The sequence below is a fragment of the Peromyscus leucopus genome, chromosome 7, assembly GCF_004664715.2.
Source record: "Peromyscus leucopus breed LL Stock chromosome 7, UCI_PerLeu_2.1, whole genome shotgun sequence".
Lineage (NCBI taxonomy): Eukaryota > Metazoa > Chordata > Mammalia > Rodentia > Cricetidae > Peromyscus > Peromyscus leucopus.
The window spans coordinates 5,855,962-5,962,500 of NC_051069.1; the positions used below are offsets into that span (position 1 = coordinate 5,855,962).

At 43.9% G+C, this 106,539-nt stretch overlaps 3 protein-coding genes across 8 annotated transcripts in view; 2 read left to right on the forward strand and 1 right to left on the reverse strand.

The window, feature by feature from the left end:
• The first annotated feature begins 4,201 nt into the window (after window positions 1-4,201).
• Window positions 4,202-27,376, forward strand: LOC114691045 (gamma-secretase subunit APH-1B). Of its 2 annotated transcripts, XM_028866159.2 has the most exons (6): window positions 4,204-4,446; window positions 5,698-5,868; window positions 12,989-13,059; window positions 13,678-13,800; window positions 21,934-22,061; window positions 26,824-27,376. In XM_028866159.2, the coding sequence occupies exons 1-6, from the start codon at window positions 4,334-4,336 to the stop codon at window positions 26,989-26,991; spliced, it is 774 nt and encodes a 257-aa protein (XP_028721992.1). In that variant the 5' UTR covers window positions 4,204-4,333; the 3' UTR covers window positions 26,992-27,376. The 2 variants fall into 2 exon arrangements, with proteins under 2 accessions (XP_037063275.1, XP_028721992.1); XM_037207380.1 differs by lacking the exon at window positions 13,678-13,800 and having other exon boundaries at window positions 4,202-4,446.
• A 10,026-nt stretch (window positions 27,377-37,402) lies between these two features.
• Window positions 37,403-60,299, forward strand: LOC114691055 (gamma-secretase subunit APH-1B-like). Its single transcript, XM_028866166.2, has 6 exons — window positions 37,403-37,655; window positions 38,901-39,071; window positions 41,970-42,040; window positions 42,463-42,585; window positions 51,644-51,771; window positions 59,748-60,299. Exons 1-6 carry the CDS (start codon window positions 37,543-37,545, stop codon window positions 59,913-59,915), a joined length of 774 nt encoding a protein of 257 aa, XP_028721999.1. The 5' UTR covers window positions 37,403-37,542; the 3' UTR covers window positions 59,916-60,299.
• A 12,769-nt stretch (window positions 60,300-73,068) lies between these two features.
• Ca12 (carbonic anhydrase 12) overlaps window positions 73,069-106,539 on the reverse strand; it is a 57,793-nt gene continuing 24,322 nt past the window's right edge. Inside the window, exons 3-11 of one of the 5 annotated variants that reach the window (XM_028866174.2) lie at window positions 94,000-94,179; window positions 92,733-92,878; window positions 89,510-89,605; window positions 88,537-88,600; window positions 88,115-88,272; window positions 86,799-86,925; window positions 77,424-77,456; window positions 76,508-76,595; window positions 73,069-75,756 (exon numbers count right to left, since the gene is read on the reverse strand). In XM_028866174.2, coding sequence (XP_028722007.1) covers window positions 75,687-75,756; window positions 76,508-76,595; window positions 77,424-77,456; window positions 86,799-86,925; window positions 88,115-88,272; window positions 88,537-88,600; window positions 89,510-89,605; window positions 92,733-92,878; window positions 94,000-94,179 — 962 coding nt within the window. In that variant the 3' untranslated portion in view covers window positions 73,069-75,686. Of the gene's footprint in view, window positions 75,757-76,507; window positions 76,596-77,423; window positions 77,457-80,367; window positions 80,522-83,968; window positions 84,865-86,798; window positions 86,926-88,114; window positions 88,273-88,536; window positions 88,601-89,509; window positions 89,606-92,732; window positions 92,879-93,999; window positions 94,180-106,539 lie in introns of those variants that run through there. The other 4 variants (XM_028866183.2, XM_028866190.2, XM_037207381.1 and 1 more) reach the window with 4 other exon arrangements.

Below are 106,539 nucleotides of genomic sequence, written 5' to 3' on the forward strand. Positions count from 1 at the left end.
GGGATGGATAACTGGCTGTCACCGGTCTAGTTGTCACTCAGTTGGCCCCTAATCTTGTAGCTCCTGAAGAAGTAGGGGGACTGGATCTTGAGTTTTGAATCCTCAGTATAGTGGGTATTTGAGAAAATTTAAAAGCCTGAATGATCTTCCGAAGTCATCAAAGTGAACATGGCACAGAAGAGAGTGAGGTGAGAGCTTTTAAATTTTGCTCTTGGCCAGAGAGCAGATAAAGATGCTTGCTGTCAAGCCTAACAACCTAATTTGAGTCTGGGCCCCCCACAGTGGAGGGAGAGGAATGATTCTGGAGAGTTCTGTCTGATTTCCACGTGTATGCCATGGCAAGTGCGTGCATACGTGAGCACACACTAACTCAAAAATAAATAATGTAATTAAAATTATTTTCAAGTTTTGCTCTCATTTCTCTCCCTCTCTTCAGACAAGGTCTTACCTCCTCTTGCTATCTTCCAAGTGTTGTGATTACAGATATGTACCACCATACAGGCTTTACTGTGCTTTTGAAACGTTTGAAGTAGCTTAATAAAGAAATGTAGGTACTGGTTAAAAATGGGGGTAAAGCCGGGGGGGTGGGGGTGGCGCACACCTTTAATCCCAGCACTCGGGAGGCAGAGCCAGGCCAATCTCTGTGAGTTCGAGGCCAGCCTGGGCTACCAAGTGAGTCCCAGGAATGGCGCAAAGCTACACAGAGAAACCCTGTCTCGGAAAAAAAAAACGGGGGTAAAGAAATCATTAAAACATGGGGGGGGGATCTTATATTGAAGCCAAGGAAGAAATTTCAAACACACACACACACACACACACACACACACACACACACACACACACACACCAGTTGCTATAACTGAATATTAAATCTGTCTTCATCTGAGTAGGAGTCACAGTAAACCTGAACGTGCTGAATTAGCTTTCAATCTGAGTACAAGAGTTTGGCAAAAGGAAGTTTTTTCACAAGGCAGAATGACTCATGCCTATAATCCTAGCACCAGGGGAACTTGAGCAGGCCAGCTGGGTTACATAGGAAGTTCAAGGCCAACCTGGAATACAGAATGAGGCTTTGTCTCAAAGAACAAGAGTTTAATAAGGTATGTAAAGGAAAAATATAATTTATATTAAAGACACAAGTATATTATGCTTCTGTGGAGATACTTCTGCTTGGAGCTGAAGTAGCCAAATTTTATTGATAACTTTGATTCTAGGTTACTAAAACATTCTTACCTGATGGCAAGTCACCCTGCACTATTGTTTGCACATCAGTTTTGACAGGATGAGACAGTTTAAAAATGAAGTATTCCAGGCTGGAACCATGGCTTGGCTGTTAAGAGTACTTGCTATTCTCCCAGAGGACACATGTTTGGTTCCTGGAACCCACAGGTGGCTCACAACCATCTGTAATTCCAGTCCCAGGAGGTCAGATACCTCTGGCCTCCATGGGTACCCACCCTCATGTACACATACCCACATGCAGACACACACACCTACACATAGTTAAAAATGGGGCTGAGTATGGTGGCACATACCTTTAATCACAGCACTAAGGAGATAGAGGCAGGCAGGATCTTTATGAGTTCAAAGCCGGCCTAGTCTTCATAGTGAGTTCCAGGCCAGCCAGAGCTACATAGTGAGACTCTGTTTCAAAATAATTAATATAATAATAATAATAATAATAATTTTTTAAAAGACAAAGTATTCATTGGAATAAATGGGTTGAACATGTAACTGTTTAAGGTAGCAAAGATGACAATTTCTATAAGAAATAAAGAACCATTTTCTTAATTGATAAGTAAAATGCTCCCAACTTTTTCTATTGGTCTGTCTTCACTGCTGCTTTCCAAGAACTCTCTGTGATGGAGGTGTTAGTTACTTTTCTCACTGCTGTGGTAAACTGCCTGACAAGCATTCAGACAGGGAGGATTTATTCTGGCTGACAGTTCAGCAGGGTTGGGGAGGCCGAGCAGCAGGAAAGGAAGCAGCTGGTCACATTGCACCCACAATCAGGAAGCGAATGATGAACAGGCAGTGGGACTGGGTTACAAAACCTCAAGGCCCACCCCTACCCACTTCCTCCATCGGTGCGCTGTCTCCTGAAGATTCCACAACCTTCACAAACAGTGCCACCAGTTGGGGACTAAGTGTTCCAACACAATGCCTGAAGGGACAGCTCACACTCAGACTATGGCAGTGGACATTAATGAATGTATAGGTGTGCCAGGTTTGGTCCTCGAGATAACTCATGAGATATTATTCTCACTTAACATGAATAAAGCTATATCTTAAATAGGAATGACCAGGGAACTTTACAATCTTTGTTTTAAAACCTCTCAGACATTATTAAATTAATAGGTGATTTCAGATGCTTCTAAGTTTCATTTCTAAAATGAAATTATTCTATCCCTTGAAAAAGTAGTTTAGCGATTTCTTCTAGGCACTGGAAAATAACAAAGTCTCTGCCTCTGGAAGTTTAACATTTAAATAGGAAGACAGATGAGCCAGTGAAATGAACTTGTGTTAGAGGAGCACATAGCAAGGTGATGTTATTGTTGCTATAGGGATGTCCAAGCAAAACACAGCTCTCATTTCACAGGGTATAAACAGCTGTTTATTCTGGAGCCAAATCTGAGTGATCTTTGCCTGGGAAGATTGCCCCAAATACTGTGTTCCAACATGGAAATGAGCACATGAAGTTTTCGTAGTTCCAAAATAAAAGTATCAAATCAAGGCCCCTTCCAGATACACAGCAAAACAGGGAAGTCTCTGCTACAGGTCTCAGATGTGATCTGATGACCTTCTTAGCTTTTGGGTTGGTGGAGGCTAGTAGTTAATATGTTCAAAAAAAATGTCATGTGATAGTTACAAGGACTTTAGGGCTGATACAGAAGTGGGCAATAGATAGCTATTAAGGGGCTAGATAGTCCAAGATCATTTGTCTCTGTGTCTACAATATTTACAACTCTCCATAACTACACAGTTGTAATTAGTATCAACTTTGTAGAATCTTTAACACAGCTGTGGCTGTTTGTCCTGAATTTTAAATTCAGACAGAGTTAGAGAATGCCTTCAAAAACAACTTTATTTTTCAAAAATAAGAGGTTACTGGTAAGGAAACCAGCTTGTCAGAAAAGTTCATCACTATTTCATCCCTTTTCCATCGGGAACAATTCCATCACCTGGGTCATACCAATCCGATCTGGATTTTTTTTTTTAATGTATGATGGTGCATGATGTTCCTGCAACTATGCATACGGAAAAATGTCCTTTAAAATATATATGTATAGATAGGTAGGTAGATAGATAGATAGATTGATTGATTTTAAAGGAACCTTGCCTCTGTCCTGCTGTTTACTTCAGTTGACCTGCAGCACAAAAGTGTGCTACTAACCTCCCCTAGGCCACCTCACAGCCAGCTGGCACCAGTGTCAATGTACATCTATGGGGAAGAGGACTCTGAGCACATCTTTAAGATCCCAGTGAACCACGCTTTGGAATAAGGATCTGCAGTGCTGCCAGGTCTGAGGCTTGGTGCATGCAACTCATCGCCCCTCGGAGGTCCAGGCTCTGGATCGCTCCACATCCAAAAGCTGTCTCAGCCATGCCGCAACTTTCTTTGCTCCAGAAAACCTCGAGGAAACCCTCACCGTCGCCTCCCACCCCACCCCGGCACGCCCCTGCCCTTGCATGCCAGCACACTGAACCCTTCCAGGCCGCGCGCCCACTCTGACAGCACTCTAAGCCTTCCAGGAGCACAGCCCTGCCCTTGACAGCATGTTAAGCCCCTTGAGGCCGGGCCCCCTGCGCTGAAGACTTCAGATCCCCTAGACGCCCCGCACGGGTTCTGACCGCGGAGACCCTCGAGGAATCGCCGCTTTAGTAGCTTATGAAGCCTCTCGAAGCCCCGGCACAGGCTCTGAAGGCACTTGAGCCTCTCAAGAAACCGCCTCCCTAGCCCCTCACTCAGCATCTGGAGCACCTCCCGAACTAGCTCCGGAGTTCGGCCTCTGCCGGGTCTACCAAAGAGAGCTGAGCATCTCCAGCCTCCTTCTCCCGAGCTCCGTCCCGCCCTCCTGCTCTGCCTTGCTGCGGAGCAGCTCGAGGCCCCGCCTCCCGGGCTCGGCCCCGCCCTCCGCACTGACAAATTTAGGGTCACCTCAAGTCCCCGCCCTCCGAGCTCCGCCCCGCCCACCGCTCTGCCTCGCAGCAGAGCATCTCGAGGCCCCGCCTCCTGCCCTGACTGAGCACAGAGCACCCGGCAACCCGCTAAGACTGCGCCCCGCGCACCTCGGGTCCCCTCGGGCTTCCGGGACTGGCTTCGGCGGTCGCCATGACGGCGGCCGTGTTCTTCGGTTGCGCCTTCATCGCCTTCGGGCCCGCGCTCGCTCTCTACGTCTTCACCATCGCCACCGACCCTTTGCGCGTCATCTTCCTCATAGCCGGGTGAGACTGCCCCCGGTCCTTGACGCAGCGGGTCCCCTCCCGCGCCGGGGTTCCCATGAACTCGGGGATCACCACCCCCCACTGTCTCCAGCCTGTGGGACTGCCAGGGCTGAAAGGAGCGGGGGCTCCTCCTCTCCTGCCAGGGTCTGAGGAGAAGGGCAGGCTGAGCAGGCGCGCCCTGCGCATCTAGGCTTCTGTGGACTAAGTGTGGGGACGCTTGGATCCATTCGTGTGTGGAGCCTTCGCCTTTCCACAGGAGTCTCATTTCACCCAGTGGTTCCCACCCTCTGTCATTAAAGTCACCTGGGGGTCAGTGGCCCACCCCTCCCCAGCCCCCATCCTCGGACTCAGAAAGCCTGTGAGGGGCTTGGGCTCAGATTTTTCTTGTAGACCCCTGGGTAATGATTGGGGTGCAGCGGAGGGTGGAAGCATGAGAAAACGCAGCAACACCTGACAAGGCCATGTCGTCCTGGGAGCTTGGTAAATACCGAACTCTGCTGGCGAACGTGGTCTTGGTCTCTCTGCACCTGCTGAGAGTTTCTGGGACTTGGCACCAGGCCAGCTAGCTAGGCCAGGGACTCCCGCCTTTCTGAGCTGTTTTTTGACTTACTGAACAGCGCTCCTTCGCTATTGTAATTTAAAAACAATAGAGTCTGTTGATCCGATGGCTTATAAAGCTTGCTGTCGTCATTAAAATCCACAGGAGCGTTGTCAGAACCGGGCCTGGAAAACAACACCACCAGAGCACGGGTTTGCAACTTCTGAACTTTACACGGTGCACACTATGAATGCAGGTTTAAGTATTTGTTTTCTGTCAGAAAAAGACACTTATCTGTACAGATAGTTAGCCATTAAATCCATAGTTTCTGGAGAATTTTGAGACTATGAAAATTGCAATGGTCACTGGTTATATATATATAAAACCAGTGTTTTTCAAAAAGGAAAAACATCGCTTAGAAAAATAGTCAGCAACCGAGTTCCTCTTGGCCAGTCCTTGGCAGACAGTGTCTTGGTGTGCACCTGACAGGGTCACTCAGCACGTTCTTGTTGAGCACATCTGACATTCCTCTTGGACTATTTTCTCACTAGGAGAGATTGATCAGCAACTGATGATCCAGAACGCCACTTCAAGGACTTTTTTCCCAATTAAAAAAAAAAATCAAGATCTTTGTTCCTTTTCCAGCAGATTTAAAGTCATTATTAATCTTGTGCTTCTGTTAACTTGTGGCTTTTTTTTCTTCTACATTCCAGAGCTTTCTTCTGGTTGGTGTCTCTTCTGCTTTCATCTGTTTTTTGGTACCTAGTGAGAGTCATCACTGACAACAGAGATGGACCAACACAGAAGTACCTGCTCATCTTCGGAGTGTTGCTCTCTGTCTGTTTCCAAGAACTGTTTAGGTTTGCGTATTATAGGCTGTTAAAGTAAGTTAAATGTTTGCTTTATTTTCCCAGTTAGACTTGAGTTGTGATTTGGTGATTGGTCCATTTCTAGCTTGAAAACATAGAGTATTTAAACTTCTGGCCTGGCTTGCCTGCCTGCCCTCATACCCTTCCTTTTTCTTTTCTCTTTTGTCTCCTTCCTTTCAAAAATGTTTCTTGATAATTTGCCCAATGCGAGGCACTTTGTAGAAACTGGAGATACAGAAAAGCTCTGGCGGCACACGCCTTTAATCCCAGCTCTCAGGAGGCAGAGGCAGGTGGATCTCTGTGAGTTGGAGGTCAGCCTGGTCTACAGAGTATAGTGAGACCTGTCTCAAAAAAACAGAGAAAGGGGGAGGTCAGACCTCCTGGAGCTTTTGATGGGAGGAAACTAGCAAGAAATGAATGAACAAATAGAAGATGAGAAGTACCTTGAAACAAATAACCCAGAGAAATAATTACTGAAACAACAAAGAGCCTTCCCATTGGGACTTCATGTTTCCCTCTTACCACCTGAAATAAATTATTCTTATAGAGATTATGCTTCCATTGTTTTGACTTAGTGAGAAAAAAAGATCCATTTTTTAAACATTTTCTTTAGTTTCAAGTCTGCAAAGTACATTTTTTTTTTTTAAAAAGCCCAAGACATGAGCTCCCTTTTGGGGATAGGATGTGGTCATCGGTCAGACCCATGAGGATCTCAGATGTACTTGGAACTCCATGTTGTTTTTGTAAGTCATGAGATTAGCTTCGCTTGTGTGGTAAAGCTCAGTGGAGTGATAAATATGCTGTCTTGTTTTCATTTCTGCCCATGAGACTCTCCATGGATTTCATAGATAAAAGTGAATCTCAGGAACAGCACCTTGAATAGGCTTCTGGTAATTTGATTTCCTAATATGTTATTATTCTGGATTAAAAAAAAACATTTTGCCTTTACTAATAGATATTAGATTCCCTTTTTATAATGAAGCAATTTAAGTTACAAATTGAAAACCAGGAAGCCATTGCTTAGAAGCAAAAACCATAGCTTTTGGGTGCCTGGCAGATGATAGTCCTGTGGGTAAAGGTGCTTGCCAGCAAGCCTGATGAGCTGAGTTCAAGCTCTGGATCCATATAAACGTAGGAGAAGAGAAAGGACTCCCTCAAGTTGCCTTCTGACCTTTACATGTATATATACACTCTAGCATTAATGTGCTCACCTGCATGCACACACAGAAAATAAAAAATAAATGTAACTTTAAAAAGATATATTTTTGAAAAGGTTTAAAATTGCAATTGCTAGTCTCTGGGGAAAACTTAAAGTAAATATTGAAAGGAATGTTAAGAACTGGGAATGCAGCTTAGTTGGTAGAGCCCATGCCAGCATGCTCAGAGCCCTGGTGGTTTTCATTCCTCAGTATTGTTTAAGAAAAAATGAAAGAAAAGAAAAAAAGCAAAGAGAGGAAAAAAGTAACATTTAAAGCTGGTCATGGTGACCACCAGCCAGTAGTCCCTGCTACTCAGAAGAAAAGACCTTGAGCCCAGAACTTTCAAAGAAACAAAAAGTAACGTTTAAATTTTTACAGGGAGGACATTTAATTATGTTGAATGTTTCTGATATGCAGAAGTTAGTTACTACCATCCTAAGATTTGATTTATTGTTGTTGTTATTTTAAAGTACTAGTGGTTGAGGCCAGGATCTTGCACTTGAGAGGCAAACAGTTCACACCCCTAACCTTCAATCTACAATCTAAATTTTTAACTGTATATTATTATGAGGGTAATCAAAATGGTTCCACTTTTGGCCTGTGCCATGGTGATTGTCATAGGGTCCCTGTCAAGTCTCAGCACACCTCCGTTCTTCACAGGAACCTCCAAAGGCATGGTTGTGGCTTCTAAGCCCTTTCCTCGTTTGGCAGTGGACATGCCTCCTTTTGTCGTTGCCTGTTTTTCACCAGATGCTTGTACTGCAGTGTGATCTAAGCAGCACCCTTGACCAGACATTGTTTTCTACATAACCCAGCCCCATTGGGGACTAAGTTTTCTATCAGCATCATCACTGGCTCCTGTTGCCTTTGCACATTTAGATGATGGTTTTAATTTTGAAAAACCTTCATTTGTAATACTATTACAGTTTGGGACATGGGTTTAGTAACCTCTTGTTTCAATACCTGACCTTCATCAGAGTGCCAAGATTTAGATGGTACCTGCTGGTTTTCCCTGCCGTCTCTTCAGTTTTTCACTGGAAGCAACAGCCTTCCCTCGGCACCAATCAGAGTTCCTGAAAGACTATAAACTTAAAGTAGGTTCTCATTTTGAATGAGGGCAGTAGGAGAATGGCACCATGTGAAGAAGGAATCCTGACGTTTTGCAGGCAATCAGCTAGGAAGTTCAGAGAAACCTCTTTGGCCTCCTAGGGAAATTATTCTTGTTCTTCTGAAAGGAGGTTTGGGAAAATTGCAAACAGTGAATCAGAGAAACATGCATTAATAGATGTCTGTGTTTGCATTGCAGAATTCATAGTTAATAAGCTTTTGGTATATTCTACGAAAATTTCCTGTCATGCCTAATCTGTAATTCTAGTACTTGGGAGATGGGGCTGAGAGGATCAGGAGTTCAAAGGTACCTTTAGTACTTCCAAGTTAAAGCTTACTTGATTAACATGAGATCCTATGTAAAAAGCAAAAACAAAAACAAAAAAATCCCCAACAAACAAAACCAAACTTTTCAAATTCCCAGAGGATTTACTACTGTTTAATATTATATAACTGTGTTAAAGCAAGCTTGAGAATTTTGACAATTTTTATAGCACTTACTAACATGTAAGTGGATACATTTAAATTAATATCTTATGCTATACTGTATTAAAACAAAGATTTGGCTTTAATCAAATTTTGCTTAAATATCCCACTGCCAAAAATAGGTTTTGTCAAAAATTGAGCTTTTTAGTTTAAGGAACTGCCTTAGTCAGAGTTTTGCTGCCTGAATTTGCTTCCAAGATTAAAATGTTTAGTATTTGTATTTGCACCCATTTTCTTTTTCTTTTTCTTTCTTTTTTCTTTTTGGTTTTTCAAGACAGGGTTTCTCTGTGTAGCTTTGCGCCTTTCCTGGAACTCGCTTTGGAGACCAGGCTGGCCTCAAACTCACAGAGATCCGCCTGCCTCTGCTTCCCGAATGCTGGGATTAAAGGCATGTGCCGCCGCCGCCGCTGCCGCCGCCACCACCGGGCATTGCACCCATTTTCTAAACCATTGCAGTCAAATAACTTTTTTCATGAGTCAGGAATAGTTACTTCACTCTGAATGGATTAATGAATGAATAGTAATAGTGAGAACTACTGGTGCTACAATATTTCCTCTCATGAATTCTGTAGCACAGAATGTGGAAGTTGACCAAACTTCTAAATTAATATATTCACGATGTAAGAATGTTTTGTTTATGTTTGTTTGGTGAGTGAATTGTAACTGCCAGCATGACCAGGCCTCGAAGAGTAAGAAATTGGCATGTGGCCACAAGTGTTTTATATGTTTCCATATAACATATAAATATTAAAACATTCTAAGTTATGTAGCCTAAAATATAACCATTCATTACCTAAAACAGATGTCTTTGGTAACTGTTGCCTAAAACTGCTGTGCAATGCCTATATAGAATTAATTTTGCTTGGATTGAAAGTTTTGTAACATAATTCAGTTTCATTATAATACAAATACATATTTGGTGAGTTTAGAAAAATCTTATGTTTACGGAAAAGAAAAAAAGCTAAGATAACCACTGTTATGGGTTTTGTTTGCCCCTCCCCCACCGACCTATACCTCCCCTACCCTGCTACAGTTTCTTTTTTTTTAAATCTGCATTGGTATGAAGATACTAGGTCTCCTGAAACTGGATTTACAGACAGTTGTGAACTGCCATGTGGGGCTGGGAATTGAACCCAGGTCCTCTAGAAGAGCAGTCCATGCACTTAACCACTGAGTCATCTCTCCAGCCCAGATCAGCACAGTTTTTGGATGTTGTTGGTTTTTGCTTTTTTTTTTTTTTTTTTTTTTTTTTTTTTAAAGAAGTGTCACTCTTTTTTAAATTTTTTAAAGTGGTATATTAGGGGCTACAGATGTAACTCAGCTGGAGAGTAGTTGCCTATCAAACAGGAAGCCCTGGGCTCCATCCCAGGATCTAATAAAATGGGCATGGTGGTTCACACCTGTAATCTTAGCTCCATAATGATATTGAAGCCAGCCAGTTACATGAGACCATCTCAAAAACCAAACCAACAAATAAACCAAGAGAAAAACTCCAAATATCTTAAATACATGAAGTCAAAAGTTGAATACACTTCCTCATTCCGAGTTACAGAGTTTGTGAGAGGAAATGTTGCAACACTGACAGTTCACTGTTGACATTAGGAAGTGAGAAAGTACAAAATGTGATGAGTTTCCAAGTTCTTGATGAACACTGACTCTGCTACGCAGATGTCTCTTCTGGTTACTGAAGCATAAACTCTGTTACATTTGTTACCAGATTCCCACAATTAAAAGTTCCAATTTTTATAATATAAATTTTTTGAAACTATTGATAAATTATTTTCTTATTTTTTTTTTTTTTTTTTTTTTTTTTTGGTTTTTCGAGACAGGGTTTCTCTGTGTAGCTTTGCGCCTTTCCTGGAACTCACTTGGTAGTCCAGGCTGGCCTTGAACTCACAGAGATCCACCTTGCTCTGCCTTCCGAGTGCTGGGATTAAAGGCGTGCGCCACCACCGCCCGGCTTCTTATTTCTTATTTGTTTATTTATTTATCTGTTTATTTATTTTTATGATCCAACATATCATGTAACCCTGACTGGCCTGGAACTTGCTATAGAAGCCAGGCCAGCCTTGAACTCCCAGGGATCCAACTGCCTCTGTCTCCTACATGCTGGGATTAAAGAGGTGCGCCACCACCTCTGGCTCATTTATTCTTTTTGAGTGTGCAGATGAGAGGGAGATTATCAAGGGATCTGAATAGAAATACTCCATTTGAGGTTTTCTGTGGTTTTGCTTTATTTTAAAAGTTTAAAAGTTATTTTAGAAGTAGAGGTCTCATGTATCCCCACATGGCTTCCAACTCAGTATGTAGTTGAGAATGACCTTGAACTTCTGACCTTGCTGGTATTTCTGACATGGGCTACCATGCCTAGAAACTTAAGATATTACTGATTGCAGTACCACAGTGTATCCAACTGAGAAAACATCTTACACAAAACAGAAATCCTCCCAAATTTATCAATTAAGCTATATATGTACATTTGTTGCTGTAGATTATTGCTATTATATAACTCATAAAGTTGAACTAACCTTTAACAGAATTTTTCTGACAGGTAGATTTGTTTATTAAGGAAAATTGTACAATTTAGTTGGTTGATGCTCTGGAGAAATAAGAAGACAGTCACATAAATATCTGAGTCACACACATCCTTCCTGCCAAACAGTGCTTCCAAATGGACAACACTGAAATTGCAAATTGTTCCTTTTGATTCTAGAGAAGCAGAGGATCCTTTTCACTATTCACATGGCTATTTTGATTGAATTCTACATTACCAAATATAATCAGTGACATTTATATTTGTGCAGTGATTCTGTATTATGTATTGAATAGACCAACAGTAATAACTATGTATGTGTTCCTTGAGATTTTAAATTTCATTTTACATTGGTCTTTTGAGTAGAGTTTCACTGTATAGCCCAGGCTGACCCCGAACATTCAGAAGTCCTCCTGCCTCAGCCTCCCAAGTGCTAAGATTGCAGACATGAGCCACCACACCTGGCTTCCCTGAAGTTTAAATTAATGCAATGTCTGAGAAATAAGTGTGTTCTGGTTAACTTGTCTGTTCTTACAGTTCATCTCACCTCCTTCTGTTTCAGCACTGGCCGACAAGTCATTCCAAAGTATTTTGGTTCTTTTGTAGACATACTTTACAGTATGTATAATTTAAATATCCTTTCAGTTGGCTTGTAAATGGTTGCAGAGTTTCTGGCCAACAGGGATTAGTAAAAGAGACAGTAGTATAACAAATCACAGCTAGTGTTCCTAATACGTCTGCATAACAATAGGGTAGGGGGCAGAGGCAGATTCTTGGTACATTTGTGAACTGGCCATAACAGAAGTATGGATCTGATCACTCTGGGTTGATTTATTACTGAGAAGTATTTGTTTTTTCATTTAAGTATTTATAGTCTATTCTAAAGGCAGAATTTCATACAGGATACTATAAAAACATCAGACTTCATGTGCTTCTGAATTGGGAATGTGAATCAAATAGTAAACTATTTTAGAATCAAAAGACCTCATGATTAAGTACCAACATGAGAATTTAGCTCCTCACTATATCGTCTACTTTAATAAATTACAATGGGGAGGAATGGGAAAAGTTGGGGGCAGGCTACAGGTGTCACTGAGTGATTGTATTCTTAGCACGTGTGAGGCATGAGCTTAGTTACTACACTAAAAAAACTGCTGTTAGAAGGATGAGAATGATTTTGGTTCTTTGGACTGGGAAGTAGAACGGATAGGAGAATGTAACCATAGTGAAATATACAACAGAATGCCACTAAGTTGGAGATAAAGATATAAGACTTTGGGAAGAAGAAAATTCAGAGTGATAGATCCCTCAGGCTAATGAGATAAATATTTGTTGATCTCAGAAATTAAAACATTGCTATTATTCCCATTGAATTTAATCCCTGTTGGCTTGTTACTAATATTTTTTATTTTTCCTTTTATGGAGACATCAACTAGATGAGGTTGGTAGATATTTAATTTGACTTGAGTTATTAAAAATGTGCTGGGTTTCACTTAAATTGATTCTGACTGCAAACTGGAGTGTAACCTGATCAGAAGCCTCACTAAGAATCTAGGTTTGAAGGGTTCTGTGACTTGCCCTATATGCAGCTATTTCTTTTTTTAAAAAAAATTGTGTCAGTTGGTGGTGGCACATGTCTTTAATCCCAGTACTCGGGAAGCAGAGGCAGGTGGATCTCTGTGAGTTTGAGGCCAGCTTGGTCTATAGAGCAAGATCCAGGACAGGCTCCAAAGCCACACAGAGAAATCTTGTCTCGAAAAGCAAAAATAAAAAAATAAACAAACAAATAAAAAATGTGTTTTTCTTTTAGAACAGCCAATGAGGGTTTGAAAAGCATAAACCCTGAGGAGACAACACCCTCAATGCGACTGTTGGCCTATGGTAAGTTAGACCCTGTGGTGTCATGAAGAGAAATAATAGAAGTCCTGAAGAGGTGACTCAGCAGTTAAGAGCACCTATTGCTCTCGCAGAGGACCTGAATTCAGTACCCAGGACCCAGATAATGGCTCACAACCACCTGGAACTCTAATTCTAGGGGAACCAATACCTGCAGAGCGCGCGCGCGCGCGCACACACACACACACACACACACACACACACACACACACACACACACACACACACACACACACACACACTGGATCTAGGTCTCCATGTAGAATTAGCTCAGTCTGGCCCAGAGATCTCATCTTGCAATCACAATTACTCTCTCATAGTCTGGCAACAATAAACCAAAGCCAGGGCCTTCATCACATTACCCTCTTTTTCCTCTCCAGTTTCTTCTGTGCCTCTGCCTTGTTCATTGATCTGCTACATCCTGTCCTTCCTTTTCTCCTCTCCCTTCTCACTTAGCTTTCCAGAGCTGGCTGTCTGGTCCTTCAGCAACAGCAGGTGTACCCTTTTCCCTGCAATGAAATAGTATTCCCCAGTCCTTGCAAATTAGATTTGAACTGAACTCATAACAGGAAAAGGGGTTAACGGTGTTTTCTTCCTCTCTAGTTTCTGGCTTGGGCTTTGGAATCATGAGTGGAGTGTTTTCCTTTGTGAACACCCTGTCTGACTCGTTGGGACCAGGCACAGTGGGCATTCATGGTGATTCTCCTCAGTTCTTCCTTAATTCAGGTATGTGTCCTAGCTGTGCTCTGAAGGCTCGTCCTTATTGTAACTCATTGGCCTCAGAATTCAAGCAGAGGTGGTTTATGTTAAGACTCTCAAAGGGAAGATATTCTTAGGCGCTACAAGTGAAGGACCTGGGAGTGGGGGCAGGGGTTTGATTGGAGTACTGTAGAATATTACAGGAATTGATCTTGCATAAGATTTATATATTTGCTGGGCAGTGGCAGTACACACCTTTAATCCCAGCACTCAGGAGGCAGAGGCAGAAGGATCTCTGTGAGTTTGAGGCCAGCCTGCTCTACAGAGCAAGTTCCATGATAGATTCCAAAGCTACACAGAGGAAACCCTGCCTCAAAAAACCAAACAAACAAACAAACAAAAAGAATTATATATATATTTATTTGGCTATACTAAAATGTTTACAGTATAGTTGAAACATTAGCAGCTAATTTTTATGAGCTATATCCTTTCTGTTTTGTCATTTTAGATTTATCTTCGATATAAACCTGTAAACACCTGCTTTTTTTTCTTGCCCACTGCTAGTGATTCAACACAAGACCCCAAGTCTACATTCTAATCTCTGATTAATCTATAACTCAGTGCCTTTTATAGATAGGCAGCATGACTTGATCTTTAAATGCAGAGGGGAAAGGTAGATGAATTAATCTTTTTATGCCAAGATGCAATACAAAAGGACCAACTCTTTTCACAGTGCTTCTCATTCACCAGCAACAAGTATGACACAATGACCAAAGTTTGTTTTATAATTAGAATATTATTTTATTAAATTCCACTTTGTTTAAAACTAGAGGAAAAATAGTTGTGTTTGTAGTTGTCTAGACCAATAGCAGTTATTAACTGGAATAAGTGGACTCACATACCAATTTTTTCAATTAAATCCATGTTCACATCCAGGCCAAAGCTCATTACCATCTTGTAGGGGAATATGACCAAAAACTAAATAGTGTTTCAGTAGATTTTAATAGAATAAAAAGATTATAAAGAAAAATGGCCAATTTTTAAAAAGCTGCAGTAGTTTAGAGACATCCTGGCACTCCTGACCCTAAGACAGTCTCCCACCATTCTCAGTTCCCTTGTTTGTTCAAATCTGAGCCTCGCCTGTGGACATTAATGTGCCAGCTTCTCCAGTGAACCCGTCCCTGTGCAGCCAGCAAGCTAGTCTTCCCTGTTTGACTTTGTGAGGCTGAGAGCATGCAGTTCAGACCCTTTAACTCTGGCTGCGAGTTAAGGGAAAGTGTGTGAATGGATCATGCTTGTTAATGTTGCCCCCAACGTAGCAGATTGCCTTTGTGAATATTCCAAACTGGAACATTCCTGGCAATTTTTATGATTTACTTATTTGTATTTTATGAGTATTTGTTCTTTGCCTGCATATATGTCTGTGAGGGTGTCAGATCCCCTGGAACTGGAGTTACAGAGAGTTATGAGCTGTCATGTGGTTGCTGGGAATTGAACCCAGGTCCTCTGGAAGAGCAGCCCGTGCTTTTAATCGCTGAGCCATCTTTCCAGTCACCTGGCATAAATTTTAAATGTTCATAATGCTTGGTTTGCGAAAAGCAAATGTAGTTCTAGTGGCTAATGTCTGTCAGAGTCCAGTAGAAATTAAGAAGACACCTTCTGTATTGTGAATTTTTCTTAGTTTACATTGTTTTAGGAACTGTTTTCTTGCCATCCTCATGTATTGATGGTTTTTGTATTCTAGATGGTGCTAACTCCCTTCAGTAAACCAGGCTATTATCAAGGTCAGCTTAAAATGAGTCCCTTGGAAGAGTAGATCTGTTCCTAAAACGGTAATTAGAATAAGTAAGAAATATGAGTCATTAATTAGCATCTCTTTCTATGTCTGTTATGTTAATAATACACATATTATATGATATCTGTATGTACATAAATTTTTATGTTATATAAAAATAGTTTTATGAAGTACACATGTAAGTTAGTTCTTTTTTTATCAGTACTTGTGGAGCAGGCCCACATTTAGACTCATTGCCATTTCTTGGAAGTGCTTGGCTGAGAAGGAAGTGAGATTTAGGTTCCAAGTTCAAGTCATATCATCAATTTAGTATTTGGGGACAAGTCTTTTTGATTATTTAAGTATGCAGACTATAAATAAGTATTAACGATTTCTCCATGCCTTCTGCCCATGATAATTCGGAATAAAAACAAACACAAAGCACAATATAAATGTTACAGAGGAGGAGAGAGGTGTGGATTCATATGGAGACAGTAAAGTGCTTTGCCTCTGTCATACATCCTAGCTGTGAATGACGATGTGACTATTGTTGAGTGCCTCTTGCTGTCCAGTTGTGTGCTAAAATACATAAGCAAGCACTGTGGCTGTCTCATTATTTGTGTCCCTAGAGCCTCTTGGAGTCCTTTGATACTACTAGATGCCGCTTAAAATGGTTACTGAAAAACCATAAAAGCTAGTCACAGCTTATGGAGGAAGGACCATTTGAATAGACATTCACTTAAATATAATTAATATTTAGGCCAACAGAGGAAGGAGCTGCAGGGAAGGATGTTCCAAGTAGAAGGAAGAGACCTCTCTCCTGCAGGCCTCAATTTCTAACTCTTTCCGGAAGGACAGAAGTAGTGACCAAAAGCTGGGCATGGTGGTGTGTGCTTGTACATCCCTGTACTCAGGACGCAGAGGCATGTGGATCCCCACGTGTGAGAGGCCAGCCAGGGCTACATTGCGAGACACTGTCTAAAGAAAATAAAACGTGAAGAAAGAATGCCCAGCTCAGAGTCACTAAGCATTAAATGAAACTAAATCCAGTACGATAAAAACTTGAAAGAGAAAAATTTCACCCTGTTTTAGCATTATTAATCTAGCTTCCCTCAACTCCCTCAGCTGGAACCCATGCGGCTCTGTAGCTGTGTGGGACACATGTCCTAGGCATCCTGGCATTTGCTGATTGTTCCACGGCCATTTCTTCGGGTTAGTTCTGGCTCGACTGGGCCAGTTCACTCTTAAAGCTCCTCTTGCACTCCCCACGTCTCTGATAGCGAGAGTCAAAGTGTTCGCATCAGGATGCTCATGGCCTGATTTCTGGAGGAAGCATTCACATTGTAAATTATTTTATGGTTGTAGCACAGAACTGACATGCATTAGCAGTGAGAAATTACTCCTCACACTTAAAGATTAATAAAGGAAAAGGCTCCTTAGCTTTTCCAAGTATGTGACTAGTTCTGACTAGTAAAGAAAAAGGAACCAGCCTCAAGCAGATAATTCTACCAGCTTATGTAGACCTTAGGCATATATATTCCACACACACTGTTAACCTTAAATCTCTTTTGGATTCTAGCACCAGGTTACACTTAGAGCAACTTTAACAGAGACAGGAAACAGCAAGTCTGGCCACTTGGGCAGTTGGGAGATTTATATGGTAAAGACATTGCCACAATTATTTAAGTACACCAATGTTGTTCTGTTTGAATAGTTTCCCAGGGTCATCTTGCCCACCTGGCAGATTGAGCCTTTTCCTGATAAAAGCACAGGGGACTCCAGCTACATTGAGCTGCCTGTTAGAGGCATGTTCTTTGATATGGGGATGGGTCTAGTGACCAGCTGTAGTCAGGGTTGTCTTATTTTGTATGGTAATGGAGCCTAATTGGTGGTCAATATTTACCAGGGTAACCTGCTATGCTGGAGGCAACATTAATAAGCATGACCCATTAACACACCTTCACTTAACTCCTAGCCAGAGTTAAAGGGTCTGAACTGTGTGCTATAGTCCTTAGAAAGCCAAACTTTTCAAACAGGGAAGACTAGCTTGTAGCTGGAGAGCTTTTCTCTCTAAGTCCCACCAAGTCTCGCCAGTCCCGGAGCCCACTTATAAAATAAACACACAGACACATTATTTAAACTGCTTGGCCATTAGCTCAGGACTATCATTGTCTAGCTCTTACTCTTATATTTAGCCCATTTCTATTAATCTATACTTTACCACGTGGCTCATGGCTTACTGATACCTAACATCTTGCTTGTCCTGGCGGCTCCAGGCAGTCTCCCTCTCTGCCTCCCTGTTCCCTCAATTCTCCTCTCTGTTAGTCCCCCCTATACTTCCTGTCTGGCTACCGGCCAATCAATGCTTATTTATACAGAGCTATATCCACAGCACTAGCTTGCTGGTTGCACAGAGGTTGTATTCATTTGACAATTTAATTTTGGTTGTCATAGCATATGTGTAGAGGTCAGAGGACAATTTGTGGGAGTCAGTTCTCTCCTTCTGCCACTGTTAAAGAAATATTATGTATTCCCAGTGAGAAATCACTCTGTACACTTAGAGATTAATAAACAAATGCTCTTTAATAATAGTGTGCATCTAGCTATGGCTAATGCCCAAAGAAGAGCCAGCCTCCAATAGTAGGTTTTGTTAACATATATACATCTTAGGCTTATGTATTTTTATATATGCTGTCATTCTTAAATTTCCCCACTTCCCACCCATGTCCAGGCTACACAATGGAAACAGAGATAGAAGTGCAAATCTGGAAACTTAGCATATGAGAGATTTACACAGAAAGATATTGCCAGAATTATTTTAAGTATGCCACCATGGTTGGTTGGTTTGTTTCAAATAGTTGTCACCAGAGGTGATTTTGCCCATCTAGCAGAATTATGCTGTCTCAAGAAGGGAACTGTGGGCTTTTTTGCACACCAGAACTTGGCAGTGGTTATGACCCTATACTGCCCTCTTGATCTGTCTGTTAGAGGCATGTTCTTTGATACTGGGATGGACATAATGGTTGGCTTTAAATCAGGGTTGTTTCTGTTGTTATGGGAATGGAGCCTAAGCTGGTCAATCCTGATGAACAAACACTTACTTATATTCTAGCATCCTAAATTTTGTTTATCACTAACAAACCTGGTTAGCAAACTACTTCTCTTTGGAGTATTTTGGAGGCAGTGTTCCCTTAGTTAAGTTCTACTTTGTATGACTTAATGTCTCCTAGTCAAATCAAGGATGACCTTTTGAACTTTTTGAGCCTCCTGCCTCTGTCTCTACCTCCTAAGTGCTGCACCACCATTCCTGGCTTGAGGTCTGACTTTCTGACACAAGGACGCAGTTGAAGAGTCACAGGGATCTGCTGTTAAAGTCATTTGGGTCTAGACTGAGGAGGAACTTGAATGCTGGTCTGAGATGTCTGATTTGACTTTGGAGGCAAAGTCAGTCCATCAGGCCTCTTAGCTGGAAGGATCAAGACATTCAGATCTGGAATTTGGAAGCATGATCAGGATCAATGAGGTCTGTGGTAGCCCACAGAGGTTCCCTAGTAAGGCCTTACTCAAGGTCAGAAAGTCTGGGCTAGCTTTGCAAGGCTGCATAATGGGATGATTTGGCTAAGGGCATGGTTACCAGGTGTTTTGAAGGGTCTACACTTGTTGGTACTTTATACCTCGACCTTGAAAGGGGAGGTCTTTTGCCCCTCCCCTTGCTGATGTATAAAAAGCCCATCATGAATAAAGTCGAGGTGGCTGGGTATTGATCCAGGGCTCTCCCAAAGCTATCCTGTGTCTCTGTCTTTCTCGTAGTCTCTGTCTATATTTCTAGCTAATACTTCCTCATTCCTCACTCCTCCCCTCAAGAACCACTGGACAGGTCAGAGCTGGTCCCTGACAGAGATCCAGAGAATGCTTGACTGAAGCTTATAGAATAACACTGTTTTGAATAAGAACAGGCTGGAAAATGTCATCAGTAAGAGCACTTCCCAATTGGCTGGACTCTGGGAGCTAACCTTGGGAGCACACTTAGCTGATCTCAGTACCCATGGCAAAGCCTAGAGAGATGGGCAAGCAGAGGCTGCCAGGGCAGATGGCAAATGCCTGTGGTAGTGATTCCTCTTGACATTTGATTGACATCTATGTCTTAGAAAACCCTTCCTTAGAATATGAAGACTTTATGAATTCAAAAAAGGTCCCCATGGTGTCAGTTTTTGCCTTGGTCTTTTTTGACTCAGAGAAAATTTAAAAGCCTTTGCTTAGACTCTGGGCATCTTAAGTGGTCTCAGTGTCAGACCATTGATAGGCATCTGTCCTTAAGAACTGTCCTCTTCAGAATGATGACTGGACCTGGATTGAATCCTTTTAGTGTGGTCTTCCAGAGCCTGACATGAAGACACTGTCCCAGAGATGTGACAACTTACTCTCTTCTAGCCACAACAGTTATGTCCTTTTAATATTATTTTGTGGATCTCTTACTTCATATGAATATTATGCATTTTCACAGTGTGTTTGTTCTCACTGAGCATTGTGTTTTTGTTCTTTTGTTTCTGAGACAGGGTTTCTCTGTGTAGCTTTGCACCTTTCCTGGAACTCACTCTGTAGCTCAGGCTGGCCTCAGACTCACAGAGATCCACCTGCATCTGCCTCCCGAGTGCTGGGATTAAATGTATGCATCACCACCACCACCGCCTAGCTTAAGCATTGTGTTCTTGAGATCATACATGTTGTGAGTCATTTATAGTAGTCCACTAGGTGAGTACAATGTAATTTACTTATACATGGAATGATTTTGCCTCCAAAGTCAAGTCAAACATCTCAGACTAACATCCAAGTTCCTCTGCACTCATCTAGACCCAAATGACTTTAACAGCAGATCATCTATGACTCTCCAAATGCCTCCTTGCATCAGAAACATAGAACTCAAGCCAGGCATGGTGGTGCAGCACTTGGGAGGTGGAGGCAGAAGTGGGTAACCATGGCCATTACTTATTACAGCAGTACTGGAGTAAATATTCTTTTTTTTTTTTTTTTTAAGATTTATTTATTTATTATGTATACAGAAGAGGGCGCCAGATCTCATTACAGATGGTTGTGAGCCACCATGTGGTTGCTGGGAATTGAACTCAGGACCTCTGGAAGAGCAGTCAGTGCTCTTAACTTCTGAGCCATCTCTCCAGCCCCGGTGTAAATATTCTTGCATCTCCTTATAACATTTATAAGAATACCTCCTTGGCAGGATTCTGAAACTTGACCATGCACTGAATCTCTAGGAAGGCTGTTTAAACTGGCTTTGCTGGGCTCCTGCCCCATTGCTTCTGATTCATGGGTGGGATGGGTACCAGTAAGTTGCATTGATAACAAGTCCCTGGGCTAGTGATCTGTTGATTTGAGAACTCACTGGTTTAGAGTACAGATAGAGTATATAGTGTATATAGTCCATAGTATATATGGTCTATAGTCTATAATATATAGTCCATAGTAGATATAGTCTATAGTGTATTGTATAGTCCATAGTTATATATAGTCTATACTGTATATAGTCCATAATATATATAGTCTATAGTCTAGAGTATATATAGTCCATAGTGTATATAGTCTATAGTATATAGTGTAGCTCAAATGCCTTGCTGGACTGAAATAGATGTAACTATTCTCCTTTGCTTGGCAATGCCAGGTTATTTTTCCTTCAAGTGGTGTAGAACTCTAGCCTGGGGTTTTTCTGTCTGGTGGGTTAAAGCTCATGGCCTGTTTTTTATGTGGCAGGAAAGGGAAATCTATATGCCTTTTTTCATGTTAAAGTGTGAATATATGGGACTTGCTTGCTTTAAAAAATAAATGTTATCCAGGACACAGGGCACCTATACAGGCAATATTACAGAGACATGGAAATGCTGGTCAGACTCACTGCCAACTGCTTAAAAAGGATCTTAAGATAATTACAATGATTTTTAATTTTTTATTACATTCTCTAAAAAGTTTCTGAAGAGAAATTTCCCTTCAGTGTAGAGACTTGTTGAGACAGGGTGTTCTGTTCAACTGAGAAAATTCTCTGTAAATAGGGCTGAAGGATAGTTGAAAATAAGCTGTGTCGATTTCATACTAATCTCATTGCATACCTCAGGGAAACTCCTTGAAAGCCAAATCCAAGTTGGCTCTTGTCTAACAGGTTTGTATTCTAGAGGAATAGCTTCTACAAAGACTGCCCCCCTCCTAACTTCTTTGGAAGTTAATGTGGAGTTCTTAGCAAGGCAGTTCTGTGCACTGGTGGTCAGAGTCTATCACTGAAGCCAGGGGACCCTCGGGGCCGGTGCACAGGGATGGGGTTCAGTTGGGTTTGGTGTCTGTTGTCTGCAGGACTGGCCGCTAATTGCTGACTTGTCTTTCAGCTTTCATGACGCTGGTGATCATAATGCTGCATGTGTTCTGGGGCATTGTGTTTTTTGATGGCTGTGAGAAGAAAAAGTGGCACACCCTCCTTACAGTTCTCCTGACTCACCTGCTGGTGTCCACCCAGGTGAGTGTTGTCCCTGTGTCCCCAGTGCTGGCAGAGCTCAAGTGCAGACATCTGTGTGGTGGATTCCACCCAAAGGAAGGACACCCTCGGGAAAGTGGGGCAAGTCAGAAAAGCCCTGGAGTGGACAGTGGGTCGTGTGTTTCAGCACAGTGACAGTCTAGTTAATTTTGAGGGGGTCTGTCTCATTAGAGATTTTCCTCATGTCTGTCCTTTAGTGATGTACGGTCAAGCCTAAAATAGTTTGCATCACGCTTACGTATGAAGCATATCTGAAGCAATTTTCCTCCATTACAAATTCCTTAAGATACAGATTTTAGTTAAGGTTAAATCTTTAGGTGAAAATTATTTTAACTTGATTAATTTTGTTAACCACCTCCCTTTGTTTTTGTTGTTGTTTTGGCTGTTGTGAAGCTTTATGTGCATGGGACTTTCCCCATATGTTTAGGCTTTGAGGCAGGGAACTATGAAGTCAATTGGTGTGAATATTTGAGCTCTTGATACAAGTTTCTAAAACAGGCTCCGAAAGGTGGGGATACTTTACATGTTCTGAGCAGTAGCAGATGTGCTGGTTTCCTTCCCTTAGTGACATTATAACAGAGCCAGTCTGCAAGGTCAAGTTTAAAACAGTTGTCAGATTTGTTTTTACAGCAGTGTGTAAGGACTTGGATCTGAGTGCTAATTGGTCATTTATATACAAGACAGTTATCAAAATGACCCTGCCGTGGCCCTGTCTAGACCTTTTGCACATTTTATGTACAATATTGAAAAGGTTTCTCCTGGGCCAGGGAGATGGTAAAAGAAAATTGTATTTTGAGACAGGATCTCACTCTGTAGCCTAGGTTATCCTGGTAATCACCAAGTAGACTAAACCTCAAAGTCATGGTGGTCCTCCTGCCTCAGCCTCCTCCTCCTTTGTTCAACATTCTTATAACAACTCTTCAGTTCACTGAGAGGGAAAGACAAAGTCCTACATTATGTGTACGCGGCTCTCACTTCTCACCAACCTCCTACTTCCCTCCCTCCCTCAGTTCTCAACAGCATCTCCCTGTGGGTTCCACAAACATGCTAATTAGTGCCAGTCCTCATCAGCAGGTGAAAGTGCTTGCCCGGCAAACTTGATACCCTGAGTTTAATACATAGTGCCCGTCGTGGAAGGAGAAAGCCAACTTCTGAAAGTTGTCCTCTGATCTCTACAAGTATGCCTTGGCATGTGCACGTTTGCACTCACACACGTTACACAAATACAAACAACAATAACAGTATGTTTTTGTAAAGAAAGGTTCTTCTCTAACCTGCCTCCTGAGTCTCTACTTTCCTTCTGTTTAGAGTTTCTATCATATTTTCTTCCACTAGGCCTCTTGCCCTCTAGTTCAGCTAAAATACAGTCTGTTCACATGCATGCCCAAAGTCTTGCAGTACTTTTTAGTACTAAGGTTACCTCTTACACGATGGCATCTATGCAAAGCCAAGCAAATAGTGTAAGCATAAAAGACAGAAAAGTAAACATATTAAAAAATTTAATATTATTTATCTGTGGATACAGGAACTATACATTTATTTTTTTTTCTATTTTTAAGACAAAGGGACGTTTTGATAATTATCATGTGCTTAAATAACAAATTACCAGTCAGATACAAATCATTACAGAGTACTTTAAGAATGAGTCTGGACAAGTTTTTTCAACTTTAATTTGCAAACTGGTGCTACAGTCAGGCTGACCTTGAACTCATGGTCTACCTGCCTTTACTTCATTTGGTCTAGGTAAAGGAACTGATCATGTGGTTATCTTAAGAGAGAACATACTAGACTGAGTAGCCAAGGTCTTCTGGTTAGAGAGCATGCTTAGCATGTTTATGGACCAGGGTGGTCAGAGCAGATGAACCACGTGAGATTAGTGGGGAATGCTGCTGAGAACTGACGGAGGGCGGGAAGTAGGAGGCTGGAAGTGAGAGCCACGTATAGATAATGTAGGACTTCGTCTTTCCCTCTCAGTGAACTGAAGAGTTGTTATAAGAATGTTGAACGAAGGAATGTGGGCTCTGAGGAGGCTGAGGCAGGAGGACCACCATGACTTTGAGGCTAGTCTGTCTACCTAGTGATTTACAAGCTAGCCTAGGCTACAGAGTGAGATCCTGTCTCAAAATACAAAATGCGGGGAAAGGTGGGGGATAATCTGACACCATTTGGAATAGATTGCTTTGATAAGAGTAGATTAGCTGGGAGAGGTCATTTTGTTGAGGGAAAGGCAAGGAAGACTTGGATGAAAGAGCAGTGAAGAAATGAGAAATGCCAGATTCAGGGAAACATGTATCAGAAGGAGAGCCATTGTGTTCCCTACAGACTGGATGAGACAGATGAGAGGAATCTAAGTGCAGGCTATTGAACAAGCACTTGAAGCTCTAAGCCTTCTGCTCAGCCCTCTAGTTCCTAGCTACGGTGACAATTACAACTATAATTCATTCCTGGATATGTCGGCAAACACGTGTACATATTTTCTTTTGGTACATACCTAGAAGAGTGCATTACATCAACTGGTCATATCACTCAGATTTTTTAAATCATGTTTATATTGACATAATCACTAACCATTTATCAATAAGCTTCTGTTGCTCTACATCCTTGCCAATACTTGGTATGACTTTCTGTCCTATTTTACAGGGAATATAGTAAAAGCATACTACACTTTTGTGTCCTGATAGTAAAGTAAGCATTTGGAGTATTTCTTTTTGAAACCCCTTCAAATATTTTGCCTACTTCCTGCTGTCTTTTTTAATGTTTTAGGAGTTCTTTATACTTTCTACAAGAGACTCTCTTGTCAGGTTTTTGTGCTGTAAACGGTTTCTATTTCATTGTCTTTATATTCTTTTTTTAGACACTCTCCCTTTATAGCCCAGCCTGGTCTAGAATTTACTCTGTAGCTCTGGCTAGCCTCAAAGGTGGCTGTTCTGCCTCAGCCACTTAGAACTAGTATTGTAGATGTGTCTTGTGTGTGGTTCTGGGGCACCAGCGAAGGGTATCCTGCATGGACACAAGCAAGCCTCCCATGAGTTACATCCCCAGTCCCAGGTTTTTCATTTTAATGTTGTCTAATTTATTGGTTTTTATTATTTTACTTTTGTCTTCTGATAAATAACATAGCTAAACTTCAAGTTTTAAGAGTTATTTTTCTCATCTGGGTAGTGTCATTTTCTATAACCAAGATCCAATGCTTTTGTGGTTGCTTATGGGGGAAAATGGCTCTAAAACAGATAAACTGAAAAAATTCAGAGGACTCGATCATTCAGCAATATAAACCAAAATTTAATGTGCTTGAATGTAGGATTATTTTGGAAAAGTTTCCATAACATTTCCAACATCTACCTCGCCCCAAGTGTGGCTCTTGAAGAACACATTCTTTCTGCATGAGGTGCTACCTGAAAAATAAACCCATTTCTGGAGAGTTCATCTTTGGTTCCTTAGTCAGGGGCATATGCAGGTTGGGTGAAGAAAAGTGCACTTGTTTTAAAGGTGTGTGGCAACAAATTGACCCAGTCAAATATTTTCTTTTGCTAGAACTGGTCCTTCAATTTCCTCCTTGACTTCTGCTACAGACACTATCCTGATTTTCTTTTGCCTCATTCTTGACTCCTTTGCAGACTCATTTTTGTTTGTTTGTTTTGTTCTGTGTTTCAAGACAGGTTTTCTCTGTGAGTCTTGGCTGTCCTAGAAGCTTGCTCTGTAGACCAGGCTGGCCTCGAACTCACAGAGTCCCACAGAGTTGGTTGGATTAAAGGCTTACTCTACCAACACTTGGCCATTACTGACTCTTAATCTTCCAGAGATTGAGCAATGTTGGAGTATCTTAGAGCTTAATCTTGCACTGTATTTTCCTGTCTTTGTAGTAGTTCCTTGGGAATTTTCATTCATGGGATAGCATTAAGTTCGATGTGGAGGCTGTGCTAGTGCTTTTGCTTTCCATGGCCTGTCCTCTGAGTACCATGCTCACACTTTCAAGTGCTTATTTGACTTCAGCCTTTTAAAATCTACTGGTCTGTTACTAGTAATAGTAACATGATATCTTTGGATTATTCGTGCCCATAATTTCAAGCTGGTTTATGCCTCATCCTCCAAGTCCTTTCAATCATAATTTGCAATTAGTATTTTAATTCCTTCTTCATTATCTGTGTTATTTAGTAGTATATAAGTTCCATTATGGTGGAGACTTGTCTTCAGTAATTTCACTCAATGCACCGTTTGGCACTCTATCAGTCATTCTTTGGTGCTGGGGATTGAATCCAGGCCTTCATACACTCTACCACTGAGCTGCGTTCCTGTTAATGTATTATAATGATTAAACTTTTGGAATCCATAGCAATTGTACAGTCAAAAAACTAACTTTATTTCCTCATGTTCCTTTGAATACTAATGGTTCATATTAAAGTAATCTAGATGTACCTGACTTTGCTGCAAATTCTTAGAGCCAATTCAATTAACACAGAAATGGCTGTAAACCAGGCCCAGGTGCTCCATTGCTCTCTGTTAAGTATCCCACTAGCTCCTGGCTACAGCTGTTTTCCGGGGTTGCCATTTGAGTCAAGCACAGTGCAAGTTCACAGCCCAGTGTCTGCTGGGCCTTCCTGAGTCTCTCACACACGACAGTCATCCCATGATTGAGAGACGCAGTCCAGCTGTTGAAAGCATTGTGTATTTTCCTGTCTCTGTTTATTCCAGAGGTTTGAAAAGCTTGTGCTTTTACCCAAGCTGATTTATTTTTCCTTTGCAGACCTTCCTAACTCCTTATTATGGAGTAAATCTGGTGTCAGCATATATAATCATGGTGGTCATGGGCATCTGGGCATTTTTTGTCGCTGGAGGTAGCTGCCGAAGCCTGAAACTCTGCCTGCTCTGCCAAGACAAGGACTTCCTTCTTTACAACCAGCGCTCCAGATAACCTCTGACGGTCAGCACCTCCAGACAGCAGCCTGTGTCTTTAGAGGAGGCACAGCTGTGCCCTTTTCTGAAAAGACCCTTTCTCCTGGAACACAGAAGCAGCAGAACTGTCTAGCCTGGACCTGTCCCTGAGCTTTCACACAGCAGCCTCTGGAAGAGCTGCAGTGTGGCCTGCAGCCTGGCTGCATGTTTGAGGTATCTGGGGAAACAAAGACTGATGCTTCTGGACTTCCCCTCCAGATCTGATCATCCTGGGTGTGCAGTGCAGCTGAGAACCACTGGGGTCCACTGGGAAGTTCTGAGAACACCCAAAGAGAACAAGGTTCGGTATTTAACCGTCTCCTAAGTCAACTCCTGCTGAGCAAGTAAATTTCTGGATGCAGTAACCTGGGTAGTCCTTGTCTTGTTATGTCCTGATGTCACACGAGGCTGAAGGGCCGTTCTCTCTGTGAACGGCCATAGGCTGTGCCTTTAAATTCAGTAACCTGCACTGACGCTATAACTTAGTAAGATCTGTATATAACCTGCATTTTCATCAAGGCTTTTTTCCCCATTTTAAGTTTTTCTTCCTGAGGCATTAAGTTATTTTGTTTTTTTTTTTTTTTTTTTTTTTTTTTTTTTTTCGAGCAGGTTTCTCTGTGTAGCTTTGCGCTTTCTGGACTCACTTGTAGCCAGCTGCCTCGAACTCACAGATCCGCCTGCGCCTGCTCTGTCGAGTTTTGCGTTGCTGTGGCATTAAAGTTATTCTTTTTAGTATAAATCTGGGCTCTTTAGGAGTGATTACATGCTGAATTCCTTGGGAGAGACTAAAATTGGGCCAAGTCCATGATCCCCTCAGGTAAAAGCTGCTATGTGTGCTGTCTGAAGCTGGACTGGTCTCTCAACAGCTCACCATTTTCATCTCTGAGAAGCTGGGCAGGGAGATGAATGATGTATCCTTGGCAGAGCTGCTCTGGACCTTGTGAGAACAGCTAAAAACACAAAGTGGTGTGACGTTTTCATTTGCCCCTGTGACACTAAACAGCACCATCACCTAAATGCTACAGTAGGGTGAAAATGCAGATAGACATTCAGCTACCAGATTTCAAGCTGGCATGTAACTAAATTTTAATCTTCAGCAGGTTGGTCTAGGTTTTGGTTGCAGCGAAATAGAATTTTCTTTATAAGAATACCCAGGGGCTTTGTTGAGCTTATTTAGGTCATCTGACTTCCTTTTTATGATAAATGCTACTTACTGAACTGAGTATACGAACTGGAAACTGTTCCCAATCCTGCAGTCTTTTGGGAGCTTAGAGTGTAGAGTAGAAATTACCTCTCAGGAAAGTGGTGAGCCCAGCACATCCTTGCACATCTACAGAAGCAGGAACAGCAGGGAGAGGGCTTGAGTGACATGGGGATGAGCATGACGGCATTGTGGTGACAGGAAGAACATGTGTGTTTTTTACCTCTGAACCAAACCTTAACTGGGGAACACCCACCATGCTTAAAATGTTTGGGTGTCTCAGTGTAGAGATGCAAGAGGAGTAAGGCTTCCAGGAAGATTTCCCCTTCACCAGAGAAACACTGTAGTAGTTATGCCCTTAAAGATTACTTCAGCACTAAGTCATAGCAGCGCTTCTGCTGGAGTTGGTGGGTTTTGCAGCTTTATATAGGATTTCCCTGGACTAAAAAAGACAAAGATAGAATCCAAACAGTAAACATCACTGTGTTGAACCGAGAGCAAGAAGATGCCCATAAGCTGGGATGTGTTCCTACCCAAGCAATAGTATTTCCTGAAAAAAAAAAATAAAATTAAGTAAGCTGTAAGAAAACACATTAGTTGGTTATTACTGCTGTCTTACATGTCTTCCACATGCACATTGAAATGCTGCTCTCATTAATAATGAAGAGGAGCAGGGCTTGATGTTGTATGCTGTCCTTCACACAGGTTTTCTGTGCAGAGAGAGAACTGCACATATCATTGATCTTGCAATTATGAATATTGTTTTAGTGCTTGAGTAACAGAGAGTCAGTGACCATGTGAAAACAGGAATAGATCCGGTTGCTCTCTAATATAAGCCACCTTTCTCTTTAGTTTGTTTGAACCAGTGCTCATAACTGGAGGTGTGTGTCCGGTCTGTTCTGGTCTGCCTGACTAGCAGTGAAGTAGCAGTGACCTCTTCAGAGCATCTCGATGATATGTGCTAAAGGAAGTGAGGAGAACATCTGCAGACTGCACAGAAAATGACTTCTGTTCCAAGTAAACAGAAGTCATGTGACAGAAGGTTGTCTCTACCCATCTTGTTCTGTTAGCTTCAGCCCTGTACCAAGACAGGTGTTAACAGTAGTAGATGCGGGCACCAGAGCGACACTGAAGCCTCCCTGGGGATTAGAGGCATGTACCACCCACCTAGAGAAAGGGTCCTGTTGATGATTGCAATGTTTCTCTCTTTAGTTTTACTTTAGGCTTTTAATATTTTAATATTAAAATGTTAATATTAGGCTTTACTCTTTTTTAGTGTTCTGATGGGCACTGTCTGTGTATCATACATTGGGTTTTTAGATGCTGAATCTTTATGTCCTTCATTCTGCAGCAGCAGACCCTCCCCTCACCCCACCACCCCAGGTCTGTAGTTTCCAATGAACAGTAAAAAGATTGTGGGCGCTTCATTCTCTACATCTCTCTTATTTGGAAAAGAATGCCCTTCAGTATCTGTTAGTATAGTTATCGCCTCATTTGAAACTCGGCTGTACATTCTGTTGTCTAGTATTGATGAGCTATGAGACTTTTCAAAGTGTGGTCTATTGGCTGATTTAAAATTCACAAACCATGTCTCATATCTGTGTGTGTAGAAGCAATTTGGTGCAGAGCTGTTCCTTGAGGCTTCTTAACCCAAGCAGAGAAAAATCCTCAAAGATCTTGAGCCTCACTTTGAAAAATCTCCTAAGTAATTGTGAAAGAGTGAACTTACCGGGGCTGGAGAGATGGCTCAGAGGTTAAGAGCACTGGCTGTTCTTCCAGAGGACCCAGGTTCAATTCCCAGCACCCACATGGTGGCTCACAACCATCTGTAATGAGATCTGGTGCCCTCTTCTGGCCTGCACGGACACATGCAGACAGAACACTGTATATGTAATAAATAAATAAATCTTTAAAAAAAAAAAAAAAAAAAGTGAACTTACCAAACATCACATAGCAGTAGCTAAGACCAGAGGCAGGTGTGATTTAGTTTCTATTTGGTAGCTTTGGGTAGTTTAATCTTTTCATTTTGCCTCCTCCTGGTGAGATAGGACAGGTGTGTCCTTTACTCTGACAGGAGGTTCAGGGAACTGTGAGGACCAATCACTGGAATCCATATGGTGGCAGTTGGCTCTGTTTGAAATGAGGCTGTTCCAGGTTTATACTGATCATGGCTCTGAGCTACTAGCCTGTAATACAGGTGAAGAGGTGCACACTCCTCAGCTGTCAGCCCAGAGTCAGCTCCAGTTTCCTTGGCCCTTTCTCAGTAAAGCTGTGAGTCTTGTTTGTTGTCATTTGTTTGGCTTTAAGTTAGAATGGATATTTCTCAGTAACCAGCCTGGAGACGTGAGAAACCTCCAGTGGAAAAATGTAAGGATTTTGCTTTTCGTCTCATCAAAACTTAGAACTGAAGAACCACTCAGCTTGTTTACGGCCTACGTTTGAGTAGAACACTTGGAGGTTCACCACATTCTAAGATGATCATTCTAATAACTTGTGAGTCCTAAGAAGACATTGAGACTCAATGACTTGTATCTGGTATTTGCTATTTGAGAATAAATCATGGTCAATCTTGTAAAGCTATACTTTTTAAAAGGTACTTCTATAAAATCAGAAATGGAATGTATAGTGATTTCTTGGTACTTACCACACAGAGAACACTGTTCATACAGTTTTAAAGGATTGAAAAACAAAATAGTATAAAGATCTGTTTTCTGGAGAACATATAATTATTCACATAGATAAAACATATTAAATATAGTCCAGTAATGGTGCTTAACTCTATAACCTCGGTACTTGGGGGGCCAAAGTAAGAGGAGGACTGTCAGTTCAAGGCCAGCCGGAATTAAAGACTTGTCTCAAAAAATGTAAATATGCCAGTTGGTGGTGGTACATGGTTTTAATCCCAGCACTGTGGAGGCTGAGGCAGGCAGATATCTGTGAGTTCGAGGCCAGTCTGGTCTACAGAATGAGTTTCAGGACACCCAGGGCTACACAAAGAAACCCTGTCTCAAAAAACAAAAATAACAACAAAAACAAACCTGTAAATAGAGCTTTTTCACTATTGTCTCTCCAGACTTACTCTTGTTCCTCCTGAAGCCTGACCTGCAAAGCCTCTCCTCCCACCTTCCCTCCATTTCCTGGAGACTCTGCCTCTTGGTGCAGACCCACGTCTACTTAGCTTTTTTCAATGACCCTCTCAGCCTTCCTGTCTAGCCCATCTCTATTCCCATGTGTTAGCTGCTGATCCAAAGAACATTTTCTACCAGGGAACTCAGTGGCTGGACCTATGCACACGAAGGCAGTTTTGGCGATCCTTCCTGTTCTCCATTTCTGTCTCTACAGCACTACTCTTAGTACTGTAGCAGCCTTTCTGTGGCGACCCCTCTTCCTATCCTACTGCTGTTCCCTGGGGACTCTGCCTTTGCTGCCAACCCTTGTGTCCACAGTCCTTTACTGCTGACCCTCCCAGCCCTCCCTCCCAGCCCATCTCTATTCCTTTGTGTCATCTACTGACCTCTCCACTGGGAACCCTACAGCAGTGTGCCAGAGCAACCAAAGAACAGATACCTAACCAGCAAAGACAAAAACATATTTACCCCCAAACACCTCAAATATCATTAACTTCAGATACTATAAAAACATAAACAGAAACAGTCAAGACAACATACCTTCTCCAGAAGTCAGTAACCCTATTGAAATAGGCCTGGAGAAATGAAATTTAGTTGAATCATCAGACAATGATTCAAAATGGCAACATGAACATGTTCAAGGACCATAAAGGAGAGATGAATAAATGCCTAATGAAGACCATGAAAACACAAATGAACAGTTGAATAAAATGATAAAACACTTTAAGACATGAAAATAGAAATAGAATCACTAAAGAAAATGCACATTGAAATAAAATTGGAAATGAAAAGCCCTGGATGTCTAATTAAAATCTCACCAATAGATTAAAAGATGTGGAAGAGGGAATTTCAGGTCTTGATGACAAGATAGAAGAAATAAATAGCTCAGTCAAAGAAAATGTGACCTTAAAACAAGGCACAAAATAGCCAGAAAATCTGGGACTCTAAAAAAAGACAGCCTATTAATAATAGGTGGTATGGAAGAAGGGGAAGAAACCCAGGTCAAAGGCACAGAAAATATTTGTTAACAAAATCATAGAAGAAAATTTCCCCAGTCTAATGAAGGAGGTGCTGGTTAAGGTACAAGAAGTATACAGAACACTGAATAGACAGGACCAGAAAACAAATTACCCACAGCACGTAATAATCAAAACATTACATTTACACAAGAAAGAAAGGATATGAAAAGCTGCAGGGGAAAAGACCAGGTCACATATGAAGGTAGACCCATTAGAATAACCCCTGGTTTTCCAATGGAGAGTCCGAAAGCCAGAAAGACTTGAATATATGTTCTACAAACTCTGAGAGACTACAGATGCCAGTCCAGACTACTATGCCCCCAAAAACTATTGGTTACAATCAATGAAGAAAGAAAATGTTCCATGAGAAAACCAAATTTAAGTAAGTAATCTACCAATCCAGCTCTACAGAAGGCACTAGTAGGAAAACTTGAGTCGGAAGAGGTTAACTACCTACACCAAGAAGACAACAGGAATAAACAATCCCAAAATAGTAAGTAAAAAATGGGGTGGGGGCACACTATAACAACAAAATAATAGGAATCAATAAATACTGCTCATTAATAACTCGATGATCTTAATTCCCCAAATGTAGAGACAAAGACTAAGAGGTTGGATTAGAGAACAGAATCCATCTGAGAAACACACCTCACCATCATGGATAGACATTACTGTAGAGTAAAAGGATGAAAAAAGTATTCCAAGCAAATGGACCCAAAAAGCAAGCAGGTGTAACCATTTTAATATCTGGCAAAATAGACCAAACCAAAACTAGTCAGAAGAGATAGGGAAGGATACTACATACTCATCAAAGAAAAATCCACCAAAAGGATATTGCAATTCTAAACATGTATGTGTGTGAAACACAAGGAGATCCAAGTTCATGGAAGAAAGACTATTACAGCTAAAATCACATACTGACCCTCACAATAGTGGGTGACTTCAATATCCCACTCATCCAGAAAAATACTAAACAGAAATGCTGGAACTAAATACTGTAAATCAGATGGCCCCTACAGATATCTACAGAACATTCCACTCAAACACTAAAGAACATACTTCTCAACAGCTAATGGAACTTTCTCCAAAACTGACCACATACTGGAATGCCAGGAGCCATTCCCAGCGGTGGATGGGTCCTGCAGAGGATGTAAGAGTCAGTGGGGGAATGAAGTGAGTCAGGCCATGGTTGGGAGAATCTTGCAGCCTGACTGACTAGCAGCCAGAATGTTTGTTTATACAGAATTTAGTAAGCAGGGATACATTCAAGATGTTCCAAAACATTGGTCATATCATTTTTGGTTTTGGACATGTGTTACACTTCCTTTTGCTCATCTTTTAGGCATCATTAATAAACTATGACAGAACAGAGTTATTGTAAGTAAAATTGTTGCAACTCTTGGGTTTGGTCCCAGATTTTGGCACCAAAATGTGAGTTTTGCAACTCTGGGAAGGGGTAGCCTGACTACTTGGGGAGTCAGGCAACACCTGAAGCTGTTTAGGACAGCTCTGATGGCTGGAGCTGCAAAGAGACAGCTCAGCCCTGGAAGGGAAGTTTTTCTGACTGCTCAGGAGAGTCAGGCCTGGAACTGCTACAGCAGGGCAGGGTATCCTGAATGAGAAAGTCAGGCCTGGAGCTGCCATGACAGCTCTGCAGGGAAGGGTATCCTGACTGTTCCAGAGAGTCAGGCTATACCTGGTGTGGTGGGGGATGGTCTCCCTGCAAGACATAGCAATCCTGCTCCTCTCCTGGAGAGTTGCTACAGTTGAGCTTTGCTCAGCCCCCACTTAAGGGGGCTTTCTAGCAGAGCTCTGCATCTCTGGCCTAAGAAGTTGGAGAATGAAGAATTTATTTTGATTATTTGAAAAAATTAACAACAAATCCTTAACCAAATTAACTAAATGACAGTGAGAGAAGACCCAAAGTGGGACATTACAACAGACACAGAGGAAATTCAGAGAAATAATAAGCATATACTTTACAAATCTGTATTCCATTAATCTGGAAAACCTTCAAGAAATGGATGAATTTCTTGATACATACAATCTACCAAAGCTAGACCAAGATCAGATAAGCAATTTAAACAGACCTATATTCCCTAGTGAAACAGAAGCAGTAATTAAAAATCTCTGAAACAAACAAACAAACAAAAAACAACAACAACAACAACCCCCTGGGCTAAATGGATTCAGCATATTATTCTAACAGACCTTCAAAGAACTGATGTCAATGTTCCTCAAATAAGTCTGCAAAACAGAAACTGAAGGAACATTTCCTAATTGTTTTTTTTCAAAGCCACTATTACCCCAATACCAAAACCAAACAACAACAACAACACACACACACACACACACATACAAGAAATTAACACAGATTTAAAAATCTCCATAACCTACTCTATCCATTGCTGTGGTCTTAGCTGGTAGTTTTTGTGGTTGCCTGTAGGACAAGAGGATTATGTCTTGGAATAGCCTAACCTCAATCCATGCAAATTATTTCCATGGTATTGTCTCTTTACTGGTCAAAGCAAAGCACATATGTGTGGATTACACTGGATTAGTTTAGAGTACTGCAGTGAGCATTTCTGAATGCAGCATTCATGTGTATAAAGTGTGAATGTATTATATACTTAATATAGTTATTGTCAGTTACCTTATAAACTTTCTGTGTTGTATCCAACACATACAAGCCACCTTTAAATGTGTGATAGTGGTCAAAAAATTTTTTTTTGTTTTATTTTCTTTTGAGACTGGATTTCTCTGTGTAACAGCTCTGGCTGTCCTGGAACTCACTATGTAGACCAAGCTGGCCTGGAACTCACAGAGATCTGCCTGTCTCTGCCTCCCAAGTGCTGGGATTAAAGGTGTGTGCCACCACTGCCTGGCCAAAAAGATTTTTTAATTAAAAATATTGACAGTTATGTGTGTGTGGAGATCAGAGGACATCTTGGGGATATTGGCTTCCTCCTCCCACTGATACTTGTATTTCATAGACACTTATTTTTTTTTATGCTGAGTGGAAATAAATTCTATGGAGGAAAAACTAAAACTATATAGAAATAAGGAAATAGTGTGACCAAGCATGATGGTGCACTTTTGTAGCCCTGGACTGAGCTGAGGCAACAGGATCTTGAATTTAAGGCCAGTCTGGGCTACACATAGTGAGCTCCTTGCCTTATAAAAGATAGTTTTTGATCAAGGGAAAGAATTATTGTGTACCTACATTTTTTTTTGCTTATTGATAGATCAGAAACAATTATTAATGTGTGTTTGCCTGCATGTATGTCTGTGTACCATATGCATACCTGAGGAGGCCAGAAGTGGCCTTTGGATCCCCTGGGACTGGAGTTACAGATGGTTGTGAGCCACCATGTGGGTGCTGAGTCCTCTGAACTGAAACTGGGTCCTCCACAAGAGCAAACAAGTATTCTTTACCACTGAGCCATCTCTCCAGCCCCTTAAAATATTCTAAAACCAAGAAACTCAGTGTACCTGATCCTTTAAAGGCCCTCAGTGTTCCCTGAGTGAATGAATGAAGAAGTTATTGAAGAGTGTTACTATTTACTTACTGCCCCATCCACTCAGTTACTAACTTTTCTTATTCAATATGCACTGTTCTATTCTTTTAAAAAAATCTTTATGTGCATATGTGTATAGTTGTGGTGTGTGTGTGTATGTGCACACACGTACTCATATGTGAGTGTAAGGACAGGAGCCTATATTTGGTACATATATGGAGGTCAAAAAACAACCTTGGGATTTGATACACCTTCTACTTGTTTGTGACAAGGTCTCTGTTGTTTTTGTTGTTCGCTGCTGTGTGTGCCAGGATAGCTGGACAGAGGGCTTCAGGGAATTATTTTATATCCACCTCCCATCTAACTGAAGGACTCAGATGCCAACTACCTAACCAAGATTTGCATGAGTCCTATGGAATCAAAGTCAGGTCTCATTGTAGGGTAAAAGGGTCAGCCAAAGAAACACACCCTGACCCTGAAACCAGAGCCAAGAGGTTAAAAAGGGCCAGTGAAAGAAAAACACCTTGCCCCTGACCAACTCAGTACAAAAACCAACGATTCCCTGAGCACGAAATCCAGCCAATCTCTGAGTTTGTCCAAGCTCAGGGATTGAAATCCAACCAATTCCCATCCTGAAAATCTTCACCCTGGAAAAACTTCCTAAGAAACCCTATATAACTCCTGTACCTGTTCAGTTTGAAGTTGCCTTTTTCTACCGTTAGAGGCTGCCACTCTCCTGGATTCCTCTCTGACAGTAAATCTCTTGAATGAGGTTTAGGTGATGACCTCCTTTCACCAGAGCAGAGACCAGAGACGGGCAGAAAAGTAACAACTTTCTCCAGGGCAGGCGCAGAGCTGCTACATTTCTGCCAGGAAACTCACTTAGACTGGGCCTGGAGCACCTGGAGAGGTGCGTCCGAAGTTACGCCCCTCCTCTTTTGAGCTTGGAGCATCTTGAGTCTCCGCCTGCCTGCCGAACTCGAACTAGCGATCCGCTTTTACGGGCCATGGAGCTTCTCGAGGCCCCAACAACTGAGTCTTGCCTTGTCCGCTGAGACTGGAGTAGAGGCCCGTTCCGCCGTTCACCCTGACCGGCGAAGAAATACATGGAAGACGCGCCTCGCGAACTTCATCTGATCCTCTTTGACTTGAGCACCACCAGGCCCCGCCTCCCGAGCTCCGCCCCTCCCTCGGCTGCCATGGGCTTTGGGGCACCTCGAGGCCCCGCCTCCCCAGCTCCACTCCCCCTTGGCTGCAACGGGCTTTCTATCACCTCGAGGCCCCGCCTCCCCAGCTCCGCCCCTCCCGTGGCTGCCACGGGCTTTGAGGCACCTCGAGGCCCCGCCTCCCCAGCTCCGCCCCTCCCGCGGCTGCCACGGGCTTTGGAGCATCTCGTGGCCCCACCTTCTGAGTTCCGCCCCTCCCGCGACTGCCACGGGCTTTGGAGCATCTCGCGGCCCCGCCTCCTGAGCTCCGCCCCTCCCGCGGCTGCCACGGGCTTTGGAGTATCTCGTGGCCCCGCCTCCTGAGCTCCGCCCCTCCCTCCCTCCGCTGCCACGGGCTTTGCGGCACCTCGAGGCCCCCCCTCCTGAGCTTATCCAGCACCCACTGCCCGCTGGGCACCTCGGGTCCCTCGGACTCCCTGGACTGGCTTCCGCGGTCGCCATGACGGCGGCCGTGTTCTTCGGTTGCGCCTTCATCGCCTTCGGGCCCGCGCTCGCTCTCTACGTCTTCACCATCGCCACCGACCCTTTGCGCGTCATCTTCCTCATCGCCGGGTGAGACTGCCCCCGGTCCTTGACGCAGCGGGTCCCCTCCCGCGCCGGGGTTCCCATGACCTCGGGGATCACCACCACCCACTGTCTCCAGCCTGTGGGACTGTCACGGCTGAAAGGAGCGGGGGCTCCTCCTCTCCTGCCAGGGTCTCAGGAGAAGGGCAGGCTGAGCAGGCGCACCCTGCGCATCCAGGCTTCTGTGGACTAAGTGTGGGGACGCTTGGATCCATTCGTGTGTGGAGCCTTCGCCTTTCCACAGGAGTCCCATTTCACCCAGTGTGGTTCCCACCCTCTGTCATTAAAGTCACCTGGGGGGTCAGTGGCCCACCCCTCCCCAGCCCCCATCCTCGGACTCAGAAAGCCTGTGAGGGGCTTGGGCTCAGATTTTTCCTGTAGACCCCTGGGTAATGACTGGGGTGCAGCGGAGGGTGGAAGCGCAAGAAAACGCAGCAACACCTGACCAGGCCATGTTGTCCTGGGAGCTTGGTAAATACCGAACTCTGCTGGCGAACGTGGTCTTGCTCTCTCTGCACCTGCTGAGAGTTTCTGGGACTTGGCATCAGGCCAGCTAGCTAGGCCAGGGACTCCCGCTTTCTGAGCTGCTTTTTGACTTACTGAACAGCGCTCCTTCGCTATTGTAATTTAAAAACAATAGAGTCTGTTGATCCGATGGCTTATAAAGCTTGCTGCCGTCATTAAAATCCACAGGAGGGTTGTCAGAACCGGGCCTGGAAGACAACGACACCAGAGCACGGGTTTGCAACTTCTGAACTTTACACGGTGCCCACTATGAATGCAGGTTTAAGTATTTGTTTTCTGTCAGAAAAAGACACTTATCTGTACAGATAGTTAGCCATTAAATCCATAGTTTCTGGAGAATTTTGAGACTATGAAAATTGCAATGGTCACTGGTTATATATTTCTATGGCACACCAAGAAGGAAAAGACATCGCTTAGGAAAATAGTCAGCAACCAAGTTCCTCTTGGCCAGTCCTTGGCAGACAGTGTCTTGGTGTGCACCTGACAGGGTCACTCAGCACGTTCTTTGTTGAGCACATCTGACATTCCTCTTGGACTATTTTCTCACTAGGAAAGATTGATCAGCAACTGATGATCCAGAACGCCACTTCAAGGACTTTTTTCCCCAATTAAAAAATCAAGATCTTTGTTCCTTTTCCAGCAGATTTAAAGTCATTATTAATCTTGTGCTTCTGTTAACTTGTGGCTTTTTTTTCTTCTACATTCCAGAGCTTTCTTCTGGTTGGTGTCTCTTCTGCTTTCATCTGTTTTTTGGTACCTAGTGAGAGTCATCACTGACAACAGAGATGGACCAACACAGAAGTACCTGCTCATCTTCGGAGTGTTGCTCTCTGTCTGTTTCCAAGAACTGTTTAGGTTTGCGTATTATAGGCTGTTAAAGTAAGTTAAATGTTTGCTTTATTTTCCCAGTTAGACTTGAGTTGTGATTTGGTGATTGGTCCATTTCTAGCTTGAAAACATGGAGTATTTAAACTTCTGGCCTGGCTTGCCTAACTGCCCTCATACCCTTCTTTTTTCTTTACTCTTTTGTCTCCTTCCTCTCAAAAATGTTTCTTAAGAATTGCCAAATGCCAGGCACTTTGTAGAAACTGGAGGTTTATCACAAAAGTGATAAAGAGAGAGCTCTGGCTGGTGGAGCTTATTATAATGGGAGGAAACTGGCAAGAAATGAATAAACAACAAAACCCCACTTTATTGAAGAAAAATAACCCAGAGAAATAATTACTGAAACAACAGACAGCCTTCCCATTGGGACTTCATGTTCCCCTCTTACCACCTGAAATTATTCTTATGTAGATTATGTCTTCCATTGTTTTAACTATTAGTGGGAAACAGAGGCTCATTTTAAAAACATATTCTATAGTTTCAAATCTACAAAAGGAAAAATACATTTAAGAACAAAGCCTGAGCTGGGCGGTGGTGGCGGCACGCCTTTAATCCCAGCACTGAGGAGGCAGAGCCAGGCGGATCTCTGTGAGTTTCAGGCCAGCCTGGGCTACAGAGTGAGAGCCAGGACAGGCTCCAAAGCTACACAGAGAAACCCTGTCTTGAAAACAAAACAAAAAAAAAAAAAAAAAAACAAAAAGAACAAAGCCTGAAGCATGAGCTCTTTTTTTGAGCTAAGATGTAAGGGAATACATTTAAATTGATCTCTCATGGTATTCTTTATTCAATACTAGAGATTTTGGTTATTTAGATTTTGCTTAAATATCTATACTACCACAAATACGTTTGAGCCTTTTAGTTTAAGGGACCAACTCAACCAAAATTTTGCTGCCTGAATTTGCTGCCTTGATTAAAATGTGGAGCATTTGTACCCACTTTTATAAATCATTGCAGTCAAATAAGTTTGTTTCATGAGTCAGGAAATCAGGAGCAGTTATTACATTGTTAATGAATGAGGTGATTGTAACTTTCAAACAGAACAAAACCTTGTACAGTGAGAAGTTGGCATATGGCTGCAATGTCCATTTCTGCACAAATTTTATTTTTTATTTTTAACACACTCATTTTTATCTTATGTGTATGAGTGTTTTGCCTGCATGTATGTCTGTGCATTCCTGGTGTCCAAGAAGTCCAAAAAAGGGCAACAGATCCCCTGGACCTGAAGTTATAAGCAGTTATGTGTCACCATAGGGCTGCTAGGAATAGAGCCTGGGTTCTCTGGAAGAGCAGCCGGTGCTCTCAACCACTGAGCTCTCTCTCTAGCCCTTTCCACACAAACTTTGTACAATTTCAAGTTACTTGCCTAAAACATAACTGTCATTACCTAAAAATTATTTTCAGTAACTTCTGTGTTGCCTAAAACTGCTGTATGATGCCTGAAATATACGCGAATTATGTCTCGGTGTGTGTGTTTTAAATACTTGGATTGCAAGTTTTGCAACCTATTTCAGTTTTTTTAAAATAATATAAAATACACATTTTTGTGATTTTAGAAAAATCTTATATCTATAGAAAAGTGAAAAGCTAAGATAACCAATGCTACAGTTTTGGTGTTTTTTTTTTTTTTTTTTTTTTTTTGTCCCTGTCTATGCCCCATCCCATGTGTTCCCCCACCCCCACCCAGGGTCTTGGCACAAGCTAGGAGAGAGCTCTATCACTTGATCTAGACCCTCAGCCCTGTTTTTTTTTTTTTTTTTTTTTTTTTTCCCTTTTTTAGAAGTGTCTCTCTGTTTTTTAAATTTTCTAGAATGGTGTGTTAAGGGGGCTGAAGATGGAGCCCTGGGTTCAATTCCCAATCCCCTACACCTCATAAACCAGGCATGAGGATACACTCCTGTAATCTTCACTACATAGTGGTTTTGAAGGCAGCCTACTTACATAGACCATCTCAAAACAACCAGAAGAACAAACAGAAAAAGAAAAACCCCAGTGGTGGAACAGGTGCTTGGCATGTGTGAGGCATAGGGTCAGTTCCTGAACCAAAGAAAAAAGTTGCTGCTAGAAAGGTGAGAATAATTTTGGTTCTTCAGTGTGCAAGAGAGAAGCGGTAATAAGTATAGCCATAGTGGAAAACACAACCGAATGACCATAAGTTGGAGATAAAGACCTAAGACTTTGGGGAAAGAAAATCCAGAGTGATAGATCCCTCGGGATAAAGAAATAAATATTCATTGAGCTCAGAAACTAGAGCACTGCTTTTATTCTTGAACTCAATCCCTATTGGCTTGTTACTGATATTTTAATTTTTTCCTTTTATGGAAATATCAGCTAGATGGAGTTGGTGGAAATCTCACTTCTTGGCTTCAGTTATTGAACATGTGCTGGAGTTGGGCTGGAGAGTTGGCTCAGCAGTCAAGAGCACTGGTTGCTCTTCCAGTGGACCAGGGTTCAATTCCTAGTACGCAGAAGGCAGCTCATAGCTGTCTGTAACTCCAGTTCAAAAGGATCCTACACCCTCACACAGACATGCAGGCAAAACACTAATGCACATAAAAATAAGTAAATCTTAAAAAGAAAAGAAAATGTGCTGGAGCTGGTGGCACACACCTTTAATCCCAGCCTTTGGGAGGCAGAAGCAGATGGACCTCTGTGAGTTTGAGGCCAGTCTGATCTATACAGTGAACATCCAGGCTATGTAGAGAGAGTCTGTCTCAAACAAAAACAAAACAAACAACAAAAAAGAGTGCTGGGTTTCACTTAAATGGATCTGAACTGCAACCTGGAGTGTAACCTTATCAGAAGCCTCACTAAGAACCTAGGTTTGAAGGGTTCATGATGTGCCTGATATGAGTCTATTTCTTTAAAAATAAAAAAAATGTGTTTTTCTTTTAGAACAGCTAGTGAGGGTTTGAAAAGCGTAAACCCTGAGGAGACAACACCCTCAATGCTACTGTTGGCCTATGGTAAGTTAGACCCTGTGGTGTCATGAAGAAAAATAATAGAAGTCCTGAAGAGGTGGCTCAGCAGTTAAGAGCACCCATTGCTCTTGCAGAGGACCTGAATTCTGTTCCCAGCACCCAGATGATGGCTCACAACCACCTGGAACTCTAGTTCTAGGGGATCCAACACGGCCTTCATCACATTACCCTCTTTTTCCTCTCCAGTTTCTTCTGTGCCTCTGCCTTGTTCATTGATCTGCTACATCCTGTCCTTCCTTTTCTCCTCTCCTTTCTCACTTAGCTTTCCAGAGCTGGCTGTCTGGTACTTCAGCAACAGCAGGTGTACCCTTTTCCCTGCAGTGAAATAGTATTCCCCAGTCCTTGCAAATTAGATTTGAACTGAACTCATAACAGGAAAAGGGGTTAACGGTGTTTTCTTCCTCTAGTTTCTGGCTTGGGCTTTGGAATCATGAGTGGAGTGTTTTCCTTTGTGAACACCCTGTCTGACTCGTTGGGACCAGGCACCGTGGGCATTCACGGTGATTCTCCTCAGTTCTTCCTTAATTCAGGTATGTGTCCCAGCTGTGCTCTGAAGGATCGTCCTTATTGTAACTCACTGGCCTCAGAATTCGAGCGGAGGTGGTTTATGTTAAGACTCTCAAAGGGAAGATATTCTTAGGCACTACAAGTGAAGGACCTGGGAGTGGGGGCAGGGGTTTGATTGGAGTGCTGTAGAATATTACAGGAATTGATCTTGCATAAGATTTATATATTTGCTGGGCAGTGGCGGTACACACCTTTAATCCCAGCACTCGGGAGGCAGAGGCAGAAGGATCTGTGTGAGTTTGAGGCCAGCCTGCTCTACAGAGCAAGTTCCATGATAGATTCCAAAGCTACACAGAGGAAACCTTGTCTCAGAAAACAAACCAACCAGCTACCAAACAAACAAACAACAGCAACAACAACAACAAAAAACCAACAACAAAACCCAACCAACTAACCAACCAAACAAAAAGATTTATATATATTTGTTTGGCTATACTAAAATGTTTACAGTATAGTTGAAACATTAGCAGCTAATTTTTATGAGCTATATCCTCTCTGTTTTGTCATTTAGATTTATCTTATATTTTTGGTTGTGAGCCTAGCCTTTAACAGCTGAGCCCCTTTAATCCCAGCACTCAGGAGGCAGAGGCAGGTGGATCTTTGTGAGTTCAAGGCCAGCCTGGACTATCAAGTGAGTTCCAGGAAAGGCGCAAAGCTACACAGAGAAACCCTGTCTCAAAAAGCCAAAAAAAAAAAAAAAAAAAAAAAAAAAGATTTATCTTCGATATAAACCTGTCAGCACCTGCTTTTTTTTCTTGCCCAGTGCTAGTGATTCAACACAAGACCCCTAGTCTACATTCTAATATCTGATTAATCTATAGCTCAGTGCCTTTTATAGATAGGCAGCATGACTTGATCTTTAAATGCAGAGGGAAAGGTAGATGATTTAATCTTTTTATGCCAAGATGCAGTAAAAAAGGACCAACTCTTTTCACATTGCTATTCATTCACCAGCAACAAGTATGACACAATGACCAAAGTTTGTTTTATAATTAGAATATTATTTTATTAAATTCTACTTTGTTTAAAACTAGATGAAAAATAGCTGTATTTGTAGTTGTCTAGACCAATAGCAGTTATTAACTGGAATAAGTGGACTCACATACCAATTTTTTCAATTAAAGCCATGTTCACATCCAGGCCAAAGCTCTTTAGGGAGCTTACCATCTTGTAGGGGAATATGACCAAAAACTAAATAGTGTTTCAGTAGATTTTAATAGAATAAAAAGATTATAAAGAAAAATGGCCAATTTTTAAAAAGCTGCAGTAGTTTAGAGACATCCTGGCACTCCTGACCCTAACTGAGACAGTCTCCCACCATTCTCAGTTCCCTTGTTTGTTCAAATCTGAGCCTCGCCTGTGGACATTAATGTGTCAGCTTCTCCAGTGAACCCGTCCCTGTGCAGCCAGCAAGCTTAGTCTTCCCTGTTTGGAAAGTGTTTGACTTTGTGAGGCTGAGAGCATGCAGTTCAGACCCTTTAACTCTGGCTGCGAGTTAAGGGAAAGTGTGTGAGTGGATCATGCTTGTTAATGTCCCCCGCAATGTAGCAGATTGCCTTTGTGAATATTCCAAACTGGAACATTCCTGGCATAAATTTTAAATGGCAATAATGCTTGGTTTGCAAAAAGCAAATGTAGTTCTAGTGGCTAATGTCTGTCAGAGTCCAGTAGAAATTAAGAAGACACCTTCTATATTGTGAATTTTCTTAGTTTACTTTGTTTTAGGAACTGTTTTCTTTCCATCCTCATGTATTGCCTGCTTTTGTCCTCTAGATGGTGCTAACTCCCTTCAGTAAACCAGGCTATTATCGAGGTCAGCTTAAAATGAGTCCCTTGGAAAAGTAAATTTGTTCCTAAAATGGTAATTAGAATAAGTAAGGAATATGAGGTCCTTATGAGCATCTCTATGTCCGTTATGTTAATAATACACATATTGTATGATATCTGTATGTACATGAATTTTTATGTTATATAAAAATAGTTTTATGAAGTACACATGTAAGTTAGTTCTTTTTTATCAGTACTTGTGAAGCAGGCCCACGTTAAGTTAGACTCATTGCCATTTCTTGGAAGTACTTGGCTGAGAAGGAAGTATGAGATTTAGGTTCCAAGTTCAAGTCATATCATCAATTTAGTATTTGGGGACAAGTCCTTTTGATTATTTATGTATGTAGTCTGTAAATAATTATTAAAGATTTCTCCATGCCCTCTGCCCACGATGACTATAAAAACAAACACCTAACTGCACAAAGCATATATAAATATTACAAAGAGGAAGAGAAGTGTAAGGGTACATGTGGACAGTGCAGTTCTTTGCCTGTGTACCCCAGCCGTGATTAACTGATGATGTGACTATGGTTTAGTGCCTGTCTCTCCAGTTGTGTGCTAAATCACATGATTTAGCAAGGACTATGGCTGTCTTGTTTATGACCATATCTCATCCATAGATTCTCATGGGGTCCATTGTTACTAGACAAAACTTGATAAATATTGACTGAACAATAGAAGCTAGTCACTGCTTATGGAATTATAGAGATTTACTGAAAGATAAGTAATAGCTATGCCCACAAAGGAAGGAACTAAAGAGAAGGCTGTTCCAAACTCAAGGAAGAGACCTCTCCTCTTAGGCCTCAGTTTCTAGGTCTTTCAGGAAGGACAGAAGTAATGATCAAAAGCCAGGCAGTGGTGGTGTATGCTTGTAATCCTAGCACGCAAGAGGCAGAGCCAGGTGGATCTCTGTGAGTTCGAGGCCAGCCTCTAGATAACAAGTTCCAAGTGAGACAGGGCTATATAGTAAGACACTGTCTAAATTTAAAAAGACAAAAGAAGAGAAGGAAGAGAATGCCTAGATTAGAGTCAATAAGAATTAAGTAAAATTAGCCTGGTTGTGGTGTTAGCAGTGATAGCACCCAGCACTCAGGGCAGGCAGATCTCTGTAAGTTTGATGCCAACCTGGTCTACAGGACTAGTTCCAGGATAGTAAAGGCTGTTATACAATGAAATCCTGTCTCAAAAAACAAAGCAAAACAAACAAACAAACAAAAAAACAGAATTAAGTAAAACTAAACCCAGCATTGTAAAATATAATAAGAGCTCTTAATCATGAAGCCATCTCTCTAGCCCCATGTTTTTCTGTTAAGAAGAATAGAATAAAGTAAATTTTAGAGTTAGAGTCTCTGAAGGACTTTTCGGATTTTGTGTATAGGAATATGAACTGAGAGGGTTTAGCAATGAAAATGGGGGGAGGACTTTACAGATACTATTATTATGTCTTCATTTCTAGTTGGAATTCAGTCCATTTGTTAATAAGTAACAAAGTGGCATGCATGTAGTGTAACTATTTGTATGTGGGAGATAGTTTACATAGTCAGGCCTCGGTTTCTTACCAGTTGTAGATGGAATAAATGCTCCACAATATTTGCCATAGTAAAATTTAGCTTATGGCCAGTATTGGAATTTTGAAACAAAATTCCATCTCTCAGAGTCCCAAGATTAGGATTGGCCAGCTGTCTACTGTACACCAAGTCAAGAGATGAGCAATATGAAAAGTTTGAGGAAGAGAGCAATATGGTGCAGTGGGGATCATGCATGAAGAATGCATGCAGAAGATCAGCCATGGCGCTCCAGTGACCCCAGAGTCTATCTTGATCACATTGATAAGAGCTTTAGGTTTGAAAGAAGAATTGAGGTGTGAGGGCAAAGGGTGTGAACAGTTAAGCCATCAGTGTGTGGTCCTGATTGGTTCGTGTCTCAGTTCTGGTCCTGCAAGGTGGTTTGAAAACAGTTTATGGCTTGAGGAGACAAGCAAGCTCTCGTGAGGTGATGGCCCCGGTCCAGAACCGCATTAGAACTGCCCTCATCTGGGAAGTGTTCTGTCTAGCCAGCCCTTCTATTCCTCTAATCCAAGATGAATGCTTGTTTAGGATGATGACTGGAGACACTCAGGTGCCTTTGGGATCTGGACCAGGACATTAAGAAGCTGGAAGTAAGATGCCTCAGTTACTCTTATCTTTGTACATTCAACCTTGAAGGGGAATGATATAGGTTAGGTGTTGGTGAAATTATTAAGGCCACTCCACGTAGTTAAAAGGGAGATTTATTAATGGTGTGACTTACAAATGAAGGGATAGGTAGGTGGCGGGTTCTGGGAAAGACGCAGCACAGTCTGGCGGTGTTCTCTGGAGAACTCTCCTCTGTCTACCTCTAGCATCCAGGGTCCAAGCAGGAAGAGAGCATGGTGCATTCTCATCTTGGTCTTTAGGGCCCTCCCTTGGCCTGCCTTGTAGGCGCGATAGTTACCAAAGCCTCAATGGGGGTTGGAACTTCCAGACCAAAGCTGGAATGGCTACCCACTACAGTAGGAGTCTCCAGTTCTTAAGACAAACTCTCCATGAATGATTATCATGCCTGCTACAGAGATAAACAGATACCCAACAAAAAAGGAAGCACTTCATAAACATAAAATGAAGTCAGAGATGCCAGACTATCAATCTGCTTTCAGTTACCTGAGTAAGAAGCCAGTGCTTTTTAATGAAAGCAGTTTCTAAGTGTCTGCTATATGGTGATAGCAAAGCCAGCCAGAATGTAGGAATGTACAGTCTTTCAGTAACATTTGAGTGATTTCTTGGATATTACATTAATAAAACAGAAAACTGAATGTGGGGTATCTTCTATGAGACTGTTCCAAATATGCAGTATCCTCAGTGCTTAGTAGAATAGTGACTGGCCTGTACTGGTCACTGAGAAAATACTTGCTGGATACTGAAAGAGTGAAGGAAGAAAGTGTGATAATAAAACAAAGACAGAGGAAGAATAATGTGTAAGAGTGGAGAGGAATGGGTTTTAATCCATAGCCAAGTACCCAGGAATCTTGAATAAATGTGGTTTATCAGATGTCTTCCACTTTACTTTCCTACCTGACAGTCTACCTATGGACTTGCTGTATTATCTATGAGGCTGTAGAGCGGTGGTTCTCAACCTGTGGGTCATGACCCCTTTGTTGATCAATCCTTTCACAGGGTTCACATATCAGATGTTTACATTACGATTTGTAACAGTAGTAAAATTACAGTTATGAAGTGCCAACAAAGTAATTTTATGGTTGGGGTCCCCACACCATGAGGAACTGTATTAAAAGGTTGCAGCATTAGGGAGGTTGAGAACCACTGCTGGAGAGTGTAGTGGTCACTATTTTGCTGAAAAGCTCTGATTTGCCAAGTGCTGGTCTTCCTTGCAATGGGTCTGTGAAATATACATTTTAGACGTAAAGGAAGTGTAAGCTGAGAGAGTTAAACAGCTTGTCTTAAGTCCACACAAGTGGGATCTAATTCACAAGTATCTGACTTTAAAGATACCCAACCAGAATATTCATACTTGACTGTCACCATGCTCAGAAAATGTGTATTGAGTGTAACCAGAATTGGAAGCCAGATGTAGTGGATCATACCTATAATTCCAGTACTTGGGAGACTGAGGTAGTGGGAATAGCACAAGTTCAGTGCTACCTGTCTATGGGATAGGAGTCTCAACAACAAATGTAAGAAATCACAGAGGAGAGTATGTATTAGGGGAATAGTTACTGAAGAAGTAACATTGTGCTAGATCTTCAAAAATTATTACATTTTGGTATTTGTGTATGTACATGTACACATGCACCGGCACATGCGTAGATGTTAGAGGACAACTTATGAAAATCGTTTTTTTTTCCTTCAACAGTGTGTATCTGGGTATTAAACTTACATCATAGGTTTGGCAGCAAGTATCTTTACCGACTGAGCCATCTTGTTGACCCTGTGCTGTATCTTTTTTTATTTATTTAAAAATGTTTTTCATATTACATACCATCTCCAGTTCCCCCTCCCTTTCTCCCCCCCCACCTCCCTTCCATCCTACCCCGCATCCATTCCTCAGAGGAGGTAAGGCTTCCCTTGGGTAGTCAACAAAGTCTGGCCTACCAAGTTGAGGCAGGGCCAACACCCCACCCCCACCCCCGCTACATCAAGGCCAAGCAAGGTATCTCACCATAGGGGATGGGCTCTAAAAAGCCAGTTCATGCACTTGGAAGTCCTGGTCCCACTGCCAGGGTCCCCACAAACAAATCAAACCTTGAAACTGTCACCCACATTTAGAGGGCCTAGTTTGGTCCCATGCAGGTTCCCCAGCTGTCAGTCCAGAGTTTGTGAGCTTTCACTAGCCAGGTCGACTGTCTCTATGGGTTTCCCCATCATGAGCTTGGCCCCTTTGCTCATAGGATCCCTCCTCCCTCTCTTCTGTGCTGTATCTTAAGCAAGATTTGGGTGTGTTAGAATGGGGAGGGGTGAGTATTTAGGTTAAAGGGACAGTCTGTTTACACACACACACACACACACACACACACACACACACACACACACACACACACACACACAAAGAGGAGAGGAGGGGGAAAGAAAGGGAGGAGAAGAGAACAGTTCTGATTTTTTGAGATAGTATCTCATGTAGCCCAGGCTGGCCTCAAGCTTAATATGTAACTAAGTATGACCTTTAATTTTTGAGCCTCCTGCCTCTGTCTCTACCTCCCAAGGGCAGTACCACCATGCCCGGCTTGAGGTCGGTGTTTCTGACACAAGGACGCAATTAAAGAGTCACAAGGATCTGCTGTGATAATCATTTGGGTCTAGATTGAGGAGGAACTTGAATGCTAGTCTGAGATGTCTGATTTGACTTTGAAAGCAAAGTCAGTCCATCAGACTTCTTAGCTGGAAGGATCAAGACATTCAGATCTGGAATTTGGAAGCATGATCAGGATGAACAAGGTCCAGGGGATACTTGCCTGAAGCTTGTAGAATAACACTGTTTTGGATAAGAACAGGCTGGAAAATGTCATCAGTAAGAGCATTTCCCAATTGGCTGGACTCTGGGAGCTAACCTTGGGAGCACACTTAGCTGATCTCAGTACCCATGGCAAAGCCTAGAGAGAAGGGCAAGCAGAGGCTGCCAGGGCAGATGGCAGATGCCTGTGGTAGTGATTCCTCTTGACATTTGATTGACGTCTATGTCTTAGAAAACCCTTCCTTAGAATATGAAGACTTTATGAATTAAAAAAAGGTTCCCATTGTGTCAGTTTTTGCCTTGGTCTTTTTTGACTCAGAGAAAATTTAAAAGCTTTTGCTTAGCCCCTGGGCATCTTAAGTGGTCTCAGTGTCAGACCATTGATAGGCATCTGTCCTTAAGAACTGTCCTCTTCAGAATGATGACTGGACCTGGATCGAATCCTTTTAGTGTGGTCTTCCAGAGCCTGACATGAAGACACTGTCCCAGAGATGTGACAACTTACTCTCCTCTAGCCACAACAGTTTTGTCCTTTTAATATTATTTTGTTGATGTCTTACTTATATACATTTTCACAGTGTGTTTGTTCTCACTCAGCATTGTGTTCTTAAGATCATGTTGTGGGTCATATACAGCAGTCCACTGTCTGAGTACAGTGTAATTTACTTATCTGTTGTGGTAACGGTGGGAATTTTTTATTATTACAGCAGTGCTGGTGTAAATATTCTTGCATCTCCTTATAACATTTATAAGAATGCCTCCTTGGCAGGATTCTGAAACTTGACCATGCATTGAATCTCTAGGAAGGCTGTTTAAACTGGCTTTGCTGGGCTCCTGCCCCATTGCTTCTGATTCATGGGTGGGTGGGTACCAGTAAGTTGCATTGATAACAAGTCTCTGGGTTAGTGATCTGTTGATTTGAGAACTCACTGGTTTGGAGTACAGATAGAGTATATAGTGTATATAGTCCATAGTATATATAGTCTATAGTCTATATAGTCCATAGTCTATATAGTTTATAGTGTATATAATCAATAGTCTATATGGTCTATAGCATATAGTAAATATAGTCCATAGTGTATATAGTCTATAGTATATAGTATAGCTCAAATGCCTTGCTGGACTGAAATAGATGCAACTATTCTCCTTTGCTTGGCAATGCCAGGTTATTTTTCCTTCAAGTGGTGTAGAACTCTAGCCTGGGGTTTTTCTGTCTGGTGGGTTAAAGCTCATGGCCTGTTTATTATGTGGCAGGAAAAGGAAATCTATATGCCTTTTTTTATGTTAAAGTGTGAATATATGGAACTTGCCTGCTGTAAAGAAATCACACCTTTAATCCTAGCACTCAAGAGGCAGAGCCAGGCAGATCTCTGTGAGTTCGAGGCTAGCCTGGTCTACAGAGCAAGCTCCAGGCACCAAAACTACACAGAGAAACCCTCTTTCTGAAAAAACAGAGAGAGAGAGAGAGAGAGAGAGAGAGAGAGAGAGAGAGAGAGAGAGAGAGAGAAGAATCTTAGATAATTATAGTGATTTTTAGTTACACTATTTTTTTATTACATTCTTTTAAAAGAGTTCTAAAGAAAAAGTCTCCTTCAGTGCAGAGACTTGTTTAGACAGAAGATGCTCTGTTGAATTGAGAAAATTCTAAGTGGGGCTGAAGGCTATTTGAAAATAAGCTATGTTGTACTAGAGATACGGCTCATTGATTAAAAGCACTGGCTGTTCTTTTAGAAGACCTGGGTTCAATGTCCAGCACTGGCAGGCAGCTCATAGCTGTCTATAACTCCAGTCCCAGGAGATCTGAGGTCTTTTTCAGGCATGTTTGAACTTTAGGCACACATGTGCTACACAGATTTATATGCAAGCAAACCATCTATACATATAAAAATAAATATGTTTTAAACAAATACTTATGTGAATTTCATGCTAATCTCATTGCATACCTCAGGGAAACTCCTTGAAAGCCAAATCCAAGTTGGCTTTTGTCTAACAGGTTTGTATTCTAGAGGAATAGCTTCTACAAAGACTGCCCCCCTCCTAACTTCTTTGGAAGTTAATGTGGAGTTCTTAGCAAGCAGTTCTGTGCACTGGTGGTCAGAGTCTATCACTGAAGCCAGGGGACCCTCAGGCCGGTGCACAGGGATGGGGTTCAGTTGGGTTTGGTGTCTGTTGTCTGCAGGACTGGCCGCTAATTGCTGACTTGTCTTTCAGCTTTCATGACGCTGGTGATCATAATGCTGCATGTGTTCTGGGGCATTGTGTTTTTTGATGGCTGTGAGAAGAAAAAGTGGCACACCCTCCTTACAGTTCTCCTGACTCACCTGCTGGTGTCCACCCAGGTGAGTGTTGTCCCTGTGTCCCCAGTGCTGGCAGAGCTCAAGTGCAGACGTCTGTGTGGTGGATTCCACCCAAAGGAAGGACATCCTCGGGAAAGTGGGGCAAGTCAGAAAAGCCCTGGAGTGGACAGTGGGTCGTGTGTGTTTCAGCAGAGTGACAGTCTAGTTAATTTTGAGGGGGTCTGTCTCATTAGAGATTTTCCTCATGTCTGTCCTTGAGTGATGTACGGTCAAGCCTAAAATAGTTTGCATAACACTTACGTATGAAGCGTATCTGAAGCAATTTTCCTCCATTACAAATTCCTTAAGATACAGATTTTAGTTAAGTTTAAATCTTTAGGTGAAAATTATTTTAACTTGATTAATTTTGTTAACAACCTCCCTTTGTTTTTGTTGTTGTTTTGGCTGTTGTGAAGCTTTATGTGCATGGGACTTTCCCCATATGTTTAGGCTTTGAGGCAGGGAACTATGAAGTCAACTGGTGTGAATATTTGAGCTCTTGATACAAGTTGCTAAAACAAGCTCTGAAAGGTGGGGATACTTTACATGTTCTGACCAGTAGCAGATGTGCTGGTTTCCCTCCTTAGTGACATTATAACAGAGCCAGTCTGCAAGGTCAAGTTTAAAACAGTTGTCAGATTTGTTTTTACAGCAGTGTGTAAGGACTTGGATCTGAGTGCTAATTGGTCATTTATATATAAGACATTTATCAAAATGACCCTGCCGTGGCCCTGTCTAGACCCTTTGCACATTTTATGTACAATATTGAAAAGGTTTCTCCTGAGATGGATCAGCACGTAAACTAGGAAAGCTTGATTACCTGAGTTTGAGCCACAGAGCCTACTGTGGAGGGACAGAACTAACTTCCAAAAACTGTCCTTTGATCTCTGCCCTGCACATCGGCATGTGTGCTATACATATGTATACAAACGATAATAATAATAGTTGATTTTTTAAAAAGGTCTCTCCTGAATTGACCCTGTAGTCAGGGCTGCAGGTGAGCCAGCCCTGAGGGTGTGAGAGGGACATCACTAGTACCACCTCCCTTGTTTGAGTCTGCATGGTGGAGGGGGCGAGGGAAAGACGCCCTCTCCCCTAGACCCTCCTGCCTCTAGCTGGCAAGAGAGCTGAGCTTCCCCTTTACCTGCTGCAGCACTCGGGGAGGCAGGCCCTGCTCCTCGCCTGGGCAGCACAGGAGAGCTGACCCTGTTGGCGGAGGCAGAGGTGAGCTGGCCCTGAGGGTGTGAGTGTGGAGTAGCTGTCCAAACCCCCTCATCTGCCCTGGTATAACCAGGAATCCAAGGGAGTCTGCTTAAAGGGTCAAAGGAATTTATTAGGAAAGAAAACTCACTAAACAGGAGAGTCGTCACAGGGATCTGGAAGGCTGAGGTGCTGTGGCCCACTGTTCTGCGGCCTGAGTCAGTCTGCACCATCCAAGCCCACGGGGAGAGAAGAGAGTGCTCTACAAGCCTCTTTGGTCTTAAGGGTAGCCCTGAGGGGCTGGTACTTCAAGGTCATAGGTAGAACAGTTTCATTTAGTGTTTTATAGAACAGATCCACTACACCATGTGGGGAGGCAGGCAAGGGAAAGCTGCCTTCTCCCTTACCCTGCCATCTGTGGTGGGCAAGGGAGCTGACCCTCTCCCCTACCAGATGCAGCACCCAGGAAAACGGGCCCTGCACTGCGCCTGGGTAGCACAGCAGAGCTGACCCTATCGACGGGAACAAGTGAACCACCCTGAGGATGTGAGCGTGGGAGATCTGGCCTCGCCCCTCATCTGCCATATGGTGGTGTGGGAGAGATGGCCCTGAGGTCATAAGAACAGGACAGCAGTCCCCACCCCTCACCAGCTGCAGCACTCCAGAGAGTGGTCCCTGAACCTCCCCTGAACAACACAGTAGAGCTGCCCTCCTGGTCCAGGTGTGGGAGAGCCGACACCACACCGAGGGCCTGAAAGCAGGAGAACGGCCCCTCCCCTTGCTCATTAATGCAAGGGGCGAACTACCCAGGGCATGCTGGAGAGCTCACCCTGGTAGTGGGGTTGGGTGCTGGTGGGCTGGCAGGCTGCTGGGAGCACGTGAGAAGGCCGGTCCTGCAGACCCACAGCTGCAGAATCTCCAACACAGGGCAACAGCAGGTTATCTAAGAGGAGACCCAGCATCAATAGTGTAGCAGAAACCAGAGGCCTCGAACCAGACCGATGAGTCTTTGCAGTGAACACTTGCAAGTAAAGATATATGGACAAAGGTTTTACTGTGTGACTCACTGTATCGCACTACAGTATCTATGACAAGATTTTTCCTCTTTTTCTTTTACTTTTCATTCTTTTCTCTTAAATTCTATTCTATTTTGGGAAAGGGCTTTGCAAGGGCAGAGGGCAGATATGGACAGGGAAATGAATGGAATTGGGATGCATGATGTGAAAAACACGAAGAATAAATAAAAATAAAGTTAAAAAGAAAAAAAAAAAGGTCTCTACTGATGGGACCTGCCTCCTGCTTCTCTCCTCTCTATTTGGAATTCCTATCATATTTTATTCACCAGGCTTCTTACCCTTGGCTAAAATGCAGTCTGTTTGCCTTTTACATGGTTAAACCTTACAGTACTTGTGGATACTAAAGTTGCTTTAACATGGCGGCATCCATGTTAAGCCAAGCATGTATTTGTCTACATAGCTGAGCTTGGCTACAAAGTGAGATCCTATCTTAAAATACAAAATGGAGGAAAAGGTGGAGGATAATCTGATATACATGTGCAAAGAATTGCTTTGACTACTTCACTAAGTAAACTGGCTGGCTGGGAGAGGTCCCTTCCATAAGGGAAAGGCAAGGAGGACTTGGATGAAAGAGCAGTGAAGAAATAGAAATGACCAGATTCAGGAAATACATATCAGAAGTAGAGCCATCAGTGTTCCCTACAGAGTGGATGAGGCAGATGAGAGGAAGATGAGGAGTCAAGGATTTGGTTAGTGTTTGGCCTGGACCACTGAAAGGATAGTGTTGTCATCAGCTGAGACTGAGGGCCTGAGAGGGTGGTTCTATTTGGGGTCCATTACTTTGGAGGTACCCTGTTAAACATCCAAGAGTAGAGGTCAGGTGGAAATTGGATGAAAAGGGGGTAGTTTGGGGGAGGAGTTTGACTGAGAAAAGCTAATTCAAAGAATTGCAGGTAAACAGAGAAGATGCTCAAGCATGGAGTCCAATGATGCTCCATCATTGAGACTAGGCTAGAAGGGAGCCAGCAAAGAAGCACAAGGAGTAACTGAAAAGTAGGGAATGAGGACACCCCAGTGAGCAGTGTGTGCTGAGGGCCAGGCACACTGAGGAGAGACATGGGATCTACTTGCCTTTTTTTTTTATTTTATTTATTTATTTATTTATTTATTTTTGAGACACGTTTTCACTGTGTATCCTTGACTGGCCTCAAACTCACAAAGATCCGTGTGCTTCTGCCTCCCAGATGCTTGGATTAAAGGCGTGCAGCACAGCATCTGATTGGGGCACCCAAATCACTTGACCCGCTGAGCCACCTCTTTAGTGCTCTGGTTTTTAACTCTTGTGAAGAGCATGACAATATGTGTTTAAATGTACATCCTTCAGCAAACAGGAGTGCACATTTCTTTTGGATACATTCCCAGAAGCTCTGGTTGGGCTAGAGGGATACACAAGTCAGCTGCTGCTGGTATCACTCAGTTTCTCAGCACAGTTAGGTTACTTAAACACTAACCATTTATTTATGAGCTTCAGCTCCTCTGTGTCCTTGCCAACACTTGTTATAACTGTCTTTCTATCTTGCCGGGAATATAGTAGAAGCACAGTAAGCTTCAAACTTTCATTCCCTTGATAATAAACACATTTTCATATGTAATTCTTTTTGAAGCTCTTGTCTAAATATTTTGCCTACCTCCAACTGCCTTTAATTTTTTTGGATTTTTTTTATATTTTCTAAAAAAGAATCTTTAGTCAGGTATTGCAAATAGCTTCTATAGCATGTTTGTCTTTATTTGTTTTGTTTTTTAGATAATCTCATTCTACAGCCCAAACTGGTTTAGAATTCTGTTGCTTTAGCTAGCCTCATCTGTGGCAATCCTCCTGTCTCAGCTGCCTTAAAGCTAGTATTATAGACAGGAGCTGCCACATCCAGCTTTCACGTTATTTTTGTGTTATTTTTGAAGGTCTTGTGTGTGTGTGTGTGTGTGTGTGTGTGTGTGTGTGTGTGTGTAGCTCTGGGGCTCCTGTGTGTACACAGGCAAGTCTCCTATGAGTTACATCCCTAATACCAGTTTTCCATTTTATATTGTCTATTTAATTGGGTTTTATTATTTCTTTTTTATGTTCTGATGAATAAGTAATGTAACTAAATTTCAAGTTTCTCGTTTGACTTTTCTCATTTGTGTGTTCTCATTTTTTTTTTTTTTTTTGGTTTTTCAAGACAGGTTTCTCTGCGTAGCTTTGCGCCTTTCTGGAGCTCACTTGGTAGCTCAGGCTGGCTCGAATCACAGAGATCCGGCTGGCTCTGCCTTCTGAGTGCTGGGATTAAAGGCATGCGCCACCACTGCCCAGCTCTCATTTTCCATAACAAGGTTACATTGTTTTTTTGTGATTGCTTAAAAGAGAAAACTGACTCAGAGCAGAGCAGCGATCTTGTGAGTTCGAGGCAGCTGGTCTACAGAGCGAGATCCAGGAAAGGCGCAAAGCTACACAGAGAAACCGTTCGAAAACCAGAGAGAGAGAGAGAGAGAGAGAGAGAGAACTGGATCTAAAGGAAATAAACTGAAGAAAATGCAAAAGACTTCATCATTCTGTAATATAAATTAAAATTTAATGGGGTTGTCTATAGAATTATTCTAGAAAAGAACCCATAAACTTCTCAACACCTGCCATACCCACAGATGCCTCTAGAATAAACATTCTTCCTGTGTGAGGTGCTACTGCAAAATGAACCCATCTCCCTGAACAGAGCTGATAGATCAAGTTCAGTGCCTTAGCCGGGGGCATGTGCAGGTTGAGTGGAGACGAGAAGGGCTACTTAGGGAATCTCAAAACACTTATTTTAAAATCATCTGGTCAACAATTGCCACAGTCAAATCTTCTTTGTTAGGATAAAGCTGAGGCTGGACAGAAACTTAGGGTCTAACCTTAGCCCTGGTCCTACAGAGGCAAAATCTGGCTCCCAGATTAAGGCCAGCCTGCTTAGGCCGTGACCCTAATCCATCCTCACTGCCCTGAGTACTGCCCTCCTTTGGTGGGCCACCGTCATCCAGGACCAGTCTTTCTCCCTCTTTCTACACTCAGACTCATCTTACACAAAACTTGTTGATATGACTTCCCCTCTTCCTGCAACATTTTCCTCTTTCATTACAACACCACACATCCCAAAAAAATAATCTCCACAAACTCTGTCTCCACTTTTAAAAATAAATTATTTATTTGTGTGTATGTATTTATTAGTGTGTGTGTGTGTGTGTGTGTGTGTGTGTGCGCGCGCGTGCGCCACATGGTGTGGAAGTCACAGGACGACAAGAACCTTTACCCACTGAGCTATCTCACTGGCCCTCTCTTCTATTTTACCCCTCAGATTTAGCCCAATCTGGCTTCTGCTCAAACCGTCCTTCCAAACCTTCACTTTTCCAAATCTAATGGACATTGTTCTTTGTTCATGCCGGCATCCTTTAAGATTTATTTTATTTTAATTTATGTATATTTGGTGAGTCAGTGTGTTATGGGGTATTCAATCACACTGTGAACCCTAAGTTGCATTTGTGTTAATAAATAAAATCAACCTTGGGTCAGGAGGCCGAGTTAGCAGCTAGTTGACAGAAAGTAATCAGAGAGAGTCACAGGGTGTCTGTAAGATGATAGAGATAGATGCACAGGAAGTAGTAGGGAGGGCCTTTGTGTGGCATGGGGTTTGCTTGTTTGTTTGTTTGTTTGTTTGTTTTGGTTAAGCAAAAGGAGCCTCTTTCAGAGACACTGGCAAAGAGAGAAGGTCAGCTAGTTGCTACTCAACCTCTCTGAGCTAGCAGGTTGTCACACACCCCAACCCCCACCCAAGCAAAGAAAGAAAGAAAAAAACCTGCTAGCTAGAAGCAACCAGTTGACCTTGCTGTTTGGCTGGAGACCAGTAAGAGACATGTCTTCTTCACCAGTTCCCAAACCAAAAGGAAGTGCCAGACTCAAGTCCCTGCCTTTTGTCCCTATATGACTTCTCTGTCAAAAGGGCTGGCTTCTCTCTGGCCAGTTCCAGTCAGTCACTAGCTCTTCTGCTCCCTGATTCAAGGTAAACTTTAACAGTCTCAGAGTGTCACAGTAACAGTCAAAAGTCTCGTAACACCAGCGTATGCATATATGCATACGGGCATGGGTATGCATAGAGGCCAGGAAATGTCACTGGCCTCCCCTGGAGCTGAGGCGGGAGGGCATCAGATCTCCAGGAGCCAGAGTTATATAGTCAGTTGCAGGTCACGCTTCATGGGTGCTGGGAACCAACTCCAGTCCTCTAAAAGAGCAACAAACGAGCCATCTCTCTAGCTTGGCAGCCTTTAAAAAGTTCATTTTCTTTCCTTTTCTTCTGCTACAGCACACTGTCCTGATTTTTTCAGGACTCCTTTGTTGGCTCTTAGTATTACAAATGCTGGAGTTTCTCAGGGTTCAATTTGTGCATTACCTTTGCCTGTCTCTGCTTGTGTAGCAACGATAATGGAATAGCATTAATTACCATGTGTAGGTTGTGCTTGTCTTTTTCTAGCCTCTGTCTCTCCTATGAGTATCATGCTCAGAAATCCATACAATTATTTGACCTCTGCCTATTGAAATATCATGGCTTCTTACTGTTTTGTTTGTTTGTTGTTTTTTGGTTTTTCGAGACAGAGTTTCTCTGTGCAGCTTTGGCACCTTTCCTGGAACTTACTCTGTAGCCCAGGCTGGCCTCAAACTCACAGAGATTCACCTGCCTCTGCTTCCCAGTGCTGGGATTAAAGGTGTGCACCACCACCATTTTATACAGTTTGAAAAATCAAAAGCAACCATTATTATCTCAAACTAAACCTTTTCTATGACCCTGCATTGCACAGAGAATAACATTCACATTGTTTATCCACAGGCTTCTCAGCTGTCTGACCTCATCTGATCCTCCATCCCTAAACTATATTCATTTGGGCTCTAATTTTCATGTTTCCAGCGCTTGGTCCTTCCAACTTTGCTCCTCCCACAGCTAGCCTATACAGGCAGGGTTCCTCTTGTTCTCTGTCTCAGATTAAGTGCCGTTTTCTCCAGGCCTCCATCACCCCTTAAGAAGATCACCATGTTCTCATCCTAGCATCCATCACAACTCTATTCTGTCTTACTATCAATCATAATTTGCAATTAATTATTTAATTCCTTCCTCATTATCTGTGTTATTTAGTAGTATATAAGTTCCATTATGGTGGAGACTTGTCTTCAGTAATTTCACTCAATGCACCGTTTGGCACTCATCAGTCATTCTTTGGTGCTGGGGATTGAACCCAGGCCTTCATACACTCTACCACTGAGCTGTGTTCCTGTTAATGTTTTATAATGATTAAACTTTTGGAATCCATAGCAATTGTACAGTCAAAAAACTAACTTTATTTCCTCATGTTCCTTTGAATACTAATGGTTCATATTAAAGTAATCTAGATGTACCTGACTTTGCTGCAAATTCTTAGAGCCAATTCAATTAACACAGAAATGGCTGTAAACCAGGTCCAGGTGCTCCATTGCTTTCTGTTAAGTATCCCACTAGCTGCTGGCTACAGCTGTCTTCTGGGGTTGCCATTTGAGTCAAGCACAGTGCAAGTTCACAGCCCAGTGTCTGCTGGGCCTTCCTGAGTCTCTCACACACGACAGTCATCCCATGATTGAGAGACGCAGTCCAGCTGTTGAAAGCATTGTGTATTTTCCTGTCTCTGTTTATTCCACAGGTTTGAAAAGCAAATTGATTTATTTTTCCTTTGCAGACCTTCCTAACTCCTTATTATGGAGTAAATCTGGTGTCAGCATATATAATCATGGTGGTCATGGGCATCTGGGCATTTTTTGTCGCTGGAGGTAGCTGCCGAAGCCTGAAACTCTGCCTGCTCTGCCAAGACAAGGACTTCCTTCTTTACAACCAGCGCTCCAGATAACCTCTGACGCTCAGGACCTCCAGACAGCAGCCTGTGTCTTTAGAGGAGGCACAGCTGTGCCCTTTTCTGAAAAGACCCTTTCTCCTGGAACACAGAAGCAGCACAACTGTCTAGCCTGGACCTGTCCCTGAGCTTTCACACAGCAGCCTCTGGAAGAGCTGCAGTGTGGCCTGCAGCCTGGCTGCATGTTTGAGGTATCTGGGGAAACAAAGACTGATGCTTCTGGACTTCCCTCCAGATCTGATCATCCTGGGTGTGCAGTGCAGCTGAGAACCACTGGGGTCCACTGGGAAGTTCTGAGAACACCCAAAGAGAACGAGGTTCGTTATTTAACCGTCTCCTAAGTCAACTCCTGCTGAGCAAGTAAATTTCTGGATGTAGTAACCTGGGTAGTCCTTGTCTTTTTATGTCCTGATGTCACACGAGGCTGAAGGGCGGTTCTCTCTGTGAACGGCTTTCAGGCCTTCACTAGCACCACAGGCTGTGCCTTTAAATTCAGTAACCTGCACTGGCACTATAACTTAGCCAGGTAAGGTCTGTATATAACCTGCATTTTCATCAAGGCTTTTTTTCCCCATTTTAAGTTTTTCTTCCTGCGGCATTAAGTTATTCTTTTTAGTATAAATCTGGGTTCTTTAGGAGTGATTACATGCTGAATTCCTTGGGAGAGTCTAAAATTGGGCCAAGTCCATGATCCTCTCAGGTAAAAGCTGCTATGTGTGCTGTCTGAAGCTGGACTGGTCGAGGTAAAGCTCACCATTTTCATCTCTGAGAAGCTGGGCAGGGAGATGAATGATGTATCCTTGGCAGAGCCGCTCTGGACCTTGTGAGAACAGCTAAAAACACAAAGTGGTGTGACGTTTTCATTTGCCACTGTGACACTAAACAGCACCATCACCTAAATGCTACAGTAGGGTGAAAATGCAGATAGACATTAAGCTACCAGATTTCAAGCTGGCATGTAACTAAATTTTAATCTTCAGCAGGTTGGTCTAGGTTTTGGTTGCAGTGAAATAGAATTCTCTTTATAAGAATACCCAGGGGCTTTGTTGAGCTTATTTAGGTCATCTGACTTCCTTTTTATGATAAATGCTACTTACTGAACTGAGTGTACGAACTGGAAACTGTTCCCAATCGCAGTCTTTTGGGAGCTTAGAGTGTAGAGTAGAAATTACCTCTCAGGAAAGTGGTGAGCCATGCACATCCTTGCACATCTACAGAAGCAGGAGCAGCAGGGAGAGGGCTTGCAGTGACATGGGGATGAGCATGGCAGCATTGTGGTGACAGGAAGAACATGTGTGTTTTTTACCTCTGAACCAAACCTTAACTGGGGAACACCCACAATGCTTAAAATGTTTGGGTGTCTCAGTGTAGAGATGCAAGAGGAGGAAGGCTTCCAGGGAGATTCCCCTTCACCGGAGAAACACTGTAGTAGTTATGCCCTTAAAGGGTACTTCAGCACTAAGTCATAGCAGCGCTTCTGGAGTGGTGGGTTTTGCAGCTTTATATAAGATTTCCCTGGACTAAAAAAGACAAAGATAGAAACCAAACAGTAAACATCACTGTGTTGAACCGAGAGCAAGAAGATGCCCATAGAGCTGGGATGTGTTCCTACCCAAGCATAGTATTTTCTTTTGTTAAGCTAAGTAAGAAACACATTAGTTGGTTATTACTGCTGTCTTACAAACCTTGTATGTAGCTAATCTGATAATGTGTTTGTTCATCTGAGGTATGGAGAACCTGAGGATTTTACTGCTATGCACACTTGTTGAGTTCTAAGCAAGTTCTCTAAGTACTAACACCATGATACTAGAAATGGGACAGTTATAAAATCTCATTTAATAAAAACTCAGATGAAGGGCTGGGAAGATGGCTCAGTGGTTAAGAGCACATACTGTTCTTGCAGAGGACCCAAGTCCAGTTCCCAGCACCTGCCTCGGACAGCTCACTCACTACTACTGTAACTCCAGCCCCAGCAGATCAAGGCATCTGGCCTTCAGCTGCACCTGCATTCATACAATCAGACAGGAACATACATATTCAACAACAACAACAAAACCAACACACATGAAAAGGACATTACCCAGTGAGACTGCTGTCTTTTTGAGGAAATTATCCAACAGTCCTTGGTTGCCTGTGGGTGTTCTTACACTGAGAGTTGTAGCAGCTGGGGCACAGCTGTGTCAAATAGCCTGCTTTGCCCCTTGCTAAGGCAGCCTCGAGAGAGGTGGAGTCTTCTACATGCACATTGAAATGCTGCTCTTATTAATAATGAAGAGGAGCAGGGCTTGATGTTGTATGCTGTCCTTCACACAGGTTTTCTGTGCAGAGAGAGAACTGCACATATCATTGATCTTGCAACTGTGAATATTGTTTTAGTGCTTGAGTAACAGAGAGTCAGTGGCCATGTGAAAACAGGAATAGATCCGGTTGCTCTCTAATATAAGCCACCTTTCTCTTTAGTTTGTTTGAACCAGTGCTCATAACTGCAAGTGTGTGTCCGGTCTGTTCTTCTGGTCTGCCTGACCAGCAGTGCAGTAGCAGTGACCTCTTCAGAGCATCTTGATGATATGTGCTAAAGGAAGTGAGGACAACATCTGCAGACTGCACAGAAAATGACTTCTGTTCCCAGTAAACAGAAGTCATGTGACAGAAGGTTGTCTCTACCCACTTCTTGTTATGTTAGCTTCAGCCCTGTACCAAAACAGTAGTCGATGTGGGCACCAGAGCGACACTGAAGCCTCCCTGGGGATTAGAGGCATGCACCACCCACCTAGAGAAAGGGTCCTGTTGATGATTGCAATGTTTCTCTCTTTAGTTTTACTTTAGGCTTTTAATATTAAAATGTTAATATTAGGCTTTACTCTTTTTTAGTGTTCAGATGGGCACTGTCTGTGTATCATACATTGGGTTTTTAGATGCTGAATCTTTATGTCCTTCATTCTGCAGCAGCAGACCCTCCCTCACCCACCCCCCACCCCAGGTTTTCAATGGACAGTAAAAAGATTGTGGTCGCTTCATTCTCTACATCTCTCTTATTTGGAAAAGAACGTCCTTCAGTATCTGTTACTATAGTTATCGCCTCATTTGAAACTCGGCTGTACATTCTGTTGTCTAGTATTGATCAGCTATGAGACTTTTCAAAGTGAGGTCTATTGGCTGATTTAAAATTCACAAAGCATGTCTCATATCTGTGTGTTCAGAAGCAATTTGGTGCAGAGCTGTTCTTTGAGGCTTCTTAACACAAATAGAGAAAAATCCTCAAAGATTTGGCACCTCACTTTGAAAAATCTCCTAAGTAATTGTGAAAGAGTGAACTTACCAAACATCACATAGCAGTAGCTAAGACCAGAGGCAGGTGTAAAAGAGCGTCATTTAGTTTCTATTTGGTAGCTTTGGGTAGTTTAATCTTTTCATTTTGCCTCCTCCTGGTGAGATAGGACAGGTGTGTCCTTTACTCTGACAGGAGGTTCAGGGAACTGTGAGGACCAATCACTAGAATCCATGTGGTGGCAGTTGGCTCTGTTTGAAATGAGGCTGTTCCAGGTTTATACTGATCGTGGCTCTGAGCTACTAGCCTGTAATACAGGTGAAGAGGTGCACACTCCTCAGCTGTCCGCCCCGAGTCGGCTCCAGTTTCCTTGGCCCTTTCTCAGGAAAGCTGTGAGTCTTGTTAGTTGTCATTTGTTGGCTTTAAGTTAGAATGGAGATTTCCCAGTAACCAGCCTGGACACGTGAGAAACCTCCAGTGGAAAAATGTAAGGATTTTGCTTTTCATCTCATCAAAACTTAGAACAGAAGAACCACTCAACTGGCTTATTGTCCACCTTTGTGTAGAACACTTTTATTCCATTCAACACACTCTACAATGACTGTTCTAACTTGTGAGTTTCAAGATTTTATGGCTCAATGACTTGTATGTGATACTTGGTTTTTGAGTGTGAATCGTGGTAAATCTTGTAAAACTATGTGTTTTATGTACTTGTGTAAAAACAGAAATGGAGCTTATAGTGCTTTCTCCAGGTTTGCCATTCATACAACACTGTTCAGACAGACTTAATGAGTGGCAGAAACAAGATACTCTAGAGAGTTTGTCATGGGAGAAACTTGTAGTTAACCACGTCGATTAATACATCTAAGTTTTAACCAGCCATGAAGCTCATACCTGTAATCCCAATGCCTGGGACGGGGAGTTAGGAAGACCACTGTCATCTCAAGGCCAGCCTGAGCTACAGTGAGACCCTGCCTCAAAGATCTATTATGTTAAGGCACTTAGAACATATACTACAAATTATGAGCAATACAAAAAGCTTGAATATACACCATTTCAGATTTTAGGAGGAAGGGCACTGGGTAGTTTATATAGATACAAAATAACAGGTCCTGGCTGAGAACCCTGGGCTGGAACCCAAGTGGGAACTGGAAAGCAGGAGAAAGAAGTGAGGACAGGAGGGGGAGAGCGAGGGGAGGAGGGAGAGGGAGGAAAAACCATGGTGTTCTGCTGGGAGCAAGAGTAAATGCTGTCAAATGCTGCGGACTGGTGAGTAAGCAGAGCAGGAGCAGATGGTAATGTTCAGAGAGATGAAACTCGCTGATGACCTTTATGAAAGCAGTTTCATGATGGAGATAAGGCTGACCACTTAAATGGAGTGGTTTCTGGAGAATGGGAGGACATGCCCGCCTCTTGGGTGCTGTATTGTAAGAGGAGTGGGGCGGCCTGAGGAGGATGTGGGAGCCGTGCAGGCTGTTCTTTTGTGTTATGATAAGGGCTGTATCTATATTGGGGATTTATTATGATGGGAATGATTCAATAGAAAGGAAAAAAGTTGATGTAGGAGAGAGGAAAACAGTTACTCAGAGTCCCTAGAGACTGGGTAGAAGGGATATATTTAGCTTCAAAAGCTTGTTAGATAAACATGGATGTTCAAAATCAGAAAATAGGAAAAGAAGGAAAAGCCAAAGCTAAAGGAAGAAGAAAGCAAACAACATAGATAAGAGCAAAAAGAATCAAGGAATAGCACTAAAAGCAGCGGAGGAAAAGAAACGTATATGTGGTTCTTTAGGAGAAAATCAATAACATTAGTAAAACCAGTTAGATTGATAAGGACAAAAGAAAGGTCACCAAGGTCATAAATGAAACATCACTAGAGATCTCACATTGATAGATAAAAGGGAATACTGTGATCAGCTCAATACCAATAAGTTTACATTTTGTTTGTTTTTTGGTTTTTCGAGACAGGGTTTCTCTGTGTAGCTTGTGCCTTCTGAACTCACACTTGTAGCCAGGCTGCTCGAACTCCAGAGATCTGCCTCTGCTCCGAGTGCTGGACTAAAGCGTGCCCACCACGCCCGCAAGTTACATTTTGGATGAGGGGCTAAAGAAATGGCTCTGCAGGTAAGAACAGTGTACTGGTCTTCCAAAGGACAACCATGTTTGGCAGCTCAGAATCCTTTGGAATGCCAGCTTCAAAGGATGCTAGCACCCCTGGCTTCCATGGGTGCCTTGTTCACATGCATATACCCACACACAGGCATATACATGTGCATAGTCAAAAGTAGTATTTTTAAAATTTTAGGTTAAATGGACCAAGTCCTTTAAAAAACAATCATAAAGCTTACTCAATAATTAGAAAAGTTTGGGGGTAAGAGAGGTAGCTCGGTGGTTAAGAGCACTTGCTGATCTTACAGAGGACACAGGGTCAGTTCCTGGCACCCACATAATGGTTCATAACTTTATGTGACTTCAGTTCCAGGGGTTTGGACACTCTCCTTTCTTCTGAGGCACTGCATTCATGTGGTGCACATATATGCAAGCAAACATACATATTGATAGAAATAAATGTATTTTTAAAGAATATTAAAAAAAATCTATATCTTTTTCAGACTCAGCTTTTTTTTGCCTCTTTTCCCATTTCCATGTGTGTGTTTGGTGTGTGTGTGTGTGTGTGTGTGTGTGTGTGTGTGTGTAGAGACACATGCACATGAATGCTGTGTTGATGTCAAGAATCACCCTTGGTTTGGTTGTTCTTCATCTTATTTATTGAGGCAGGATCTCTCAATCAAACTCAATACTTGAAATATGGCTACTCTTGCTATCTAGCTTGCTCTGGGAATCCCATCTACTCTCTGAAGCTGGAATTACAAGCAGGCCACCACATCCACCTGGCATATACATGAGTTCTGGGAATCTGAACTCCTGTCCTCATTCCTGAACCAGTGCTTTAACCACTGAGCAGGAGCCCCCTTTTCTTGCCTCTTAATTGACTTGTCATTATCTGTTGAGAGCTGGAGATCACTTAGTAAGTACAATAAAGCATGAGGGTGAGTTTCATGTTAAACTGCATAGAATTAGACTACATTTAATGTTTGCTGATGAGTTGTACCAGAAACTTGGGTTCTCTTGTTTTGCCGTCCTCTTGACTTTGGCCTCCCTAGGTGCTTATTATAGAGACTATCCGTGCCTTGCAGCTCATCTGCTGTAACACACCGTTGCCCACTGGAGCTCCGATGTTGCAGCAGTAAGATGGGGAGGGAGCATATCCTATAATCTTCAAATTAAGTATCAGCTTTTCAGTGCGGTTTATCCTCGGCTTTCGCTTAGCTTTCTCCTCCGTGGATAAGATGGGAAGAATTAAAGGGGAGGGAAGTTGGAGAAACCCCCTTGATCCACATAATATGAGGCTCTGATAAACATTTTTTCTCTGAAATCGGGAATGAGGAAGACACAAGTATCCACTTGTTCTACTCTTACGTGGTACAGTAATTGAAGTCATAACTAGAGCAATAAGGGAAGAGAAAGAAGAGACATCCAGATAAGAAAGAAAGAAATCAAGTCATCCTGTACTTAAAAGGCTTAAGGGCTCTACCAGAAACCTCTTTGATCTGAAAACACTTTCAATAAAGTAGCAGAATATAAAATCAACATACATAATCACCTTTTCTATGTACCAATAATGAACATGCTGAGAAAGAAATCAGAAAAACAATCCTGTTCATGATAGCCTAAAAATATTCCTAAACATAACCAAGGAAGTAAACAGCATCAACAATGAAAACTTTGAAGGAGAGAGAGAGAGGAGAGAGGGAGAGAGAGAGAGAGGAGAGAGAGAGAGGAGAGAGAACACAGCAAACTGATGAAGACAATAGGAAAGTCTTCCCATGTTCATGGGTTAGAAAGTTGATATTATGAAGCTAGGTTTGGTAGCACAGAGCTATAATCCCAGCACTTTGGAGGCAGCTTGGTCTGTCAATATAGCAAGTTCCAGTCAGGGCTATAGAGTGAAACACTTTCTTTAAAAAATTAGTATTGTGGGCTGGAGAGATAGCTCAGAACTTAAGAGCACTGGCTGTTCTTCCAGAGGTCCCGAGTTCAATTCCCAGCAACCACAAGGTGGCTCACATCTGTAATGAGATCTGGTGCCCTCTTCTGGTGTCCAAGCACACATGCAGACAGAACACTGTATACATAATAAATAAATAAATCTTTAAAAAATAGTATTATAAAAAACGGCTATATTACTGAGAATGGTCTGTAAATTCAGTGAAGTCATCATTACAACGCCAACTATACTCTTCACCAAATTGAAAAAAAATCAAACCTAAAGTTCATCTGGAAGCAAAACCCCAAACTGGTAAAGCAGTCCTAGACAGACAGAGCAACGCTGGGATTTTCACAGTCCCTGGTTTCCAAATATACCACACATCCATAGAAACGGAGACAGCACAGTACTGACGCAGGAACAGACATACGGACTAATGGAATAGAAGAGTATCCAGAAGTAAACTCCAGAGCTGTAACCAGCTAACTTCTGATAAAGAGGCTTTAAAAAATGTACACTGGAGGAAAAGCCAGCTCTTCAAATAATGCTGAGAAAACAATATTCACATTGAAATTAGGATATCTCACCCTGCATAAAAATCAATTCAAAATGAACCAAAGGTCTACCCTCCCTTCTTGGATATTCTCAACTACATCCCTGGGCTTCCTTTCATGTGCCATGAACTTTCATACCTCCATATTTTTATTCTTTTAAGCTCCAACTAGGAAGGAAGCACCTGATTTTAAATCTTTCTCAGGTGTCATTTCCTGTGATGCCTTACCTGACTTGAGTAGATTTGGAAAGGTAAGTGGCTTTCTCTACCATGATCACTTACATGCTTTATTCTTAAATTGGGATAATTGGCATACAATAAAATAATTTGTGCTTGAATGTACGTACACATTGGCCCCCATGTGCTCTGTTGCCAATCCTCTCCTGCCAAGACAGAATATTTCCTTCCCAATGGATGCTCCTCCTCCTGTCAAGCTACTCCACACTGACACAACCAGTGGCCCTCACTTCTATCGTCAGAGATAAATTTTGCTTGTTTTGGGCCATGAGGATGGCTCAGTGGATAAGGGTGCTTGCCACACAAGCCTGGTGACCTGAGTTCAATTCCCCAGAACCCACGTAAAAGTCGACTTGTCCTCTGACCTCCACGTGCCCAATGTAGCTTACATGCCCTCCCTCCCATATATATATATATATATATATATATATATATATATATATATATATATTTTAATTTTCAAAAATACTTTGCTTATTTTTGAGCTTTATATAACTAGAATAATATGAAGTATACTTCTGTCTTTGGCTTCTTTTGCACAACAATTTCCCGAGATTCATTTGTTTTTGTGAAGATCAATCAGTACTTACCAATTTTTATTGCTGAGTAGAATTCAGTTTTGTGTATATGCCTTTATTTGTTTAGCCATTCTTCTGTAATGGACAACATAGCATTGTGTTCAGGTTACTCTGTGTTATAGTCAGTGCCTTTTGTCTCCCTAAATGAGATGGTGAGCTCACTGATAGAGATCCTGTCGCAATCATGCCAGAGTCCCCACCACTTACTCTGCACCTAGCAGACAATAGTTGCTCATTAAATCTTGGCTGTCAAATGAGATGGTATATGTGAAAGTCAATTGAAAGTGACTTTAATTATAGGAAGGACACTATCTTCATTTCACTGGTGGTTAAAAGGGAACGTTAAGCTCCTGAGCTGTGTTTGTTAATGGCTACATGGTCCTCCATGAAAAGGATTCAAATGGTTCTATGTGAGTCATAAGGCAAGGCACTAAGATATATATGTGAGACCTGGTTTAATCAGATATGCTAACTAGTTACATTACATCCGTCACTAGACAAGTCTTTGCTTCTCCAAGAGAAGCCTGGCTGTATCATCCCTGAGTAGCTGTAGAGGTCTCAGTATGCCCTTGAACTCAGAGATCCTGTGTTTGTTGTGCACATTGTAGGCAATTAAAAGAGTTAATGTTTGAAAGGAGTGAACTCAAGTGGAAATGATGAGTTTGACTTACAATATTGAAGGTCATGTTTCTTCCCATGGTCGGAGCCCAAGGGAAGGGTGAGGCCAGCCCTGGCCAAACCTCTCCTGCTTGGTGGCCAGGAGGAGATAAGGTGTGGTTTGCCTATATGTGGTTGCCCCTTTCCCTCCATATTTATTGAGTTATGTAATTGCTATAATAAGGCTTGTATTTAAAGTGTAAAATTTGAACATTCTTGACATACATGGAGAAACCAAGACAAGATAATGAACATACCCACCAGTTCAGCCACTTTTCATACACTTTATATTATACTCATATAGTCCTTAAACACACACACATACACACATACCACTCCACCTCCCCAGGCAACCATTAATCTGTTTCCTGTCACTATGTTTCTATTCTTTTGAATTCTCTCATATGAAGTGATGTCTAAATATTGACTGAGAAGCACACACTCACACTGTGTGTATTTAGTGTTTTCTCTAGACTTGCCTTAGGAAAAGAGAAAGCCCATAAACGTGGCCGTGGAAATTTAGTTTTACTGAAATAAGTGGTAAAGATAATACCCTGGGAGCTGAGGCAACTTCTGTACCCAACTGTAGTTGGTGGTGCCGGGTCAGACTGTACCTAAATGGAAGTCAGAGCTTAATGTCACCAAGCAGGCTGGAGGCAGGAAGTTACTGACTTCCTGGAAATCATTTAGTGCCTTCAGCCTACAGGATCATTGCATGATTGAGGTAAGGATGGTGGGTTCTATTACAAGAAAGTGCTTCCAGACCAGAGAGATGGCTCTGAGCGGAAGTGCCTGCTGGCAAGGCTGCAGGCCGAGGTTGGACCCACAGGACCCACATAGTGGAAGGAGAAAAATGAGCCCTGCAAGTTGTTCTCTGATTTCTGTGTGCGCACTATGGCAACTGCCTAAGCACACATGTATACACCACACCACACCACAGACACACACACACACACACACACACACACACACACACACACACACACACACACACACACACACAGAAAGACAGACACAGAGACAGACAGAAGCAGAGACAAGACAGTAGCAGAGAGAGAAATGAAATATTAAAAAAATAAAATGCTTTCATGGGTCCTGTGGAGGGGACCCTCATTCTGATGACCATGATGCTCTTTAGCTAGCCAGATAATTCTTCCCTACTTAGGAGACGGAGGCACCCTTTCCCTGGGTGACCACATCATGGGATAAAAGTCAAGGCTGTTCAAGGCACTACCAAATTGCTGGTTGACCTAAAATCATAATGGTTCAGTCCAATGCATGCCACCTGGTGACAAATACTTTTATGGTGAATCATTCAATGCAGCAAAGCACTTTGGTCCTTATCTGTGCCAAGCCATTATGTAATGAAGGGGCATAAGTAGAGCAAGGTTCTCCCCCATGGCATCCAGCCTCACATCTCCCTGCAACCTTGTGACAGTCAAATCTCAGTCCTAGGATCCACTGTGAGCCCCTGGCTGGGTGAACTTCAGAGCAGATGGTAGCTCAGTGTGGCCATACCCAGATCTGTCCTGCAGATGGTGACTAAGGCCTGTGCCTCTGCTTTCTGCAACCGCCCCAGAGGTCTCCATGCCTCCTGGGAGTGAGCCTCGTGAGACTTGTGACTCCCTGACATACCATGCAGGCAACCGAGTTCATGTGTGCATGACTCTGCTAGAACACAGCCTCTTCAGCCTGGCTGGCACCCAGAGCCTAGAAATGCCTTGTAGGTGGAAGGACCTAAGGACTTTAAGGAGATGGAGGTGGGGGGAGGGAAAGAGGAAGGGGAGGTCCTACTGAGGATGAGCAGGCACCAGCTACAGTGGGAGTTAGGCAAAAAAGTCACTCCTCTGCACCTGGACCCTCCAGGCAGTATCCAGGGTCAAGAGGACTAAGAAGTTGCTGATACAAGGAAGAAATAGGAAGAAAGGAGGAACCAAGCCCAAGGTCTGGTGCTAACCTGCTCACCTTGGCTTGATTTTCCTATTCCTCCTATCTCAGACCTCTCTGGTGTCCTCTATAATCTGTCTCCCATCTCCATTCTTCTAACCCCAAGTTGGTCCTCTAGACCTGCCCCTCCCTGTACAGTAAAATATGGTGCACATGTAAAATATACAATAGATTTTAAAGGTAGATGATAGCATAATTGAAATATCCCATTAAAGTGCTGATTACATATTGGAACGACACTATCTCAGGTCCTTTGGATTATATAAGATTATTAAAATGTCCTTGGTTTCTTTACCCCTTTTTGTGTGTGGATTCTAGAAAGTCTAAAGTGTGCTGTGTGTGGCATTATACTTTATCTCTATTGGATGGTGCATTCACAGTCCTTTGGTTTGGGATGCCTCCTTTCCATCCATCTGTTCAAATCTACATTTTTTTCAAGATGGGGTCTCGTTATGTAGTCAAGGCTGGCCTTGAACTATTTATTTATTTATTTATTTATTTATTTATTTATTTATTTATTTGAGACAGGGTTTCTCTGTGTATCTTTGGAGCCTTTCCTGGAACTCAACTCTATAGCCCAGGCTAGCCTCGAACTCACAGAGAGCCACCTGCCTCTGCCTCCCAAGTGTTGGAATTAAAGGCGTGTGCCACCACTGCCTGGCTGGTCTTGAACTCTTAATCCTCCTTACCTCAGCCTCCCAAGGGCCAGGAACACAAGTATCCTGTGACTTTTTCTTCGAGGCTCAACTTAGGTAATTTTAGCTATATTTGGAGGAGGGAATGATCAAGCTGAGGGAAGAATTAAATGCTTTATGCAACTGGTAGCTCCCACCTCCACACTTTCCTGGCTTAACCCAGATGAGTCTTGATTGTACAGAATGGGGAGAAAGGCTGCAGAGAGAGGAGATACTCACTACCTGGTTCAGGAAGTGTCTTCCCAGCTTCCTGCCTAGACATAAGAGCAGATCCAACACTTGAGCATTTCAGGGAGCTCTATGTGTTGCTCCCAACCTGCCTGCATCCCTGCAACTGCCCATGACACATGAGAGGATGTCAAATCGGAGAGCTGGAGAAGGCTTTGGTTCTCAATAAAGCAACCGTCAATACCCATGGTTTGTAATGTTTCTAATCCGAAGCTGGGTCAGCTGCTAGGTCACCTCCCAGAGCATGTTGTTCATGAATAGAGTGAAAATTGGAGGCTTCTCTAAATAACACACGCAAACAATGATGGGACCTATTGTAACCTGCACAGCGCCTCTTCTTTAGCAAAGCAGTGTGTAAAGTCTAGATTTAGACAAAAGGTGATAGCATGTTTGCAAAAGGATTCAAAGTAAGGGAACGGCAGTCAAGAGAGGCCATCCACGTCCTGCTTGCAGCATTCTCAGAGTGAGAAGAGACACAGACCTGTTCCCTGGTGGTTGTGAGCCACGGGACGTGGGTAGTAGGAAGCAAACCTCGGTTCTCTGCAAGAGCACCAAGTACTCTTAACTACTTAGCCATCTCTCCAGTCCCTGGCCTTCGCCTCCTGAGGTTCCTATCTCAGTCTCTCAATGGCTGGGAAAGCAGGCATCCTGTGACTTGTTCTTCAACGCCCAGCTTATAACCTGTTTCCCCCCTAAGCCCTCCCCTAATTACTCGGGATTTCCCAGCCTCACTAATAAGCAGTTACATGACTCAGAGCTACACACACCATATATCTTCATTCCCCTCCATCCTGAATGATTAAGTCCATCTGTGTGTTTTCCTTTAGAGCCAGATTCTAAGAGCTGGATGCAAAGGACAAGACCATTTGTTCTCATTAGTTACTCATCACCAAAAGAAATGCCTCATCCACTCTTACCTTTGGGGGAAAAAAATCAGTCTGATGTGAAAAACATTTTTATTATAATTTCTTATATTTTCAGTGTATGTCTTCATTACAATCATTGGTACAATAAATATAGAAGTGCTAAACAGGCCATCATCACAGTGGCCTATGGATGAGAGGCACAGGGGGGACCCAAGGTACTGTCACCCCTGGTACTTTCTCAGGGCCAATCAGGAGGCCTTCGAAGAGTACTGAGAGGACAAGGAATAGAAATATGATTAAGACAGTCAGTGCAGCAAATTCTAGAATACCATTAAAGCCATGGATACATGTTTTACTATAATGACAGATACTAAAAAACCACAGCGAGACTCAAGTTCTCCAGTTAGAGGCAGAGGAAAACTGCAGAAACCAGTGCCTCCCCCAGGTCCCAGGTGCATGCCCCACCCGCCCGTGCCCGGTGTTGGTCTTCTTCACCTGCCACGTGCCCAGCCCTGTGCCCACCCAGGCTCTCCTAGGCACCCACCTTACACCTCACACAGCCGAGTTAAGGCATGTAAGGCAAGCTGTGCTTCGCACCCCACAGCACTGGCTTCCCTCAGTGGTGGCCAGAATGACTGGGAATACGAAGAAAGCTGCATCTTCAAGAGTTAAAGGTTGACAGCGCTGATTCTCGGAGCACTCTGTCTGCCTCCCTGGCTCTGTTTCATCTCAGCCATGAGGACTGAACGAGGACTGAATGTCTGGGCCATGCTGAATGGGAAGAGGGAAGGAGAAAGGCCGCTGTTTTCACCTCCCACCACATCTCCCGTTGGGACCAGGCCTCGTGCCAGGGACGGCAGTCTCGCTGTGCTCTCACATAACTGGTCGGTGCATAGTTCTTTGAGACAGTCTTGCTGTCCTGGAGTGCTTTATGCTAGTTTCCGGCTGACGGTTCTGGCCCCCTGAACTGTGCTGCTGCTGCTGCTCCTTGAGGCTACTTGTCCTTACTGTGATGATGCCATCGGGCACGTCAGTGGCAAGGCCAGGAGGGCACCCAGACTCCAAGGCTGTCAGTGATCTTGTGTGCATGCACATACACTGCGTGTACACACACACACACACACACACCACACACACACACACACCACACAGAGCCAAGCTCCCACTGGGTCACCTGTAACCTCGCCCAGTGAATTATGTTACAAAGACACGGGGCTGGCCACCATGAAAAGTTGTAATGGTAGAGAAAGATTTTTTTTTTTTTTTTTTTTTTTTATCAAATCAGAGGAAGGAGTAGAAGGGAAGAGATATCAAAACAAAAACAAACAAACAAACAAACAAAAAAACCCCTTGTGCTTCAAGAGGACATTCCATGCTGTCAAAATGAGACAAAATCAGAGACCTGCAAGGACCTAGCAATCAGGGGCTGGTGGCTGAGGCTCCTGTAGAGCCGTGGAGCTGACTGTTCTCCACAGAGCTCTCGCCTCTGTGGGAGGCACGTGAAGAAGGAATGAAGCATTCTCAGAAACTCTGTGACTGAGAGGGAAGGACAGGGAGAATCTTGGGAACATTCCATTGGTTTTGGTACGTAAATACCAGGACCTGGTTTGGCTCTGTGCAGCTAGCTTCCTGCTTTGAGAGTATGAAAATACATTTTGACCGAACATCGTTTAGACTTCTCCACGGCCAGAGGAGTAGACAGTCCTGACCCTGAGTTGGCAGAAGGGATATCAGAGGAGGTTGAACTGACATTTGGGCAAAAGAGACAAAGTTGCACAGTAGTCTTGCTTCTGTCTGTTTCCCGCGGGTTCAAAGCAGAGCAGATCGCTCATAAATCCCATCTACTCCAGGAGAGAGAAAGCAATGGAGTAGAGGATGAAACACAACTGCCCTCCTGAGGCTAAGTAGGCGGTAACTTAGACTCAGTTTCTCTTCCACTGTCTCTTGATTCCAGTTCTGACTCCAGAGGAAGACTCCTGGCAGTGTCTGCCTTCCCCTTGCCTCCGTTTCCCCTTCCCCTGTCTCCCTTTTATCCCCACTAAGACAGAACTTGAGCCCGCATGGCTGTAAGGTTTGGTCAGTGTCTCTAGCCCAAAAGACAGGACTGTGGAAATGCCCTAGTATAGTATAGTTTTTCTTTTTTTCTGATCATCTGATGCTTCCTGTTGCAACTCTTCCCCGTAGGCATGAGGTCAGGCTGGAGGGTCTGTCAGGGCAGAAGGAAATCCAAGGAAGACAGCTCCTCACTGAGGAAGGAAGCTGAGTTTCAAAAGCGTCACCCGAGCAAAGGACAGATGCTCTGGCCTGGAAGGTCAGAGAATAACTGGAATGTCCATGGCACTGGGGGCGTATCAAGATGAACCTAGGATGGAAGTGGTTTCCAAGCCCTAATAGTCCACCAGCAGGTTCGGTTTGTGACCCAGAATCCTAAATCTCCAGTCATCTCACGCAGCTAGAGAAATCCACGGAAAGCTCCTGCCCCCTAGTTCAGTTCATCCCACTCACTGGTCACCCTGGGGTGGTTGTGACAGCAGAACAGGGGAGGACCAGCTGGAAGCCTCACAAGAGTCTGGGGAAGGGGTTACAGTTGGGCTCGAGAGAACACCTGAGGTATTTCAAGTGTCCAGGGAGCCAAAGTATGTAGTGTCCAAAGCAAGGTCCTTCCTTGGATGTCTGAGAGTGCCAGGGACCTCAGGCGTGGGCCTCAGTCTCCTTCTTGATGGCTGGCTTATAAATGACTCCCTTGTTGTCACCTTTTCTGCTACAGGAACAATAAGAACACAAGTCTTGTTAGTCAAAGAGGAGAGAGAGGGAGCCAGAGAGCAGCCTGGCGCAGGTATGGAATAAAGGAGTTTTAGAAGTCCAGATTCCTCTGGGGGCGGGGGAGGACGACGGACGACCTTTCTCTGTTGGACTTGGGAGAAAATGGTGTCACACCAAACTTTAACTAAAACAGAACCTATTTGCTTTCTATTTGTAAGGCCTGGTCATAGCAGACCTGCATCCTGAAGCAGGTCTTATTATTACTTCCACTTCAAACTTCTGATGCCATAATTGGAAACCATATTTTCCATACCAAGAAAAATAAATTGAGTTAAGAAAAGCCAAGCATGGCAATAAAACTATGGGCAAAGGCATTTATAGCTAATATGAGTGAGGGACCAGATTTTTCTTCATTTTTCTTTTTGGATTCATAGAAGAAACACCAGATGGAAAGATCTTAGTGCCAAGGCAGACACACATCGGAAGACTCGCCTAAGGTCTCACAGCTAACTAGTAATGGAGAAAGGCTGGTAGAGTCACCAGCACACCTGAGCACAGTCACCCTTAAATGACCAGTATTTCATGCAAGGAGCTAGACACTGGTGTTTGGAGAGCAGCACTCTTAGGGTAGCGTGGGTTATACAACAGGAGCTCTTCCTTCTGCAGAGCTGTCTCTCCTGAGAGACCAATCATCACGGGCACATAAGCCACACATTCAGAATGGGAATTCTGAATCCAAACCAACTCACCTCTTCTTCCTTCTGAAGAGCCAAATAGACACTGCCAGAACAATGGAGATGCCAAGAATACCAGCCAGGACCACGGAAAGGATGATACCTGGTGAGGAGGCAGGGAGCACATGTCACATTCCTCCTTTTCCTCATTGATCCCTGGAGCACATGGGTGTGAAATGATGTCCTAGATATACAGTTGTCCTCAGGGCATTATGAGTCCCCCACCTCTGTTCTCAGGATTCTGGCCTCTGGCTTTGTGGGCTGTCTGGCTGGAGTGCTTAGGGGGCGCCTGCAAATTGCAGGGGTTTTCCCTCAGGGGCTCTCCAAGTTGCACAAGGATCATCTGAGGATCATGTTCACAATGTAGACTTCCCGAAAGGTCAGCCCTAAGAGACTTGGTTTGGTCTATTGGACCTGGGACCCAGGAAGCTACATTTTATTTTTCAACATCTCCAGCTGATGATGCTGATGCTTGTGGTCTGTGAACCACACCTTGAGAAACCCTGGGCTACAGAATAAGATCTCAGTCTGCTTTTGCTTGCTGGATGTAAGGTCTCTTGGGACGATTCTATCAATGTTGCCCCCAATTTTCACTGCTGCAGTCCCAAACAACCGACCCCGTGGCCAAGATCATGTGACCAGCCACCTGACCTTGGGCTTAGGTATGTTTTTAAACAGTGCCCTCCAACCTTAACCAACAGGATGTCTTAAATGGGATTTTTGCATACACACCACAGAGTGATTCAGTCTTTCATTAGAGAAACATTTGATTGACAGTTCATTTTTTAATTAGAGAGCAGCTTGAGCGATACCAGAAGCCAAAGCGACAGCAGAGAAGCAGAAAAGATGGGCTGAAAGTATCACAAAGCCCAGATCACATGAAAATCACGGGATCACCCAGGTGTAACATGCACACTCAGGAGGCACATACCCAGGCTCAGTCCTGTGTCGGTAAGGAGTCCTACTTCAAAGGGGGGAGAAGAGATTGGAGGTTAATCTAGAGCCAGACCACGATGGAGCTGACCAGTGCATAGCATAAAACTCTTATTTTTGTTTGATATTCCAGGGCTTATTCAGATTTTAAGGATGGTGACCCCTGTCTTAGGTTGATGGGGTAGGGAAATTCCCGCCTAGGGATCCATACTGTTTCCTCCTCCATTCTCTGTTCCTTTACCACAGTCACTTTCTTTGCTAGGGCAAGACTTCAATTTTTAATCATGGTGGCCAAAGAGGCACAGTGAAGCTGGATAAGAATTAGCCTACCTTGGCAAGTTTTCTATTTCTCTGGCACCTGTCTTTCTCAGTGAGGAACCTACCACCAGCCTTCTCCCCTCTCCCTCCTACTCTAACGTCACGCTTTGGCTCGCTCTTTCCCACATCTGCTTGGTCCTACTGGACAAACTCCTCTACTATACCAATGCATCTTCTCTGCTTCATGAGACTGAGGCATTATGACTTCCCCCAAGGAATCACTATTAGGAGTAAGCAGGATGAGTTTAGAGTTCTAAGGGGTACCCAGCCATCGAAGGTAAAATCCCACAGCCTAATAGGGATCTCCGAGGGCGTAGTCACCTGTGACTGCATCTTTCTGAATAAACGGAGGACCCCAATCACAACATCCTCCCTGAGCGGCCCCTAGCCTGCCTCCTATAGGTTAGCACTACTCTTCTCTTCCTCTCAGCCAGGTCCTCCATCTAAAGAAGTCTGTTTACACACACCCTCTTCTCGGGTGCTTTTCTGAAACTTTACAGAACGCGCGCGTGCGTGCGTGCGTGCATGCACGTGTGTGTGTGTGTGTGTGTGTGTGTGTGTGTGTGTGTTTGCATGTGCACGAGTGTGTGTGCCTCCCTGCCTGCTTTTCTGTCTATTCATGGTGTTCGTTCTAACTCACACTGGGAGCCTGAGTGTGACAGGCTGTGGTAACCTGGTATAGTCTGCACCTGTATAGCCCACCATAGGAACCAAGATACTAGGTGACCCCTGGCCAAGTGTGAGGTGCCAGCAGAGGGGAATAATTCACCCTTGGGGCTTTCATCATATCGAGGCACAAGACCTGAGGCTGCAGGGTAAGGTTTTGCTCACCTGCCTTCTCCTATCCTGTGGCCAGAGTCTGGCTGATTCCCCAGGAGCCATAATACCTGTACCCCTTCTCTACTATCCTGCAATTTCACACCAAGCCTGCCAAGCCTCCGAGACAAGCCTGAGTAGCCCTGGCTGCTGAGAGAGTAAACTGAGTAGACATCAGGAGAGTGTCCCCAAGGATAGGTGGACTGTTCCTGTTCTGACTGGCCACCACCAGGGGTTCATAGCTCTTAAGTAGCTCCCCTGGTCAGATCGTCTGCCCAGGCCTCCCTGGTAAACTGAGCACAGGGAACAATGTGTGTCTCGAGATATACATAGGACAGGTTCCCACTCAGGGAGAATTTTATGCATATTGTGTGCTCCCCCTAGCCTGGGGTGCCAGCACAGTACAACTTAGTATTTGAGTTTGCTGGGGGGTGTTGTTTGTTTGTTTTTAAATGGTACCCAGAGACCTTGCTCATTTCTATCTTAAACAAGCTCTGGCCGTTTCTTCTCTAACCCTGTGATGAAACACAATTTTGTTCCTCAAGCTCCAGAAGCTTTTAGTGCTGATCCAGACACACAAGGCTGTCACCAGCTAGCCACCTGGCTAGGTTGTCCAAGCTGGACCGTCTCTTTCACAGTCACCATAACATGTGAGAGCCACATGGGCCCAAACAGCTGAGCTTTCCTACCACATGGCTGAAGGAGTTGTCTGTGTGCTATGGTCTTGGGTTGCTGAGCAAAACCCATGGAGATCTAGGCCCTACAGTGATACTTTTCTCCAGAGAGGCCCAGCTTGGTGGCTTCTCTGGAGGAGGAGTCCAGCGTTCCCTTGCTTGCTCTGCAGTATTTTGACAATAGCATAATTGAACCCAGTGCTCCAACCCAAGTTTTTCACTCCTAGGTGGACTCTGTCAGGGACTAAATTGTCTCTCTTTGGAAACAATGATATGAGCCCACACAGCAGTGAAGACAAAGACAGTTCCAGAGACTGGAATAAGTGAATTTTTAACTAAGACGTTGATGTTGAAAAAAAAAAAAAAAAAAACAAAGCAGCTAAGGTGCCAAGGAAGAAAAACGCTTGGCGAAGGGTGTCACCATAACAGTTCTACCTCCCCAGGATGCTCAAGGCAGGAAGGTGTGGTTAGAATGCCATCCTACCAATTTAGGCCGTACCAACCAAGGTCTGCAGAAAAAGACCTTGCTCAGCGGGTTTGAGGCCCACGGAAGATAGGGCCAAAGCATCTGCTGACTAAAGAGCCAGGGAGCTAGCAATGAGCCTTTCAGGGCATAGGGAGAAATGTCTAGATAACTTGAGAACTCGAGCCAGAAAAAGAAAGCAACGTATTTCTCAGCAGAGGCTCAGCCAGGTGAGGCTAGTCTCTGGGCAGCTAGAGTACTGTTATCAAAGATGGTGCAGGATGGGCTGAGCTGGAGAAGGTTGTGTTCAGCTTAAACAAAGAAATTAGTTGTTTCCAAACAGGGACAAAACATGTAATTCCTAAAGAAGAATGATGAGACAGATGGGGGAAACGGAGAGAGGCTTGCTCTCAGAGGTGGTCCATGACAGCCAGCTGATGAGAACCTAGCGGAAAAGACTCCTGAGATAGATAACTCAAGCTGAGAAGCCGGGCGAGCACTGCCTGCTCAGTGCCTCCAGAGAGCACTTAGGAACCAGCCAGAGTGGACAGAGATAGGGCAACACGACACACAAAAGGAAATTGCGCACAGGTGCAGACAGCCGCCTTGTCCAGGAAGGCAGAACACCTGGAGAAGGTCAGGAACTGCTTGGCACAAAGGCCCCTTACTACCTGGACTAGCTGGCTCAGGAGCTGCCTCTTCCACTGGCATCTGGCTGCACCGAGGATGCTGGGTAACTGCTTTTGAGGTGTTCTGAAGCCTCAAGTACAAACACAGACAAGTCCAGCCCGGAGAGCAAGCACTCATTTACACATCTTGGAGTACCTGGAAAAACAGTCTAGTATTTTCTAGTTCTACGTTCAATTCTGTTTGATTGTGGGATGTAATCTCTCATTTCAAAGTCCCCAGAGCCAACAGGTTATGCAGGGATGATATATCTTCAGTGGTCTCCAGTCTTATGACGGGAGCCAGGACAGTTTAGGTTTACCAGGGGTTTGGTTGCTTATGAACATGACATTGACTTAGAATGATAACAAGTTACTCTTATTATATTATTATATTGTACCCTTAGGCTATAAGCCTCAGAGTCAAGTGACTGCCGTGTTAACGTTCTTTTCCAGTTGTACTTGGCTTAGGAAAACACCCTCAGTGACCAAGCACACATTGCTGCTGCCTTTGGAGGGTATTTTTCAACCAGGCAATGTTTTTCATCAACCCTGTATAATCCAGTGAGAGAATAACTTCTCCAAAGAAACCTGCCAAAAAGGCACCACTAGGCAGATTATAAAGTAGATGGCTTATAAAACTGTAATAGAAACTGAGGGCTTTGTCTCCCAGATTGCAAGCCTGCCTGCCACACTGTTCTGAGCCAGGTACCATGCCAGCTCTTGAACTTTGAGTTGCATTCAGTGGTCCAGGCTGTCAGGGATTAAGGGATGATGGCTAATAGGATGGGGAGCTTATATCCCCGTCATCTCAGAGGCACAAAAACTGTGACATCAGTTGGCAACTTCCTCCAGGCCTTTAAAACTCAGTGGCAAGTTCGAGTCTTGAATTTCCCTTACATATGGTTTTATTTTAATATGGTTGGAAAACTTAGAAATTTGACAACTGGCCAGGTGTATGTGTAAACCATTCTAGAGAGAAGATACTGGGGAGGGAAGGGAAAAGGAAATGGTCAGTTATATTCTTTTAGCAAGCTTATAACATGCACCAGGCACAGTGCCAGGAATAAAGAAGGAATGAGACGCGAGACATCAGGCATCCTTTCCCTAAGGATGTAAGTGTATAGTGTATAACAGTCTCTGTCTGTCTGTCTATCTATCTATCTATCTATCTATCTATCTATCTATCTATCTATCTATCTACCTACCTATCTCTGGTTTGACTGTATTGTAATAAATAATTACTTGGTTAAGTGCCACATACCACAATCGAGATGAACAAATCAGATGAAAGAGGCCGGTAATAAGCCACCTCCAGGGTAATAGGGAGGGTTTCTGAGAGAGTGTGATTAAAAGTCTTAAAAGAACTTTGAGAATGAGAGGGAACCATTCCAGACAAAAGGAATAGTGTATGTGCCTTCCTGTCTTAGGAGGCCCTGCAGTGTGGGAGGCCGAGGCTGAGAGGGCAGGGATGACGGCCACAGAGAGCTGACATGGGAGGATCAGCCGGGCCTCACCAGGAATGGGTCCATCCTTATGCCTGTCCCCTTTCCAGCTGTTGTTCCTGACCTCAGCCTGCTCTGAGTCAGGGGCTTGTCAACAGGAGCAAGAGGGAATGTGCGGGGTGGGGGTGGGATTTTGTTGGGGGGTTGATTTTTTTTCTGTCCCATAGTGCACAGCTGGGGCATGCTAGGGAAACTCGTGGCGTGTTGAGGGGACTGGGACTTCACTTCTTAGTACATTTGAAGATTGCTGCTCACAGTTCAGACCCCTGATCCAGGTCTGGGAATCTGAAGGTAGGAAGTTCTCTGTTTTCCCATTGGATGCCTTGGAAGAATTAATGATACTCTTCCATCTAATAGCTTTTATTTATAAATAGAAAGTTGAAGAAACACAAGGTCAATAACCACGGCATATAAGTTCTAGTCTCAAAAAAAATTAATCATCCATCTTAGCTGGATAAAATTTCTCTCTTTTGAAAGTTTTTCTAAAACTATGCAGGTCTGTCCAGGATAAGCAGACTCTAATTATGTTACTGTGCAAATGGCATTGGTTAGGCCCTCCCCCTTGATGTCCAGCAAGCTCAATAGTACAGCACACTCACTCATATAAATGCCCCTCAGCTGGCTCTAGATCCCTAGTGAGTGACATGCAGTTCCTCAGAGCAGGCCCACTAAAGACATGATTATAGAAACTTTTTGGCCTTTTCTTGTCTCTCCAGTTTCCCTGCCCCAACATGCCTAAAAGGAAATAGACAATATTAGTATTTAGGTTTGATAGACTCTTGCCTTACTATCCATCACCATTTGGACTCAGAGTTGGGGTCATGGACTGGGAAGAAATGAACCCATTTCTGGGCCCTGGCCTGTGCTTTTTCCAGCATCCTCACTTAGGGTACCTGGCTCTCAGGAAACCTGAGCTGAATTTAGGTGAGTCTCCTTTCTGGCACCCCACCTTGAGGGCAAGCTCAAGTCTTCCATTTTCCAGAGCCCCTGCAGGACCTACAGCTTTCCATCTGGAGCAGGGACTTTAAGCCATCCAAACGGCCACCAAGTGAGGTGGGAAGAAGACAAGGGATGATGAGGGCCCTGAAGAAAGGTGCTCAGATGAAGGGTCTGCAGACTTTTCCAAGGGAGCCTAGGTCTCTCTCTGACCACTTCTCCTAGCCTTCCTGGGTTATATAAGAAGGATAGTTACTTAGGTTCTAAAGGGGTATGGGAACAAGGCTTCTCTTGGGTTAGTTAGTTTGGGGTCATCATCACGAGACTCAGGTTTTCAGGACATCATACAATACAGACTAGAGATGGCTCTGTGGTTAAGAACACTGGTTGATTTTCCAGAGGAGTTGGGTTAGATTCCCAACACGCACAGTGTTGGAAATAGTGATTCACAACTGTCTATAACTACAGTTCAATGGAATCCAACACCCTGTGCTGATCTCCTGGGGCACCAGGCATACACATTATACAGACATACATGCAGACAAAATACCTATAGACATATAAAATAAAAATAAAAATTTAATTAAAAAAATAAAGATCATGCTGGGCGGTGGTGGCGCACGCCTTTAATCCCAGCACTCGGGAGGCAGAGCCAGGCAGATATCTATGAGTTCAAGGTCAGCCTGCGCTACCAAGTGAGTCCCAGGAAAGGCGCAAAGCTACACAGAAAAACCCTGTCTCGAAAAAAAAAAAGCAAAAAAATAAATAAATAAAGATCAGAGCATGTGATACTCAACTTTAGAATCCTATACTAATGGGGAGAAAACCAGTCTTAAGCCTACAAAGTCACTGACCAATCCCTGCGATAGTGGTTCCCAATGGGGCCATTTTGCCTCATCTCCCCTAGAGAACTGGGCAATGTCTAGAGATACTGTTTGAATATCACAAGTGGACACATGCCACAGGCATCTCATAGGTAAGGATGAGGGACACCTGCTAATGCTGCAGGGCAAGGGAGGCCCCACTATAAGAATTATTCTGCCCCATGTGTCAGTAGTGCCAGAGTTGAGAAACCCCTCTCTAGGGCTACATCGTGGCTAAAGTACAAGCGCCTTTCAGGCAGAAAGCACGTTCTGTGCTGCTTTTATAAGCATGTTCTAGTAATAGCAGTTAAATCGTTCAGCCCTATGTGTTTCAATTTGATTAAATCTCAGAACACACACACACACACACACACACAGCACACACGCCCTTGCATTTTCTCTCCTAGAGATTTTCTTTGCTTTCTTTTCCTGGAAGAATGTGTGGATTCCTTAGCTCTCATTAACTTTGGAAGGAAACTGCATAGAACAGACCCTAATCATCAATGGGCCTCCATGGAAGAGTCTGCAAAGAACTGAACCCAAATCACTCAGGGGTCATGTGGACAAACAGGCCCATGTTATAATCCTGAAAGTGCATGTTAACCAGACCTGCCCCAGGTTGGCTGGGAGAGGCCTTTGTGGATTCCGGCACCTGTGGGCAGAGGAGGGCAGGAGCTGAGCTTCCGAGGGGCTGCTGCTGCTTCTTGCCTCAGGAAGCAGCCTTGCTTGCTGCCTGTGTTTTGGAGTATGAGGAAAGGAGTACTTTGGCCAAGTTTCTATAATCAGTGTCTAAAAGTTTGCCTTGGACTGCTGCAGATTCTCCAAGGAGAAAGCCTTGCCTCGCCTTGCCTCATGGAAGCAGCATCTCTGATTAAGCCATGCGGGAGGGACTGTGGCAAAGCTACCTTTGGGCTTTGGGCTTGATGTCCTAAGCCAGGGATTAGTCTTCAAGCTTCTGTCTAGAGCCCTCTCAGTCTACTCCAGCCAGACTTGCAGGATCTACCAAAGCACTCAGCTGCAAAGCTGCCTGTATGATCCAGTCTACAAGCAGCTACTTAGACCTGAGCCCATCTGAGAAGACGGCTAATTAGCGCCAATGCCACAGTCCATCGGTACAAGTGGGGGTTACTTTTAGTTGTCATAATCAAATTCCTGCACGGTTTCTTCTGATCCTCTGTAACTGCCCCCAAACACTGACCCTGCAATGTAAAGTCAGGATTGGCAGGTATTAGTATCCATTTTGAATCGTAGTTTGTTGGCGCTGAAAGGATGTCAGAGTAGGGTCTCCAGCCTGGCATCCTGTGGCCAAGGAAACCAGGGCCAAAGAACGGCGTGCTTTGTTCACATCATACAGTCAGGAGAAAACAAAGCAGTGCCTTGAGCCGAAGTCTCCTGACTTCAGGGAAAGCATCTGTTACCCTCTTTCAGGTACTTATACAGACTAGATTAGAGGGCAGCTCTTAAATCCCTTGAACCATAAGCAAAAATCTTGCCTGATCTTTGTGGACTATGGTCCTCACCTCTAGGCTTTTAAATTTAAGAACTGAAGTATCCATACAGCGTATGATGCCTCACATCCATAACCCCAACCTCTTAAGAGGCTGAGGCAGGAGAACCACAGCGGCCAGCCTGGACCTATGTAGTGGCTTGAAAGGCAGCCTGAACTGTAGGAGACCTTGTCTCAAGAACACAGAGAACTGAAGCACCTTCGTTCAATTCCACATACTTCATAGTCTACTTAGAAGAACAGGAAGGAGAACATAATGGAGAGCAAATGAAATCCTCCCGAGCATTCAGATCATTCCCTAGCAAACAACTGAGCTGTCATGTCACTGTCTTACACATTCTCAGGTGACAGGAAGGGCTACCCAGCTCCCAGATTGTGTTTCAGCCTCAGAAACTGAAGAGATGGGGAATGACCTTAATTGAGTGGTATCTGGAGAGAACACAAGGCACAAATGCTCGGGCATGAGGTTATCCCACAGAGACAGCCTACAGACATAATGCTGGCCATGTCAATGGGTCCGTTCAGAAGGGCCGATTTCTAATGCCTCTGGGAAGGGCTTTGAAAGGCAGTCTTCACTGGCTCGTGACTAAACTGAGCAGATGACGGTTATAATCTCACACAGTAAAGGAACAACAGCAATAAAAAGCATCAGGTGAGATGAAATGCACGACTCCTCTAGCAGGTGGGCTTATGGATTGTTTTAAAATATGAACGCCTGGCCCTGTCGAGCTCTGAGTGACCTAATGAGATGGCGGGGGCCGCTTCTGCAGACCTGCACTGCTTCTGACAGGTTTGGCAAGGCTCAGGAAGGCATGGTGAGAAAGTTGCCTCAGAGGTTTGAAGATGGGTGTGGATAGTAAGAGTTCTCCTTCTCCCCCAGGACCACTTTCAGTGTACTGATGGAGGCACTGAGCAAGTGAAACGCTAATTTCCTCCTAGTCACCACAGTTACAGACTTAGAAGGAATGATGAGTTCCTAGCAGTTGGAATACACCAAACTATTAAGTTTTATTCAGCTCGGAATGTGTTTGCTGGTGCTTAGACAAAAAACAAAAAACAAAACAAAACAAACAAACAAAAAAGCTGTGAACCAGAGTGCTTTCTTGCTAATGGGTCCTGCTACATTAGACTTTGAGCGGATGTGGCCATGAACATGGATTATGTCCTTGGCCTTACAAAGAAGCATCTATGGATGCTTGTAGTATATAGTCACCTCCTTCAGCCTAGGGCAGGGCATATGTAGCCCTTGATACCAAGAGAGTCTAGGGTGGGAAGTTAGAAGTCTCTCCTCGTGCAAAGGATTCCAATGTGTCGTAGGATAAGGAACCATTCTTCAGAGCAGAGAAGTCCCCAAGAACATTTCATTCCCCACCTGTAGGTGACTCCCAGAATTAAGGGCTCTGGTCTGTGTACCTCAGGGTCCTGGCCTTCTCTCCAAAGACTCAAGGAAGTGGAGACCAGTGAAGGGGCACTGCAGTAGCCCCCACACCAAAGTTCTAGACGTGCTTTGGTTCCTTGGCAGCCAGGGGACTCTTCGCCAGTCTCCTAAGGGCATTGCTTCCTTGGTAGGAAACACACATCTGGCAGCACACTGCTACCCCTCCCTTCCCGCAGCACCTTCCTCACCTTGTCGGAAGGAGATATACACCAGCCTCTCATCAAACTTCTGGACCTGCCGGAAGTTGTTGACCATTTCTCGGGGGGAAGGATCGTCCATGTGTGTGAAATACAGAGCTGTCTCCAAAGCCAGCAACTGAGGGGGAAAATGGAAACAGGTCTCATGAGCAGATAATGCTTGCTGGCCTGGCCTTCTGGGGAGAGGACTGGGGACAAGCCTCTGGAATCAGCCCATGAGGTGCTTGACAGGAAGTATCTGAAAGCAATGGGAAAGCCAGAGAACTACTTCTCCATCCTGGGGGTCTCACTAACTAGCCACTGCTGGGTTGGGCTGGGTCCTTCCTGCTGTCAAGGTTCCCAAGGATCCCAGGATCTGCTCCCATGAAGGGAAAGCTGAAGAGAAGGACTCCTTAGCCTCTCACCAAGACCACATTCTTCCTTTCATGACCTTGAATTGGAACCCAACTCTTAGAGCAGTGGAGCTGGGCTTGTTTTTATAGTCAAATCAGAATAAAAGACAGAGGGAGGAGGCCCGCTGGTGATCTGACGGCAGGCTCACTGGCATTTTCACACCCCCGCGAATATGATACAATCTGTTACTATGGCAGCTTCTGGGTTAGGCTATGGCTGCTCCCCACACATCTCGCCTTGGATTCAGCTCATCCCCTCGCCCGTCCACCCACCAGCTGCCATTTATCGAGGCTTCTTAGTTCAGAAACTTGTAGTAAAGAGCAGGGGTTGGACGGGGGAGAGGCCGGCTGGAACAACTGGGGTGGGGGTGATTAGTATGCAGCACCATCCAGCCTTCTCGACACTCCTTCTTCATGCTTTTAGGGTAGCCAGATGAGCAGTGACTCAACTCAGAAGCCAGGTGATCCGGAGAACTCCTAACCCTGACTTCCAACATGAGTCGTTGCTAACGGCAGGGCCCCCCAGCTTACACTTCTAGACTGTGAGCTCCAAGGGCGGTGAGTGTCCCCCTCACCACTGCACCCCAGGGCCCAGGTGTTGACCTGATGTGATCTTTATTCTGCCCCACCAGCCAGGCTCTTCCACCTGGACAGCAGGTGCCACCCAGCCACTGAGGGGTATGTCAGCAAACTCAGCTCTCCAGCTCTCTGTAATGAACCGCGGGAAGTCTGTCCGTGTTCCTAGCGTGATGTCTAGCTCCTCCTAGAGCTTAGTCTGTAATTCCTACAGCGTTTCAGCGGCAGGTCCCTGGAGAGGTTCTGAAGAGCTGCTGATGGATCTCAGAGGAAATCGAGTCATTGATTAGAACAGCTTATGGCAGGGAACCACGTGCTGTCCAGTCCCTGGCTTGTTACCTGATCCTGGGAGATCTGCACAGGGTTTCGGAAAACTGTCCAGAGCACGGTAGGGTAGCAAGGAGGTGTAGTCAGGGACCCTTCATAGCGGTAGTACTCGCCGGGGCTCTCGGGCAGAAGTTCTTCAATGTTGAAGCCTGGGATGAGTGCTTGTTGGCCTGGAGAGACATTTTGGGAGTGAGGGTATCAGCTACCCCCTGATGGGAGAGGCATCAGCATAGTAACCGAGCTTAAACACTCACATTCAGGCACAGGGAATGCGCTCCGACCAGTGTCACAACACGGCCCAGGAACCTGCTGCTCTCAGTGTGCTGAACACAGACAGCACCCCCCCCCCTCACGCTGTTGCTTTTCTTAAGGTGACGCTGGTGTGACCACATCCTGTGTCACGGTGAATGACTGAGTAGTCAAGCAGCCCTCACCTTTGTACTTAACATGTTGAAGATGACTGAAGATCTTGTCATATGATGGATTGCTGGAGCCTATCTGCAACACAGACAAGGCAGGTTGAGCCGGGACGGAATCACCTAGGACCAGCCTGCGTTCACAGTTACTATCGCAGGCTGGGCTGGAGGGCTTCCCTGAGGAACTGCCTCACAAAGGAAATTCTGACCCATCACCGGACTGTTGAGAGTTAATATAGTGGTCACGACCTTTGGCATCAAACAATATCTAGCTTTCTGCTGAAGACGCCAGGTTTGAGTATCCCAGTATATAGGGTGTGTTTCTGGCTATCTGATAGGAGCCCAAAGACTATACCAATGCATTTAACCCGGAACTTAATGGAGCTTTGAGTTCACGAAAGCCAAGCCAGATAAGTAAGCACATTGGGAATGGGAGCATATTGCCTCATTGGGAGAAAACAAAGCAAGCTGATCATTCCCCACCCCTGCCCCCAGGTTTTGAGATAAAATCTTGATGTGTAGTCCATGCTGGCTTCAAATTCTCAACAATCCTCCTGTCTCAACCTCCAGCCTGCTGGGATTATAGGCATGCACCACCATACCAGGCTCCATTCTTGTTTCCCAATCTTGCATAATTCATTTCAGAGTGGAGTTTGGATGCTAGGTATTGTATCAGTGACAGACGCATCTGATAGTGCAGCTTAAAGATCCGTGTGCCCCACGGGCCCTCCCCAGCCAGGTGACCTCATACCATTCAACAGGGCTCGGGATAAGGGAGGGGGGCTTTCAATATGTCCAGTGTCACAAAAGCTATGTCTGTTTCAGCTGCCTAGATACAGAAGGGCTTCCTCTGAGAAAAGAGAGAAGGAGACTTCGGAGGAACAGCCCTGTTCTAGAGGCAACGCAGGGCCATCCAGGAGCAGCTCACTACCGATCGCTGTGCGTAGAGCACATGCCTAGTCCCGATACCATCCCTCTGACCACCTCGTACCTCAATGAGAACAGCAAGGACAGCGAGACCTTCTGACTTGTCACTGGCGGCGCTGAAGTTGGGGTACAGGTCTGAGTTATAATGGACGATGTGCAACTGCAAAAGGAGAGAAGGTACCCATGAGGGGACAAGTGACTCACAGGAACCTTTTGTTTCTGCAGAAGACTTGAATCCAGCTAGAAAGGTAGACCTCTGTCCCTCTTTTCCCCCCACAGAACTGATCCCTCACCCTTAGCATCTGCCCCAGTTTTCCCTCCCCCAGTCCTCTTGCACCTATAAACCAGGGCACATCCTCTTTAATTCATGGGATCTCTAGTGTCTGATAAGGCGCCTGTAAAGTAGCAGAGGTACAATAGACACGAATGAATGAATGAATGAATGAATGAATGAATGGGGTTTTATATTAACCATGAGAAGACTTTGGTGCTTTGGAGCTCTTCTCCCTTCTGGTTTTTTTTTTTTTTTTTTTTTTTTTTCTGGAGCCTGGGGCCAAGTGGTCTCCTGTAATTTGGCATCTCTGTACTTGATCTGGAAGCAGTGGGGTGGGGCAGGAAACCAGTTGCCAGCTACAACTTAATCATAATTGATAATGCATGAAACACTGGCGTTTATCCCTCAGGCAGACAGAATCACAGCATGGCTTTTACCAACTGGGGTTAGCAGTCAGATTTTCAGAGACTATAAAACAAAATGACATTCCACAAACGCAGACTTTTATCTTCTCAAAATAAAATTGTAAATGGTGGAGTTTTTAATCAGCTCAGGAATTAATTATTAAAATAAAGAAAAGTTTTTGAGAAACCCTAAATTTACAAAGTGTAGACACACAGTATGACCCTTGTTATTATAAATTCTGGTGATGCTTCATCTGACTTTTAATCCTAAAGATAGTATCACCTAGCTTTCAGAAAACTTTATAGTGGATAGCTCTAAATGCAAAATACATGCACTTTTATTCTGTGCCCTTGAGACTATTGCATATTGAAATCTTTATCTCAATTTCTTTTTCCTATTCACTTACCATCTCCCTTTTTGAAAGAAATTCAGCATAAGGTCTATTTGTAATGCCATTACATAGCCATTTTGCTGTTTTTCATTTTGTTTTATTTTTTATGTGTATGGATGTTTTGCCTGCTTGTATATCTGTGTACCATGTGCATGCCTGGTTCCAGTGGAAGTCAGAAGAGGGGCACTGGTTGGAGTTACAGATGGTTGTGAAATGTCGGGTGAGCGACTAGAACCAGGGTCATTTGGGGTGGTGGGCAGAATCTTACTTGTATAGCTTAAGCTATCCTTGGGCTTGAACTCTGCTGCCTCAGCCTCTTGAGTGCTAGGGTTACAGGCATGCACCACCGCATCTGACTTTCATGTTAGTTCTTGTAAGTTATCTTCTGTTATCTAAGGCTTCCTCAGGGGCTCTTGCTTCACCATTTTCCCCATAAAGGAGAGCCCACCACATGGCCCACACCATCTTAAAATGGTGCATGGAGTAGATTTCTATTTGTGTAAATTACCCAAGATCTTTATTGTTTGACCTTTGACCCTCTGGTGTGCGTCAGCTCTTACCATTTTCAGACGAATAAAAAAGAGGTTGAAAACTAACCTAGGTCTATGGGCACTCCCTGGTGAGGGGCTTCGGAAATCTTCTGTAGTTGCCACTCAGCAGAAGAACCACAGCTTCAGAGAGATCTCTATAGAGAATCTGCCTGATTTTTTTTCTCTAGTATTAGCAATTATGGCCTATTTTTACCAGGTTTTGTCTGATGATTAACTTAAGAGCAGAGAATACAATAATTAGTAATATTCTTTAGAGATTTTATTTTTGTTTTAGCTAGGCATGGTGGCACTCAAGAGGCAGAAGCAGGAGGATTTCTGTGACTTCAAGGCCAGCCTGGTCTACATAGTAAGATCCAGGCCAGTGAGGGCTACATAGTAAAATTTTGTCTCAAATGTTAAAAAGGTGTGTGTGTGTGTGTGTGTGTGTGTGTGTGTGTGTGTGTGTGTGTGTTGTGTGCATGCACACATGTGAATGCAGTGTTTGAGGAAGACAGAAAAAGGCATCAGATCCACTAAAGGTAGTTACAGGCAGTTGTGAGCTCCCAAAATGGGTTCTGGGAACCAAACTTGGGTCCTCTGTAAGAGCAGTATGCTGTCTTAATTGCTGAGCCATCTCTCCAGCACCCTGGAAATATTTTTAAATGCGTAAACTCTCCAAACCTACATCCTAGCTGCCACTTTATTCTCCCAGGGGGAAGAAGAAGCCTCAACATTGCAATTAGCTTGCAAGAAATTGCAGTTCTTGAGCTCCAGGGAAGGAAGGGTCTGCTCTGAAATACGTGCGCCTCCAGTCATACCGTCCTATCGGGCCAGAATCACATCCCCTCCACACTGGTAACAGACCTATAATTAGGTTGAGACATTAAGCAGTTCAGCAGTTGTGAACAGAGGAGAGAACGGTTGTATCATTATTTAGCATGGGATCTGCTGGCTGACCAGCAACATTTATCTCTTCCTATCTGTTTCCCTGTATACACTCAGAGCCACATCCCCGACTCAAAACTTGGAGCGGAAGAACTCAAGACCCCTGCCCATCCCACCCCATCACATGCCTGTGGTACAGCAGGAACATCCTGCCTCTCCTCTCATTTCCTTTGGTATTTTAGCTTAGAATCTCAAGACGACACGACACAGTGCTGTGCCCACATCCCAAACCATTTTCAGAGAATCTCTGATCATAGCGATGCCCTGCACATCTTAAGCCAGTCACCCCCTTACTCTATGGCAAACTACAAGATGGTCCTGGATCAGGGTTCTCATATGGCTGAGAAGAGGAGGGATGATGTGTGAAGACTGAAAAGCATGGAGGAGCAATGAGCCTGGTATGATTAAGCAATGAGCTGTGACAGCCAGGCGAGCTGTGAGGTCTTCATCTGCACAAAGCAGGAGGATGTCTAGAAAAGGGCCACATGCATCCCACCATGCCATCTGCAAGGCTGGCCTTCCCAACAGCATCACACAGTAAAAGGAGCAGGCAAACTCAGTATGCTCCAGCAAAGGAAGGGACGGAGACACCCGGATAAATGCAGGGCAGTGAGACCTGGCTCCTAGACTTCTCTTCTAGGAGAGTGGTGAGGACAAAGACTGTGAAGGCTGCTCTATCCCAGTGGCCACAGAGAGGGGAGCCAGCGCCAGGTACTCTCCACCAGACCGGCCCTTCACTCACCTCGGCGGCAAAGTGCTTCCCACTCACGGTGTGTTCAGAGCCGTGGGGGTCATTGCGGTTCCCCCAGTGCAAGTGCAGCTGCTCCGCCCTGTATTGGTGAGGCTGGAGGCCCTGGATGTACATGTCCGAGTTCAGGTTCAGTCTCACTGTGAGGAATGGAGGAGCAGCCTTCAGAGCCCTGGCCAGCTGAACCCTGGCCAGACCAACCCTGCTAGAGAGCAGGCAGGCAGGCAGGCAGCCCCCACACAGGTCCAAGGGGCTGCAGGAACGAGGCACAGACCAGAGCGATAATGCCTGCAGGTCGGATGCCTGGCCTCTTTCCCCCAGGGCACCTCCAGTGGCACCAGCACCTTCCTGGACCCCCCTGGAAAGCATCAACTCTACGCCAATGATGGCTGTTTCTTTACTTATCCGTGTATCAGGCTCCTGTCTGTGATAACAGAACTGTCAGTGAAGAACTTTCCAAGTTGGAAAATTATATACTCCAATGACAACCGCTCTTTAAGAAGCACTAACTATATAACAGACTGTGAGGTATCCAATCTCCAGTGTCCACGGAACAGGTCAGTGGGTCCCTCTTCCAAATGACAACTCAAGGAAGTTAAAATTCTTATCCAGTCTGATTGATGGCTCATTAGAATCTGTGATGGCTAATCTTGGTTGTCAACCTAATTACATCTGGAATCAATTACAACCTAAGCAGCTGGGCACTCTTGTGAGGATTTTCTTGGTTGGATTATTAGAGGTGGAAAGACTTACCCTAAACCTGGACTCTCTCTCTCTTTCTCTCTCTCTCTCTCTCTCTCTCTCTCTCTCTCTCTCTCTCTCTCTCTCTCTCTCTCTCTCTCTCTCTGTGTGTGTGTGTGTGTGTGTGTGTGTAGCAGAGTTATGATTCAAACCCAGTCTGTCTGATTAAACCCCAAGTGTCCACCCTCAGCAACTGAATTGCTGGTGCCTTGGATAGTTTGTGATGACTCAGAATTCACCCTGGCAGCTTAGCCAATGGACCAATGGGATCAGACTTATCTCTTCCTTCTCCCTCCCACAAGAGATGAGCTTCTGAAATATGCTGCCCAGGAAGAATCACTGGAACCAGGATTTTTAGCACACATACAAGACACTGGGCCAGGCATGACTCACTGCCTCCCCCTACCCCCATCTCCAGAGTGCCTCAGAGGAACCCATCCCGGCCAGATGGAAGAGTCAGGACAGAGAGTCAACGGGGCCTCGGATCTGCCTCTCAGGGTCTCCAGGGTCTCCCCCTTACCTGAATGGCCATCATTGGTCAGGTTCAACAGCTTTTCAGCAGATACATTGTAACCTTGGAACTGTAGGGGTGTGAGGCTGGCATCGTACTGGAGGATGTCGCTGTGTAGGTCTATCGGGGACTGGAGGAGGCCCCCACATGATGGGTACTTCTTGGACCAGTTCTTTTCCCCAGCAGGACCTAGAACGAAAGATCCAAGCTCAAGCTCAGTTCTCCACAAGGAATTTTCCTCACCTTTTATATCTCCGTTTATACAACAGTTTCTTTTTATTCCCTTGTCTTTCCATAGACAGCCACACTCTTCTACATGAGACAAGTATTATGTACTGGTCCCTTGGCATCCTGTGGACTTCATCAGAGAGTGGGAGGGGTCAGAAGAAATACTTGACACATTTTCTCATTGTAACTGCTGTGAGGGAGAAGAGTTAGCCCTAGTTTTAGAAGTAAACTGTTCAAGACCTGGAGATAGCAGCTTGTAGAATCAGGTCCAGCAAACATCTCAAAACCATCTGCCATTGAAGTGCTGTGGAAGATGAAAGACTAGAGTAGCCCAGGCCAGAAACTAGGGCCCCCACACAACCTCCACTTTATCCCCATGTTAACATAATACATATCCTCGCTACATGAAGACTAGTGACATCCGGCAATTTACCATCTGCTTAGTGAGCTCCTATTATGTGCCAAATTACTCTGGGTCTTGAGGCCACCAAGCTGGATACTATAGGGACATCCAATGAGGTGTTCGAGTGGGGAAAAGTGGATGAGTCTGCCAAACTCTGTCAGGTTGTGCAATTGGCATCTGACTGACCATAGCTCAAGTAGGTCTTGGAGGCTGGTAGATTCACAGTGTGATGTTCCTGAAGGAAGCCCTGGGGATACAAACTCCTGATACCCACATCTGGAGTGCAGGATGCAACCCCAAAGGGATGCTTGAAAAATATTGAGTAATTACAGGCCTGGGATCACAAAGCCAAGTACAGCAGGGTTTTAACTGGAGGGAAGCCTGGTAATACTACAGTCTAATTATTGTAATAAAATTGACAAGTCCTTGGTGAGGAGAAACAGGCTTAAAAGTGAAAATCATGCAGGGCTCATGCTCCTTGCTAAATACTGGCTATCAGTCACTCCTCTGTGGATAAAAACAAAGATCCCATGGGTCAGATAAACCAGTGGTTCTCAACCTGTGGGTCAGCGACCCCTGAGCTCAAACAGTGTTTTTTCTCACAGGGGTTGCCTAAGACTATTGGAAAACACAGATATTTACATTGCAATTCATAACAGCCACAAAATTGCAGTTATGGAAATAATTTAGTGGTTGGGGGTCCCCACAACATGAGGAATTATACTAAAGGGTCACAGCATTAGGAAGCTTGAGAACCGCTGAGAACTCTGTTACTCCCACAGGGAAAAATCTTGAAAGAATGTAAATCTGTGTTTAAAAGATTATCTTCCATGGTAATTAAATGGATTTTCAAGCTACTGGCAGACATTTCCCCCAAAATAACTGAGCTCTTGGGAGGCTGTAAGGAGGAAATTGTGGAAATTGTGTCCTACATAGTCATTATTAGAAGTTAGAGCCATGCTAGATATCTGGGGGCGAGAGAAATAAGCGTGTTAAAGACAGCAGAGTCAGTGTGGCCAAGGCCTTCAGGAGAACATAAGGTGGGAACGTGGAGAGTCCAGACAACAAGCCTGCTGCACACCTATCCCACCGCCTTGGTGCGTGGCCACAGCCAGGTCATGTTGCCTCCTGGAGCTGCTGTCAGCCTTGGTAGAAATGGCAGGGTTGGGTACTGTATCCTGCAAGGTCCCTCTGGCTCCTGTGATCCAATATTTATGAAGATTACAGGACTGAGCGCCTTCACCCTCTGCACCAGGCAAGTCGGAACGGCTCGCCGAGGCTCGTTCATGTCAAGGCAGGGCTAGTGCGTGTGATGAGATGCCCGGTGGGAACCAGCTTCAAAAGTGAAGGCCCAGGATGCCGGTGTCCCTGGGCTGCTGGGGTGTAGACAGCACCTCCCCAGGCCTGGCCTCTGTCCACAGGCAAGCTAGTCCCTGGCACCAGTCACAGGCCCTTGTGGCTGCAGAGTCTAAAAGAGCGTTGTCCACCCTCCATGCATCTTTCACCGTCAGCAGCATGGTTTATTTATTTTAGTGGTTTTGAGCCTTCTAAAAATCTATAACCTTGGCATAGCCAAGGGGACAAGAGGAAAGTATTTTGTAGATGAAATACTGGGAATGGAGTGATTTGTCCAAAGGTAGACTTTGGCCTAGTACCAGAGTTACCTGACTTGGATCGTGAAGCCCTGGTGTCTTCTCTCTGGGTGTTTATCTGGGAGAGTTTGTGCATCTGTTTCCTCCCCATCTCTCCTACATTCTCCTTGGAGGTAAGGAGTGTCTCATTCATCCCCACATTCCCTACAGTGCCTGGCACATGGCAGGTCCTCACAGGTTTACTAATTTTCTCACCTGGCTCCTGCTTATTCTCTCTAAGGGTACTTGATTACCCGTTTGAAGTCTCCCACATGCCCTTTCCCCTTTAAAAAAAAGTGGGAGCTAGTTATGGTGGTGCATATCCAGAACCTTTTAGTACTGCTTCCTGCTCCCTCCCTCTGTCCCTCCTTCCTTTCCTTCATGTGTGTGTGTGTGTGTGTGTGTGTGTGTGTGTGTGTGTGTGTGTGTGTAGGTGCATGCATACTCTAGGTTAGCTGGCCTGTGAGTTTCTGGGGACATTGGATTCTCCTGCCTCTGCCCTCCATCTCAGGATAGGAATGCTGGGATTATAGATGTGTGCCACCATATCATGTTTCTTCACATGGGTCCCAGGAATTGAACTTGTGACCTCAGGCTTTCACAGTTAACACCTTTACCCCTTGAGCATCATGCTGTTGTTTCTGTGTAATCCTAGTACTTGTGAGGTGGAGGCAAGAGGATCGAGAACCCAAGGCCAGCCCTGGCTGTACGTTTGAAACCAGCTTGGCTACATGCGACCCTGCCTTAAAAAAGAAACGAATGTTTGAAAATGAGTTCGCTTGTTCAGGTTCAGAATGTTTCTTCTTAGCTTTGAAGTTCACCTGTGTGAGGATTGGTTCTGGGTGGGTGGCTGGGAACTACTTGTTGAAAACGAAACCTGCCTCCATCCTATAGTGCAGGATGTGGCCTGGCAAATATGACTTCATAGTGTTTATAGACCTCTCCACAACCTCCTTAGGACTCTTTCCCCTTGCACATCTGGGGACACTTACACAGCCTCCTGGTTTCCTGGCTTGGGAATTAAGAAAGGGAGACACATGGCAAGGCACCTACACAACCAATATCAAATATGACAGCAGCAGACTCTGCCATTATCCTCCAGTTTCTGCCCAGCCCATGAGTAACCTGAAGCCACAGTAAGCCTGGGAGGCTCACGGAAGGCTACAATTTCTCAGCGGAGTCTCAGCTTTCACAACCTTTTATTTTTTTTTTTAACTGAGACCATGTCTTGTATATCACAGGCTGACCTTGTACCTCTCTGATCCTCTGCCCACATCTCTCCAGTGTTGGGATTACAGGCATGTGCCACCATGCCTAGTTTAGGTGGTGCTGGTGCTATGTGTCAATCATTCTACCAACTGAACTCCATACCCAGCCCCAGCTTTCAGACCTTTGCCAAGTGCTCTTTGCCAGAGAGCCCGTGCTGGGAGTCACTCTTACAAAGCAGCTCCTTAAACGCTTGCCTTTGCTCTGGGTTTCCACGGCACCTCTTCATTGGTTGGACCCCCATCCCCATCCCCACCCCATGACCATGAAGGAGACCATGTACATCCCAAAGCTTGTTTTCCCAAGTAAAAGCAAGGCATTCTTTCTTTCTAGTTCATGAATTTCCCTACTGGTGGCAAAAAGAAATGGACAGATCTCTGTTTTAAAATATAGAAGAGGATTAACATGGCACTGTTCAAAACGTCCCTCCTGACTTCTGACTGGGAATTGTGAGGCCTGGGGTACAGGACCTGCATTATCTGAGAAGCGGACTATCTGTGTAGGGAAAATTTCAAATGTGTCCAACAGCAGAGAGAGGAGCGAGGTGAACGCCACATCCCCCAGCTGTGACAGTTTATGAGTTACAGCCGGTCCCGTTTCATCTTCACCGCCTGTCTGGATAACTCTGAAACAAGCCAGGCTGGTTTCATCTGCACGGGTTTCAGTAGGCTTTCCTAAACCAGGAGCGCTCAGAGCAAAAGCTCAATACCACTCTCTCACCCCTGCAAAGGTAAGGTAGAATTTAATATTACCGAATCAATCAGCATTCGGTTTTACAACTAGATCATAACTTCTTCTTTCCCAAGGAAGCAAAGTTGGAGTTTATTAAGAAATGGTGCTAAACTGGGCAGTGGTGGTGGCAGTGGCGGTGGCGGTGGCGGTGGTGGCGCACACCTTTGATCCCAGCACTCAGGAGGCAGAGGCTGGTGGATCTTTGTGAGTTCAAGGCCAGCCTGGTCTACAGAGTGAGTTCAGGACAGCCAGGGCAGTACAGAGAAATCCTATCTTGAAAAAAAAAAAAAGAAAGAAAGAAAAGGGAGAGAGGGGGGAGGAAGGAAGGAAAGAAAGAAAGAAAGTATGATAACAGATTGATGTGTGGGTGTTAGGGGACAGAAGGGCAGTCAGAAAATGGGCAGTATAGACACAGGTGCAGACTTCTAGAGAGACTTATATTTAAGTGTCTTAGCATTAGCCCCAGATACAACATTGGTGGCTTCCGAAGTTACATTGTTCAAAGGGCTTCTAAGAGATGTTCTTTTTTCTTTTAGTAAATGTGATCATTGGGTAGCTTCTGAAAGTACGGGGTATTACAGGCTGATAGGATTAAACACATGGGTCGCAAGGGACTACGGAATCTTCACCAGATCTAAGTTACAAAGAAGTCCAGACATGTTTTCACTATAAGCGGTGTCTGTGCTCTTGTTACAGCTGGGGAGGAGGTAAGGTTAAATCCAAAGGCTATGAGCCAGTGAGACAGCGCTGCAGGGAAAGAGCTTGATGCACAAGCCTGATGACTTGAGTTCGATTCCTGGAACCCATGTACAGGTGGAAGCAGAGAACTCACTCTACAGAGTTGTTCTGTGTGCCCGCGTACACACGTCATACACCACATGACAATTTTTTTTTTAAATCCAGAGGTCATACATGCTTAGGCTTTAAGCATAATTTATTGCTTTTTAAATTTCATTTATCGTACATGTATGTGCATCTGTGCACATGGGTTTATAAACATGTGCATGCCACCAAGTTCATGCAGAGTCGGAGGACAACTTGTGGGAGTCAGTTCTCTTCCCCCACCGTGTGGGTCACAAGGATCACGCTCAGGTCGTCATTCTCGTCGGTAAGTGCCTTTAGCCAGGAAGCCATCTCACAGTCCTTCATTGCTGTCCTAGCATTCTTTTTAATTATTATTTGCAGTAGACTCTATGGCCACATGCATGCCAGTCAAGCTCACTACCACTGAATTCCAGCCCTAGCCCCTGCTATTTTAACATTCTTATTTGTAATATCTCTATGGAAAAGAGAATATTGTCTCTATGTGGGCAGTATTCACAATGAATTTTAGTGTAATGACAATTCTTGGCTCTCAGCTGAAGGGAGGCTTCAGCCAGTCTCCAGAGGAAGGGACTCCTTTCCCTTCTTATGTCTTCTCAATTTTCCCCCTCTTGCAGTTGGGTTCTTGAATTCTATAGGTTGATGGTGACCTAAGATTTCAGCTTCTGAAACTTCTTTGCTGCCGAACAGGGATACATCCTATCCTGTTAGATCCTGCCTATCCGGGATCTAAAGTCTAGGCTTGCCTTCCCTGAGGGGGAGGCCATGAGAAAGTCTCAGCTTGGAACTTGCAAGATCCTCATTCCACGGAAATCAATAATGCTTGAGTGTCATCTCAGATGGGCCCCTGGGGCAGATGGCAGTGGCAGTGGGGAACACAGCCTTATACTGCAGCCTCTAGGAGCCTGGCATCTACTCGGGTGAAACTAGGACCCATGACTGCAGAAGAAAGTCATTTCAGTTTAAATCCGAATGAAGCAAAGTTGAAGCTGACAAAGAAACTGTTTTAACAGAGCTCAAAGCGTGGACGTCAGGAGGAGAGGACACTTCAGGAAAGATGCACACATCCAAGACAGTGCAGACTTGTTGTTGTTGTTTTTCGAGACAGGGTTTCTCTGTGTAGCTTTGGTGCCTTCCCTGGATCTCACTCTGTAGTAGACCAGGCTGGCCTTGAGCTCACAGAGATCCAACTTCCTCTGCCTCCCAAGTGCTGGGATTAAAGGTGTGCACCACCACCACCCAGATCAGTGCAGGCTTCTTGAGAGAGAGCTGCCAGCTTACAAGTTATTAATGATTTTTGTTATGTTTTGTTTGTAAAATTTAGCATTCTGTAAGGTCTGCACATTGCAACAGTCAACAGGTTGGGCCCAGGTCACAGTTTGATGGCTCGATGTCTTGTCAGAGACCAACCCCTGGACCTCACTCCTGCGACACTCGAAATCCTAGCCAGGTGAGCCCTGCTCATCCTTGGCCCTCAGCTGGTCGAGTCAAACTTTCCATAACCACCTCCTCCACCTCAGGCTAGACCCTCACCAAGGGTCACCCTGCACGGGCCCTCCACAGGCTGCCCAGTGTGTATGATCCTTGTCCCACTGCCAGACTCCCTCTCCTGCTTTAGTCAGCTTAATCCCATTACCCTGCTGTAACCAGATCGCTCTTGTGGTGGCCTTGCTTCTGTAGCCTGGTCATTCCAAACACTCCCTTATTCACAACATGCTCTCCCAACCTCCAGTAAGACAAAGCAGAAACTAGCTGTTTTTCACATTTTTAAAATGACCCAGACTGTCAAGGTTTTCAAAAGTCCTTGCTTTTCCCAGCCCCGTACTTTTCTTTCTGCTTATCCAACCTTCCTTCACTGATCTCCCTTGCCATCTGCATGGAGTATCTTCCAGTCTCTCCACTAAGGAACAGGACAAACCTTCTGTAACTACTGTTATCTTCTCATCCCTTTCGGGCTGAATTCCTAAAATGAGCTTAAGAGCCTGTCTCTATCCATGGTTTGTAACCGCCATTATGTGTTCATAAGGAATAACCTTCAGAGGTCTGAAATCTTTGGAGAGAGCTGTAGTCTGGCGATAGCCTTGGGCAACTCAGAGGCAGAAAGGGTTGATTTACTGCTGTTGTGGGAACCTCCGGTCCTTTGGCTGAGAAGTTCAGCCATCATGAAGGAGATACTGGCTTTGGCAAGATTTGAACTGGGCTTTGAGACATGAAAGAGCTTTGGAAAGGCACAGATTTTCAGCACAGACCGTTTTTGAAGTTTGTGGGCACAGCATGTTCAGAAACTGGAAAAGCAGACCTGACCAGCGTCAAAAGGAGGTGGAGGTGGTTTGGTGTCCGGCTTGTAAGATCGGAATTCATCCTGGGTTGAAGAAGGCACTCAATGAGGGTTTGTGGAATGCTGCAGCCCAGAACACATCAGCCTGTCTGAAAATGACACCCCGATAATGAACACCCCAATCAGAAATCCCGAGATTGTGCAGGTTGCAAAGATAATGGGAAAGGAGATCAGCTATGAGAAGACAGTGGTCTGAATGGCTGGCTTTCGGAGAGGGACACTGCCAGAGCAAGCCAGCCATCCCCAAACAAGCATGTGACTCCTAACCCTGTACTCAGCTCTAGTTTTCTGTTTTGTTTTTAATACACACTGTATCTTTGCTATCTTGTCATTTAGTTTTGTTGGTTTTGTCTGAGAAAGGGTCTTATCATGTAACCTTGGCTGGCCTAGAACTCAATACATACAACCAGGCTTGCCTCAAACTTGGGAGAGGCCTCCAATCTCTGACTCTCAAATGCTGGGATTACAGGCATGCACAACCACATTCAACTCATTATGCATCTTATTTTGAGTTTTCCTTTTTTTTTTTTTTTTCTTTTCCAGAGCTGAGGATCGAACCCAGGGCCTTGTGCTTGCTAGGCAAGCGCTCTACCACTGAGCTAAATCCCCAACCCCCTTATTTTGAGTTTTAATTTCAGAAAATTTCTAAGCATTAACAAAAATAAAGACACATAATATGGTCTGGAGATGAAGCCGGATGGGAGATGGTTTGCCTCGATCCTCAGCACTACAGAACTCCAGGAATGATCGCAGGCCTGTAATCTCAGCACTCGGGAGGTAAAATAAGAGCTCAAGCCCAGCCTAGGTCACATGAGGTCCTGTTTTAAAAGGAAGAGAGAGAGAGAGAGAGAGAGAGAGAGAGAGAGAGAGAGAGAGAGAGAGAGAGAGAGAACGTGAGAAAGTATATAGTGTAAAGACCATGTACCATCTTTTCATGACTTCAGTAGTTTGAGCTGTGTAGAAAATCGAGTACTGGCTGGTTTTGTGTCAACTTGACTGAATAACCTATTTGGGAAGAGGGCACGTCAAGTGAGGAAATGCCCCCACCAGATTGGCCTGTGGGGCATTTTCTTGATTAAATGATTGGCGTGCGAGGGTCCGGCTCACTGTGGGTGGTCTAAAAAGCAGGCTGAGCCAGCCATGGGGAACAAGCCAATGAGTGGCATTTCCTGGCTTCTTCAGTTCTTGCCTCCAGGTTTCTGTCTTGAGTTCTGGCTCTGACTTCCCTCAGTGATGGAGTGTGACCTGAGAGTTGTAAGCTCAAATAAACCCTTTACTCCCCAAGTGCTTTTTGGTCATGGTGTTTTATCACAGCGATGGAAACTTTGACTATGATATGTATGTATCATTAACGATAAAGGTTCTTTAAGCCATACACTCGTTTTACATGTGAAACCTGTTATAATTCATTAATATCATTAAATATCCAGTGAGTTTTCAAATTTCCTTGATCATCTCATAAAGCAATTTTAAGAGTTTGTTTGTAGCCTCAGTGCTCAGAAGGCATCCCCACACACAGTGTGAGATGTATTATTGCTATGGGAATAATTTATGCAAGAGATTGAAGGATAATTTTATAACCTGTTTGCAGACATAGTGTCTGGGTAAAAAAAAATGTATGGGTTAAGTAATTTCTTAGGTTTATATACTTGATACATCCACATTATAGCATATATCATAATAATAAAAGCATGACGCATGTAATTACCCATAAGGCTTGTTTACGATTTCTCACTGACTATCCTGTATGCTCAAGATTAATAACAATTTTTTATTATTTTTAATTATGTGTGTATATGTGTGGGTGCAGGTATGTGCATGTGAGTGCGGTGCCCAGAGAGGCCAAAGGAAGAAGTTGGACCCTTGAAACTGGAGTTAAAGGCAGTTGTGAGGTACTTGTCACAGGTACTGGGAGGTCTCCTGCAAGGACTCTTAATCACTGATCTATCTCTCCAGCCCCACAGTTTTAAAGAAAAAAATATATTGTTTGTAATTTGACAGGATCTTATGGAGTTTGGATCCACAACAATAATAAAAAAAAAATAAAGGTATATTATTGTCTCAGATTTTGAGGTTGGCCTTTGGTGTCTTTTTTTAAAAACTGGTTGCTCTCAGCTTGGTACTGGTATAAAAACCGACATACGGACCAATGGAATCGAATTGAAGACCCTGACATTAATCCATGCACATATGAACACCTGGTTTTTGACAAAGGAGCCAAAACTATACAATGGAAAAAAGAAAGTATCTTCAACAAATGGTGCTGGCATAACTGGATCTCAATATGTAAAAGATTACAAATAGATCCATATCTGTCACCATGCACAAAACTCAAGTCCAAGTGGATCAAAGACCTGTACATAAATCCAGTTACACTAAACTTAGTAAGTAGGAAGCACTCTTGAACGCATTGGCACCGGAGACCATTTCCTAAATAAAACACCAACAGTACAGACCCTGAGCACAACAATTAATAAATGGGACCTCTTGAAACTGAGAAGCTTTTGCAGGGCAAAAGACACAGTCAATAAGACAAAAAGACAGCCAACAGAATGGGAAAAGATCTTTACCAACCCCACATCTGACAGAGGATTTATCTCCACAGTATATAAAGAACTCAAGAAACTAGACATCAAAATACTGAACAGTCCAATTAAAAAATGGGCTAAAGAGCTAAACAGAGAATTCACAAAACAAGAATCACAAATGGCTGAAAGACATTTAAAGAAATGCTCAACATCCTTAATCATCAGAGAAATGCAAATCAAAATGACTCTCAGATACAACCTTACACCTGTCAGAATGGCTACGATCAAAAACACCAATGACAACCAATGTTGGAGAGGATGTGGAGCAAAGGGAACACTCCTCCACTGTTGGTGGGAATGTAAACTTGTACAACCACTATGGAAATCAGTATGGCGGTTTCTCAGAAAATTAGGAATCGAACTACCTCAAGACCCAGCCATCCCACTCTTGGGCATATATCCAAGGAATGCTGATTCACACCATAAAGATACATGCTCAGCTATGTTCATAGCAGCACTATATGTAATAGCCAGAACCTGGAAACAACCTAGATGCCCGTCAACGGAAGAATGGATGAAAAAAATGTGGTACATATACACAATGGAGTACTACTCAGCAGAGAAAAACAATGAAAGCATGAAATTTGCAGGCAAATGGATGGAACTAGAAAAAAATCATCCTGAGTGAGGTAACCCAAACCCAGAAAGACAGTCATGGTATGTACTCACTCATAAGTGGATTCTAGATATAAAATAAAGAACAATCAGACCACAACCCATAGAACCATGGAGGCTATATATATATATATATATATATATATATATATATATATATATATATATATATAGCATGGAGGTCTCTAGGACGACTGTGGCTTATAATAAATTTCAGTTTTACTCAATTATTGAAAAAAAATAGCCAAATTAATGGAAACACGTGAACTATGACCCAAAGGCTGAGGGGCCCCCAGCTGGATCAGGCCCTCTGAATAGGTGAGACAGTTGATTGGCTTGATCAGTTTGGGAGGCAACTAGGCAGTGGGACCAAGTCCTGTGCTCATTGCATGAGTTGGCTGTTTGAAACCTGGAGCTTATGCAGGGACACTTGGCTCAGTCTGGGAGGAAGGGACTGGACCTGCCTGGACTGAGTCTACCAGGTTGATCGCAGTCCTCGGGGGAGGATTTGCCCTGGAGGAGGTGGGAATGGGGGTGGGCTGGGGGTAAGGGGAGGGGGTGGGAGGGGGAGAATAGGGAACCCGTGGCTGATATGTAGAACTGAATGGTATTGTAAAGTAAAATAAATAAAATAATAATAATAATAATAATAATAATAATAATAATGAAAAATAAGGAATTTACCACTGGGAGGAAAAAAAAAAAACTGGTTGCTCAGTCTCGCCTATTGCCCGACTCTTGGTCCCACTCTCTGAGGTCAATGCCCTGGGTGTCTGCATGAATGCTCAAGGCAGGCAGCTGCCTAAAGGTTAGCTACAGGCCATGTCTCTCCGGACTGGCTACAAAAACAGATCAGGACTCGACTGTGTGGCAAAGTTGATGTTCTAGATGTTGGGGAGACTTTTTGCCCAACCAACAGTCAAGTCATACTTCTCATACAATGAACATCTGTAAGTGTTGGTTAGTCCCTCAAAGGCTTTGGTTAGTTGGTTGTACTCAGAGGTCTAGGGAAAGTAAAACCATGGCTAGTCCTCGTCCATCAATGTGCATGAAAGTGACCAGTGACTGTAGACCACCCACGAATGTACACTTGACAACACAGAATGCCGTTACAATAAATACAGAGTGTTCAGGGGCTGGGGCAAGCACTCGTTTGGTAAAGTGCTTGTCATTCAAGAATGAGGATGTGAGTTTGATCCTCAGCACCCATGGAAAAAGCTACGTGCGCATGCGCTGGCAATCACAGTGCTGGAGAGGCTGAGACAGGAGGCCTCTGGGGCACACTGGTCAACTAGCCTAGTCTAAAGACTAGCAAGCCCTGGGTCCCAGGGAGAAACCATGCATCAAAAATGAGGTGGTCAGCTGAGGAACAGCACCCAGGGTTGACCTCTGGCCTACATACACACACACACACACACACACACACACACACACACACACACACTCTGAGTAGCCATATACTGACTAAAGGAGAAAAATCTCTAACTAGTTTCCTTCCTGGACTGCTATTTAATTTTGAAGTGAATATATTCATTTCTTCAAATATACCCAGTGTTGAACAGGATGGATGACAAAGCAGATCTACCTTCTGTCCTTGTAGAGCTACATTCCAGGGATTAAGACCAGTAACGAACCACAAATAAACAACCACTACACAAGTCAAACAATCACAGCCTGCAGTTGGTGCTTTGAAGGAACTGAACAAGGGCTGTGATGGAGGAGACGGAGAAACCACAGCTGGGCAGTGCGGTACAGGCCGACTTGCGGAAGGAGGTGCCCTCAAAGCTGAGGCTTAAAGAGCGAGATGAAGTGACCCGCAAACAAAGCTGGAGGAACAGCCTCCCAGGTGGCGAGCCTGGAGCGCCTGCTAACGCTGGTTATGTCAGGTGCACAAGTGGTGTGAACTCAGAGAGAGCCTGGGGTCCT

Bases quoted from the DNA above. Each gene is read 5' to 3' on its own strand.
- LOC114691045 (XM_028866159.2), top strand. From the start codon at position 4,334: ATGACGGCGGCCGTGTTCTTCGGTTGCGCCTTCATCGCCTTCGGGCCC. The intron at 13,060-13,677 runs GTAAGTTAGACC...CTTCCTCTCTAG, and splicing joins AATGCGACTGTTGGCCTATG to TTTCTGGCTTGGGCTTTGGA. The intron at 13,801-21,933 runs GTATGTGTCCTA...CTTGTCTTTCAG, and splicing joins TCAGTTCTTCCTTAATTCAG to CTTTCATGACGCTGGTGATC.
- LOC114691055 (XM_028866166.2), top strand. From the start codon at position 37,543: ATGACGGCGGCCGTGTTCTTCGGTTGCGCCTTCATCGCCTTCGGGCCC. The intron at 37,656-38,900 runs GTGAGACTGCCC...TCTACATTCCAG, and splicing joins GTCATCTTCCTCATCGCCGG to AGCTTTCTTCTGGTTGGTGT. The intron at 42,586-51,643 runs GTATGTGTCCCA...CTTGTCTTTCAG, and splicing joins TCAGTTCTTCCTTAATTCAG to CTTTCATGACGCTGGTGATC.